The sequence below is a fragment of the Platichthys flesus genome, chromosome 20 (genome assembly GCF_949316205.1).
Source record: "Platichthys flesus chromosome 20, fPlaFle2.1, whole genome shotgun sequence".
NCBI lineage: Eukaryota > Metazoa > Chordata > Actinopteri > Pleuronectiformes > Pleuronectidae > Platichthys > Platichthys flesus.
In genome coordinates, this window is record NC_084964.1 from 5,834,025 (window position 1) to 5,955,920 (window position 121,896).

The 121,896-nt window shown below is 41.0% G+C and overlaps 5 protein-coding genes and 2 non-coding genes across 10 annotated transcripts; 3 read left to right on the forward strand and 4 right to left on the reverse strand.

The window, feature by feature from the left end:
* Positions 1 to 15,543: 15,543 nt before the first annotated feature.
* spag9b (sperm associated antigen 9b) lies at positions 15,544 to 53,349 on the reverse strand. Its single transcript, XM_062413890.1, has 29 exons — positions 52,607 to 53,349; positions 43,038 to 43,158; positions 39,790 to 39,860; positions 38,665 to 38,768; positions 34,172 to 34,319; positions 30,954 to 31,395; positions 30,752 to 30,845; positions 30,198 to 30,322; positions 29,627 to 29,684; positions 28,784 to 28,936; positions 28,607 to 28,664; positions 28,226 to 28,356; positions 27,639 to 27,695; positions 26,355 to 26,534; positions 24,447 to 24,576; positions 24,236 to 24,325; positions 23,885 to 24,046; positions 23,170 to 23,341; positions 22,471 to 22,680; positions 22,246 to 22,390; positions 21,296 to 21,424; positions 21,119 to 21,199; positions 20,950 to 21,017; positions 20,251 to 20,399; positions 19,603 to 19,774; positions 19,379 to 19,492; positions 18,725 to 18,904; positions 18,335 to 18,466; positions 15,544 to 18,246 (listed from the first exon to the last, which is right to left on the reverse strand). The coding sequence occupies exons 1-29, from the start codon at positions 52,904 to 52,906 to the stop codon at positions 18,128 to 18,130; spliced, it is 4,095 nt and encodes a 1,364-aa protein (XP_062269874.1). The 5' UTR covers positions 52,907 to 53,349; the 3' UTR covers positions 15,544 to 18,127.
* A 1,012-nt stretch (positions 53,350 to 54,361) lies between these two features.
* On the reverse strand, positions 54,362 to 62,766 carry daglb (diacylglycerol lipase, beta). Its single transcript, XM_062378531.1, has 15 exons — positions 62,043 to 62,766; positions 61,795 to 61,946; positions 61,225 to 61,399; positions 60,873 to 61,140; positions 60,185 to 60,307; positions 59,969 to 60,096; positions 59,611 to 59,737; positions 59,379 to 59,462; positions 58,265 to 58,342; positions 58,086 to 58,166; positions 57,566 to 57,693; positions 56,763 to 56,831; positions 56,332 to 56,404; positions 55,966 to 56,219; positions 54,362 to 55,386 (listed from the first exon to the last, which is right to left on the reverse strand). The coding sequence occupies exons 1-15, from the start codon at positions 62,135 to 62,137 to the stop codon at positions 55,191 to 55,193; spliced, it is 2,031 nt and encodes a 676-aa protein (XP_062234515.1). The 5' UTR covers positions 62,138 to 62,766; the 3' UTR covers positions 54,362 to 55,190.
* A 233-nt stretch (positions 62,767 to 62,999) lies between these two features.
* On the forward strand, positions 63,000 to 63,071 carry trnaq-cug (transfer RNA glutamine (anticodon CUG)). Its single transcript has one exon. It is a non-coding gene; the product is annotated as a tRNA-Gln (tRNA).
* Positions 63,072 to 63,555: 484 nt separating this feature from the next.
* Positions 63,556 to 66,804, forward strand: mrpl58 (mitochondrial ribosomal protein L58). Its single transcript, XM_062378925.1, has 6 exons — positions 63,556 to 63,745; positions 64,927 to 64,951; positions 65,066 to 65,125; positions 65,333 to 65,415; positions 66,400 to 66,569; positions 66,655 to 66,804. Exons 1-6 carry the CDS (start codon positions 63,584 to 63,586, stop codon positions 66,737 to 66,739), a joined length of 585 nt encoding a protein of 194 aa, XP_062234909.1. The 5' UTR covers positions 63,556 to 63,583; the 3' UTR covers positions 66,740 to 66,804.
* A 4,352-nt stretch (positions 66,805 to 71,156) lies between these two features.
* trnar-ucg (transfer RNA arginine (anticodon UCG)) lies at positions 71,157 to 71,229 on the reverse strand. The gene has a single exon. It is a non-coding gene; the product is annotated as a tRNA-Arg (tRNA).
* A 485-nt stretch (positions 71,230 to 71,714) lies between these two features.
* Positions 71,715 to 86,058, reverse strand: LOC133931977 (cerebellar degeneration-related protein 2-like). The gene is made up of 6 exons (XM_062378953.1): positions 85,771 to 86,058; positions 77,247 to 77,359; positions 76,533 to 76,681; positions 76,281 to 76,445; positions 75,996 to 76,203; positions 71,715 to 75,060 (listed from the first exon to the last, which is right to left on the reverse strand). The coding sequence occupies exons 1-6, from the start codon at positions 85,847 to 85,849 to the stop codon at positions 74,293 to 74,295; spliced, it is 1,482 nt and encodes a 493-aa protein (XP_062234937.1). The 5' UTR covers positions 85,850 to 86,058; the 3' UTR covers positions 71,715 to 74,292.
* A 13,288-nt stretch (positions 86,059 to 99,346) lies between these two features.
* sap30bp (SAP30 binding protein) lies at positions 99,347 to 119,547 on the forward strand. 4 transcript variants are annotated; one of them, XM_062378949.1, is made up of 11 exons: positions 99,347 to 99,496; positions 100,704 to 100,813; positions 102,328 to 102,372; positions 109,410 to 109,449; positions 113,826 to 113,914; positions 116,279 to 116,370; positions 116,551 to 116,663; positions 116,753 to 116,811; positions 116,925 to 116,987; positions 117,466 to 117,556; positions 118,686 to 119,547. In XM_062378949.1, exons 1-11 carry the CDS (start codon positions 99,403 to 99,405, stop codon positions 118,982 to 118,984), a joined length of 1,095 nt encoding a protein of 364 aa, XP_062234933.1. In that variant the 5' UTR covers positions 99,347 to 99,402; the 3' UTR covers positions 118,985 to 119,547. The 4 variants fall into 4 exon arrangements, with proteins under 4 accessions (XP_062234933.1, XP_062234935.1, XP_062234934.1 ...); XM_062378951.1 differs by having other exon boundaries at positions 118,803 to 119,547; XM_062378950.1 differs by lacking the exon at positions 116,925 to 116,987.
* Positions 119,548 to 121,896: the final 2,349 nt, after the last annotated feature.

Below are 121,896 nucleotides of genomic sequence, written 5' to 3' on the forward strand. Positions count from 1 at the left end.
CATTTCACTTTGATTGTGTTAGCGTACTGACTTCTAATAAGACGTGGAACTCGCTCATGCTACCAAGTATACCTTTTGCTACATTAATACTTCTGCCATAAGATGTGATAACGTAAGATGACACGTACAGTAGCATGTGAAGGTTTGCTGTGAAATAGGTGTGAGCTTTAAAAAAGACAACATGAGCTGCGGTCAGGGCCGGTCTTTCCTACAGGCGACATAGGCGGTTGCCTAGGGCGCCATTCAGAGGGGGGCGCCAAAAACTGCGCAGAGCAAAAAATAAAATAAAATAAAATTTTTTTTTTTTTTGCTAGGCAGAGTTTTAGGCGCCCCCTTCTCTATGTGGTATGGCCAAAAATATTGTATTTAATTACTCTGACAGTAATTTAAGTAGTTTCATTAGAGAAATCAGTGTATGACAGCAGCACTCAGGAGGAACGTTTGGCACTGGAGCAGTTGCACCCCGTCCTGTCAGATGCAGTCTGGATGAGGAACTGAATGCTCCGTGTCGTTCCTGCTGCTGCTTCCATCCTGTATTCTACAGGTTAGTAGTTGGTGAGAGTCACCTACGTTAGCTCCTAAAGCTTCGCTTGATCACCATGTCATTGAGACGTGTTGACTGGTAAAACTTCGAAACTCCGCTGGGCAGTGAGAGGAAACTCCGCTGGGCAGTGAGGAGAGACACTCGCGCACTAGGTGGGCGGGGCTACATTCGCCTGTATAGGTGTTTAATTTGAATAAGATACAGTCTGGATGAGGAACTGAAGCTCCGTGTCATTACTGCTGCTGCATTCATGCTGTATTCTACAGATATACTTTGTTGCTGTCGTATCAATTTTGGGACCCATAACATATATCTCCAACCAATACTTTGACATTAAAAAAATTAATCTAACATTAGGGTAAAATGAGGCAAAAATTGAGGTAAGAACCTCCTTGGTGTTGTCAGAACATGCTAGCACATTGAGGCTTTGGTTAGAGTGTGTGTGTCCAAGCAACTTCGACGAAGAAAGAAATAATTTTACTCCTGGCGCTCTAGGCAAGCGCCAGCAGTGAAGCTTGCCTAGAGCGCCAAATGTGCTAGGGCCGGCCCTGGCTGCGGTAGACATTGAAGGAGACTGTAGTGGATTGGAGGCCTGTGCAGTGTATTTTGAGCTGTTTTCTCTGACCTGCTATATAAACAGAATGGTTGTGGGAGGCCAGACGGGTCCCCAGTGCCAGAGGGGGAGAGTCAGGATGCAGCAGCAGCAGTGTGCCGGCTCCTGGAGGACTGCGTGAGTCTATCTCATCTCTTAATTACGGTCATCCCTAAGACCCGGCCGGCTAATAACCGACCTGCTCCTGCAGCGGGCTGGAGACTCCGCTGAGCGCTAAGCAGATGGAGGGAGAGCGTGAACCTCTCTGCTCTGTAGCCACAAGAGCCAGGCCTCAACTAGGCCTTTTATGGCCATCTGGACTAAAATGCAAAAGCACAGCTCATACACACAAACTCACACGCATACTTTATTTTTGTAATAACACAGGTCACGCTACACCCTGTCTCCAGTCACTGTGGATTTGTATGACCATCTATCATCATTACCTCTGAAAACCTATATTAGAGGTAGCAGATATGCTGCTGTGTGCACAAAAAAGGGCAGGTGTTAAGTTTAGACCTATTACTTTACTGTACCATACACAATATTAATAATAAATAGTAATATTCATAAAAATGCAGTATTGTCAAATCTCAGTCGTGGAGCTCTGGAGTCAGAAAAGAGAGCAAATGATTAAAAAATATATATATAATCAAGGACTGCAGATAAAATAATGTTACATAATTTAAACGTAATGGCAAAAGGAAAGGATAAAAGGAAAAATTAGTAATAGCAAACAACAATCAAGTAAAAGCCATTTGGTGAAGGTATGTCGGCTGTCCAGATAAACCAGCATCCACACTGTAAATAGCAGTGCATTGCTGTAAATACACACAGCTTTATCCCGCTAAGTCTGTGTAACTGCTTCAGCGTTTCCCTTTCTGGGAACATATGGCCTGATTAGGATCAATGGCAGATATGGGCCAGTATTACCGTAGACGCTATCGCAGCTAATCGTCCTAACTTTCTAAGATGTTCCCTTCTCTACTGTGGACAAACACTGCACACGCGCACACACGCACACCCACACACACAAACACAAGCTGACCTGAATCCTCCTTCCCTGTGCCCGTGGATCCAAGAGCACACGTTTCATTTCAAGGCATCGTCTGGCCCGACACCTCACAACCGGCACAGTGTATGTTTACAGTCGGCAAGTGGCCTTCCCCCCCTCGAGTCTTTGGTAAGATTGAGATGAAATAAACACACTTGGGTGAGGAGAGGCTGCAGGTGAAAGAGAAACACTGTGCAGAGCAATGTGAAGGCTGCAAGGTTTTCTGAAACTCTGCTCTGAGGTGGTTCATCTCTGTCAAAACACAACCCAACCAGAATATTAACAATATGTGAACTTGATCCAAACTCTGAAAAGGAAAAGGTTTGACGGTAAAACTCTGCAGAAGAAATGTGTGTGAGCAGGAATTAATTATTTAGGGTAAATTAATCCGTTCCTGGATGTTGAGGGGGGTGATATCCGCTGATCACTTGTATATCAGAAAGAAGAAGAATTTTTCCAAAATTATGAATCCTACATATTCGGTACATGTTCTAGTTTGTGGTAGAAAATGAATACAAGGCTAAACTGTTTAATGTTAGTGAAACATGCCTTTATTCACAATAAGAGCAGTGGTGGAGTTTAGTGTTAATATGGAATCTACTCTATATTAATCACAACATGATAATGTTAAAAGGCTGATTCTGAAAGTGTAATACAGAACTATATTATTACATATCTTTGTTTCAATTTTTATTTCACTTGCATATTGTTGCTGCCCCAGCAACGCAGGTTGACTCATACGTATATGTGTGTAATTTAAACATGATTATATTGGCTGGTGCCTCCTTTGCCCCTTAGAAACCAGCAACATGACGCAACAGACCCACAACAAAGAACATCAGCCCATTCAAAGTGAGTGAACTGTGATTCCATTAAGGCCTGACAGTGTTGTAACCTCTCCAAACAGGACTCTGATATAACGCTGTTTGCCTGGTAGCCGTCAAAGCTCCATTTTGAAACGTACTTAACCTTGATCAAACTGTCAACACAATTCATAGAGCCCCTGAAAGTGGAAGGTACAAATCTATTTTCCTTTCCAGGGTTTTATCACACCTGAGGACTTCACGGTTTACCGTTTCAGCTGATGTCATCTCCTGTAGGTCGGCCCTCAAAGTGGAAGCCCAACCTGAGCGGTTAGGATGCGAGTTGCTGGAAGGGTTGAGTGCATTGTAATATGTTCTTTTTTTTTTTTTTCATAAGTCTAGTCTCCGTGGTAACTGCTGCAGCTCATTTACATGCACATTGTAAAAGTATCAGACTCAACAGCAGCTCTGAATATCCTGAGGAAAGCAGGAGGACGTGCACGGCTGGTGTGCTGCACTGTAAACATGGCCAGCGTCTCTCTGTCATATTGAACTGAGCAGCTGCTGCAGCCCAACGGGACAGGAGCATCACCGACGACAGGAACTCGATTGGAGCTCACCTCGACCCGCCTCGCACATACACAAATAACGGCCCGTAAAACGGAAGCTCAGAGTTAATGCTGATAAGTCCCATTAACCTTTGCAGGCTCTCTGTCTCTGCCTCTGCCTCTCTCTCTCTCTCTCTCTCCCTGTATCCCTGGGTCCACACTGTCCTTCACAGTCTTTCCATCGCTCTCATGAATGTTTGATGGCGCTGCCAGCTGCTCTCTAAGTCTGAGGGCAGCGCATGTTCTTGTTCGCAATCACACAGGCCCTGCATTGTTTTTTCCCTCAGTGGACCCTGAAAAACAACAGCAGCACACGTGTTTGTGTTAGACGGTAACACAAAGCACTTTAATATTAAGGGTTTAAAAGAGAGCGGCACTGTAGGCACACAATGACAGTGCTATTTTAGATGCACAGAAAAAGTAATTGTTGTGTGTGCAAATGCAGCAAAACAGCTTCATCTCAGCCATTTGAAAAATCTTTCCCAAATGAAGTGTGGGCAACTTTCCCTCCCACACAAATCACCCTGACTGTGTTTTTGTGTACAGACATTTTCTGCAGCCTTCCTCTTCTATTGTTGGAAGCTTTTTTTTCCCAGTGTGTTGCATTCTTGATCATAAATTCCTGAGCGGTTATTTTCCAATACAAATCAACTGCGGTGGTACACACACACACACACACAGACACACACACACACACACACACACACACACACACACACACACACACACTAAAACATCTCTAATGTACGTCAGGGAGCTCGACTACATAAAGAGACCAGAACACTTCTCTCGCTTTGTTTTCAAACCCTGCACGTACACACGCTCAGCGACAGCTCCCACCTATCCTGACACCCTGAGGATTCTCTGAAAGAGAAACACTGTGTGTCTCCTCGGCGTCGTCACAGCAACAATCTCACGACCATCGTGCACTTCTCTCTTTTCATGCAAATGAGGCCCAGATCCAGAGCACTGGCCTGGGGACATACCGGAGACACTGGCCAGCAGTAGAGCGGGCGCACACTTATGGTTCACAAGCAAAACTAAGTCGATCGCAAAGTGCTTTTACTTTGTATAATATACATGACAAGACAACAACTCCTTTGTTAATGTTTTGTTTTCTTGTTGTTATATGAGTATATAAGTGTATAACATAACTCTTTTATATGTAAACTGAAAAGAAGGGAGCCTTGTGGATTTCCTTTTTCACTCTCTAAAGACAGAATATTTCTCATCTGACTTGTCACAGCTACAAAGGAAGGATATTTCTCAATAGAGGCTTCTGCACTCTACAACATCTTCCAAATGGATCTCTACAAAGGAAACATATCTCATTGTGGGTTTTTTGTTCTCTCGCACCAAGCTGCCTCAGATGAGAAATGTCTAAATGCTGAAGAATCTGCGGATGGGAAAAGGCTTCTCAATCATATTTACATAAAGGGCATTGGACGCTGACATCAGCTCAGTTTTCAGTAGAGGAAACGGTATTACTCATTTTGAAATCCAGGGCAGTGGCAGTTGCTCATTTGTTTGAGCCAATAAGAAAAACAACAATGCCTGCTTTAACAAATTATATATATTTTGATAGGAGAAACATGTCTAGGGTTAGAGTTCTTTGTTTGGGGTTTTATTCTTGATTCTAGAGTCTAGAGAGAGACTGGGGCAACTCAAGCTGGTAGGAACTCAAACTCTGCTCACCTCCGCTCAACCAGTCTCTGTCGTCTCCTCTCAGTCCTCCTCTTGTGAACCACCACTGTACAACACACAGAGAGAACTGGGTCACAGTGAACCTGAGGCCAGTGTCTCCCATTACTTTACCTCCAGATTGCGGACCTCGTGGCCTTAGATGGGACTGAAACTTCAAACTTTGGCTCTGATGGTTATCTGTCTGTGTCAGCAGAGTCGCTCCTGACCAACAGCCTTTGCTCAGTACAGTTAACATACGTTCTGGACCCCTCAAGGTTCAAGAACACTTTATCCAACTCTGGGCAAGAGATTTCACAATGTCTCAGAATACTGATTTGAGTTTGGGGTTCATTATGGGATTGCGCTGTGGGCTGTGTAAGGTATGTTAGGGATGAAGAACCACGTTTTAATGCCTCAAGACTAATGTTGGAGGTTATTTGTATCACTGCTTTCACTTCTAACGGTGTGAGCCACAGCTGCTCCAAGCTCAGTCTCAGTTACTGATCCAACACATTCAGTGCAGTTACATTCAGAGAGCCTCATTGACCAAAACCCAAATAGAAGGTTCTACAAACTGTGGGGAACCGCAAAGTCTTTAGGTCCAAAGCTCCAGGCTATTTGTCATCATCGAGACTAAAAGGTAGTATTTATTAACATTAGCAAATGTATAGCATTTTTTTAGACATGAACTCCGGATAATGTCAAGACAATGGGGTTCGGACATCTCTGGAGTTGGCCTTTCACCTATGAAGAACACAGCAGGAGAATCTCAAGTCAGACCCCACACTTATCATCAAAAGTTATCGTATCTCATCTTTCCAAGTTCTCATGTCTTCTCCATGTTAGCGGATGGGACATGATCCAAAGTAAAATATCTAAGTAGACATCAGATAAGCTTTTCTCAAACATTGTTGCTGTAGTTCATGTCATACTTATGTATGTTCGAGTGCTTATTTTTCCTTTAAGTTTGGTTTTATGGCACTATATGAAATGAAATGCCATAACCGACAGCTGAGACTCGTGATTGGTCGAGTTTGTGTTGTCTCATCTTCTGTTTTCTTATTTCTTTCCACTCCTTTTTGGATCTTCTCCCTTTTCATCAGAGGGTAAAGATAGTATAGGTCTGACTTGGCTTGCCTCTAAATGCACTTAACGTCTATTACAGTGCATATTCATTTAATGTATTATTTTTGCCATTGACATAACAATATATCATAGAAACATTTCAAGCTTCCTTCGATGCCCTCTGGTGGCCATGTTGGCCCTAAACAGATGCTTGATTCTCTTGTGTGTCGGGTTCACTCTGGTTAATGAAGCATCAACAGGAGTTCACTCTGGTTTTTATGACTGAGATCCACTTTTAAATCAAAGGATGCTCACATTGATTAGCATCACTCTCTCCCTCAGTGCATTTCACCACATATTCAGAGAAGTTCTCAGGCTCTAAGCTCCCTCCAGCTAGACTCAACATCACATTTCAAACACAGTTTCCTTGTCTTACAACAAACATCCATGGAAGATAGAGACTGTACACTTGGCATTTAGCAGCCCAGGCGATGGGCGATGCAAAAGGTTACCTCACACAACCTTTCAAATATCTTCCTCAGATGACATACACGGAAGATTTATCCAAAAGGTTGCACATTGCTTTGTCAAAAAACAAAAGCATTGCCTTTGACCTTGAGACTGGTGCAGTTTATTGCAAATGAAGCAGTAGAAATGGTGATTATTGAAATAATTATCACAGTAATCCTGAACTTAAAAAGCTCACGTCAACAGGGTTTGTTATATTGGAACATATTTATATGGATTAAAGCTAAAGCTACATAACCAAAGGAAAGACTTTGAATTTTCATAAGTTGGTGATACATGTGGATAGCATGTGAATGAACAGACTAAAATGCAATGCAGTAAGTCAGTCCTACTTTTTCTAAAGCGAATCCTATAATATAGAGGTCAAAGGATGGTTCTTGAAATAAATATCCCCTTAATTTTCTGAATAGAGATTTTATGATAAGCCATAATATTGTAACCATTGCCACAAGCCATGAGTTTATGAATCACTGTTATATGCTCCTGTCGAAGCAACAAGTCTGTTTGATATCAACTAGTGTTGTATTATATGTGTGGAGCTCGCTGTTACCATGGAAACGTTCACCACAAATGCAAAAAATCCTGTCAGGTATGAACGAATCATTTAGCGTTGCACTAAGGTCCATGTCACTGATGACATAATGGTACACTAGTACACTAGGTTACTATACTATACACCATATGAAATACTATATACAAATGTGCAACTTACAATATATTGCATCACTATATAAAAAAACAGGGTTAAATTCAGGACGATTTGCTGGACGCTGTTGGAAAAGGACTTGTCTTGTAGCTTTGCCCTTCTTATCCATTTTTCCAATTTGTTTTTGCTCTGAATCAAATGTTATGGTCACGATTCATCTTGTAGCTGGACAATCTTGTTCCAGGCTTGAAACACTTTTTTTTTATTTCTTCTGTCAATGGAGAAAATATGTCTTGAGGCAGAGCTGTATATTATTTTCTATTTGGCTGCAGATTTCACACATTTTTACATGTTATTGCCAAATAGTTTTTGCATTTCACATTCAACAGGGAGAGCGTGGCCTAGGGGATAGAGCGGGTGCTCTGCAACAAGAAGGTTGCCGGTTTGAATCCCACTCTATCCCATCTGCATGCCTAAGTGTCCTTGGTAAGATACTGAACCCCTAAAAGGCCCCTCATAAATGCTGAGTGTTCTGAAAATGTAAGTCGCTTTGGATAAAAGCGTCAGCTAAATGACATGTGATGTAATGTAACATCAGCCCTTGCAATGTTTAAACATTTTAATTATGGGAACAAACAAATCTCAAGAGAAAAACAGAGCTGCTAACATTAGCCTGATCCCAGCTAGCACCCAGGACCAGCCTCCACACACTGAGGACATACACAGTGGATGTGCTCATTATGATTTAACATGAGAACCACACACTCTGATGGAGCTAGACACAAAACTCTTTGACTCGTCTCTCACTAGTGTCCCGTGTACAGTGCTTCAATGTTGCTTAACAGGCCCGCTGTGCCTGATGATATTGGATCATCACTGTTCAGGGGAGGAGCTTAGAAATGGTTCCTCTTTTATAGATCCATTGATTGACCGATTGAATATTTACATCAATATTCTCTGACCCACTAAAGGAGACTCAACAAGGACATAGGAAGCGGAATCAGTGGCCAGGAGGATTGAGGGCAAAGGGCCAGACACAGACACACACACACACACACACACACGCTGGCAGGAGAGTGTATCTGGGCTCTGCAGGGCTGAAGTAAAGAGAGAGCTTGTTTTCTTCCCTTCTTTCCCACCTTCCTACACAGCAGTGCTCCCTGCAGGCCACACCTCAGTGGGAAAGCAAAGACCATGAGCCCCACACACCATCCTGCAAGGCCTGAATACCGAGCAAAGCAGGAAGTAGGGAGCAGACTGCACTTTCTATTCACTAGGAAGCTATAACCGCTTCAAAGCTGAGCATTGTGAAGGACATGGGTTGCTGCGCTGCCTCAGACCGGCCTGCTGCCCCCCCCGCCGTGTGTCTGTGACAGCCTACAGTGCCGTAAGACGGGTCAGAGGAGAGATCACCATGGGAGCCGCATCGGGGTTCAAATGAGTGAACTGCAGTCAGCCTGAGGTCCTGCTGTGCTCAGTACATCTATCAGCGTACATATGTATGGGACATGACGCCACTGTCACTGGCAGATTTATGGAGTGTGTGTGTGTGTGTGTGTGTGCGTGTGTGTTATATAACTTAGTCAAAACATTTTTTCCCCGGGATTAGGCTGAATAGAATGATATTCATGGTGTAATGTGGCTGAAAATGAAAGCTATGACAGTGGGAGAAGCTCATTCTTACTAATCAAAGCCACTTAGGCCGATGTAATATTATATACACCATGGCACTGTGACAGGTTCAGTGCAGTGGCTGTGTGTGTGTGTGTGTGTGTGTACTTGTTTTTGCTGCCTCCTCAGGACTTTTCCCAGCATACCCTGAACTTGTAAGGACCAGCAAACCTCATTAGGAGTTCCTGGTTAAGGTTAGGGATAGGGTGTGAATTTCGGTACGTAAAGTTAGGCCTGTATTGGTCATGGATAGGCGCAATGACTCATGGGATAGGTTGAGCCTTAAAGTTTCTCGAGGATGGAAAGAAGTATTTGTTGGCCACATTTGAAGGAGCTTTCAAAACAGGACAGCCTAGTCACGCCGCTGTGACACAATATATGAGACACGCCTTATGTGTGTGTGTGTGCATGTGTGTGTGAGAGTTTCTGTGTGTATAGTCTAAGCATCACTCCTGCTGTGGGGACCCAAATCTGTTTACACAGGAAATAAATGTTCATTGAAATGTCCTCTGAAGTCATGGAGACACGATTTTGTGTGTGTGTGTGTGTGTGTGTGTGTGTGTGTTGGTGTGTGTGTTAGTGTATGTGTGTACAGGCTGTGTGAGACCCCATTGAGCCATGTGCATTTGGGAGAGAGAGGTGACTCAGCTTTCCCACTGGCTCTGCTTCTCAAAATAGTCTCCATCTCTTTCTCTTTCCCTTTCTCACCTCTCTTCCCGTCTGGTCATCTCGTCTCATCAGTGAACTTCACATGGCGTCGGCACGGTTATCATACATCCTCCACCTCACAACGGTAACCATGCATCTCATGTTGCTAAAGGGATGGGATGAGGGCTGAGGGTGATGGACAGTGAGGGGGGGGGGGGCACAGACAGACGGGCTGACAGACGAGCAGCAGCGAGGGCAGTAAAATGGACTCATCCATCCATACCGACAGCGCACATGGCACCAGTCAGGGGATCCAAAAGACAGAGGAAGGACGGGCTTGACCCCTGTCACACACACACACACACACACACGTACAAACACAGATTGTGACTTTCTTGAGAGGATCTGGTCTCTATGAGTGTGTGTAATTTAGCTTGATTGACTTTAAGGGGACTGATGAGGTGTGTGTTCTACTTAGGGCCTTTCAAGTCAATGTATGTACATGTATTACACCTTTAATGGTTGTATGTTTAAATACTATAACCATGGTTTTTCTCTTCCATCTGCTTATTCATGATTCGATGTGAGAAACTGTGCATCTTTTTTGGTTTCCCTAAATCTCAGTGCACCAAGGCACCAATTTACACTTTCAGACTATATTTCCTTTAATCAAAATCATCCATATTTGGATCTTCAGTATATTACATAAAAGCATTTAGGCTGATTTATCTTTTGAACTTTAGACAAATCACTCTTTTCCTTCAATATATAACATGACATGTGCTATGAGTGTGGTCATTTTATTCAGCAGTATATTTCTTATTATTTAAGTTTGCAGAAAACGCTTGGACTGCCACTGGATTAAACCTCCTCCAGCATCCTCGTCCTTTGTGTATTTATATTGCTGTTGAATTCACCAGAGACGGTTTGACCACCAACAGTATCTTGTGGAAAAGAGCTGCAGGGCATTCAGACCAAAATCCATTTATTGACAACTTATTAACATTTACAGCTTTAGACGTACATGCTCAGCAGCTTCAGGGGCCACGGTAAAGAGAATATAATATGCATTTTCCGAGATGGGTTACAGTCGTTCATTTCTGTGAAATAAGGGACTGAATTTATTTCTCCAATCATAGCTTTACTGCTTTGTATTACTGGATCACATTTTTTGTGCATTTAAAGCACTATTTCAACAGCATATTTTTAGAAATACATTAATTTCCTTGCTAAGCGTTGGATGAGAAATTGATCCGACTCTACTTTGCACAACAAATATGAAGTTACAGCCACAGTTAGTGTGGCCGTGTCTACAGGTAACAAAATCTGCCTGCCAGAGCCTCTAAAGCTGCTGACTTTACACTTTTTTGCATGGATTAAAATAACCTTTAGTAGATCTTCTAACTGTATTTGGTTTGTTTTGGTCAGTGTAGCTGCTTCCTGTTTCTACATTCACACAATCACCTGACATTAGCAAACGCCAACACTCCTGTGCCTGTGCAGGGTTTTGCACGGCCTTACATGATCAAGATTTCTTATGCAGTTACACAAATCTCTAACCCTAACCCTAACCCTTATGCAGTTACACAAATCTCCCTGCGGTGCTGACAAGAGACACAAGACAGCTTGATTAGCCTCTTGTGTTCTGTGTAACATGTTTGCAGTGCATTGCCAGCAGTTGACATATAGTATCAGTGTAAGCAGAGTTTATGACATATACTGCAGCCGACCACCAGGTGGTGTTTGAGAACTTTTGGCTCCACTTCTGGGGAGCAGTCATGTCGTCCATCTTTATTTACAGTCTTGATATCTGTCAGGAATCCTTAATTTAACAATTTGAGAGTGACATGGACGTTTTTTCCCTTTCAGATGCAAATAATTATGGTTTAAATGTTATGATTTGAACAAGGTAAAAGTGCTGAGCTAAGCTAACCAGCTGCCAGCATTATCTTTATTATCAGCACACAGATTTGAAAGTGGTTTCAGCAGCCACTGGCGAGACAAGAACAACAATAAAAGTGTTTTATTTTTGAAAGGTGAAAACGTATTAGTAGCTACAAGAGAGAAAGTGTAAATGGGAAAAATCTTTTCTTTCTTGGTGATATAATCCAAAATCCATTTTTATTAACATTGAGAATTGAGGAACGAATGCCTTTAAAGAGTTATTTCCACTGAAATCGTCCCTGTTGTCCCACGGCGTGAGCCCAAGTAGACAATATGGCCGCTGACAATAAGGACGACTAACCAAAATAAAATGTCATGACAGGAAAGGAGAGAAAAGGTAGATTTGAAAAATGACCGAGCGCTTGAGAGATTCTCTCCTTTGTCTTTGCCTCAGGCTCTTGGCTGGTAAAAGAGAAATGAGTGGGTATAGCCAGTGTGTCTGCATTCATATTCAATGTGAGTGCCTGTGTATGTGTGTGTGTGTGTATGTGTGTGTGTGTGTGTGTATATGTGTGTATGTGTGTATGTGTGCAGGCCTGATGAAGCAGATCAGAGTGATAGAATGGACAGTGTTGCCTCACACAATAAACAGTTTTTTCTTATATTAGGAGGTTGATGAAGGCACAACTAAGGTGTGTGAAGAGTTTTCTGATTGTTGACAGTCTTGTCATACTCTGTCAGCTCAACACCCACACCCATACATACACACACACGTTTGTGCTAACCATCCAAACTAAATGCCTGACCCTAACCCTAAAACCAAGTCTTAATCCATTGAAGGTGGGTCACAAAGTGAGGACTGGACAAAATGTCCTCACTTTACCGAATTGTCCACACTCCGTAGGTTGTAGGCTCAAACGGGTCCTAACAAAGATAGCTGCACAAGAGCGGTAAGCTTTGGTGACAGAAAGATCTCACATGGTATGATGAAGATGAGAGGACAGAAATAGATGGTGTGTGTGTGTGTGTATGTGCTTGAGCGTGTGCATGAGTGCGTGTGCGTCAGAGGGGACTCCAGCTGTGTGTTTATCCTGCACCGGGGAAGACTGTGTCAAGCCAGCTGAGATGACAGAGCGGGGCTGTGACATGGCTGCGTAAACATTCAACACTCAAAGGTGTGTGTGCTCCCCTCCTTCTGTAGAGTATGTGTGTGTGTGTCGGTGTGTGTGTATGTTACTCCTGATTCATGCTGAATAGTTGCACTATGACAAATAAGAGGAGAGGATGCATTTAATTTCCTTCTTCTTGTGATGAAAAGGTGGGATTGAGCAGCACCAGCGCTACACAAATTTGACCTGTGAAATCTACAAACACACATTAAGCCTAATTTTCAGCATGTTTTTTGTAGGAGCAGCACAGTGTTGCTATGAACAGACTTCTCCTGTGGTATTAGATGGACCTGGATAGACCCCTGTGTACATCCCCAGAGCCACCACCTGGCAGCCTTACATAACTGCAGAGCAGACTGTGGTACTGGTAGCCTGCTTATGCAAACACGACAGAATATGCCTTTACTTGCAGGACTGGTAGAAACATGTGGGATCTTTCTTGAGTCCTCACAGTTGTTTAAATTGCAGTATACGAAATGAAGTTTCTGGAGTTGAAGCTGAACACTTTGAGTTTAACAGAGACTAACCAAAATATCTCAGTCTGGAGCAGTGACTTCCATAAAACAACCTTTTTTTTCAAAGGTAAAAAGTGTTGAATAGTAAAATGTAGCTGCAGGCTACAGCCGAACCAGCTCAAACAGGTCATGTGAGATTGTGGGTGATGTAAGAAACGGGTATTGTCAAGGAGGAAAAATAAAAAAAATATTATCTCAGTTTCTAGTTTGTTGGTTTTGAGTTTGTTGTGATACAGTTAATGTCCAAATCAGGCAATGATATAATATATAATGTTAATGGTGATATTATTATCGTTGATGTACGATGGAGGAGGACCATATTGGATAGATTTAAAATTGTAATACATTTTTTGGGGTAGGACTAGATGTTGCTGTTTCCTTTTCAGACAATTAATGTTTATTTACTTATCACTTTTAGATTGATTATTTGAATATTTTATTTTTAGTGGATTGCTTATTAGGCGTGTGTGTGCATATACATAACATAAACCGTACATGTTTGTATATATGAATTGTATTTGTGCTTTATCATACATACAGGCCTATATTTAAACTTTCTCTTGTGTTTGAGAGCAATACCTACAGAGCTACCGATTGATCGACCGACCTAACAACTGACCTACCTTCTTACCCTTATACTTACCCACCTTCCCTCGTTCCTCCTTCCATTGACACTTTTTTATTTTCTTTTTTTTTCATTTGAAAACTATGAAATTTATGGGATGAAACAATTCTCTTGATCTGTTGGTTAGACTAGAAAATGCATGGTCATCTCTTGAAAAGCTGTCCACTCACAAACACACTGTAATCAGCTTACGCCACTGTTATGATTTCCACCACAATCACTTTCCATTACTGTATCTGTGTACTATTACTTAACCTTCAACTCAGCCATCAAGACGGTGATCCATGACAGCCGGGCGTTGTGCTAAGAGCTCGGGAGGCGATTAAAGCCTCTCTATCAGTCTCCCAGCTCTGCTAAGCACCGGTTCAGCCTCATTCAAAGGCTGAAACCGAGGCCCTGAATAGATCAGTGATGGACCAATCACATGCAGGGGAGGAGTGCCTCTGGCCGTCCACTGAAGTCACCAGGAAAGCACTATTAGGTTGTAGATCAAGTACGCCACCTAGTGTTTGTAAAGTAATGAAAAATCTTCGAAGGATAAAAAACAAAACACAACCTTGTATCTTATGTTTTGCACAAGTGACATAGCAGCCTGGGTATGTTTCAAATATTGTTTGAATATCTTCACATTGACTGAACCTGATTTTCCATTCCAGAGATTTGTGAGCAAACCAAATGGTGAAAGTGCCATTCATTCAAATCCAAGAGTCAACTTCAATAGTTTTTACACACTTTGATGCATTCTTACAAAATTGAATTGTATGAAGGACGACACAGTGCTGTAGTGGTCACGGCTAAAAAATTCTGGGTTTGAATCTGAGTCGCCCTCCTTGTATGGATGTGACTCTGTTCCAAAAGAGATGGTTCTTTTTTCAAACTGCCAAGGAGGTTATGTTTTCATCCCTGTGTTTTTTGTTTTGTTTGTTGGTTTGTTTATAAGATGGATTAAACAAAGATAACTGATTTTCATGAAATGTAGATCCGGATAAGGGGACACAGATCCAGGTTTTCCTTTTTGTCACTTTTGTTAACAAGGCAAGATTTGTGATATTCTTTCAGGGAATGAATAGTGGGTTTTGCAGAAGAAAAAAAGAGGCATAATTGGAGGTGGGTATCTGTGACTGTGTGTAGTTATGGTTACGAATCAGGATAAAAATTCTAATGAACAGGTTTTGCTATTTATGTCTCTTTCAGCAACGGAAAGATTTTTTTAATAGATGAGTTTGATGATTTTTTTAATAAAAACTTTCTTTCTTCATTGTCGTGTTTATTTTGAGCCAATATAAAACAAAGATTTGAAATGTTTCAGTGACAGTAAACTCACAGGTGTAAATAAAATGTTTAAAATGAATGCTGTCTGCGCTGCCTCACTGCCACAGACTGTTGAATAGAATGAGGTTCTTAATCTCACTAGTGACACTTGTACGCTGTGAGAGAAGCCTACTGTTTTACCCCTGAATGTCAATCTACATGTTTCTGCATCACAAATTTAATAAGCACACAAAAACTTTGCCAACAAAATTTGCTTTAATTAAATGTTAAAAATAAGCAAGGCTAGAGATGCTGCAGACGTACGAGATGGTGTTCGTACTGCTGAGTAAGAACAGGGGGAGCACCTGGCGAGACACAGGCGAGCATGAGCGGGTGGGAGGGACGACACCTGCGTGGTGTGACGGGGGGGGGGGGGGGATTCAGTTTGGTTTGTTTGTCCTGCATTGGAGACACCGAAACAGATTCTGTCAGTGTGGACAGGCTGCACGGTCACAGTGCCTAGCTGCGTAAGTTACCCCCAACAAAACAAACTCCTCATTCCAACAGCGACAACTGTTGTCTAGACAATCAACTCAAACCATTTTCATGGTTAATACATATATAATCATATATATATATATATATATATATTCATATTCAATGTACAAAGATACATTCTGAATTGCAAAGGCTCAATCATTGTAAATAAATACTGAAATGGCTAAACATAATATTTTCCCTCCTCTCTTGGAGAGAAGACAGACACACACACACACACTCTCTCTCTCTCTCTTTCTCTCACACACTCAAACGACGAGGACAGGCCTCGCTGATATTGTTCAATGCAAAGAGGACAAAACAAAACAACATACCAGTGCAGTGTACTGGTACACAGAGGCCATAAAACAGTCTCAAACAAACAGCTTGTGCATTGTACTCTCAGAGAGGACAGACTTATTAGATACAAAAACAAAATTGGAACATAAAAATAGAATTAAAACATTTTCTGAAATCATCGGTTTGCTATTAGGAGGGGATATCACTGAGACATTAAAACAAACATTGTCATCAAACAGAGAGGGGCAAACTGTCAACATTTGAGATTTTACCTCTTGAATGCAGAGATGAGGAATAGAGGGGAGGTTGTGTAACGCTCAGTGTGACGGCTTGTTTTATTCTCTCATAGTAACAGGTCCAACACATTCTCTTCCCTCACTCCCGCAAAATATTTCAATTTCCAAATAAGAAAAGTCTAAAAATATATCTCATCTCTACACTGGGAATTCAGTTACAAAACAATCTCTCATGTTATCTACAGGGACACTGCAGACAGGTGGACACGGTTATTGCTTCAGCAAACTGTCGATCTCTGGTTCTTTAAGCTTTGGTAGCGAACGTAATATTATTTCATCAAAAATAAATTCTCTGTCCCACCTGAAGAAGCCTGTAATCTCAGTGCTTTCAAAGCTCCACACCTAAGGCCGATTTGATAGAGTCCGCTAACTGGAGTTGACGGGCAGACGCAAAGCAGAGGGTTGATAGCATCCTCATGTTTAGTACTGGATTAAATAGTATCCTATATGAACTGGGGATTGGAGTATGTACTGGTTAACAGTATGATCCAGATGCAGCTGGAGTTAAAACAGTAACTGCTACCAATACTGTAACACCAGTGAGTGTTCCTCATGTTTTATCATTTCATTCAAGACACAGAGCATCGGATTTCCTGGAAAATAAAATTCTGGTGATGTCTGAATAAGAGTTTACAGCTAATGCCTGTGCGAAGCTGCTAGCATGCTATCATTGACAATGTTTTCATGTCAATGTTTACAATGTTTAGCATTTAAAAAAAAAATCTTAACACGGCAAGGACATTTGTCATAATTTTTGTGAATTTCTCAAGAAATAACGGACAGATTTGAATGAAATTAAATCTAGTTACTAGTAATTCTAGTTGGCTCTTTCAATGAGGTTATGTTTCCATTGCGGTTTGTCTGTCCATGAGCATGAACTGAAATACTTGATAAATCTACTTTTTGACCTGACGATGGCGCTAAGTGAAGTCAGGGGAATTGATTTTGAGATTGTACATATCTGTCATAAAAACCATGCAATGCTCTGCAATCGAATGGACTGTTAATCCATGAGAGACATTAACCTCCTGCTCACCACTAACCAGATGAAATGTGACATGTTGCATTTGACTTAAACTAATCCTGAGAACTAAAGAGAACTGACGATTGATTAAATATCTGGACTCAAAGGAACAAAAACAAATTAAAATGAAATTTGATCAGAGGTTCGCCAAAAAAAACAACATGATTGGCTCCCACACAAGACAGCCCGAGTCTTACATTATCAACAGGGGAAGTCACAGGTGATTATCTTTTGATTTAAACAACTGATTTAGCATCAGCATACAGTAACAGGGCTGGGTGAAGGGAGCCTGGGTGTATATGCTGATCAAATGTAACTAAAGGAAAGTATTGGTTGAGTAGTCAGCAACAGCTTTACCTCAAATAATAATAAAAGACAACAGATTGATATTCAAATCTTTAAAATAAAAATAAAAACAAGAAGACAAGAAATAAAACAATAACATGCAGTTTGATTTAACACTGCTCCACTACAGTTAACAAAGAGAAAAAGCTCTCAGAGCAGTTTTTGCTTGTTTCACGCTTATTGTTCAGGTTTGATGAGAAGGACAAAAGTGCTGATTAAACCCGCGGCTGTAGAGGGCGGTCGCTCCCCTGAACGCCTCCTCTGTGGCTGCAGGTTTGAGAAGAAAAAGGCAAATTGGGCATGGGGGTCAAAGGTCAGACTTCAGTCAAAGGTCAGACTTCAGTCCTCGTTCCCCAGAACCTGCCACACGATAAGGTGGCTGCGCTCGGCTTTGGCCAGTAAGGGCTGCAGTTTCATTGGGGCATCGTCTCCTTCCTCTGCCTCGCCCTCCTCGTCACCTGGAGACACATAGAGGAAGCATGTTCTCTCAATCTACTGCAGAGATATAATAATAAAAAATAACAACTCTTCATGCCGTAAACTCACCCATTCTAAAGTCTATGTAACCTTCTCCTCCGCTCATCACCAACATAGACTTGGTTCCTTCCTGAGATGAGGCATCTGTTGCCCTGTCACCTCCTGCTTCTCCTCCACAGGAGGCAGATGGAATTGCGTGACCTGAGTGGACAGACACACAAACTGTGAAGAACATCAGCTCTTCTTATCAGTTCACTGACTTGATCTCAGATGCTCACTAATCTGCCTTTGAAACTATGAGGAGCACAGCAGTTTTTAGAGCAAAATCATATATTACATGGCACATAAGGACGACCGAGAGATTTCACACTACCAACGTATGGCTTGGAAAAATCCTGCTCAGTAACAGAGTAAGTAAAAGCATTGGAGGAGATATCGACAATTTGCATGGTTCATTACCAGGAACAGCAGTGAAGAACTTGACAGCATCCCGGTGACCGTGGAAACAGAGCTGAGCCTGAGCCATGGAGCAGTATGGGACAAACGTCCCTGCTGTCACTTTGTCTCCGCTGTCGTCGCCGTAGACGCGGACCACACTTCCTGGATGGTTACCTGCTGCCTTCGCTGCCGTGGTGGCTGCTAATGAAACAGTGAGTGTGAGAGAGTCAGCTCAGAGTCCTCAATTCATGTAATCCAGCTCAAAGATAATGGTATATACATGGGACAATTTATTCTGTTAAAACACTTTGATCGTTGTGAGTATATAAGATTACTGTCTATGACAATATGTTATCAACCGTTTACTTCACTATATACTTATAACATATCTATTTAACGGTCATACCCATTGAATATGTTTTTCTTCATGTTTAAAGGGATAAACAACCGTTTAATAGAAAGAAAGTGTTTATAGTTTATGGTGTTTATCGTTTATTATATATCTAACAAAGAAGACCAAATTTCGTTAACTGAACAGTAGCTTCCTGTAAGAGTCCACTGAGTGGGAAAAATGTAAAGATATAAATTGTGATGGCTATTGTGTGTGTGTGTGTGTGTGTCAATAATAATAATATCAATAATATACTCAAGAAATGCCCCAGCTGTTGAACTTACATTCTGTTAGAGGGATGGAGATGATGACTCCGTTTCCAGTGCCCATCCACAGACGATTACATGACACAGTGAGAGCTGTGATTCGCACGAATGAGAAGCCAAGTTTCCCCGTCCCTGAGAAACAGGTATTAGGAACACATTCAAACCAACTTAAAGAGGAAGAAGTCTGTAAAACCCAGAGGACAGATGATCAAAGATGCCTTGATAACAGGCAGTGAACTGACCCAGCATCTTGCTGACGTAGGGCTCGATGTCGACATCCTGGAGGTGTTGGTAGGTGTGAGCGTGGAACAGCCTGAGAGTGGAGTCCAGCCTGATGGACACCCAGATCCCATCACCGTCCCAGGCCAGCAGTCGTACCTGACTGTCCGCACGAGGGTGGGCGTCAAATGACTTCTGCAGAGGACGGAGTACGTTCAGATGAGAGACGTGTGGTTAAAGAAAAGTGAAGGAAAGAATCCTCAGTAGCGCCCTCTGCAGCCACATTTGATAAACATTAATACTGTAAAAACTTTTTTTGAGCAAGCAAGTGGTTTTCATCAGAGAGAAAACAAAGCATAGAGTCAGTGAATCACCAGAAAAGTTCTGAGGTAAGGTTGCGTCTCACATGAAATTTAGGCACATCGAAGCAGGAACAGAAGACGTTAAATCAGCAGCATTAATAATGGCTCTCCTCCATCAGCTCAGCCATTTTCAGGGACAAGATTTCTACAACTTTTCATGGATTAAAGCTATTCTTCATGTTTTAAATTCAACTATGTTTTCTTTCAAAATACTTCCTTTGAAAACGATCTGTTATATTAAATCACACTGAAGGTTCTCGTCTCTACTCAGTCTCTGTCTAAAGCTCATCAGGGTGAATCTGGCCATACCTCGATCTTCATGGCTTTGGGCTGCACCACATAGATCTTGTTCCTGTAGCCACACCACACCTTGTCGTGTACGACAGTCATACAGCGGATGGAGTGGTGCGGTCTCCCCATGTCAATCAGGTGGTAGTTTGTCAGGTCCCACTGTCCATCTGATGGAAGCAAAGGAAGTCAAGGTGCAAACAAAGACACACACATTTACACAGTGCTTCTATACACAGCACATTTTTTATTACACATCATACATACACTGATGGGACACCGTCAGAGGTTATGGGGTGGTATTGTAGGGCAGTCAAGAATCGTCCTTATCATTTTTTATATTCTTATTATAGAACTTTACCTATTATTACTCTGTAGCATGAATAAAGCGCTGCATCTTGCTGCTCCTCTAGAGCCTCTATTTTCTAAACAACACACGTGTGCAAGCTGCAGCAGATCAGCGACAGAGCCGTTACATGCTACACAATAAATGTGTGGCCCCGGCGTTATGATTACAAATGTGATGGTCAGAGGCGAGAGGATGAGGATGAGTCACAGATCCAACATATTTATAAAGTATATATATAGGAGTACACATTTGAATGATATAGGTTCATTTAAAATAGAAATTATAATGGACCAAATGTGTCCATGCAGCCCATTTGTATACATCTTTACTGACATCATATGTTTTAAGAGTCACAGCTCATGTCCACTCACCTACTCCTCTGTGGAATATGGCTAAAGTGCCATCAGAGAGGCCGACCAGAACACGCCCTTTCACATGTCTGTGGGACAGAAACACGTGTTGTCAGAAATCCGAGGTTTAAATGAAGAAATGGGCAACATATGTAGAGCTCACGGCTGTCAGTCATTTCACTATACTCACACTATTCCGAGCACAGCGTCCTTTAGCTTTATGGAATGGAGACACTTCTTCCACTGGGCCACAGAGGAGTGAACGTACACGCTAGAATCAGAAAAACCTTCTCAGTCATCATATTTCTTAAACTCTGGATATGGACAGAACAATTTTGGACAAAAAAAGAAAAGAAATTACACTCACAATCCATTCTGTGCCCCCAACCACATGGTGGGCAGGACGCTACTCATCTTCTGAGCCTCCTCTCTCATCAGGTCCTGCTCCTCAGCTGTGGGGTTTGAACTCACACCATCTTTCAACAGATCACTCTCCCTGGTCATCGGAGACAACATCACATCTATTACTATGACAGTTAAACATGTCCTTTATATATATCCCGACCTCTGGTTTAACAGACCGCTGAAAAAGCTGACATGTAATGTATGAAGAATTAACAACAGTTAAGTCAAACATTCAAACTGTATAAGCCACACACATTAACAGTAAGCAAATTCAGTTTAATTTTATGAAAAATATTGACTTTAAAATCCTCACAGCAGACAGACCATGTTGGTTTTCTAAATTCACACTGACTGCACCATAAACTGTTTATAAAATAACAGTACGTCATTTTACCAATTTCAGAAAGAAAGCTGCAACCAGCATCACTACAGGTCAAGCAAACACACCAAATCCAGACAGGCAGGTTTAGAACAGACACTGCATTAGTTAATACTACTTCACAAGCAGGTAGCATCTTAATCTTGCAACAGTTGACCTGGAGCTAATTTTAACTACTTTATTTGCTGTATTGATTTTATGTATTGATGCTGATGTAAATTTATTAGGGATATATTCAAGTTAAATACAAGATTTGAGCAGATTTTTTTTTAAATATATTTCACAACAGACAGTGTTTTTAATAGTTTTCACTGGTTTTGTATGTTTGTCTGACAAACCAAGACAGTTTGGTTTGAGGGTTTTATGCACTGCAGTGATATTTAACCTTCAAGGAAATATTTGCATGTGATGGATGAACAAGATAAATGTTGGTGTTCCTCAGTGGATATTTATGGCTGCACTGATGGATTAGGTTTATTGGATTGACTGATGTGTGATGACTCTGTGCTGGGTAATGGGCCACCTGATGTTACCTCTGAGTGTAGTTGGCTGGAGCCTCTGGTGTGGGCTTAGCTCCCAGTGGATCAGTGAAGACGTGCTCGGTGTAGACACCCCTCAGGGTTTCTCTGTGGTCAGAGAGCCCTGCGCTGGCCTCAGTCGCCTCTGTGGCTTGTTCTTCTAAAGAGAAGATCATCCCTCAGCAAACTCTGTCATCTCATATGTGGGTTATTTGTCACTTGGAGATGCTAACGCCTTACCAGTTCCTCCATCTTTCCCAGGACCATCTGCGGTCTGGGGAATAGCGACTGATCCTTCAGCTTCACAGCCCACGACAGTGATGCCTCCGAGCACGCCTTCTTCCCCTGTTGAGATGCTGTTGGTTGCTGTTGAGCCGCCATCTTCCACTGGTCCTGCCTCAGAGTTTGGAGGTACTTCCTCACCAGCTGGGTAGTCAGTCTCTCTTGCACCTAAATAAAAACAAGCAATTAAATACGGAAAACATGCTGTCCCCCATAGCTGATGCAGTTCCTCTGTGGGCCACTGAATGAAAAACAACCTAGTCACCCACAAATATACTCCAGAAAATGTCCAGACACACTGTCAATTGCCAACAGGACTTTGTGTTTCACATATGAACAACACAGCAGGAGATTGTCTAGGAAAACGTCACATGCTTTGTTTACAGAACATTGACACCAGCATCTGCCCGTATCAACAAAAGCTCTTCATACTCATTGTCTTTCCAAGTTGACATTTTCATTCGCGTCTTCCGTGTATGGCTCCTCTTTTTCATCTTGAGATATAGGATTTCTTTTCTTTTGTTTTTACAGTTTGCATCCGTTGTGCATTGGAAACACCATCAAAACGCCCTCTCACTCGCGGAGTCCGTGCATGTCTAAAGTTACATATGTTGATTTGGTAGCACAACTGGGAAGCATGTATATCCATCCACTGACCTGGAACGCTGGTGATGCAGAGGACATGGGAGTCACAAACAAAGAAGCTCTCCAGGATGTTTCCAGGCTGGTTGGCATCAATGACAACAGCTTTAGTGGTGGACTGGGTGCTGGTACAGATCCACACCAGCGAGGATAATTCGTCCTGCTGCCTCAGCTCCATCTGTTGCTCCTGCAAGAAATGTTATATGTGTCAGAATCAGAATCAGAATCAGAATTCTTTTTATTGCCTTGTATATTTTCACATACAGGAAATTGCCTTGGTGTGGTTGGTGCACTTTACAAACAACAATATAAAAACAAACAATATGTAGGAGTTTTGCTAACTTAATAACATGAAATAATTGCATGTATGTGACAAAGACTATAAAGCAGAGCGTCGCGTCTCCACTCTCTCCCAATAGCCAGAAATTAAGCCATTTTTTGTATTTGGAACCAGAGTCTGCACGGGTCTGGTTAAATTTACTTTTTAGTTTGGTCCATGTCCCAACAACTACCATGGAGGAGGCAGGAGTTATGACCTATAGTTCAGCCAGCCATCAGAGACATTTTGTCTTCACTTTTGGGGGAGCTGTCAAGTCGTCCATCTTTTCATATAGTCTATGGTATGTGAATGTGTGTATTTGTAGCTACAGGTTCCTTTTTCAGGTATTTCTTTCATGATGTGAACACTGTGGCTCTACTGAAACAAGCAGGAGTGTGAGTGTGTATATACCTTGATGTCTTGATCCAGTTTGTCCAGGCTACTCTGACACCCAATCTTCTTTTTAGGGCTCTCAGGTCCAGGCACATCACTGTAGAACACACTGGCTCCTACGATCGACCCTCCGTCTCTGGTTTTACCTCCAGAGAGATTCACACCGGCAGCACACCACAGCTACAGCACGGACATGCAGTCAAATCCAATGAGATTGCAGTGAGATATACCAGTGCTTCCCTTTCTTACCATTTAAAGTAAACACAAGGAAGCTATTGAGAGAAACCACAGCTAAGGAACAATCATGGCTAAGGCAAAGAAAATTACCCATAATTCCATGCAATGCACAATACAAAACAGTAGAATCACCTTCACAGAAGCATCTTTCTCATCCAGTGGTCTGAGGAACACAGGAACAGGCAGATTCTTCATCTTACTCTCTGCCTGACCTCCATTTGCCTGCAAAGTCAAAACAGTGGGACATCGTATTTTCTTACAGCTTACATGACATTGTGATTCTACAATAACCCAGGCAGCAGACTGTATATACAGAATGTCCTGTAGGTGCCCATGTCCTTACTTTGTGCTTCTTCGGCAGGCTCCAGCCGTACGCCTGCACTCTGCCGTCTTCCTTTTGGACGTGAGCTTTGACCTGCTGGTACTGTGCTCTCTTCTGCTCTCGCCTGGACACCACGTTATCAGCTGCCACTCTGAGGGACAAAAACATAGGTATATAAGTATCTAATAGGGTCTTTCATAAGGTTTCCATAGAAGTCTTAAAGTAGTTATTGAAAACTGTTATACAAAGAAAGCTCATTTCATGTGTCTGATTGTAAACTATTGTAATGATCATTCAGATGAGGGAGGAGCATATGCACACACAGTTACAAAGCCATTGGAACTGATTATTGACAACATGGTGAAAGGAATTTTTCGTTTCACAGCCAATCCTAAACTAATGATGAGGAGAAGTTACTGCAGTTTCTTTCACATCTGTAATTTATAAGAAAAATTAATGATGCTATTAATTAGAGCTCATATGATTAATCAGTTGGCCGATTAAAGGGATGTGCATTTTAGGGATGTGAAATGATTACAAATTTTAATCAAATTAATCACAGGTTTCTATGGATTAATCATGATTAATCACATTACAGATTTCTCGGAATATTTTGGTGAAAACAAACAATTTATGACAAAAGACGGATATATATATATTTTCTTTTCTTTTTAAATCAAACAAAAAATATAAAAAAATTCAACAATCCTATAAAAAGAATGGCTAAGAAGCTCAAATAATTTCTGTCAAACTACCATTAACCACACCATGACACAATCTAATGCCTGTCAAGGTCCTCTTAGCTAGTCGTTCTTTAGCCAGGCAAACTAACTTGTTCACATTCTATGACAGTAAAGCTGACCACTTCTTTTGCCCAATGTGTCCTGCGAGTGAAGCTGGTTTGGCGCATTGCACTTGAACGCCCCTCGCTTCACGTTGCAGTGGTACTTTAGGCAGGTATTACTACTGTGAAACGATAACGTCTTCCCACAGAGTGTACATATCACCTTGGTTTTATTGAATGTTCGATCTTTGTTTTTTTGGAACACGATATTCCCGTCCAGAAGGTTCTCAGGTTCATCAGAATTATCCATGTTGTTTATTTGATTGAATGGCAGCTGCCGTCTGACTGAATTAGAGCGGCAACTAGTGCAGAGTGGGCGGAATTGTGCGTATATTGGAAGGTCCTTGTGCGCATGCGTTAAATGCGTAAAAAAATAAAATAACGAATTAATCCTGTAATTTAATCATAATGCCTTATTTTTCACAGCTCTAGCATTTACATATATTTTGTATAAAAATATGTTTATTTTCTTATTTCAAGCTCACTATATTTTGGTCTATTCGTGTTTTCTTTGTATTTACTTTATGTATAATTTACTTTTTAACAGTCTGTGAACAACAACTGGATCAGTAATTCAGATATTGGATTTATACTAACATCACATGGTGACCGATATGACCCTGAGATGGTACAATAGTCTGATTAAAAACAGCGCCATCTACAGCCACACGTCAATTTATTCCGTTGGGCACTGTGTCTGAGGAAGTAGGTGGTTTATCGCTCTCTGAATGGAAGAAAAAAACTGAACGGTGGTTATTACAGATGATCCCCAGCTTCCCGACCCAGGATGAGCTGCTGCTGGAACAAATACATTAAACTCTGTTTCTGAACATTGGAGATAAACACTGGTTTTCAATGACCTCTAAGTCTTTTTTAACAGAACAACAGTTCAGCCTTACTCTTGAACCTGCTGGACCTGATTCTGCACTACGCAGTTCTCTCGTACACACTCACCAAAATTACAGTGAAATAAACAATAAAAGTATTAAATCATAATACAACTTCAAATTCCATAGTCCAAGGGAATTTGATGCCCTGGTCACAGTGTCATATTTTACCATCATTATTTCCCCTGAATGACTTACTCCTCATTGAGAAAATCAAAGGCTTTGCTCTTGTCATTGGGCAGCTGCTGCAGGGTGGTACTCCTCTTCTTGACGGACGGCTGAATCTGAGCGGTGGGCGCGTTGTACTTGATGTTCACTGGCGCCTCCGTCGCCGGCTTCTTGGCTGCTCCGCCCGACGAGCTGAACAAACGGCTGAAACTAAAGGTGTAAGGGCAGGGAAGTGGGGAGGAAGAAGGACAAAACAAAAAAAGAAGAAGCACACAGACAAACATATAGAGGGGTGGACACAAGCAGTAGCTCCAGCAGCAAAAGGCAGGGATCAACATTTAAAAGGTTCTTCCCCATGCTAAAACACCATGCCAGCTGACATACAGGTAGCAGTTAACCAATATTCATTTTCATAGTAACCTATCACAAAGTCAATGACCTATCTCCTACACAGCAAAGAATGATGGAGGACAGGGTGTGCGGGGTTAATAATGTGCATTGACTAGGATGTTAGTGACCAACAAAAAGCAAAAATGGCCTTGCCTTCTAACTCTATGTGAAAGATAACAATGCATCTATGTCACTACATCTGACAGTTTTACAAGAAGCAGCTGATTTACCACAATGTTATTGAATACTAAACCACAGATAGTGTTCATCTAAAAATTATACGTAATATTAATTTCTTAAATCTGAAATTTAATCCAATTTCTCTGCCTTCTCTCATTTTCACTGAAGTAACCCTGCCAACACACCTCCTGCGAACAGACGTCACAATGCAGAATATAGAGGGAGACACAGAAACAGGGCAGAGGAGAGAGTGGATTTATCAGTTTTAGTTTCTCTTTTAAGCAAAGCAACCTCTTAGCCAAAATATCTGCCCCCAAATAATTGTCCTTCAAACCAAACCAAAGTCATTCCTGGTTAGACCCAACAAAGGAGAGCCTGGATCAAATGATAGAATATCAGTCTTCATCACATTTATTTCCTCAGTCAGCAAACAAGTGTAATGTCCCAACCTCAGCCTCCTCTATTTAATAAAAGAATCAAAGACTACTGTGGCAGCGCAGCAGCTCAGATCTGAGATCAGAGCCAGTGTTTTCTGACTGGCTCTCCTCTGTTAAGAGTTTGTTGACAGAAGCAGTCAAGATAAGACACGTGTTATCATGTCAGAGATTTACCTACATCCTGGAGAACAACCAATCAACATGGAATACAAAAAGAAAAGTGAACAGTGAAACACTTAAATAACACAGTGATCACACTGAGGTTGGTTGAGTTATGAGAATGAAAGAAGTGGAAAGAGGAGCTTACAACTGCCAGAGGCTGGATTTCTTCTTCTCCGGAAGAGCTGGATTATCCTTTGAAGCCCTGAGAAAGAAAATTCACTTTGAATTAAAGCTGTGGCTCTTCACTAGCCTCACGATTCGATTACAATTCACATGTCAGCAAGTCAAAATGTACAGTACTCCAGGATGCATCCAGATCCTCAGATTTCTATTAATCTATTATTGTTATTGAGTTGTTCAGTTCAGATATGTGTGCCGCACCTAAAGGAAAACATCTGATTAGCCTTTGCTCATCTATCATAGGGTAGGTCCCGCCTGGCCCCCCCTGCCAGCGCCACTGTATTGAGGCACATTTCTCCATGCTGGTCAACAGGAGATTTTCCTCCTCTTTTCTTTTCTAATCACTCACACATAGAGATATCTTTATAATAACCTTTTGAATTAATAATCATGTGTTCATGGATCAGTGGGGACTTGTGATAATCTGTGGGAGGAACTTCTCTCCTGTCTGCAGCTTATTTGTATGTTCTGTTTTTATAACCATGTGTTTTTAGAGGAATTTGTCATGATTTCATATTGTCTACCACTTTCCTTGGTTGTCCTCTGTCTTACCTGATCATCTCTGTCCATCTGACTGCCTCCTGCAGCTCCATCAGTCTCTCCTTGTACTGGTTCCTCTCCATCAGGACCCTGGCCATCTCCACCCTGGTGAAGCGCTTCCTCTGCGCTGTAGGCACATCACTCTGTAGGCACAACGCAAGCAGGACACCAGTGAACCACTGCTCAAAAAAATCTGTGAGAGAACATGTGTGTAGACAATACATGGCACATGCTATGAAGGGTTTGAGGTAAACATGACAAGACTTGGCTGTTATGGAGTTTGTTAGCATGGAATAGGTCTTGTTTGAAAATACTTCCAAGAATTATTGACCTTAATAGGATATAATGTTGTGATCCATTCAAAAGCTGCCATTGAAAATATCAAAGACTCACATCATCCTCATTCTCATTCTTGACTTTCTGTTTGGAATCTTCCAGCTCTGCTCGAAACCTGCAAGAGAGAATGTCGCTTCAACATTTACAACGTCCTTGTCTATAAAGTATATATAATATTTAAAGCAGTAGATAAATAGATTTGTGTATTGTGTTCCAAAGTCCAAAACAACTCACTTCTTGAGTTCTTCCTCTAATTCTTTGTTCTTCTCCTCCAGGTTGGTTTTGGCCTGAGTGACAGCATCCAGCTCTCCCTGAAGAACCTCCTTCTCACAGGACAGTTCATCCAGGCGAGCGATCAGGTCATTTTTCACCACATTCAAAGCGTTTCTGAACACACATGTGTAAACATATGCATGATATCATGTTTTTTATTTCATATCTTCATTTAACAGAAGGTGGTAGAACTGTCATGATTGGCAGAGATGGAGAAGGTAGACAATATATATTAATTAGTCCTCCTGAGGTTGGTAGATTAAGCTCAATATCCACATCAATATTTAGAATTAAGTTTAGAGACGTGGGCAGGTCATAATATTGAATTTCAATCATTTGTACCAATCAGTGCTCTCATGTGCACATTTTTAAATAAATCAGGAAAATAAAAGCTCCTCAGTCTTAACTTCAGGTGCATCAGTAAAAAAACGTACTTAATGTGTCAGGGTCACACACTTCAGTCTCACGAAAATTTGTCAAACACAAAGTATCATTAATTAACTACAACAACAAGCCTATATAGTACAAATAGGAAACATAAATTATAGAGTCAGGTACCTGCAAGTTGTGTTACAATTTAAAATGTATTCATATAAATTCAAAATATTACAAGCAAAAGTTAAATAAACAAGGTCGGGCAATGGGTGAGAACTAAAGTCTGTTCACATCTTAATCTTCTAATATGAAACCTAGTTGTCTGCAAGGATTTATTTTATTCTGAAAGCCTATGACACCTTTTCATCAAGTGTTTATGTCATTATGTCTTCACATATATAAATAACACAAATTATAATGAGCACTGACTTGGTCTCCAGCAGCTGGGTGTTCTCATGGATGAGATGTTCGACTTCCCGACCCATACCTGAAAAGGATAGGCCATAATGTGAACACAAACAAATAATCATCTTATCAAGTGCTCCTGTGTGAGAGGGGCGAAATTTAATTATATTTTGGAAAATATCATCTATTTCTATTCTACACACTAACATATTTCATTCTTACCTAGAAAGTTGAAATCTGAGTCAAGCAAAGGACGATGCAAATGAGAAGGAGGTTTTTGAGACTCAATAAAATACTGTAAATTTTTCCTGTGAGTTAAATAGTTTCAACTGAATCTACCTAGCCTAAATGCAACATTCTCCTTCACAGAACAATAATCTGTACTATCCATTAAAAAGGTCACAGGGGGGTGGAAACAAACACAAGGAGCTGGGGAATCTGGAGAGAATGAACCGATACACACCAGAAAACTCATCTGCGAGGATGGTAAAGCCCAACAGCCAAAGAAAAGATGATGAAGAGAATACGACAGAGGGAGAAAATGGTTTGTAAAAAGTGGCCACATGATAAGTTGTAAGAGATTTGAGTTTCTTACCCAGTAGGTCAGCGCCTTCGTCCATGTCTGCTATCAGGTCGTTTCCTGCAGACGACAGCTCCTCAAACAGAGACTCAGTGTTCCGGTCAAACGCTAGATTCTCTATGCCGCCTTTAACTGGTGTGCTGCATGGACACATGAGGGGGCAAGACAGAGGACAAGTGTTACTAGGATGAAGAAATGTGATATTGCACTGTGATAACCTTTGCCCCATATGGCTATAAGAGCTGTCACGTGGCTATACTAGTAATATAAGTACTAGTAAATCACTATCAAATTTATTTGCCTCACTATAGTTTCACTTCTACGTCTCCTTCAGACCAACACTTGATGCAGATAGTAAAAGCATCACAATGTAGAGGAAAGCATATTAATTAAGAGGCACTGGATTATTTACACAATATTATCATGTGTGTGATTCATTTATAATTTTTTATTATTTCTTAAATATTAGTTAACATCAATACCAGTATATTGCATTTAATCTTTTCACAGGATCTGTTGAGAGGACTACCCACCTTAAGTAACTAAAGCTCTAACCACCAGTCACGTACCTTGTTCCTATACAGCCATCAAGATCCATTTCCAGTTCAGGAGTGGATTCTATGATCGCCTGCACCTCAGACTTCTCCAGGTTGTCTGCTCCATCTAGTACAACCAAAAGAAAGGAAGATCATGGTTCGAATATATGGACAAAATACTGATACAAAATCATTTGATTACTTAACTGGATATTGAAGGGGTTGCAGTACTGACCTTCACTTTCGAACACAGTAGAAGCAGACTCCTGACTGTCATGTCCACGCTGACCCTGCTGCCCTTCCTGCACCGCTGCAATGTTCTTATTGCTCTCTGGCTTTCCACCGCTCCTGTCCAGGTTCCTGTTGAGCCTGTCTGAAGCCTCCTGTTCCTGCAGAGGAGTGTCCACAGACTCCTTGGCCATATCTGAAGCAGTGGTAGACACAGGCGTAGCAGAAGTACATCCACCCGCATGACTTGATATGGGACTGGAGCCGGTGGACGCGCCATCATGAGGAAATAGTGTGCGTGAGGATGTGGGGGTATTCGATTTAGAGGTACCGTCCTGAGAAGATCCTCCAGCTTGAGAAGACACTAGAGCTCCACTTTTGGAGACGTTTGATTGGTTGTTTGGAGAACTGGTTTTGGAGCCTCTGCGGTTCGAACTGGTCAATTCATCCTTGAGATGAAGGGAGAGGAGGGGAGGAAGAAGAGTCAATGAAACACAAGGAAATAAGAACATAGAACTATGGTCTTCATGATTTCAACATTAAGAATGTCCCTCATTTTAAGCTCTAAGGTTATGTGCAGCTTACATTATACTGTACACACTCCACACAAAGAAACAGCAAACCAAACATTATCAAGTCAAAAGATATATTGGATGGAAAAAAATCACGGCATTCAAAAAAATGAAATATTAGAAATATGAACACAAATCTGAACTTTAAAAAGTAGGCATACTCCTTGATAATGTGACGGACAAGGACTTGATTTTTTTTTCCGGATGAAGCCACGGCCCCCCCAACATATCACAATGCAGAGACACAGTAAAATGGCAGATGATTACCGCTGAAAACAGATAGGTTTATTGTAAGATGGTTCTGGAGCTCTGGCTTCTTGGTGCTTGTTATCCAGTATCATCCATCTTAGGCTCAGTGATGCCAGGTAACCAAAAGACAAACTAGTAACTAAGCCAAACTTACTTTGTGATGAAGGTAAAAGGATGTTTTTGCTTCTTGAATTCATTCTCATTCTGGCAAAGTTAATCGTTTGATTTCAGTTTTCAGACCAACTGCTCATGAGACATTTTGAGCCACAAACCCAACTAATCTCTGACCCAACTTGCTCATTACTTTTAAAATATGAATTTGTGGCCAGATGAAGACATGAAGATGGCAGATCCGCCACATACAGTTTCAATGAGATAAGAGGCATTAACGGCTCCAGTGTGTTAGCATCATTGAATACAATCACATTTCACCACAACCGCAGTCAATAGAGCACACAACTGGGTTAGTTTGGTGTACACCAGGGTTATTGTTTCTACATCGGTGACAGGTCTACCTGGTCATGATCAGCCTCCTCACTGGATGAACGCTCCTGCGTACTTTCACCTTCCATTCTGATTGGGGAGAACTGCTCCTCAAAATGACGGATATTAAAGACCTTGCTGATTAATGTTTCTTTAATGAGGAAACATAAATCAAAGCAAGTGGATGTGCTGTAGAATATGAGTTGTGTAGGAGAAAATAATACGACTAAAAGGCAGCTTAAAAGCTTAAAACCCATTTTGTAAATTGTGTAATTTAGCAGGCTTTGAAAAATAACAGGAAATTGTTGTTTTCCAATAAAACAAAGCTTAACTCCATGAGTCAACTAAGGAATTAGCAGTATCTATTGCTTTCTTTGGCAGTCAAGCTGAAAGTAAAATAATTTTACACAACGGATCAAACATCAGGGTTTTACCAGCTCTTACCAGTCCTGAGTGGCATGCAGATTCTTCAACCTTGCAGTGTTTTGGTCTAATAAATAGCTAATTAGCTGATAAATATATCAGTCAGGATAAATCAGTCAGGACTGAAGCATTCAAAGACACTGAACAAGTTATGTTCGAGAACACCTCTTTGTCCATACTGTTTGTTTTTCAGATGTACAGTTGACGAGACATCTCACACAAGGGTATTAATGGAAAATAAAACTACAAAAGCCAATAAAAGAGGAAGTACATTAATTCCAAGCACCTACATAATAACATCTCAAATACATAGGCATTCAATTTAAGCTGTAACTGGCTTGACCCCGTTTTCACAAACGTCTGATCACTTGACTGCAGTCTCATTTCATCATCAACTTCCACTGACGCTGACTTCCTTGTGGTTGTGTTTCCAATGTGAGCCTTTTGTAGGTGTGTTGTGGCTTTTCATTTGCACTTTCCGTGCTTGTGTGAGGTGTCCCGGCCACCATACAGATGTATTCCATGTTCCCTCTCTGAGCGAAGCTAGTCTCCTCTCTGCCCTGATGGGAGTATTTCCTTTCACCTCTTTTGTCTGCTGTCATGCTGCTGTCACCACTTTTGTTGCTATAGTAGCACTGAGCAGCCAATGGGGGGGGAGGCTTCCCTCCTCTGCTGTTCTTTTGAATCCGTCCCTTCTCTAACCCCCTCCAAAAAACATCCCCACACACACACACACACACCCATCCATGCACGCACACCCACTCGTCCACATGGTGAGAGGGTGGATATCACCAACTGTAAGTCTTCGGAAAATGTCAAGTCAGGGGACAAAACACAAAGACACTGCTGTGTGTCTGAACTGAGGGTGTCAAGTAAAAGTGTGTGTTTGTGAGAGTGTAGGCACTGAGTGAGAAGGACGCTTTGCAATGCAACACTATAGCAACTTTACTTTACCCCAGAGCTACGAGTGAGGTCCTCAAAAGGTAATCTAACAAATATCAAACACCTAGCCTGCCAATTATAAAAGAAAGTTAAAAAAAAACAGTATAAAAGTCAAACTACTATTACGCATTACAATATTCACCTGACCCCACGTCACCAAGACAAACAAATTAAAATCGTATTAGCGTGGTCATTAATATTCATGTTGGAGCCTTGCTGGCAGCATGGTTTCCAGCAGCGACAAAGTGAAGAGACACTGTCCTTTCCACCCTCCCACAAGGTTAAGCCAGGCCCCAGAGTGGTACCACTTCCCCTGCTTCCTGGGCTCCAAGCCACCCGGCACACACACACTACTAAAAATTCTGGACACACAGAACAATCCTTTCTCTCTGAATACAAATGTACTCTTTTTGTTTCCACAACTAAGGATGATGTCACCCTTCTGATCCGTGGGAAGTTCTACACGCCAACTTCTGACAGTAACTTTACAATTTATAACTGATGATATAAAGAGAAGCTGTTCTTTTTAAGTACTCCTGTTTTGTGTGTGTCATACCTTAAGGCTAGTGTTGGAACGTGGGTTGCTGAGGTTGTTATATCTCCATGGTTCAGATGGGGTGTCCACAGGTACCCTCTGGAGGTCAGGGGTCATACCTTCAGTCCCAGGAAGTTGGAATATGCCCATGGAGACTGGACGCTCCTTCCTGGAGACGGAAAGAAACGAAAGGTCACACAAAAAAAACATGAGCCCTATTTTGAAAGAAGACAACATACAAATGTTTGGGAGTCAGCAGCTTGTTTTCAAGTTGTAGATTGTTTTGTTAGTCTAGATAACATCATGATGCAAGAACATGATATTTATAGTGAGGAGAGGAGTGTAGGGTATGGACACATTTCTCTCTTTGTCATAAGTCTGAATGTCTGAGTAAGCTGAACTTTGTATATTAGACTTTAGTGTGGGATGCAGGGGTGTAACTATATATAACAAGATTGTGGATGTCTGGATCAGATGTATACTTTTCTGAATTGTTACACCGCTAGTGGGAGCTTTTTTTGACACACTACTTTGACACTACAGTTAGGTAACATACTTCTGACAAGAGATTCTACATTAGAAGCAGAGTCTCAACTCAGGAGCTGCGTCCTTTGGAGGCTGCAATAGAAGACTGAATAAGTCAGCTTCATGACTAGACTCTCCGATTATGAGGGCTCCTTCGAATAAAAAAAACTTTCTATTTGATAAATCGTGCTGCCATCCGCAAGAAACAAATGCTCCAACATTGGGATCCTTTCCAGGCCAACCTATCCCAGGTTTCCTTTCACTTTGTGACAAACTGTATTTCAAAGAGGCAATTGTGCCATAAAAACTGACCGGACGTTGATGCTCGCAAACAAACCAAGCTTTAAATTTGCCTTTGCTAAATTAAATGGCTGTAATTCCTTTTTAAATATGCCATGTTCTAGTGCAGTGGAAGGTCAGCATAATTTAACCAGTCAAACAAACTGTGTGAAAAGACTCTTCACAGAAAGGTGTTGTGGCAAAGATTCCCTCGAGATAGTTTGGCACTGGTGGGGTGTGAGGAGTAATAAAGCTGCTTGCCTCATCAACTCCATTACCTCCCACTTATTAGCTAAGCCAATAACAAGTCAATTTGTATTTGCCTCTTGAATGGAGTCGGATTCTGAGTTGTGCAGAAGGTCAGCTGAAGGACATCAAACAGAGGAAAGAGGACATCGGTGGGACTAAACAAACATCAGTTACCATCTCCAGGTCGCTACTGTGATGATGCTGGCATCCACGGACCCAGAGACTCTAAGTACAATACCCATTCTTTGCAATGACAAATAGGTCCACTCTTCTATTTCAAAGAATTCCTTGGTTGCAGGTGTATTTTGAGGTTTTGTGTCCTTTGAAGTGTGTTGTTCTGCTTTATCTCACAATGATTCTATTTAAACTCACTTGGTGTCACATTTGCATTGATGTGGTCAAACCAAACCGTAGTTTACTGGAAACTCTAAACAACAAAAGACCAGCAAAACACACTAACAAAACACATTTTGATGAAATCACTGCTCTCTACCGTGCATCAGAACAGGTACAAACCAGCAGCTAATTTCCCTCTTCTAACTAGGTATGAAAAACATATTGTCTAGCGCAAGGGGAACAATGACTGCCATAGTGAAAACAGCAGCCGGCAGGCGTTGATGAAAAGCAGCAGGCCCAAAAGAAACAATGGACACACCACCATATTGAGAAAGAGAGAGAGAGAGAGGTCACATGCAGGGCACTGATGGTGACCAATGCTCCCTTTTGTTTTTTTAAACCTAGTGGTGAGGCACAATCACACACTCAATATTCAAAAGATGTTGTTTTTGTGAGAATAATCATAAAATGGCTATAAACTTTGGAGGAATAGAAACATCACAAGCAGTGTGGGGTCTAGATGTGACTCTGCCAATAATACCAATATCTCTCTTGACCTACTTTTAGTGTGTGGTCTCATACTGCCCGACTATATCACATCCACATGGCAAATGACTGCATGGCTACAAATTGGCAGCGGCCACAAAGTAAGACAAAATCAATCAAGGTGCAGCTCTTTCACACACCTACGCAGTAAAATACAAACACACAAACACAAACAAGTTGTACCTGCTTGGTCTGGGTAAGGAGGGTAAGGAGGGCAGGGCAGGTAAGCCGCCGGTAGAGACAGAGTAGTGAACCAGCAGCAGCACTGACAGAGAGACCAGCACAGCAGAGTTGATGACCACCGCTCCTCCTACAAAGCCAAAAACAAACAGCAGCATGCGCCCGGGGCTCATGGCCCCCCCAGGTCACGTTCCAGTGCCTTGTCGAGGTCCAGGGGGTTTGGGGGCACAGGTGATGAAAGCAGATTGGATGAGAGGAGGGGTCACTGAAGAGCCAAATTCTCTCTGCTGTTTTTGGTTGGACCGTGAACACCACACCTATATGATGAGGTCAGAGGCCCCTTGTCGCTGGGAGGCAGTAGTGTATGCTGCAGCTCAGAAGTGAACCCGACGGAGAGGGAGCGTAGGCCAAATGCAGAGCGATCTGCTGGCAGCAGACTCCAACCACAGTTATCCTGGTGGCTTGAGCAGCAGCACTGATTGATGAAAGCAGGGCAGTAGCAGCACACAGCAGCACATCCACATCCACAGAGAGCAGAGAGAGGCTTCTCTTTTCCTTCACTGCCAAAATGCGACACAGCAGCCGCTGTGCAGTCTAGAACACTCTGACGCTTGCCCTCTCTCCCTGCGAGTAGAACCCACCACCCCTCCCTCTCTCTCTCTCTCTCTCTCTCTCTCTCCTCATCTCGCTCGCTCTCTTTTGGATGCTGAGGCAGCTCGTTCCATATGCCTCCTCTCAGGCTACAGCCGATTGGCTGCAAAAACGGGGAGACTGATCGGAAAAGTTTGAGAGAGAGCGAAGGAGAGATTGGCAGTGTGCCTCAATGAACAGACACAGTCTAATATGCATAAAAATATGTTTTTTAATTCTACAACAATACATATAGCGGAGGTAAGAAAACTATTTTGCACATGTCACAATGACAACTAGTTTTTGCCTGGCATTTAAATATGTTTTTTTACACAATAAGTGAAGCTGAGGCTGACGAAGATTTGTTTGGTCGTGATTCATTTTGGTGGTTAACATGAATATTGGTAACAAATTTGTAAGAAACATAACATAAGTGATGTGGTGTTAATGAGGCATGTGGAAGACTCTGACACCGACCTGGTATTAGCATCCTTCCTGAGTGATCTGATCACATGTGGTCAGCTTTAAGTCCAGGAGTGAGTGATCACTCAGACCAGATATGGGGGTGCTGCAGCATGTGGCCACAATTTTGTAGCTGTCTGAACGCATATCCTTCGAGGGCTACATATGAAGGACCACTTACCTGCCGTCATTCTCTTACCCATTATTGCTTCAGGATCAATCAAAAAAATAGTTTAGCTTCTTAGTATCAAAATGGTGGCCACCACCACAACAGCAACACTGAACACCACATAATGACAGATACTTTTCTTAAAATAGTAAAAATCCTTCTTGATAGTTTAGGTTGATTATTGTCTAAGAGACTGTTGATCATTGTACTGACTGGGCACTTTATCAGGGTTTCTCTAGGTTACAACAAGTTAAATGTAAGACCATACTAAATGGTATTTGAGACAGAATTACAGAGTCCAAGAATTACTTGCAGGTCCCAATAATTTCAAATACGGTTAAGTACCCTCCTAGAGAATAAACCATAAAAATGTCCCTATATCTCTCGAACTACAGAAGAGCCAGTAGGTATCCATAGTTCACATTAATGTGTATATGCAGTGGGGGGCTGTTGACCTCCTGGCTCTCTGCTGCGTGTTGCTGAGTCCTAATCTGCTTTGCAAATGAGCAATGCAGCACAAATCACATCATCCCATCACAGCAGATTACTCCGTCAAAAGCCAAACTACTGCCCTGGTTTACACAACATCCACAGCATCCTGAATCTGCCCCACAGCTTCCCAGTTTCTCTCCTACCTGCTGTCTTCAATCACAATCAATCTTTGGGATGGTCTGCAATTATGACAGGTCATGTAATTTACATAAGCGATACTCAAGCCATACTCCTATAATCACACGGTTTTACATTATATGCAGTTCTGTTTTTGCATTTAAATGATGCTGCCTTCCAGTTAATTCAGTCTTCTTGCTGTCACAGATCTGACATCTTTCTTTTTCCTGCCAGTAGGAGGATATGTGTGCATGGGAATAACATTACTACCTGGTGTCCACACTATTCCAGGCTTTTTTAGAACCTACAATTGAGAAAATTGGGAACTTTGTTCCAGGTGTGATCTCCGCAGCAGAATTAATAGATTCTGTCCTGCCTCCTGCTCCAGCCCACGCCTGAACACTGCAGAGACTTCTCTGCTGTTGTGAACTATCTGAGTGTTCTTAAACTTTTATAGAACTGAATAATTCTATGTTTGGGTGAGTATGGTGGTTATGAGTAAACACAGTATGAAGTGTGGTGGTCTCACCGTGACCTGCTTGATATGACTGTGCCTGTATCTGTGGGCTCTGCTGGTGTCACGGCATGTTGGTGTTTCGTCCGCTCCAGGTGCTCCATGTAGCTGTGAATCATCTGGAAGGTAAAGGACAAAAACCAAGTCAATGAATCAGCAATAACACACTACAGACACTATGCAGGCTGAATAATATACCGCAGAGTAGTTATATACATCTTTTATATATTAATATCTACTGTATTCTAATGTTCTACTATGTTGTTACCAGAATACAGCATGTTTGATTATAAATGGTCATGAGAACCCTTAACATCTTAATCTGTCTGAGTCCTAAGTATATGCTGTTCAGGCAAATCTGTGACAGTCAGATTCACAAACGTATTAACGGTGTGTAAGTGACAGCTTTTATTTGACTCTATTCAACATTATTGAGATAAGCAGTTGCTTGCTGGAGCCTGTTTGTTTGGAAACTGAAGCATCTGTTAGTGATGCATAATGAATTAGCAGGCAGAGCCGGCCCAAAGGCTCAGCAGAAACATAATGCATGTTTAGAGACTTCATATTTTTATAGTCATAACCATGCATTCTCCTCCAGTCTATACAATCATAAATCTGTCACTGATTCTCCAATTCTGTCTTTCCTCAATCTTTTATTATGTTGTTGTTTTTGTTTTCTCTGATCTCTGTATTGAAAAAAGATCAGCTGAGGATACAATGTGTGCAGCATTCAGAAAAGGTATGCAGTGTACAGTATGTATTTTGTTAAGTACTTTTTGAACTCAACATTGGACAAGTTTAATTATTTAGCAACAATCTCAACTAAACTGCAAATTAAGTCAAGTTGCAATTGACGATCATTTCAGTTCATCTCCATTGTATCTGCTTCACAGGTATTTAAAAGGATCTTTAGGTGAATTAAAGCTAGGGTTGGTAATCCTGGAAAAGCTAGCAGGAGCAGGCTTCACTTTCAGATACAACCAGATAACTCCAGGGACTTGAGAAGTTATTTTGTAGCTTTCCTCAGATATTCTATTTCATGACCGTCTCTGAATTGCAAAGAATGCAAACCTGTGTTTGTCATTAGCTTCAGTTTTATCTGCAGTGTACAGATGCCCCTCACTCAACCAAACAACTCACCTCAGTGTGTCTCTGATGAAGGGTGTTAAACTCCTTTTTTAGCTCTGCATCTCTTTCATCGAGTCTGCTAACTGGATAAGAAAGAGATCAATTATTCACACGTTCACATGATCAGACAACTTTTAATATTTTACACAGATTTTCGAAACAAAATATGAATCAACAAAAGTGATTTGACACTCTTTTTGAAAAACGTCTTATGTTGTGAAAAGGAACGACATGCTGTTATGACATCTCAGATCCACAAGAGGGCCACTGAGCATCAACACCAAATTAATCATGGACAGGGTTATTTCACCATCCAAGTCATATACGAGTTCAGACACGCATTATTATTAAATACATCAACAGCAGAAATGATTAAAAGAATATTTGAAAAGTTCATGGTACGGCCACATTTCAGTTCATGTGCTCTTTAATCATGAAACAGGATTGATTTTTTATTCAGTCATCATCATAAATTGCCAAAAATTATAAACAATATATAAAAAAAAGTCTAAAGAGTCTTTACATTATATATTGACTGAAAACGCTTAGACAGGAGCAAATGCAAATACATGCCTGGCTATATTGTTAACAAGACGCTACATTCCAGTTAAAATCTTTTATTCAAATTCAGCTAACCAAGGAGAAAAAAATATATACTTGCGCAATTAATTCCTCTCTTGAACTGCGCCTACAGAACCAGTCTGAACTGGCTCTGACAAACAGCTTTAGTTCTCTTATATAAGATCCTTGCATTTGACTGTTCTCCATCTTCACTGTGAGATCCCGGAGACTCTCTGTGTTGATCCTTTATGCAGAAAGCCCCTACTAAAATACACATAGATAAATTTGGTGTTCCAGCCTCTTGTATCTTCAGATTTCCATCACAAGCCCCTCAAACATTATAGTATAAATTATTCCTCTAAAAACCGAAAATGGATTACACATTTTAAATTGTATATTGGCCTTGTAACAAATCTCCTTTTAATACCTTTTTGTAGCCAACTAAAGAAACATCAAGAGGAGGAATGATGTCTTCTTTATATTACTTTAGATATCATTGTAAACAATACAAGTTTCAAGCAGTATGTTTTCATGTTTACCAAGAAGAATAAAGAAACATATGACGCAGACCTGCAACTTACTGATTCGATTGTTTGTGGCTCTCAGGTGCTGCTGGTTATTAGGAGTCAAGAGGGAGTGCTATTCAAATGACAGCCATGAAGTGTCTCCTCACAAAACAGGCTTTGTGGTCCACGTCTGCTGACAGTCCACACAGCTAATTTACACAACCTTCCATTCTTAGGCTACATCCACACTACTCCTGATGTTTTTCGGCACAAGTATGAGTTAGTAACAAGGCTCACACACCGAATATAGATAATATAAAGAATTTAACACCTGCGTGGGGAACAACATTTCTGCCAGATGCTGCATGGAATGATGTTAACTGTGATTCAGTATGGTTATGAGAGGACTGATAGAGGAACTAGTGGTTAAAGAGTGGAACAGAAATATATCAGATCAGACACAGGTGTGAATTGTAAAAGGAAGTGATGCTGGAGGAAAAGTCCCTCATTCAAACACCTGAATAACCAAAGTGAAAAAATGCTACGTCAGAGGGAAGTACTGGTTCTCGAGGCAGTGGTTAAGATTAGAACCACAATTTGAAGCAAGTGATTGTTTGGGTGTGGCCACTATGATTCAACACTGAACAGTACTGTCATTTGACAAAGGGTATTTATGGTGATTGGAGTTGGTTACAGAGTGTACTCAGGCTGTGAAATCTGTTGACCTGGAGATATAAAGCATTGTAGCAACAAAAGAAGCGTTATTCTTTACTTTGAAAACAAACTGCCAGAACTGGAATGGATTCCATGAATGTTGTTGACATGATGGAGGTCGAGTAAGCACGGATCAGTCAGTCTGTGTCTCTCTGTTATATAATAACATTTAAAAAAAAAAATCTAATTATCAAAATATTCTTGCAGTGATATCTACCGGCGGTTTGCCCCAGTTACCGATTGCAGCTGTAGAAGGATATTGAAGAAGACATGTTCAATTTAGTCCACAAATTGCCTGTTAGCGTGCTGCCCTGCCCCCACTGACTGCTTTGGTCACCTGTTTACTACATTAGTACAAATATTGTACTAATCACATGTCCGACTCGCAACAAACTGGGCACTGCACTTTCTCTGGCAATTTACGAAACACATACCAAGTGTGAATCCAATGGGATTAACAGTTCGCAAGATATGCCTTCCACGTACAGACAGATATTTGCGAGTTAATAGGTGGATGTATGATTTGCATTAATTAATAAAAAAAATATTTATTTTATCATTGTTTTAGTCATTATGACTGATGTCTCTCTTATGTGGCCAATGTATTTTTGGCAATTGCCTTGTTCAGTTATTAATTTGGGATTAACTTCTTCTTGTTAAGCACTTTGTAAAATTGTAAAGAAAAGTGTTACATAAATTAAATTATAAAACTGTAGTCTAAAAAATGTAAAAGTCCCACCGACATGATCAAACACAGCTGAGCAATTCACACTGCTGTCATTTCCGTCCATAACCATAATTACAGATAAACGAAAGTCTCAAAAAGACAAAAGCAGAAGTATCAAATCGAAAGACATAAAAAAAAACATCCTTCACTGGGCAGTCTCATGTTTTCCTCTAGTATGACGAGGCGTTTGTTAAGGCCGTGCAGTGGAACAAAAAAGCAGTCACACACTGTCAACAGTGCAGTCATGCACAAATCATGAGGGTTGTTAATGCGACACCCTGACACAAGCAAGACTATACCGGCCATTACATTTAAATCTTTCCTCCTTCTTTGAAAAACACAAACTTTTCTCTGTGCATGTATCTTTTATTCATTTAGCAATTTGTATTATCTTGAAACATATTTCTTATGAAATTTTGTTTTTGAAAGACTTAAGGTTAATCCTTTAATACGAAATTTCACCTGTTTCTCTGAGCCTTTCTTTCGCCCTTCTTCAGTACTGCTCAATTAGCAGACTTGGCAGGCAAACACTCATAGTGTGTTACTAATGGATTTTATTCACTAGGGACATGGAAGTCCATCTGCCCTCTGGCACATCAGGCTAACAGACAGTCACAAGACCTGCAAAGTGTTGACGATTCTCACAGGGTATGTGGTCTCTGTGTGTGTGTTTGTGTGTGTGCGTTAAGACTTTCCAATAATAGAGTCAGTACAGTAAAACTTGTCACGGACGTGCAATGTGATGGACTTACTCTGGTCTGCATAGTTTTTAGCCTTTAACTCTAGTTGACGAGTGTGAGACTCCAATTTCACCAGTTGACGCTGGAGGTCTTTCTTCTCACCGTCCTGAGAATCTTCGAGGACAATGTACCTCTGCAGACAAAGAGGAAACGCACACATTTAGTATATATGCACTGCGAACTCAGAAAGCTTTCACACCTACCTTGTTTGGTTGGGACCTTCTGATTCTTACATTTTGTCCAAACTATGTGTGTCTGACTACGATCCAGACCAACAGACCAACATTTTGTCTAACGGAACTATGGCATGGATCTTGCAGTCTACAAAAAATGTCTGAACAATTGCAGGGAGTTGAGACAGAATTTTAACAATAGAAGAATAAAAAGAAGTGGCTCACAGGATTGCTAGAGTCTTCACCTCGGATGATATTATGTTTGAACAAAAAGGACGTTCATTTGGCGCATTTGAACTTGTGTCAAGTACTGTGCCTGAAGTTGGTGATGCTGATATTATTAGCATAACAGCGGCAACTTAATAAACTGATTCATTTATTTTCTTTATTCAAATTAAAATCTAACACTACTACCCTGGAACTGACACCAAGCTGACTTACACCCATCTACAAACCAATACATGTCAAGTATATTAGATGCATGCCATGTAGGTGATGACGAAAGGACACGTACAAAAGTGTAAGGTTAGCTGCCTAAACTATGTGAAATCAAAACTAACTGGATCGGATGAAAACTATTTGAACCTTTAGGCCTTTGTGCAGACTTCCCCTTGTGACAATGTCCTAACATGAGCACTATACATTTCTGCTGATAGTAAATGGCTGAAGATTTTCTGTTGGCAGCTACAGGAGCCAGAAACAACACACATGCATGCGAGAAACCAGTTCCACTTAGCTCGTCTGACATGAGCTGTGAATGACCATACAAACATCACTACCTATAAAATTAAATGGTAGAAGTGTGCGTTGAAATAAGTGTTAAGACTGGAATGAGAGCTTGGGAGCAAAATGTTTTGAGTGTGTGTATGTGTTAAAGATCTGCTAATGCTGTTGATCTCAGTGTAAACCACAGCATCTGTCTTCTGACCATTGTTAAAGTCATCTAACCTCTCCGCACAAAAGGTGCACAGCGACAGCTTTCTCACAGAGAAAAGGATGCAGGCTATAATGTGTCATCTGAGGGGACAAAGACACACTCACAGATGGGCAAGTTAGTTACAGTTGAAAATAGTGTCAAGGTTGTTTTAGCCGACATTACTTCAGGGGATCTGCAGAACTTTGACTTTTTTTTAAAGCTGAAAAAACTTGATGAACAACAAAGAAGAGGAGACTTATATTCATAAACTGTAACATACTGGAAATCGTCCTTGTTTGATAAACTGTCTGAGGTCACTAACTCACCAAGCTGGCCAAACCTAATCCATTTAATGGTGGGTCAACCACTACTCCCTGATCAATTTAGTCTTTGTGATAAAATACGTTTCGAAAAAACTCTTGAAAGTGGGTCAAATACCAAGATTAAGTGAAGGAAACTGACAAAAAATGAGTGTTATTTCGCCGGAGGGCCCGCAATAGAGAAGGAACATGTTATAAAACTCTTCTCACTTGGAAACTATTGCAGTAAATAAATACTGAATATGCCACATTTCAAAGACTTCAATGATTTAAATGTTTATTTAGTGTCGATATCTATTAAGTTTTAAAAAGTGAGCATGAGCTGGGGTGAGACCACTTTCTTCATTAGGGATTAATCGTGCTATTATTTTCTTTATCAATCATTTGGTCCTTGGGGTTGTGAAGAAAATGAACCCTGAAGGGATCATTAATATTTGTACTAAATTGAATCCATCCATACAAAATACATCTGGTCTTGCTAGAGGGGTCAGGGCTTCATCGTCTGTGGATCATAATAATTGCAATATATTCAAAAGTTGAGATACTTAAGTCTGGACCATAGTGTCCAAGAGTAACAAAGCAGCGAGGTAAACAAATATTTAACCCCTTACCCAAAGCGATAACTCAACTCAGGAAATGTGTCAATACCAAGAACCTCCCCTGACTCATATTTTAAAACTGAATATGTCATTTTTTAATGGAAGTTATCATGAGGTCAACGATTCAATTCAACTTTATTTCCCTGTAAAGGCAAGTGATGCCAACTGATGAGGGATGAGCTAAAGTAATAGATAGAGGATACACTTAATTGAACGTGGTTGATTTCTTAAGATTTTGGCTCAATTCATTGTCAGTATCAGCACAGATACCAATCCGACACTGCCATTAATAAAGCTTTACTGCCGGAATTTCACTGATGTTTCCCTCTTTAATGTGAATATTTTCTATAATAGTTAACTTCATATTTTTAGTTGCCCAAAAGTAAACAGAACAAAATATAATATTTTCAGGTCAATATCCGTCTCCATCTTTTGCTTTCATTTACCATTGTATTAATCTCTTTTGTTTCATGAGTGTTTTTCATCCCCATTCCCTAAAACATAAAGTGGAGCGGAGCAGAGTTGAGACAGCTTGACAACAAGTTGAGTGATGTTATATTTCAAGTGTTTTACTAAAACCCAAGGTGGAAGCCAAAAATAATAAATGTATCTTTGATGATCTCTCGGTTGATTTGAATTTTTAGGAGCCCATCTTTGATTTCCAGCTGATCAGCTGAGTCAAGTGTTTCAGACAACAGGCAGAGTTTGTACGCCTGGGAACATGCAGTCTTGTGATGTGGCTCCTCATGTGGATGAGACGCCATGTGGTCGGGCCCCGGGCGGGGTATACGTAGAAGTCATCTACAGGGAGACGAGGATCACCTGAGTGCTCTCTTAAAAGCGCTCATACGCAAGTCACAGTGAGATTAGATGTGTCTAACAAACGTTGTTTCTTCAAGATGCCTTAGTGAACTTTCCTTAAAAACCAAGCCTGTTTTATTATTGTCCATTATATATTTAGCACAATTCACTCATTGAGGGTATGAGATGGGGTTTTTTTCTCTCCCTTTGGACTCAAAATCTATCAGTGGAGGTAATTTTGCCAATAATCCTCTTCGAATGTTCTCTTTATCAACTGGCATCTAACAAAGAACACACAAGTCAATATAGAGCATCTTAAGAACTGAGGTATTAAATCAGCATTTCCAATCTAAATCTTCTAAGAGCATGAACATGGGGGGGCTTCTGTAAAGCTGTTTTCAGAAATGAACTTCAGAGAATGTCAGCATGATTAGGTCCACACTTTCTCCGGAGTTTGCCTTTCATAGACGAACAACACAGCAGGAAGATCGCTGCTCAGACATATTCACATATCTCATACAGGTATCTCCAGGGTATTAAGATGAGGCGTGATAATGTATAAGTTCGGCTGTTTTTATTTTTATTTACAGCACATCGACAAAAGCTCTTCACATCTTCCGTCCTGTGTCTTCTGCATTGTATGGTAGAGTTTTGAGTCAAGAGTTAAAATCGTCACGGACACACCCACTCGCTGACAGGAAATCCTGCGGAGGACTGTCTGCTGTATTCTCACATGGGCTCATTCAGACAGTCTAAGGATTTTTTACGAGGGGGCTGTGTGGAGAAACTCTGGAGAAAGTCCAAAGTGTCTCACTCCGACATTTGATCTCTCATATACAGAATGTCCGCGGATTCTCCAAAGATCAGTGCATGTCCAAAAGCAGATTTTTTGTGTTCAGTAAAACAAAAGATAAAATAATCAAGTTACAAGCCTTGGTTTGTGTTTCTAAAACGCTGCCTGAAAATATATTTGGAATAACTGGAGACCCCTCCTTAAACTTAGATCAATTAACCATAAAAGGCACTCTACTTCACCCAATGAAAGACTACCCTCCTCCAGATTCAACACATTCATCAGAAGCTCCAATATCATCCTTTTCATCATGCAGATCATCACATGACCTGGGAAAGAAGCTTGTTCATATGACAATGCTCCAGAGAATGAATGTTCCAGTGGTTTAACATCCACTCTTCCCCCTGTACTGCATGCATAAGGCTCCCTTTGTCCCAGAGTGCAAACACACACATTTTCAGACACACAAACACATATGGCTGCAGAACATGCACGCGCACGCACACACAGACACAGAGAGCTCCACTGTACTGGCACTCAATTAACAAGAGGGTGAAATCGACTCCGCCTTAGTGTTTTGGCTGTAGGTTGTTATTGAGACATTTTGGGAAACAAAAGTGTTCAAAGGTGAAGTTCACCCAAAAATTTGAATGTACTCATTATCTAATCACCACTATGCTGATGTAGGGCTAAGTGAAGTTTGGGCCTCCATCCTTTGAGCCGGCATTCTGGTGAGTTAATGAGTACATTTTCATCTTTGGGTAAACAATATACTTTTAAGGCCACGGCCACTAGACCGTAAACTGACAGAAGTACCAGTGCAGTGTGTCTAAGTCTATGTATCCTGGTTCTAGGGCTGGGATAACAGCATTATAATGACATGGTCAATGATGTTATGAGGATACTGGCCTTTTGATGAAAACTTAATGGCCTAGAGCTATCAAGTGACTTACAACAAGTGATCAGCCAGTGGCTCTGTGTCATTATGAGACCTGCAGCTGCTGATAAACCTGATGGTCAAAAAAATGAATAAAAGAGACTTTCTTCAGCCAAACTGACAGCTCTGGGAGAGTGAGTCAGTCACAGCTCCAATGCCAACTAATGATGACAGTGGTGTTGTTTATGTCTTAAGCTGCTTTCAGACAACTCCAGAAACTCTCCAGGAATTATCCAGGACTGTGCGTGAGCATGCAAAGGTCAAGTCAGTTGCTCGAGACATTCTCCCGAGTTTTTCCTTCCAGCACCATAGTAAAAACTCAAGACAATGTCCTAGTGAGCCCAAGTGAGAACGCAGCAGATTTAGGTCCACAGGACCATGAGCGAGCAGGTGTGTTGATGTGAAAACTGAAAAAGAAAATCTTAGAGGAAAGATTGACGGACCCTTATCAATTAGCTGAAATTTTATCTAAGTAGGCTGTGGTCTTTTGCAGGTCAGCAGACGACCCTCACTGGACAGAAGAACTGAGGGAAGTGGTGTTTTTTTTTTCCTCAAGTATTTCCTGCCTTGCCTTTTCCTCTACACGGCTCTAAAAACTACTTAAGAGAACGTATTCCTCTGGACTTGGAGCAGGGAAAGGAAGGACTTGGCCTTGCTTTGTTTTTGTTTGGTAGGATTAATCTGATTCATTACATCTACAGAGACTTGTTGCCAAAATGAAAAGCCTAATATTCAAGTGTGTGCCAGGCTACTCATTTGCCTCTTTCGAGTAGAACATTTTTTGGTATTGGGGGGAAACATTCAATTTAAACAGTCTGAATGGGTTATCAATTTCCCTCATTGTTGTGATGGTTTAACCATGTGATTTGCAAATGATATCAACTTTGACACACATTTTCGAATGACGAAATAAAAGGGCGTGTGTACCTGCATTTGGTAGTCAACAAAAAACTGGACTGCAATGGAGCGTACAGATCGATGCCTATAAGAAGAGAATACAAGGGCAGTAGTATATACAACATTGGTGGAGGATTGGCTGCAGACACTTACAATTAAACAGCACAACATTACGATTCTGCCAATATTGTTCAGCAAGTAAGATGTCTTTTGTCTTTTGAGTTAAGATTTTACTGTTAATTGTACTTGTTGTGGGGATCGAGGGAACCCCTGGTAAATTTGCTTTAGTTTTGCATTCTAAAGAAACCGCTGTCAAATATTTATTGCTACACACAAAGAAAAAGAGGCGGTGACACACAAAGACAAAGTCACACCCTGCCGAGCCACAGTGTAGATTTGAATGAAATGGCTGGGACAGTGAACTGTTCTGTGAATTAACTTCTCTCCGTAGAGTCACAACATAGTATCGCCATAAATGCCAAATCCTGAATTATGGCTTTTTATTCAAGTTCCTGTGCGGACATACACAGAAGATGACCTCAACTATGGAGAGGATGTCAAGTTAAAGGACAAGACCTATGACATCATGTCAGCATGACAATAATACTGATCACAGCTACATGAGAAGTATGCGGCTGCCATTTAACACACAAGAGCCAAAGGGGAAAAGACCAATGAGCCCCTAGCATACCAATGGAAAATCCAATATACATGGTCGATGTAAAAGCTGTGGTAACATGTTACAACATGACTTACACTGTTCACACACTGCAGTGTGACCTGTTGTGCTGTTCATTCAACATCTAAATGTCAAATCGAATGTCAACTAGAAAACTACAACCGCACATGAACATATCGGGCTGTGACGTCCAAATCCTGATATTTATCTACTTGTTAGATCTATGCTGTTCTGTAATATTTTAATCCTGTTACCAGTCTAAACGATGTTGGCCACCCCTGATTTTGCTTGGATTAGAAGTGTAAGAAGGCTGGAAACATAATAAGACTGATTAAGCACAAACCCCTTGCAGTACAGATGGCTGAGTGAGGGGCTGCTTGTTGGTGTAATGCCCTACCATGTGGACCAGGGAGGATTAAGAGAAGAAGTGTGTTACAGCTTTAAAGCAAAAAAAACACAGAAAAAAGTGGAATCTGTCGCTCTGGCAGGACTTATATAAACATGACCAATAATTCCAATCATATTGAAATGTAATGGTTGGCTGACGTACCTGTCTGTGTCTAACAGACCTGCCTGCCTGCATGTACCCTGCCCATGCTCTCACTGCACATGACCAGCGTCTTCAGCTGGAGCGAAATATACCACTGAAGCAGAGACGAGGGCTAGAAGTTAGGGAGCATGTCACTTAACAGCCGTCTCCTAGCAGTTGTCATGCAGTGTGCTTACATTTGTTTTCAGGGCTTTGGCAAGAGGGTTAAGGGGAGGGGCTGGGTTGGATTGGTTGCATTTTTAAAAGTGTAGCCTGCTCTTCCTATTTTTTCTAGGATTAACAACCCTAGCTTTAAGTTAGTATTTACAGGAAACATATTTCTCATAAAGTTTGAATTGAGCTGAAAATAACATTAAAGCTATTACTGCATGAATGGAACACATGTAACCGTTAATAGTGATCAAATTACTCCTGTAAGTGACTAAGCGGGGAGGTTTAGTCACAGCAGCAGTCACCGAGGAGCCATCCCACAAAGTACTTTCAAAACAAAAGCATGCAAATATTGGACAAAGTTTAAGCCATATTGAACATTAAGAAGTAATTCACTCACATTACTTAATTTATTTTTTACAGTTATGTGCAGTGACATCAGAGTCTATCACTAACTGGATGGAAAGATCTATAGTTCACTACACTTGCCAGCACAGGTTAAAGGTTCACTAAGCAACACACTGCTGTCACTTCATTTCTGAGTTCTTTCAAGCGCGATAATGACAAACTTAATAAACAGCTAGATTAATTTTAATAAATGTTATAATAATTCATTCACTTCCCTTGATTTAGGTCTGTGGTTATACATTCATTGTTTGATATTCTAAAGTTTTTTCCTTGAAATGTAGTTGTTACTTAATAAAAAATGGTTAACCAATGAATTCATTTTTATGATTCCTGTGAGACACATTGCAATCTTTATCACTTGTATCACTATTTATCATAGTATTCTTAGTGTGGGCAGGTTTTCCTTACAGTACAGTCAGCGAGATCTGCAAATATATTTGGATCATCACTCATTGCTAACAATAGGTGGTGTTAGTCTGAGTGCGAGGGGGAAACATGATGACATGTATTTACAGAAGCACAGCTGAGAGTAATGTTTGTACTGGTAGTACAGCAGAAAAGAAAAAACATGCAATCACTGGACCTCTTGCTTCAGATTCTACACATGCGTTTTGTCTGCGAATTCAAGACTTATGGCAGACCTCTTTGTGAGGAGGAAAGATTTGATGTAGCAAAAGACAGCACCAAAACTGTATGACAGGCAGGAGAAATTAAGTGAGAAAGTCATAAAACAATAGCATTACAATGAAGTAGGAAGGATGTGTTACGGGTTAGGGAAGAACCCTATCAATTATTGTCTAAATCCAGATAAGGGGTCGGATCCAGGAGATTGTTTTAGCTCCTTTAATATTGCGAAAATGGCATTTTATTCCACATTTTGGTGAATTTCCCTAGAAATAAAAGGAGCTTCTTCTTAATGTAGACATCATTAGAATGCCAATATAAACAGATTCAATTTTGTCAGGATCTGGACAGTGATTCCAGATTTTGTGAATCAAAATATGTTTTTTTATGGGGGTGATGTTTTTTTGGTTATTGTACAGTCACAAATATCCCTTCCAACTTTATTAGAGAATGGATATTTCGCCTGTGTTTATTGTAAACAAGCAGAACATTTCTGTGTACAGGGTATGTGTATTTGACACAATAGATGTGCAATATGGCGGAGGAATGCACTCTCAGATTGCCCTTTATAGTGACAATATATTACACAGCTCAAAGTCTGCACTCCCTCCCAATGAAATAAAGGAGAGTGAGCAGTAGGGACATCACAGTGCTGTTACATATTTGGTCAGATTACTTTGATATGGCATCTCCACAATTTTCAAACAGGGCAGTGGGCCTTTGTCTAAAACGAATAAAAACAGCTAAAATTAAGTTTCATCTCAGAACTGCCACAACTACAGAAAACATAATTCTGTACACATAATAGAGAGGACTGAAGGGGGGGGAGTTCTAAGGGAAATACCCATAAGAGTATGTATTACTCCTGCAATAATGTATTCGCATGTGAAGTCTTGTGCAATGTATGCCATGATTTTGTCTTTTTAAAAGTATATTTTACAAGAATATTTATATGAATGTCTCTTTTTCTTTGAATGAATGCTCTTTTTACTTTGCTTGCTGTGTGAATGCACTCCCTGGACGGCGCAAAATAACCTGGTTGTGCTCTGTGCAACGGCAACAAATAGGATCTATCTCTCTGTGAGACTGTGATTAGACCTGATCACTGGGATTCACGTGTTGCATTAGTCGGAAGGGTGACACAAAGCCAGTGCTTCAAAACCAAATCAGTGGCCGCTTTGCAAATACATGAGGCGTGACTGCAAATCACCGTTGAGGTGTAACAAGCTAAACTAAAAACTAAGTGGTGTGTGAAATCATCCAGGCTGTCCCAGAGAGGAGCAGCACCCGTGTTAACACCCAGTCCGAGTGCAGTGGTACAGGTTGTTCTGCAGCATTGTTGATGTGTGTGTGTATGTGTGATCACTTTTCTTAGAAACCTCAGCACATCCAACTATGATTCTTTCCACTGATTGTATTTTATGGCGTAATGTTTGCCCCCGTGTGACATAGAAATACTCTGTTACCCGTTTGTAAACTGCAATTACTCAAAGAGTGTGTACTTTGAGGGATGTGTAGATACGCCGAATTAGAAGAAGAGTTATACATTTCATAAAAATACACTTAATTCGCAGTCAATGAGATTTGATATGGAGATGATAAGCATCTCGAAAGTGTATTGCAATATTTTGGAGTGGAGTTCCGCGTCCATGCTTCGAATCAAAGTGTACAACGCTGTTGTTAATCTGTAATCCGGGGTCTGAGTTAGTTCGGCGGCTGCTTTGGGGCACCCACCTCCTCGGCGTGTTTCCTCAGAGCCTTCTCTCGCTCGTACTGGGTGACCAGCTGCTCGTTGTCCTCCTTCAGCAGCTCCAGCTCCACTTCTTGCTCCTGGTTGACAGCGAACACCGAGTCCAAGTTCTCCAGCACGGCGACGACCAGCGGCATCAGCTCCTTCACCACGTCCTCGCCGTACCTCTCGATGAGCCGCTCGAACTCGCGGTAGATGGAGCTGGCCAAGCCGGACACCCGCTCGGACATCATGGCAGAGCCGCCAGAGTCGTCCTGGTACAGGACCACGTCGTCCAGCTCCATTTTCACCCCGCTCCGCTCCGCTCTCCCCCGGCTAACGTTGACGAGCTAGCCGCAAGCTTCAGCTGGCAAGCGGCTGTCCTGTCCGCCTTCTCACTTTGGGGCGCAACAAATAAAACTGCTCCTAAAACCTCGCTCGCATGTTTTTTGTCGTGCAGATACGACTTTGCACTTTATATATATATATTTGAGAAAGTCTCATGTGTGTGGACGGCTGAGTTTCAAGCTGCTAGCCTGAGCGCTAGCGACACTGAAAAGTCTTCACTTGGCTCCTAGTGAGTTTCCCTGTCCAACAGATGATCCTGCCGGTGCCTTCACGTGCTGTCGGGAAAGTGGACACCTCTCAGTAGTAAGCGCCACAGAAAACACGATGCTTTCTCAAAAAGCTACGAGTCATTAAACGCAAAAGACGCCACTGCGATGTAACGGAGTGGCATCAGGCACAACAACTGAACGCTACCAGACCTGTAGTAAATAAAGTGAGAGAATAATTTCACCAGACCTGTTGCTCTAATACATTTCTGTTGTGTGACGTTTGAGGGGCGGAGATCACCACCCATCTACCCATTAAGAAAAACATCGTAAAAAAAACCACGACAAATCGGAGCATGTTCCGCTGTCATGTGTCACATTCACCGCCCTGGTAAATAAAAATAAAGTTATTGTTTAGAGTTCATTTCTCTCACAAGGAGTCAATCAGCGGGATCGTTTGTTCACAGGCAACGGTAGGAATCTGTTGTTGAGCCAACTCCTAATACTGTGTACATAAACTATCCGCATTGGAATTTATCCATGTCCGACCTCTGAAACAGGAGCTTACGAGCAACACCTGAATGTGTCACATGTCAGTAACTGGACGTCGCGGTGACGTAACATACTAAAGAGGGATGGAAGGCAATCCAACCCATAGAGATGTGTTCATTGATAAATTCCATAACTGTTTACAGGCCCCTCCCGTTGACTTATATGGCTTCAGTCTGGAGATTAATATCACTGTTTAGGATTTTAGAAGGTTACTCAATTTCCCACAGGCTCAACAGGTTGTTTTCAACATTTTGGGAAGAGAACTGGTATGGTGTTAAGTAGAGCCCATACCTCCACCGAGAGCCAACAGACCCCTGATGAAGCCCTGATGAAACCCCTGGCGGCGATCATCACAAAATACTCAATTAACACAATGAGCCAGTGAGCTAGATATTATTGCTGACTTTGCTGTTTGGGCTCATATGACAAGTGTGAAGGCCATTACCGGACAGGTTCTTTAGATATTTGATCCACATACAGACATTTGTGGAATATTAAAGACAATTTGAAATTCAAAAATCCTGGATTCACCCCCCAAAATGCAGCGAAATGTAATGATTTCTTCCCTGACCAATTCCTCATGCTTTTCACAGACCAAAAAAGACTAAACATAAACCTCCTCGGCGGAGGCAATAATAAACAGATGATGAGCACTTCAGGAGAAGCTTTTATTTGCACCAAGAAGTCCAACGCATTTCATTGAGTATGTGAAATAGTTATGCAGGCATCAGTTTATTGAAACTTAAATATTATTACCTGAAATTAAAGATGCAATATCTATGGCAAGTAAACAGGTTTCCACAAAATGAACAATCTTTCTACCATTTACATCTATGATGGTTATACCAAACAGCGTTCACGATTCAAACTGCAATGAATCGTGAAGACTTTTTCTGTAATGCATAGGCACTGTTCACCCTGATGTCTCAAGTGGTTAAATGCAGGACAGACTAACCACAGATACTAATCCATGGAGACATGAAGCTGAAGTCCACATGTGGAGGTGGGAGCTACCTTCACATCCTCACATCCAGAATGAGGCTGCTCCTCAGTCATCTCCACTTTTAAGGAAGACCAGAGCCGACACTGCTGCGTGCACGAGGAGGGGGGGGGGGAGCCTCCACAATAAATACAAAACTCACAGACAAACATAAGATGTAGACCACTGACATTACACAGCAACGGCACAATGCACATTAAAAAATCATGGCATGATTTGCTCTCGAAGTAACTCGGAGAGCGGGGAGAAAACAAATTATTTACATCAAATAATTTAAAAGTGCAATTTAACAATCAAGTCCTGGGGCTCCAACAAGTTTCTTTTCATTCATGCAGATCGCAACAGATAAATCTTTCATGTGTTTCCATTTTTTCATTACACTCAACTCCAAATGTATGTACTTAAAAGCCTGATATTAAGACACGGTTATATACAGGAGTGGGCTTAGTAGACAGGACAATGAGTCAGTGTGTTTGGAACACGTCAGATAGTGTTGTGCTGGCTCGTGTTGACAGACGACGGGCAGAGGGAGTAGGGCCTTTCACTGGTCAGACTGTTGAGCGCTCGAAGCACAGCGTCAGGCATGTGATCCGAAAGCATCCTGGGGCTGATCAGAATGCTCCTGAACGAAATTTCATTGGCCCACTCAGCGCGGAACCTGACCTGGGAAAAACAGGATCTGAAGGGAGAGGCAGAGAAAGAATAAAAAAATAACTTTGGTGGTTTGTCCTCTACCCGTCAGACGCTGACAGACATCTTGAATTCAGTTTGTACTGTATGGGAATATTGCGGAGGGGGTGATGTTCAACCAACAGTTAAAAAAAAAATCCATTTACAAATATCTTTTAAAGGTCATTTGGTTCTCAAGTCATGTGGTGTCATGTATTACACAAGGCAAGTGCCTCCAAATTTCTTCTATCTTCATGTTAGTGTTTTAAAAAGCCCTCTCGCTATTAGAAACATCATCAGAAAATCTCCAGAGATACAATACACTCTTAAAATAGCGAGTTTTGACAAAGGTTCAGTTATGCAGTAAGGTTGGCCTGCCTGCTTGCTTCTTTCAGTACATATCTGAAGTTACCATTTTTAAGGACAAGGCTCACATCCTCTCATGTGATAATATTTTACTGGAGCATCATTGTGCATCCTGGCATTAGCGCCACTGCTAAAGGAGGAGGAGCACAGCAGGACTTATCTAAGCCTATAAATTATGAATAATTTTTCAATTGATCGACAGAATCAACCTTGACAGATATACCTCCGTGACGGCCCGTCCTCTGTGATGTGCATAATGCGTCCAGGTAGGAACAGGGGTAAATAAGCCGCCTTGTGGGCCGGTGAGTCATCGGATGCAAGGCTCTGATACGATGATGAATGGCGAATCATCAGTGACTCCTCCCCCAGCAGCGGCTGGCTGAGCTCCTCCTCCCTCCTGTTGTCCATCTCCGTGGGGAAATCGTCCGGGTCTCCTCCAAACAGCTCATACCAACATCCCTTCAGCAGGATCCGGTACTGAGACACAGACAGGAAAAAAAGACAAATACAGAAAAATAAGATACAGAGAAACTGTGTTTACTGTTGTGAGAAGATGTCAGAACATGACTGTGCACTGAACGGTTATTACTTTGGGCTTATTGCAGTTGGAAACTATTTTAAGGATCCTTCTCTTCAGATCCTCCATGTTAGGAATGCTGAGCCTGTACAAAAACAAAGACAACAGAATGATTAACACATAGAGGGAATAGTGCAGAGGGCAAATGCAGCAGTGAAAAAAGGAACATGCGAGTCATACTCTCCTTCTGTAATAACAGGGCAGAGCCAAATATAGAATGTCCATCACACAGCAGTCTATAATAGTCTGTGCACCACAGCACATTCATATTGGCCTTTTTTGGGAGACATGAGTTTGCAGTGCTGTTAATACGAATGTATCTTCAGTGATGCACAATATCATAAGAAACTGGCAGGTATCAACACGCAATGTTTACTCATGATTCATTTCAACACAATGGAATAACTAAGAACTATATGAGGAGTAGAAGGCATCAGTGTTACCTGGGAACCAGATCCTTTCCCAGCAGGACAGACACCACAAAGTCCTTGGAGTAATCAGCTAAGGCTTTACTGCACAGGCAGAAAAGACACAAAAGAACACATTGGAAGGAGAATTCAACAATGAACTTCAGTTCATTTGTTAACAAGAGTTATGTGTCTATTTATTCCAACTAGAGATGCTCCGGTACTGATGTAAGCATCTGAAACTCTGATACTGTTGGGTATCAGCGAGTTCAAGAATCTTTGTAAATTAAATACAAGAGTGATTGTTGTGTATGCCTACACTTACTTATTTGTTGTTGTAAAATACAACTGTTTTATTAATGTTATCATTATACATCTAGATTACATGTGAATGTCTACATTCAATAGTACCTTACATGTTTTTTATCTCACAGTTTTCATTTGTTACATCTGTACATTTCATTCCGTATATATTACAGAATTTAATATTATAATTCCTTATCCTATAAATTATTCTCGGTAAAACTGTTGTCTGATTTGTGTGAATGCACTGACAGGATTGCTATTCAATGTTGATGTACTCTATGCAATGACCGTAAAGGGAAGTATGATCCATTCTAAAGATAAAAATCAATCGCTATAACCTTTTACAACAATTTCAACTGTGTGGCTAAATTTCTAGGAGCACTACTAGCTCAAATTCAGTGATTCTGTCCAGGTCTGTCAGCTGCTTGTTCATTTACTTTATTTTATTTAGATATTATACAAAAAAAATTATATTTTCTACTTTGTGTAAAATATGACCCAGCTTCAGACAGTACTCTCCCAGCTGTCCTTACCTCAGGAGTCCCCCTGGTGGAGAAAAGGCATAGCACTGCAGGGTGGGGAAGGAGTTGCGCAGGAGTAGGGCCAGCAGTGAAGCTGTGCCAGCGCCCAGACTGTGACCAGTAATGACCAGTTTATACTCCTGCAAGCACAAGAACGAGCAAACAGGCAGGAAAGTTATTTAGAAGATTATTCCCAAACCATTTTCTCCGCAAATCTGATGAAATATCCCAATTTGATAATAAGCCTGTACACACAGAAAATATGGCCCATGTGTGTTTTCTGCTTCGACAAGTTGGCCGCACTAGTTCATTGAGATAATTGATTTAGCGTAGACAAGACTTGGTCATTATGTGTGTCTTAGCTCAGGCTAAGGTGACATTTCATTCCAGTCTCAGCTACACCATCCCTGTAAACTGGTCCCATTGATAACATCTCATTTCTTCCAAATAGGATTTGCCAGCAGGGGTCCAATTGAAATAAAGCATGAGAACGCCCTCTGTGGCTGAAATGCAGCTCCCAGTCACTTCTTACCGGTGCGACAGAAAAGGCCTGGTTCAGGATGCCATCTGTGACCAGCTTCTTGTAGATGTAACTGGCCGCCTGGTACATGCCCTGCATTAGTCGGGGGGAGGATATCAGCATTACTCTCTACTGGAACACACGTTACACATTAAGAGATGTGGACTGTCTACAAAGAAATGGGTATTTACCTTGTGAGCGTAGCAGGCTCCCATCACTCCTTCTATAGGCAGGTTCTCACATTCAGCAGACAGGTCTGTCAGGACGTCCTGCAGGACAGAAACACAGAGATACACAATGTACTGAGAAAGTGGCACTGCAGGTGAATATGTTTAACCAAATAATATGACTTTTTTTTGATCCAATACATTGACGCTGGTTTTAAAATCACATTTCTTAACAAATTTATAAAGAAAATTAATGTATGGGCTGAACATGGCTCATAACGCCACCTAGTGTTTCAGGGTTATGGTTAGGGACCTAAAAGGGCCCATGCTTATAGAGTCAGCTGTTTGGGACATCTCTCCATCATGACATTTATAAATATTTAAAAAGGTAAGCAGCCTCTCATGAAAGGCGGGCAACCCTCTGCTACATGCGACCGCTCATGAATGGAAATCTGGAAAGCTGCCCTCCTTTTCTGAAACTAAACCCCTAATCCACTACAACGTCTGCCATTCTGAGATGTCTCCTATCCTCTGCTGACCCTCAGATGTCTCTCTCTCACACACATCGCTGGAGTCCTAACTTAGCTTTAGCAAGGTAATTGGTATGTCTGTTAGGGGGGGGATGGGCCTGTCTCAGCTACGCCTCCCAGCACTGCCTTTTTTTTCCATTTTCACTGAGAGAGACAAAAATTTGGTATCGAATTAATGAAATCCTCTGTTGAATATTGTCAACCAGAATAAACCTTTAACCTTCACAGTTTAGATGTGTATATATGCCCTCACATGTGCCCACACTTATTCACTCTCACTTCCCTCTTAGTATTTTAATTTCTCTCGAGGAGATGTAGACCAAATGCCACCTATATTTATCACTCTATTTAGACACTACTCAGTCATCGTACAAACAGGGATGTGATGCTGAATATTAAGAGGAAATGGGAGAGCAAGAGCATGCATTACAAAGGTCCCACCGATGTCATTACAGAAAACGAAAACATTTAAAAATCTCCCTCTCACGTTTTTCACATGACAGAACCCAGTTTTTGTTCTAACAACACAACGCTTAACACATCAAACCAAAAGAAGACATATGAAAAGAACATTTTACACAGTTAGATATCATGTAGTTCCACCTCACCTTCAGTGACAGCGTTCCTCTGATGGCCACCAGAATGGCCTCTTGCTTGTGATCCAGAGCCACGAAAAAGGGGATTTCATAGATCTGCAGAAAAAATTTGATTGTTTACATGATCAACAGACTATAAGCCCAAAGTTTGAGGTACATTGAGACTGTCAGAGGGGTAGAGACCTCTAGAATTAAAACTCAGGGAAGCATTCCTGCCAGGGGGCGGGGCTTGTGTAATTCCTACCTGGTTGTGAAAGCTGACGTAGATGAAGTCTCTGTACTGCAAACCGGTGCTCTGCAGGATAGAGGAGAAGTGACACCCAAGGTGGTCTCCTCCTACGATGTCATACTCAGCTGCACGACTCCTACAGCTGTAACCCACATAGACACAAGTGAGTTACCGTCCTGAGACTTTATTAACCTTTATCTCTGGTTACGAGACAAAGAAAAAGAGAGATACTTTTAACAATGATGACCCCTGTTGCTGTGTAAATCATTTGTAAGATTATTATAATCAAGCAGGTTTAACTAATGTAACCTGGTAGCTCCACTGGTTTGACATTTGTGTCCCACTGATTAAAATAAGAAAGAGTGCATCTTACCAGTCTCCACTGAGTTTGCAGGGCCCAGTGAGGGGATTGGAGAAAATGTACAGCGGCCAGCCATAGGCTGCTGCAGCAAACTGCATCCAGTGAGCTGCTTTCTCCAACTCTGTTTCCAGATCTTCTCCCTTCAAACGATAAGAGACAAGTTACAGTAAAAACTGATGTCATGTCAGATGCCTAGTGCAGCTACATGACTGACAGGATGGTACTTACAATGGGAGAGGATGGACTGTGAGGCACTATCTCGTCAGGGTCCCTGCTTAGCTCCATTTTATCTTGCTCCTGGTGCAGCAGAGCCAAACCAGCTGCTATGTCACTGGGGACCAGATCTGTGTCCTGTCACACACACACAAGTACAAACACAAACACACACATAAACACACAGTTTGCATATTTTAATGAGTTTTGGATTGGGATGTTTGTTTGGCCAGTGGTGATGCTGGTTGCAGATTTCTTTCAGAAACTGTAAAAGTGACCTGCAGTAATTGAGCCACAGAGAGAACAGACCGGCTTCAGGACTCAAAACACATATCCCCTGAGCTGCGCCACCTTTGCAGCACAGAGAGCTGTTCACCTATTTTGTCAAAGTTCGGTAAAACTCAACTTAGTATGCGGAACCCTGAACTGGAGAATCAGTTTTCAATGTCGTAGTTGTGAATGTGCTGTAGTTTACTAGTATTGAATATATAGCATGTCCATCTGGCATCGAATTCAATCTGGCACCTCCTTGGGCCCTTACCAATACCAATGTGAAGTGTGAAACCGATGACATGAACGACTCTTGAGATATCCGAGGAATAGACAGAAAGACTGCGGTTTTTGGAATTAGTGGATAAATTTGATCAAAGTTAGCAAACCCGGTCAGTTGTAGCAGAAGATAAAAAGTGAAGATAGCCCTTACCGAGAAGAATCCGCTAAAGAGCTGGGAGATGCTGGAGAACGCCGCTCGGTGGCTTTCATCCTGCGGCAGAAAACAGCACAGGAGCCGCAGCCTGCACTCCCACACCTTGGCGGCTAGGGAGCGAGCTGTGGAGAAGAACTGGGTGCCCTCGGTGCTCTCCATGTCTCGTACTCCCAGGGGCTCCATGGCAGGGGCCTGAGGACGCGGGTTACCCAGGGGGTCAAACACAAACACCACGCCAACCGCCGTGAAGAGCAGGATGATCCAGCTGTTGTGATGGAGATAGGTAGATGATGTTTCAAAAACACTTTTTCGACCAATTCTAAAATGCTGTCATGGCGACGCAACCAACCTGGCAATCACTGCTGCAATGACGGAACCCACTGTTGCAAGATCGCAGCCTTTGCTATCGTCAGACACCCAGACGGCTCCCATGCAGGCCCACACCAGCTCAGGAATGTAGAGGAGAGCTCGCAGGTACACCAGTGCCGGGATAGAGCGACGCGGGCCAGGGTTTGTGATGGTTCCTGGGGAATGATCATAGACATCGGTGACTGATGTTTAATGCGCTGTAGTGCAGCTGAAGATTATGAAGTTGCAAAGTAAAAAACTGTGAAGTATGGGTGTCTCCTTTTTCCCTTTAAAAATAATGCACTGACAGTTCCTGCATTTAAGTTTACAACTGCGTTAATATAAAAAATGGCACATGTGTATATTTTGTGTGTGTGTGTGTGTGTGTGTCCTTGTCTTCCGAAAGTTTTTTAAAGGTTTCGTAAAGAAGCCACTCTCTTGCAAACATCCTCCATTGCATAACCCAGAATAACCTGTTTCAGACACTATTACTGACGTGGGCATGATTTTTAGTCCTATCATCTTTAAACATTATGCTCTCAACATGTTATTTAGAAGACAATTGATTTACCTTGGCCACTGACATAGACAATAGCCCATAATGACAGGATGATGAGCCCGAGCACAACCAACAGTCCCACCAGGTAGGTGTGAAGAACTCCTTTACCGTTACAATCGAAGTTACCCCCGTGGTAAGTGTAGAGGATCAGAGTGCCGATCCACCTGAGGAGAAGCAGTGAAGTCAATGATTACTATCATTTTATGGTTATTATTATTATCGCTCCTCTGTAAAACCACGTATGAGGGTAAGCAACATACCACAGCACACGGACGAACATTTCAAAGCATCCGGGGAAAACAAGGTCGTCACTGGCGATCCCCCAGCGCCGACCGAACACCACCATTCCAGGCATGTTGCCGCTGAATGAGCGGAAATCTCCCAGTGATGAGCACCAAACCTTCCCACCGCTACAAAGTGGACAGGATGCTGTTGAGCAATGGGCAGCTCACGTCATACATGACTTCACCGCCGAAGCAGCAGGAGCTACACGGGCTGGAGACGAGCCGTACCTACGTTTGTCACATTCTACTTTCCAATGTTGCCCAATCAACGAAAGATGACTCCTGTCTGCAGTGTGAGCTACAAGCTAGCGTTGTGCAGGAGCAGCGCGTGTTTCGGCTAACGTTACCTATTTCGTTTTGGGTGTCCGAGTCGAAGATGTTAACGACCTGACAACCGATAGATAGACTAATGCTGGATAATGTTGGTTAGATAACGTGGTTTACGACAGCTAGCAGACTGTATACCGTCGCGTGACTATCTCGTAACGTTTAGCTTTCTCGCTAAAAATACTCTTAAAGCTATTCTGAGAAAATGATCGTTAATCCCATTCGACAGAGGTTACTATTGTTTATCTATTTGTATACCGACGCCTGGTATCCAACCCAACGCTACCTGTTGGGTTCAGGAGTTTGAATACAATCAAATGGTTAAACAGGCGCTGGTTTGTTTTGTGTCTCTGTAAAGCCGAGTGTCTGACCGTCGGTGAGACCCGATTGCAACAGGGACAGCCAAATGACAGTTCCGTTTTTTTTTCGTTCCGCTACAGGCACGTAACACAAGTCCCTCTTCATTACGGGTTAGGATCAGGCGATTAAAAATGGTTCATTCTCATAGGTGTAAAATATGAATATCAAACCAGCTGCTTGTTTACTTCAGTGTTATCTTTATACATAGCAACTATATATAATTTAATTGTATGTAACAGGCACAGCGGTTCTATGGTGTAATGGTTAGCACTCTGGACTCTGAATCCAGCGATCCGAGTTCAAATCTCGGTAGAACCTGTCTTTTGTGTTTTGACAGCACGGTTGATGGTCCTGATGCAAAATGAACATCGAGAGTTACAGTCAAACGTTTTTATCTACAAGGCAAAATGTCTGGAAACAAGCGAAACAGGCGAAACAGCGAACAGAAACTACTGCTCAACATAAATAATTGCCTTAGAATTTTAAGAAGCCCCATAAACAATATCCTTTGATTACTATTTCATTTTTGAGGAATTGTATTTAAATAGTTATCTCTAATAGGTATATCCATCTCGTTGTCCACTACACTGAACATATATTAACACTTGAATAAAGTTTTTACTATTTTTTATCTTTTACTACATCAATATTTCATTTTAATCAGCAAAATGTAAAACATTTAAATGTTTTTACTGGGTCTCAGTGTAAGGTACTTTTGAATTGTCAAAACTTATATTTAATTTAGTTAGAAATAAATATTTGTGTTCACACTGTCAGTGTCTTTAGAGGAGAGTTGTTCATTGGCCAATGGTAAATGACGTCACACCAACATGGCGGCGCCCGGAGTGCGACAGTGTTATTTACTTCGTCGCATCGCAGGAATAAACGTGATTCCACGGCAGATCAAACCTAGCACCGTTTTAGCAGGAGACACAAACAACCCGTTACAGACGAGTGTTCGGTTTGCGAGCCGAGACTCAGAGGACACACAGGTTAGTGACATATCGCTACGTTGGTACAGCCTTCTCTCTTCTTTAGGGTTACAATATTGGTGAGTTGTAATACAAAAGCCTTTATGGAGCCATCTATGATCTGGACTGTCATAGATATAGACTAGAGCATAACATGTGTACTTTATGATACCCAGGTCTTCCAGGCCTCATTCAGGAAAAACAAATCATTTATAATATTGTGGTTACGCCGTAGTACTTTGTTTCCAATGTTCCTTGGGACACATATAATGCAGGAATCAAAACAACTGCACATTTATACCAACTGGATTTGCAATATTAGAAAACATTGATACGTGTGTGAAGATTCTCAGTCATCCAGGTACCTGGGACTCCCAGCAGTCAGACAGAACTGAAGAGGCCTCTTGGATGAGAGTGGAAATGTCTTCAATAAACTCAACTCAATTCCAGCTGACCTATTTTTTAGCGCCTGGATAAAACATTGATACACTTCAGTGTTTTAATATTATGTTCTGTGATACTCTGTCTATCAATGTCAATTTGTAATTGTAAAAAAAAATCACAAAACAGATCAGCAAATTAGAATGGGACTCAGTAGTGTTTGTCCCTCCACCAAGGCCCAACAGTCTCCTTAAATTCAATCAAGCTGCACCAACCTTACACACTCAGTGATCTTGGTTACCTAAATGTGCCAGGTTTGTTTTTTCATCAATTATGCATTATATGACAATTAGGAAAATATGTAAAATATGTTAAAAAAAAAAAGGATCCAGTTTACCTGATCCAGTTCCACCCCAAACTTTTATGGGTCCTTCTCTGTCCTGTGCCAGATCAGACAAACACACAGAACACAACACAATGACACATAAAAGCTCAACAGCTTTAACCTCTGATGACACAGGGGGTCACCTGCTATTTACGAGGCTTGAGCTGACCTAAGTTCCGTATTTTCAACAGGAAGGAAATGCTGACTGAACAAGTTTTCTTATTTGCCTTCGTATTTTCTTTTTTGTTGTTGTGATTTGCACTTCAGGGCCACCGTCTCTGACTGCTTTCCAATACAGAGCCCTGCAGAGATTGGTGTTGACTGCAATAAAATCAGATCAAATAAATTCATAAAATGTTTAATTGATTGTGTCATAGACTAAAGTACTTTATGTAAACTAGGGCAATAGATTCATTCATACGTTTTTTATTTTCAGGACACTCAAGTGCACATTCCAGTGGGTAAATACAGATCTATTTTTACCAAAACGAAGTAAGTAACTTCATTAGCAAACGAAGTAAGTAACTTCATTTGCTTTTTTTAAACAGTCTCATTATTCTCCTTCTTGCTCGTAGAGCGTCTGACAGTGTCTTACAGCAGAAGCAGTGGTCCTGGCGGTCAACATGTCAATAAAGGTTCAAACGTTTGACTTCATTATTTAAAACAATTCCTCCTCGGTAGATAATAATATCAACAGCCGAAACGACATATGACTCCTGACACTGTGCACAAGGCCTTGAATCTTGAAAGGGTTCTGTCATGACTCATGCACAGTATAATCCTTCTATGTATGTGTATGTGTATGTTTAATTTGTCCTGTGTGACGACATCTCAATCCATAGTCAGCACAAAAGCTGAGGTTCGATTCCATGTGAAAACAGCTGACTGGATCCAAGATGACGTGCGACAGAAAATCTTTGATAAGGTTTGTTTCTAAATATTGTGGCTTCAGGAAAGTTTCCAAACCATCAAGGACATCTGGGTAACCAGTGGAGTCTAATCATATCTATTTTATGATTGATTTGATGGAAAGGCCAGATCATATGTGTGCAATCTCCCTTTATTCTGACAAACAACGCTTTACACATGTGGATCCCCTACACAAATTGAACATCAAAAGTAGGTTAGCATATTATTCGACTCACAAGTAATACACTGACAGAAAGGCTTACATACAAAAACTTTAAATGTCACATACCTATCGCATTGAGTAGAACATTTGAAAGGGGAGAGGTGAAGTGGCAGACACGCTTATGAGCAAGTGGAAGTAGGGGTACAGGACGTCACCAGATGCTCCATATTGACACTGGAGGCCTTTACATGCCAGTTATAGCTATGAACAAATATTTTAAGTAACTTACAATAAAATTAAATTAAAATGCACATTGGATTCTGTACCACAAAACTGCTGTAGAACTGCATTGCTACACTTTTGTGTGTATCCTAAAAAATCACAAGAACGGGTTTTCTGTTTTGATTGGTCATAAAATATCATCCACTCTACCTCTAAGTCTTCAGTTTAAACTACTAAAACACAAACAAGTCAACGTTTTCATGTCTTTACAGAAGACGTCCATCAAACATTCACAGTGCTGGTGGGAAAATAATTGTTCCTTAGAGAACTGCCATATTCCTAAGAAATATTGCTTAGATTTCAGTAAAGACATGAACAATAGAATTGTGTGTTATTAGCTTAAGCATATTGTGTTTGTCTATACTTATGACTTAAGACTGGATGTGATTGGCTCTCTTGAGGTCATTCCACAGCATATCTATTGAGATTGGTCTGAAGTGCTGTTTAAATCGGAATAACATCTGTATTTGCTGCTGTTTGTACTGTTTTACGTTTTACGGTACATTGTGAAACCATCAAGAGCAAACATACTGGTTTTCTGCATTGTTGGCACAGAACCAAAACCGCATCAATAAGGCCGGAGAGCTGCTGGTCACCTCCGAGCTGAGCAGGAGTCAGCACAGAAACCTCTCAGACTGTGTCCAGAAGATTTCCGCCATTGTCGCCGAAGCTAGCAAGAAACCACGTGAGCCAACAGCAGAAGACGTAGCCGTTAGGGCGGCCAGGTATGACCTCTTATCAGAGATCATCGTTTCTTTTCCTGTTCAATTTGATCGTAAATATGTGTCTAATGTGAGATATGTTGTGCAGGTTAGAGAAGAGGAACAAGGAGCGACTCAAACAGAAGAAGATTCACTCAACAATCAAGCACAGCAGACGAGTGGATTTTGACTGATTGATTTAAAGCTGTTTCTACCTCCCATCATTGTTTGGTCAATAATAATATGTCAATAGAAATCATATCTCCTGTGTTTTGTCATTTATTCTGTAAAAACGACTAATGACTTTATGGAAGAAGGTAGATGACTTCACATTTCACTCATCTTTCATATATTTATATATCTGTCTTTTTCTTGTGATTATACATGAACAATAAGTGATGTTGCAGCACAAGCGATTCAATATTTAAAGGGATAGTTCATCCAAACATTAAAATTCACTCATTATCTACTCCCCACTATTCCAATGGAGGGGTATGTGAAGTGTTTGAGTCCACAACACTTTCTGGAGTCTCAGGGGTAAAGTTTGTTACAGAATCCAACACAATTCAAGTGAATGGTGAGTCCTTCAGATAATTAAGACAACAGAAAAAAAAAACATGCCTCCATACTGCTCATGCAAGTGTCTGCAAGCCCCGACATTCATTTTGGACATGAAGCGGCGTCATTTATACCAAGTTTTACGCTGATATCGAGGTTACGAGGTGCATTCAGGGACCGTCGGGAATACTAAATCCGCTAGTGTGTGGTGGGAATTTAGGCTTAAAAACGTTACGAGTTGAAATCAATGTCGGGGCTTCCCGGACACTTGAATAACACAACCCGAGCAGTATGGAGGCATGTTGTTTTTTCTTCTGTTTGTCGTTTTATTACGAATGAAGCTAGGTGACTAATGTATTCAAATGTATTGGATTCGGCGGTTCCACTTTTTACCCCCTGAAAACCCGACATTGTTTTGTGGACTTGCAAATTTCACCGACCCATCCATTGGCGTAGTGGTGAGTAAATAATGAGTGCATTTTCATTTTCTTGGTGAACTATTCCTTTAACATCAAATATCTCCAGAACCGCCAACTTCTATCCATATGCATACACAGAGTGAATGATTAATAATAATAACAATACAAATAGCAGTCTTTGTTTGAATACTCCTCTACCTGTATCCAACCAGTGCTCCTGTAACTAATACTTATGTACACATGGATAGTCGAGATGTCACTTTAGAAACGAATACAAAATCAACAACAAAGAAATCATTTTAACACGTGTAGCTTTGAACTAAGGGGCCCTGTCGTCCGTTCTCTTCTTTAAATGAGGTCTTATTAAATTGGTCGCATATTTACTCCATTCTCCCGAGCTCCATAAACTTCTCCAGTTCCAGTCAGGAAGAGAAATTCCACATCTCCGTCGTATATACAGTAAACCTCCGCCCAGTGCTCTATCTTAGGGACCTCTATCTTCAGCCACTTTCTGGTAATAGTTAAATGTTACTTGCTATCAGCATGAACCTAAATATGTATTTGTCGCCCAAGTTATAAATTCTATCATACGTTGTCAAATCCGTGAAAACGAAAAAACACTTAGCAGAGGATGGTTTCGATCCATCGACCTCTGGGTTATGGGCCCAGCACGCTTCCGCTGCGCCACTCTGCTACATACCGCTCTGTGAGATCACGATAATATATATACTTCAAACATACGCGTTCTAACTCATGGTGCGTGTCAATTCCTTTTATTCACTGTTACTACTTTAACCGAGTACCTCTTCTCTAAAACTGAAATGTATGGTACATTAGCAAAATCACGATCAAAACACGTGTTACGTCAATGTATGTTGTCGTATGTAGAAAGGTACAAGGTCAGAGTTAATGCTGAGAATGGACCATTTAGATAAAAACCAAAAATTACTAAACAAACACAGTAACAGTAAAATACTTACAATATAATTTGAAAACCTTATCTACAGTGTATGGTAGTAACAGATGTCAAATAAATATATTAGGCGCCACCTGGTGGTGAAATAACACAGTGTGTCAGTTTTGTTAGGAATTTCACATGACACGCTAGAGACACTTTCGTTTCTTTCTTCTATTCTCTCTCTCTCTCTCTCAGGACCATACATAACTAACCCTCTGATCTTGAACTAGTTCATTTTAAGTGTGAACTGGCTCAACGCTGCAAACAGCTACTGGACTATGGAGGACCATACATGACTTAAGTAAAAATAAATAAATAAATGTATAAATAAATACAGAAATAAATGAATAAATAAAAAAGGAAATAAATAAATGTGTTAATACCAAGAGAAATGTGAAAACACAGAGTGTCTCTGGCAGGGCCGGTCTTTCCTACAGGCGACATAGGCGGTTGCCTAGGGCGCCATTCAGAGGGAGGCGCCAAAAACTGCGCAGAGCAAAAAATAAAATAAAATAAAATATTTTTTTTTTTTGCTAGGCAGAGTTTTAGGCGCCCCCTTCTCTATGTGGTATGGCCAAAAATATTGTATTTAATTAGTTTCATTAGAGAAATCAGTAAATGACAGCAGCACTCAGGTGGAACGTTTGGCACGGGAGCAGTTTCACCCCGTACTGTCAGGTGCAGTCTGGATGAGGAAGTGAAGGCTCCGTGTCGTTCCTGCTGCTGCTTCCATCCTGTATTCTACAGGTTAGTAGTTGGTGAGAGTCACCTACGTTAGCTCCTAAAGCCTTGCTTGATCACCACGGGTGTCATTGAGACGTGTTGACTGATAAAACTTAGAAACTCCGCTGGGCAGTGAGGAGAGACACTCGCGCACTAGGTGGGCGGGGCTACATTCGCCTGTATAGGTGTTTATTTTACCTGCACGTCGTCTTGCAGGCGGGTCGCGATAGTATATTGTTTACTTTACAGTGTGTAGTTCAGCTCCGACACACACAGACTCTGTAATTCATGTATTGTTATTTTGCCTTATAAAGACCAGTTATAAGCCAATGTTCAATAGGTCTATATTGTAAATGTTTATATGTCTTTATGAGTGATGATGTATATTAAGATGTTTGGAGGAAAGAGACACCATAATAATTGAATGTATGTTTTATGCACTTAAAAATGCAGTTACACTGCAAGAAATGCTTATACTTGAAATTGTGTTTAATTTGAATAAGATGCAGTCTGGATGTGGAACTGAATGCTCCGTGTCGTTACTGCTGCTGCATTCATGCTGTATTCTACAGATATACTTTGTTGCTGTGGTATCAATTTTGGGACCCATAACATATATCTCCAACCAATACTTTGACATTAAAAAAATGAATCTAACATTAGGGTAAAATTAGGCAAAAATTGAGGTACGAACCTCCTTGGTGTTGCCAGAACATGCTAGCACATTGAGGCTTATGGTTAGAGTGTGTGTGTCCAAGCAACTTCGACAAAGAAAGAAATCATTTTATAATAAGTTTTCGTGTGGGGGGCGCCAGGAGTGAAGCTTGCCTAGAGCGCCAAATGTGCTAGGGCCGGCCCTGGTCTCTGGTCACATCTGCTCAGAGATCAGCGGCTTCATGATCAGAGCAGAGGCTGCAGGTGGTTTGTACCGAGCTGGAGTTTCTGTTTCCTCCTCCTCTCGGCTCGCTCCTTGTGCTCAGTAGAATACGAGACGTGACGCTCACAGTCAGGACTACAGACACCTAAATCATCCCAATAAATAATAACCTTAACTAACCCTCTGAACTTGAATTTGTTCATTTTAAGTGTGAACTGGCTCAACGCTGCAGAGAGCTAATGGACACCAGTCAGCATTGAGAGGCAGACGTCGGGCTGGATCATTACACTCTTGTGACCAATCCTGCATGAGACTGCGGTTAGGCCCGCCTTGCTCATTAGCATAAGGACACTGCAAATGAAAAGGAAATGTATCATGGAATAAATAAATGTGCAAATATATTTAAGACATTTATTTTGACATTTCTCTTGGTATTAACAGATTTATTTATTTATTTCTGTATTTATTTCCTTTTTTATTCATTCATTTATTTATTTCTGTATTTAGTTATACATTTATTAATTTATTTATTTTTACTTAAATCATGTATGGTCCTCCATAGGTATTAACATATTTATTAATTTTATTTCTGTATTTATTTATTCATTTCCTTTTTTATTTATTTATTTAGACATTTATTTAGACATTTATTTAGACATTTATTTATTTATTTTTACTTAAATCATGTATGGTCCTCCATATCTCTCTCTCCATCTCTCTCAAATTCAAAAAGCTTTATTGGCATGGCGAACAGACGTTTACATTGCTGATGCAAGTGCAAAAGCAAGATACATAGAAGAAGTCGGACTGTGCTGTTAGAAATATTTACATATAGGTAAAAGATTTCTTAAAATAGAATAGAAAACGTGTGCTTTGAACGATTTATCCAACAAGTGTTACATAATTTTTTTTGCATGTCAGTTATTTACAGCAATCAGGTACATTTTCTGACCAAACCCTACAACTCTTCAAAAAGAAATGCTCGTTATGAAGCATTAAATCACCAAATAATAATTTATTATATAAATTAAGTAGTAACAGAAGAAAAATGTATAAAGCTGATATGATGCAAAACGCGACCACGAAGGGACTCGAACCCTCAATCTTCTGATCCGAAGTCAGACGCCTTATCCATTAGGCCACGCGGTCGGATCGCATTTTTCGTCAGTATACTGTTTATATTCCTATAAAAGGTTTACTTTGTATAATAAGCATTTCAACCTCTAAAAAGTGCCCCTTTTTTTCCCCTCACACACTTGTCCCTCGATAGTTGTCAGGACACTCCTTGACACACTGTACAACTACCAGCGGAGAAAGCCGAATCGCCGGTTTATTGGCGCGGAGAAATCCACTTCCTGTGTGACCAGCCATGCACCTGCTCGCTCGAGAATTGACGCTTCTCGGCGCTTCCTCCTCCGGCGTGTCCCTAGAGTTAATCCCTCATCCTAACTGTCACAACTAAATGCCTAACCCCTAACCAAATCTAACCATAGTTCTCATGAAAAAACACAAACACACGCGCGCACACACACACACACACACACATAGAATTGATAAAGTAAGTTGCTGCACCGCACCCACTTGTTTTTCATTTCTCCACTCAGTGTAGACACAGTGAATGCAATACGACAGGGTGCATTATATCAATGCTTTATTAAAAGTGGGTTCAATAATGACATGACCAGAGTAATCGTTGATAACAATATCTTGTCAACTAATAATTCACAGGTAAGTAAAGCAAGTGAAACAGGTTTTATTTGGACAGTATGTTAGTGACATTCACATATAGGCACTGAAAAAGTAAAAAAAAAAAACATTCACGCAATAAAATAAATACACAGGCACAATTTCGTATCGATACTAAATATGTAAGAGATGAGGCCTAAAAACTGTTGAGACGTTATGCTACAGCAACCTCGAGAGCCAGGCTCTAGCTTGTCTACGCTAACACATGTTCCACCCTCGTCCCCAACTTGCATCATCCTAACAGACATGAGCATTGACCTCAAATGCACTTTGTACACCATATCCAGAGGAATTACATTTCAGCAAATGTAAATTAACCGTGACTTCATCAGGACGTAACAGACTTGTTTCTTCAGTACCAGGTTTCAGAATATACTCCATGCTTTTCAAAACACACATGTAGGGCCTCTTCTGGTGTCCGGTGGAAAGGATTCAAGCTTCGTTTCATTTTGAATTTGACAGAAGGATCAGATATAAAATATTGGCTGTGGTGACATTCATCATAACAAAGGCTTATACATACTGCAGGACGTTACTTAGAAAAAAAGGCATAGGTATTGTATACTGTGAAAAAAGGTGCAATATATTTGCAGGATAGTTTTATAGTTTGGTAAGACTGCTAGGTGAAAACAACAATATGCAGCAATTGTTGTAGGTTAGTTTTATAGTTTGGTAAGACTGCTAGGTGAAAACAACAATATGCTTCCATTGCCCATGGCAACTTTACTCTAAGACAGCAGCTTTTTAGCATTTAGTGGAAGCATCACTCCTTGCAGCTTATACTGTAGATATTGCAATGTACAGTTAATAAACAGCAATGCTTCTTAAATTTCAATGGGCAGGTTTATTTAGGCTAATTCAGACCTACTGCAGTTCCTACAAGAGAGCTGAAGTGTAAACAGTAGAGGGACATATATAATTTCGAAAAGCGAACAAAATTTCCAGTCTGCCTTTTCTGAAGCTTTACACTTAGCAACCTCGTTTTACAGGTGATCTCAAATGCTGTCTTTGAGGTAAAGGATAACGCACCCAAGTGTTGGCTCAGCAACATAGTTAGATAAATGCTTATTTGCTTTCTCGCCGACAGTTTGAGGTGTCTGAGGAAAGATTGATACCACTTAATGTATGTATGCTAAACATGACGCCACAGCCAGTAACCGGTCAGCGTAGCATCATAGAGACATGTATATAAAGGTTGACAATGCGTCTCCTCTTCCTCCGACTATCCAGAAGCCAAAATATCCCGGACATGAAGGCTGCCATCTTGTGCATTTACAGCAACAGTCGGCACATAAGCCGTAAGAGGATGGAGTATCGGTAGCAAGGTCCCGCCAATAAATGTGTTCGACCAATCGTGAGTTAACCCCCGCTTTCACGCTTTTTGCTATGCTATGAAAATCTGCTACTAGCTGTAGCCAGGCATGACAGTGGCTTTGATCTTATCATTAAACTCCTTCAAATACTTCTCAAAATGTCATTCTACTCCACAAAAGGCACAGACACACACACACACACATACACACACAACATATTGATGCATCATTTGCATCAATGTATGAGAGGGTCAATCTTTATCTTTCTTAATGCAATCACACAAATTTTAGTCCACTATAATAACAAATCTACCAGATAAATTGAATGTTTATTTTAGATTTCCACTCATCCCGATGTAATTTTCTTGTTTAGCCTTAGCGTTCATGCAGTTGTGAGCATCACAGGTATGTTGCTGTTATTGTGATATGTTGTGTAGTATTTGCCTTAACGGTATTAAGGCAGGGAAGCCAGGATATATGAAGTAGAAACACTGAATCAAATGATATGAAGGGGTTGATCTATAGTCCTTAACAGATTCATTCATGTTTTATATGCTGCATTTTACTAAATTCTGCAGGGGCTAAAATTGATTACATGCAAATCAGATACTTGTGTATGCTGGAAGGTTTCAATTCTGGATTAAAGCCATGCAGTCTAGTTTGACCTCAGGTAAAGGCTACATCCTTCTTATTCAAACCAAAAACGATCTTTGTCGACGATCTTTGCATTCTACACTGGTTACCGAGGCTTCTGCCAGTTGTTTTCTAACGGAAGTTCATGTGACAGAGCCTGATGAATTAGTCAAAACTAAGTCATGACCAAAAAGACCCAATCAGCAAGCAGTTGTAAATATCAGTGTCACTTTTTTCCAAACATATGCATTTCTTCCCGTCCAGACTAAAACACAGCTCCAGAGTTTTCAAACTAAATCCAGTCAAGCAGCGTTTCCAAACTCCAGAGTAGTGTTGACGCCAGGCGTATCTGTGAGAGGCTTGAAGCGTTAAAAAAACAAAAACATATTAGTGTGGTTTTAGCAAAAGTGAACTAGACTTAAATTGAGCAGTTTCCGCGATAGCGCCATCTACAAGAATGTTTACACTAAACCTATTCTCAGACACAGACCCATTCTCTAATCAACCAATCGGTGAACCGCTAGTGTTTACTAGATTTGCCAGATTTGCCAGATTTGCTAGATTTAACAGCTTTGGTAGCTTTGATGTCCATCTTGGTCTTCTGGATACGAGAGAAGATCTCCTTAAAAAGGGCCTTGTACTCTGGTGTGTTTTGTCCCAGTCGTTTATCCACCGCATCCACCTGCTTGCTGATGCTCTCGATGGCTTCAGGGGTGGATGGCGACTGGGTAGGGCTTGGCGGTGGTACCGGGATGGGGCCCATAGCACAGTCTTTCATGGATGGGTCTCGGGAGACTGGTCGGGAAGTCTGAACCTCGACGTTACACAGGCTCTCCTCGTGGCGACGACACTTCCCTAACAGCTCCTCGTATTTCTCCAGTAAGGCGTGGTACTGCTCGTCCACCTCCCTGAGGATGGACATCCCTCTCTTCCTCACGCTGTTGGCGTGCAGGGCGTAGCTGCCTCTCCTGCGGCCGGACGCATCGAGGGCCACGATGGCGTTGAGCGCTGTGTCGCTGCAGCTTTTCCTCACAGGGTTGGACTCAGGTAATGCTGCACCCCCGACACCTCCTCCACCTTCTGTCTCCTCCCTCACCCCTCCCCCCATCTCCGCGACCTCCACCTCCAGGAAGGTGTCAGTCTCCGGCGTGCTGTTGAGGACAGTCTGGGTGAGATTCACGCCGTCATCCTCACCGCCCAGCAAGAAGGTTCGAGCACGACGTAGCTGCTGCAGCTCCTGTAGCTCCACCTCCAGCTCTCGTACCCTCGTGTGGCAGCCCTCAGCGTCCTGGGAGCAAAGACACACACAATTTACCTTGAGACGAACAGGTTCTCCTGACAGAGAAGCTACCGTGGCCAAAAACAAAGAAAAAGGTAATGCATCATGTGTAAAGTAAAAAAGTCAAGATGTAAACCTATAAAACTACAAAATTGACTGGTTGTTAACTATGAGGGATCAATTTGACGTTGCAAAAAACCATTTGATCCGTTATCCATTTTAATGCTGAATTGCAAAGTGTAATATTGTATAAGCAAATTAACGTGTTGAATGAACACCAATCCAATACTGTGCTATAGATCAGGAGAAGCAGCGTCTAACCATTATTTTCATTACTGATAAATTACTAATAAATGATTTAGTCAATACGTCAGGATTTAGTACCATGAAATAAATAAGAGATGCTTTTTTGAGGCATATCAAACCCACTGTTACATAACTAACATCTATTATCCTTTCAGTATGCACTGTTATCCACATTATATTCTACAATTGTACAGCAGTCAGGCAACAAAGACAACACACGAGTGCTCTAAAAGGAAATCAAATATCTGTATAGTATTCTGCTCTCAAAGTATTAAAATCAAATTTAATGAAAGTTGTGGTTTTTCTAGATTCATTGAATCAACTTTTGTGGGCCATGCAGTTACAGCCCCTCACCAATAGGGGATGCTGCAGCCTCATCAGCAACCCTATTTGTTGTGTCCTTGTCTATGGGTCAATAATTAGAGAACTTAGACAGTTTATAGACATACGATGTATATATATATATATCATCCATAAAAATGAATTCATTGGAAAAATGGGAATATCTTGTATTAGCAAAGTGATGGTGTCCACCCAATCAGTGTCATTGTGTGAAGCTGTGGAAGCTGATGTTTGGAGCTGATGTCTGTTCTGGCTAGGTTTTGTTTTCAAAACAGATATCATGTATGATTCTTCACCTGCACTCGCATCTGCAGCCGCGAATACTCAGAAAGCAGGAGGTTGCACTCCCTCTCCACGCCCTCTCTCCGCCCCCTCTCAGTGCGCACCGCCGCACGCAGGGCCGACACCGCCTCCCTCAGGTGCTGGTTCTCCTCTTCAAACGGTGGACGCTTGGCCTCCACGGTAAAGCTTTCAGCCCTGCCCACTACAAACTCATCCTCATACCTGGAAACATGACACAAATATATATCAGGCTTGTTTTCTTAAAGATAACTGTTTTATAAACTGCGGGAGACAAGAACCTGGGTGCTGTGCAGAGCTCCCTCAGGCAGGGGAACGAGTGGATGGTCTTGCGTCGCTCCCTCTTCTCCCTCCTGACACGGAGCTGCTCCATGGAGCGTAGCTGCTCCACCTGCCCAGAAAGGGACTCCACCTGGTTCTGCAGAGTATCAATAGTCCCTGTTAATCTGGCCCAGGAGGAAGAGGAAACATTTAGGAAGTGGGAACAAGGAGAATGAGACAGAAGAGACAGGAAATCCCATGGTTCCTCTCACCTCTCGATCTTCTGCTGCGAGGTCTTGCTGTCTGTCACAAGAGTGAGGTTGGTGTGTTCAAGCTCTCGGGCCGTCCCGTCCAGCTGCTCGTACACTTTGGCGTGCTGCTCATTCATGTCCCGCAGAACATCCAGCTGCTTCGATAGGTACTGTAGTACAAACACACACACAGGTTTTGTGAATACAACTGCAGGCAGTACATGCAACACACAAATCTACAGAGTTACAACATTTTTAGTGGAAGAACAGCCAGGAGGGAACAAGAGCTTTCTCTGGATGTTATTGGAATTTGGTTGAGCTCCTTTTATTATTATTTATGTATTCTTTTTAAGTACATATAATTAGTTTTTTTTTCATCTACTGGAAGACCCTAAAAAGCTAATAAATGGACCTACAGATTTGAGCTGAGGCCAGTTACCGTTTCTAAGATTCAAGGGATTTAAAATCTTTTAAAAGTTTGCATGGTTGTCTTGTCCTTCCCTAGTAGATGTCGTTATATTTCTTAGACTATGAAGATTTATGGAAAATGACCCTTTTCAGTAAAGCTTCCAACCGTCTTCCAAAATGTAACTATGGCCACAAGGGGTCTCTCAATCAAGACAATAACAAAAGACCTAATTTGAGGACGTCATAAAGGAGCGGGGGATCATGGGAACTGTTGAAAATCTACAAGGAAAAGCTGCTTTCTGCTTCGACAGGACTCGTCATTCATACCTCAATCTCCTGCACTTGCTCTTCATTCGTGATGTACATCAGCTGCAAGGAGTCCTCCAGTTCCTTGTTCCTCTCCAGGAGAGTCTTTCCCAGCTCTGCCGCCAAGTGGAGGTCTGGAAACGGGAGAGAAATAGAGAGCAAGATGAAGAAACCAGCCCAATCTGATGGGCCCGCGAATAAATGATGATTTGTCTAGAGTTTGTATTTTCAAAAGAGTGTTTGCTCAAAGCTATAGAGCCAACAGTAAACATGGAGTGAATTAAAGGTGCGCCTTACTGAATTATGAATTGAAGACGGATGTTGGAATTATAATTGCACTGCTGTGTTGTGGTCCGGTTATGAGCCTTGATTTAGATAAGTCCTAGATACTAAACCGGTCACAGGTGTAAGAAGAACAACTAAAGAAGAAAGTTGTAGATGTTGAAGATGGATACAAAGTGTGAAAGGAGAGGACGGACGGATGGGGGGGGATGAAGACCAGAGGCAGCAATATGAATATGTAATCCTCTTTCCCTTTTCACAAATGTGAAAAAGGAAATGGTTTCAGAGGACAGGAAAAGAGGGAGAAGCTAATCTCACAGACGCCAGCCGTAAAATGTAGATGACTTGCTGTCAGGATTAATAGAGCACGTTGCTCTATTCTAAGCCACGGTATAACAGGGTCTGGAACAGAATTATTAAAGGGTCCGTCTCAGTCTGCACTGGTCTGTTCAATAATAGAGCTGAGGGAGCTGAAAGACAGACAGCGATCCTCCCTGCAGCACGTCTCCCTGCAGTTGACTGAATATGAAGGTCAGAGTCTGGTGCCAACATAAAATTTTGACATTAACTTGGCAAATAGCGGACTAACTGTACTTTACCAAAACCACTCACTAGTACTTACCTTCAACATATGTCTATCCCCAGGAGCTTATAGTATTTTTTATATTCAATTTTTGTGTCCTATTTCTATAATTTGTTTATATTTATACCACAAATACACCTCAGCAAATTCGGTGTATATGTAAACCTGCTTGGAAATAAAAAACAATCCTGATTTTGAGAGACACTTAGGAATAGACTGAGATTCAACGTACATCCACTGTGTTCAATAAATGTCAGTGACAGTGAATTTTTTTGTCACGTCATGTTCGAAATCAACCTTTTTGTTGCGCCACAATTTTTCACCCCCTGCAAATCCACCTCTGAAATAAAGACGTCATCTGTCTGTATTCTAACTGTGCTCTGACTCAGCAGTATTGACACAGCGAAATGTGGTTTTGTGACCTCACAAAAAGAAAACGAGGAACAAGAGCGAGCAGCCGATGAAGTCATCCGCTCGTACAACCCTTGCTCTGTCTTAAAGATTAATAGTGAACACTAGGACAGACGCCAGGTCTTCATCAGCTTCCAGCCACTCCTGACCTGCATCACTGCAACATTTACCTCCATTTAACATTTAAACTTGCTCCTCTGGGCTGTGCAGAGGGTTTCAGATAAACCAAACTAGTACCAATTGACAAAGAGACAAAGCTACCGACATGCTGGTTAACGTAGTGGAGCATTTAGCCACTAAAGCACCAGATATTGAAAGTCTAAGCTGTAGATTAGATAGACACCTTTGCTAACAAACTCACTATATCAACTTCTTAAAGCAACACTATGCAACTCTTACTGAGCAACAGCGCCCTCTACGCCCTCTGTGTCCAAGCGTTGAAGTGGATTTCATGTAAAGATAAAACAAAGTCTATCAATGTGTTGACAGGAGCACTGACTGTGTCGTCCCACTCACTGAAATGAAACGAGACTGAACTGTGTGATTTACCCAGGATCCCCGGCTTCCTGGACCTGCTGGGCCTGATTCTGACAATTTAATCTGTGACTAAAATGACATAGAGCAAGGACAAAAATTAGGGTGAGTAGTGGGAATGAAAGTGGCACCATTTACTATATTCCAAGTCAGTGAACCATCAGAGTTATTTTGAAAATGCTGTTTTAATGTTAAAAAAACATGGGAAAAGAGGAAAAAGTGAATAGTTATATATCAGAGTTATTTTGAAGATGCTGTTTTAATGTAAATAAAACTCATGGGAAAAGAGGAAAAAGTGAATAGTTTAGGGAAAACTACCTGCAAGGTCTGTCCTCGCCTCCCTCAATTAGACTAATGAGCAGCAGGTTCAACAGCTCCATATGGACTAATTCCCCCTCCCTCTGTAGGGATGGAATAATGAATTCCTGCGGGGCCAAGCTCAGGTGCCACTGAATGGATCCTGACTGGTCGCTGGAGCGAGTCCAGACAGCCTTCATTCTGTTAGGACAAGTTCAATGGACAGGCTCTGCCGGAATACTGTGCAGCTCAAAGCGTGGAACTAGCATCACTCATGCTGCCCAGGTAACCTTGTCAGTATAACCATGAAGGAATTAAAGGCGACATAAATATAAAAAGCACTCTTTCTGGATTTTCAGATCATTCTAAATTATTTTCTTCTCATGCATCTCATCTTTAGTATATTTGTCATGAGATAAACTGTAGCCTCTCACTATAGCTTGAAACATCACATGTTGTGTAGTGTTTGGTGCCAATGGCCGTTCAGTGAGACATAAGCAATTGAAAGTAGTTGTTGAAAACTCATTTAATTTGACGAACAAACAATAAATCTAAATATCTTGTTTAGATTTGGTTCATCCAGCTGACCTGAGCATTCCCTTTGTGAATCAACTAAGAATTTATACCTCTGCCAAGGAGGTTATATTTTCACCCCTGTCCACTGGTTTGTAAGCAAGCCGACACAAAAACAACCAAACAGATTTCCATGAAACTTAGTGGAAGGATGTGGTATCGGTCAGCGAGGATTCCATTACATTTTGGTACAGATCCAGATAAAGGGCCAGAACCAGGATTTCTTTCACCGCTTTTGTTAACATTGCAAGATTGTTTGGCATTTTTGTTTTTTTCTCAGGGAAGAATTCATGGATTTTGCTGAAGAACAGTGAGGTATATTTGGAGGAGGGTATATATATGACTGTGTACATTCAGATTCAGATCAGGGGGACAACCAGAAATACATTTTCACTTTCTTTAACATTGCAAGACATCTCACTTACATTTTAACCACGTTCTTAGGGTAAAATCAATGGATGTAGATGGAAAAAAATTGGCAAATTGGACACATAACAATAATCATGTGCTATTTGGTGCAGTTTAATTGAATTTAAGGGGACTGTCAAGCCTTGGTGGAAGTGTGCACTCTACTGATTATACCATTCTATCTTTTCTTTTTTATTAAGAGGATACCCTTCAAATCCCATCCAGACTTGGGCTAGCCTGAAACCGCCAAGAAAACAAGAGCAGTTAATGTTCAAATTCAGATGTGGACTTCTCTTTAGCTGCCTGAGTGAACGCTGCACAATCAAAAGCAACAGGGAGAGAAGAATACCAGAAGGAAGGGGGGAGGAGCGAGCAAGAGAAGGATGAAAACAGACTGAGAGTGAGAGAGGGGAGGAGGGCCAATCGATACAGCACGCTGCACAAGCAAACTACTTAGCAAGTCAATACTTGCCACACACAAATATCTGTCTGCTCCATACTGACCTGTCTATGCAGTGAAATTAGCCTCAAAATGTGTATTATTGCATGTTGAAAAATCTAATGTCTACAAGTATTTGTGACATTTCATTTTTCTATATATTTACAGATTGATAAATATGTGTGCACATACATATATTAGCATGTGATGGTATCTACAGTTGGAGCTAACTGACTGAACATCTTTGGTTTACAGACCTGTATTTGAACACGGCATTGGCTACATTGATAATCTGGAAGGATGATCTTTATAATCCTGATCAGTGGACAATATCAACTACTCATTGAACAGTGTGGACTATCTATAATTACTGATCAATATGTCTGCAGACTCCTGGCTTGTATTACTGACTGCTTCGAGCCATTAACTCTTTCTTTAATGCTGTTTTATTCCCTCTAGGTTTAATGTGTTAATTGGTTTGATCCATTAACTGTATACAGAGATGGACAATGTGTCTCCACTTCCTCCCACTATCCACAAAGGAAGCCAAACATTTTTTGTGCATTTGGACCCAGCTACCCTTTTCAGCTAAATAAACTGACATTGCACGATCTGCTAACATGGAGGGTTTATGGCCTTAACTGCAGCCAGCAAATAGGGGGCAATGAAGAGGCTATTGCTTCACTTTTGAGAAGCAATCATGTCTTCTATCTTTATATATAATCTACAATGGTATGATCTTTTCAGTTAGTTAGGTTGCTGGTTAATTGGTAGCTTTTTTGGTTTTGGTCAGTAGCTATGGTTCACAAAAAAGACAATTTGTGACCAAATTATTCAGTGGCTGAATAGATAAATAAATATGAATGTAGATGAAGGCCAGATGTCCCAGTTCTCCACAAGCACTTAAACACAACATTCATTTCCTGTGCAGCTGGAGACACAAAAACAATCACATCAGTGAAGTTGTGACTAAGACTCCGTTGATAGAATATGAATATCCTATTTACAATGTTAACATTTTTTTATTTGTTTTACATGTGTTCTAATGGCTTGGTATCAGTGTGTGGAACATGAATTGAAACACAAATGCATTTTTCATTACTATATAACATCATACACATTTGTGACCATTTTGAGTTTAATTTGTCTCCATAGACGCGAGGCTTGACGCACACGATGAAAGCAGTGAGGCCACAACGCAGACGTAAACACTTCATGAATGACGAATACATTTCCTGCATGAACCAGAAGAGCAGCTGCAACCAGCTGGGAGAGGATTTGCACGCTAAGAGAGCTGCACACAGTGAAAACAAGGCGAGTTTAGCTTTTAATGACCGTTTACGATTGAATTTTGTAAGAATTCCAGGGTATATGATCGTACATAGACAGGCATATTATACTGTAACCGGTAATGTCTTCCACAGATAGAGCTGTATTGGAAAGGTGCACATCACCCTTGAGATTCATTGGAATGTGGAAAACAAGGCGTCTTCTCCTCCCCTTTTCCTGTGTTGGAGACCAGACTTCCAAATAGAAACGAGATACAGTGGCCAGAAATGAATTATCTACTGCTATATAGATGAGGTAGGCTCTTTTATTATAAACTGCCCCTAATTCACTGTATGATTTACTCCTATGCAGCAATATTTTATGGTCCATGACTCTGTCCTTGGGTGTCGTGAGCATTTGTTAAGCTGCAACAGGACCATTCCAAGAATGGAGGAAGCCTCTTGTCGGACGCAAGTGGAACCAGCAAGCCTCCAGTCTGAGCTGGTCGAGCCACGTAGTGCATTCATTGCTCTTTCATCAGCCAGCGGAAGCTCCAGCTAACACACAATAGGCCCAAACAAGGAGGCATCCTAATATCATGCCTGCACTTGCTCTTGGTTCCAGTGTTTGAAATGTGAGCTGCTTAATTTAGCTATTCATGCGTGGATAATTTAAGTTTTATTTAATTAAAAAATCTTTGATAATTTGTGGCCTAAGGTAATGCAATCAAATATACCAAAATGAAGTCAAGATTTGTAAGTTGCATCTTATATTGTTGTTTTCTGTGGCCAAAAAATGATTTGTCTTTGGATCAGATCTAACCTTTTTATCAATTTCTCTGAAGGTCTGAAAACGTTCACGATAGGAAGAGTTAGTAATAACTATGTCGATAACTATGGACTGAGTCAGCATGTGATGGAACCAACACACTACAAAGGGGACACACTTCATAAGACATATAACATTTATAAGGCTGTGGTGACTGGTGTCGCCCTATCTGAACATTTCTGTGTTTATTTCAGTGCACTATATCAATACACACATTCAAAAAAAAGGCAATAGCAAAACAAAACATCAGTAGTAGCAGTATTTCAGTCCTAGTATTATTGGATCTCAGTGTTACATTCTACTAAAACGTTATACTGGACAGACTGGAAAACTGGGTAAGTGATTCTGGCACAGCACTTGACTGGTTTGAATGCTACTTGAAGGATGGGATTAGTACTGTGACTCTAACCTGTGTGTTTACAGGTCTCTGTATCGATCAGACAGCAGCTGACCAGGATAGTGGTCAGATCTTTACACTGGCTTCCTTCCTGCCTTTTAAAAACTGATTTCAAAATACTGCAGTATCTTTATAGAGGACTGAATGGTTTAGGGGGAAACACTTTATGAACTATCCAGACTACTATACAGACATGCTCCACATTTAAGGAACTAAATCTTTTTTTTTTTCCCCATCTTGGTTTATCTCATGTTGCTTTTGTCTAGATGTCCTTCGCAAAGCACTTGAATCCCATTGTTGATGAAGTGCTTGCTGTTGAAATGCTGAGTCCTGCATCACAACAAGGTGCATTAAGGTGTCGTCTCTCTCTGAAGGGCATGTGGCTTCCTGAAATGTCACACCACTGAAGATGAGCTCGGGCGGTCAGCACTCTGACGAGGTCCGACATCCTCTCTGCTCCATCAAACACACAGCTCTGGATGGGAAGACACTGCTCATCTCTAGACCAGCCATTTTGACTTTCCATTTCAGCCCTGCTCACCTCTCCCCTTCACCATCTCCTAAAGTAAAGACGACTAAAGAAGATCTATCTTTACCCCCAGGTGCACTGACGTGGGTGCACAGGAAGGAAGATGTCTGACAAATCCGCGGCATCATGGCTGTAGACATGATTGTGCGCGCATGTGTCTTTCTAGTCAAGTAAAATATCTGCATCAGCACCATGCCACCTCAGCCAAGGGAAATGTACCATTAGAGTAACTTGGCAGGAGCAAGTGAATGGGAGATGAAGAGACCGGAAATTAAGTAAGTGAGGCAGAGGACAGAAATGAGTCCTTGGGTGTCTTTGAACACTGATGAGTCATTTGTTGAGAAAGTAAAATTGCTCCTGAGATCGATCATAAATTCATGACAAAATCATATTAACTGACTGGATTTAAGCTGGATTTAAGACTGCAAGTCATGAACAGCAAAATATTGTATATGGTGGTTTAAATTTCCACAATGAGTCCGGTGATAATCTGGCCAGTGGATATATTTGGATATTTAAGTCAATGTGACCTCATCCAAAATATTTTCCTATGTGACTGGTTACCAGTAGTTTCCTTAACATGTATATGGAAATCGGCTGATACCAAGTCCATCTGGCATAAGCGAAATGTGACACTAAGGCATTTTGCATCAATGATTAGATAAATATGGAAAAAGTTTTTAAGGATATTCTTTTCCAAACTGTGAATAACAAAGTTGAATGTGGACAGTCACTTGTACAGCTACTGCAGATTTTACATCCAGTATAATGCGACCATGCAGAGCCGGAAGCCTTCATGGAACGATACAGGTCAATTAACTGACTCCGAATTAAATTTATAAGACAAAGACTCCACAATGAAAGCGTCCTGCTGTAAGGTTTTTCCTGTGCAAAAATTAATTATTAAAGCAGATCCATTAAAAAAAATCACTCGATTAATCAACTGATCCTCAGACAGAAAAGGATTTTGATGGTTGGTTTCCAGGCAAAAGCATTTGATGGCTCCAGCTTCCTAAGTGTGTTCATATAGACTATAAAAATGGGGCAGGGCAATAAAACAACAGCAATAATTATTGCACTATAATTTTAATTAATAGCAAAGGGTTAAATTTAAACAATAAACTGCTTATGCATTGTTAAGGCACAGTGAGCAGATAAATATAACCCATAATTGATATACATCAGGTTTGTAAAATGTTATGCTGTTAATCATTCATCAGGGGCAAAAATCTGTCTTTAATTTTTAAAGAAATAATAACTTGACATTTATCGTGATAATTATTGACATCGACTGATATCAAAATTGTTGTCATAATGACCTTTTTGGCCAAATATACTCAATCATCCATCCATTGCATTCAGATGATTCAATACTACACATACTTTTTAGTTCAGTTCTCATTTGCTTGATGCCAAAATTAAGGTAAGTGCCCTTGGAATAATCGATACACTCTGATGACGTGCACACAATCCCTGTCCCTGTATAATTCAATTATAGAAGATTCACATTGAATACAAGGGACCTCAGATTTTACAACAACCCAAAGACGCATCTTGAAGAGTGAAATAAAGCAGACCGAATTTGATGACGTTTTAATCAACTAATCGATTCATTGAATAATATTTGCATCACAGCAAAACACTATATTTCACTTTTTAAAAACATGATCCATAGACTGCAGCCGTGGTTCAGAGCCTGATAACACCAGGATGCGCCTGGTGCTGTCTTTGCAATGCAAGGCCCAGCTTGGCGTGCTGTCAATGCATTGTTGTCAAACAAGCGTCTTCTGCACGGAGGAAACTACCACATCAATGTTGGAGTGATCTCAGTGGAACCGAGGAGAGACTCGCACCGGACGGGTCGCTCTCCTCTCCCCCCGGGACAGAGGGCCTTTGTTGGGTGCAGGGCCAGCTGACCGGCCGGCGCGTGCAGCTGACACCGAGTGGATGCTGCGGATCGCATGCAGGGGGATAGGATGTTGTGTCTGGTCTTACCCTGCTCCAGGTCCTGCTGGTCGTACCACGGCTCTTCCTCTTCGGTCACAAATTCCTCCATCCTCCACACGCTTAGCATGGGTGACCCCCTTCGTCCAGAACCGGAGTGGGTGGGAGGGACCCGGAGAATCGAGCCTGTGCGTGTCCGAACAATGGAGCTCTCCGGCGGCCAGGCTTCTCCAGGAGGCAGCGGACGCTCCTTGAAGCTGGAGCTGCGCGCAGGCTCTTTTTCGCTGGTGTGTCGCGTCTCTACGTGTTTCCTCTTTCCTGCCTCCTCTCCTCCGCGTTTCCTCGGTCACTCCCACTCGTCATCCCCCCATCTCCGCCCGGCACCGGCCCATCCCGCTGCTCAGAGCCGCAGGCGAGGATCCTCGGACGTGGCAGCGCTGTCGCAAAAACCACAGCTTGTCCCTGTTATCAGCTGCTCGCCCATGACGCGTTCAAGTGCTGCTCGTAAGCCTCAACGTTGCACCTCAGTTTTCAACCCCAACAATTTGGTTTAATTGAATCTCAGTGCTGCATCCGACCTCCACAACTGTGTGGAACATTCTGTCACAGCACTTAACTGGTTTGAATCTCACATGAATTATCTCCTGCATTTGTCGACATCTGAGTGGACAAAATGAAATGTGGAGTTCCCCAAGGCTCCATCCTGGGACATCTCCTGTTCAACATCTTCACTTTCCCACTAGCTCAGTTCTTAAAAAAATAACTAAACTTTCCCTAGTCTCTCACTGTTTCCTACGTCAATCAAAAGAGTGATCTAATGTCAACCCGTGCTCAATTCAGTAAGGAGCGCATTTAAGTCACTTCGTGAGTAATTATAGCTCCATTGTTTTAAACAAAGACACACTTCATTGAACGTATTTTGAAAATGTCTTATTCAGGCAAATTGTTTATTAGTTGTTTATAAATGTATTATATAAATTATTATAAGTTCCTACAAATTGTCTCATGTATTATTGGTATTGTTCGTAAGTGACTTTTTTGTCAAGATATAGGCACTTTAGGAGCCAATCAGATATAGTTCTTTTGATTGGCTCACATGCAAGGACAACCTTAAGCGGTTAATTAAGATTTTGACTGACCAGTTACAAAGAAGCATTGAAACAAACATTTTCAGACAGCATCTACACGTAGCATTTGCTCATGGGCTACATTAGATGTGGATGATGGCGCTCCACAGATGCCTATAAAATGTATAGATAATTGCATAGAGGCTAATCAATTTGAGTAAATGTTTAATCCCTAATAAGGTTAAAGTGTATCTAAATGAACTGTTGTTAGGATACGTTAATGTAGCACACTGATAAAGCTGCCTGGGCGGTCTAGTGGAAAGACAGCTCAAACACTGACTCCCAACTTGGCAACATCCAGTCAAACTAAATCACTTAACCAAAAATAAACAAATAAGACCGGACCACATCTTTCCAATCTTCAAACAATTATTTTATGATCAAAATTACAAACAAAAAGTGCATACAGTGCATATATATATATAAATAAAGTTGGCGTAGAAAACCCATAGATTGTATATAAAAGATGGACGGCACATATACTTGAAGCCAAAAATGTCCTGGTTACAAGCCCTGACATTTTGTGCAATCAATGCCAGAGTCTGCACTGTAGTGATCAGGGGCTGGAGCTGATATATCGAGGTCCTGTCAATACACGCACTCAATTTGAGGGGGGTTTTCACAAAATTGCCATTGCTGTGGACTAAAGTAATCAGATATTCTTGCAGGCTCTCTTTCAGCTGTAGCAAAGCCCCTGCATCCTGGGAAGGAAGCCAGTGACGGATTACACACTTGGTGTAGCTATAGACTGTATATATGTGTGTAAATGTCAAGATGGGTCAGCACTAGTAACTTTTACTGGTTTGCCCATCAAGAGTTTATTTCACATAGTGGATAAAAGGACTACAAGACGGGGACTCAAAACCTAGCTGAAACACAAGTGGGAAAATCTGTGGCAACTAAAAGAACAGAGATACGATTCTGGCCACGCTCTCCTACAAGCAGTGTTATATGGTATTCACACCACTAGATGGCAAGCTGGTGTTTTATATTTGTACATGCTTGTACCATCTTTAAATACGACTCAGAGCATAATTATATGAATGGATAGAACATACAACCGCTCATATAAATATCATATTTTCTGCTGTGTTTCGAAGGTTAACAGATAATTTCAAATAATTATAAAATTAACAATACAACAATACAACAATTACCCAGTTCAACCTTTGTTTGACACACAGACTCCCCAGTTCCCTGTTAAGAAAACCTACAAAATGTGCTCCTTAGCAAAAGAGTCATGGTTCTGTGAAAGAGGGATCAAAGTAGCTCCCTGAACAAGTTCTACAAGGATTGAGAGGATTTGAGTTGTATTTTGCTGGACTGTCTTGTGAACCTCCATATGAGCCTTTCTACTATTTCACTGATTTCACGATCTTTTTAAAACCCACATGTCCTTTAGTAGAACATGGTGATATCTATAGACTGTATGACACACTGAAAGAAGATCGAGCAAACAGAGCTGTTTTTAACATTCCTGATGGAAGGACTGTCTGATGTCGAACAGGGACTGATGGCTTTCAGCCAACCCTGTCCTCTCATGATTCTGGCAAAATAATTTGAAACACAGACACACACACGCACACACACACACACGCACACAAACACACGCAGACACACAAACACTGACATAGCTGCCTTATCGATACCAGCTGTTGTTGCTATGACTGCTATGGAGCATTTTTAGGGTGCAGCAGGGGTGGATCTGACCTGCGGTTCTTTATTGATTCTTTTTCTATATATTTTCCTTTGTCTTCATCCTCCACATTTGATCAAAGTAGCACATACACCCCAACCCCACTTGCACAGCCACACGGTCAACAACTGGTTAGAATACAATGGAGAAAGACCTTTGGAGAACAACTTTAAAGGGTTAAACAAGAAATTTGATTCAAAACAGACATCCGCTCAGAATTCAGGAAAGCTTTGTCTCAATAGAAAAGAGGGGAGAGATGATGAAATTTGCAATTCGAATGGATGTTTTATACGATATAAGTATTGTTTGTTATTTAACCCTATAAATATACATCATCAGCTTGACTATGTGTGTTAATGGAGGTTTTAATAGCCATTGACAACACAAAACTTTGTAACACATATTTTCTGTCTGTAAATTTATATCTTTCTATTTTGAAAGAGACCAACAAACTGTCCACACCCTAGAAGTTATGAAGGCGTTGTTCCAGTTTGTCACCTCTGAGGTGTCTGTGGAAGATGTGGTCTACTAGTAATAAATGAAGTGGACCAAGAACGGACCCATGTGGAACTCCACATTGGAAGTTTTCAAGATGATGGTTGAGAGCCATCAGGCCTTACCAATCACTTTTACCAAGTTTTACTTTGGTATTTTACATTCAAATGTTGCGATCGATTGTTGAATTAATTACCAATGAATACAATTTCCTGCATTGAGTGCCTTTGTTAAGTTATTCAAATGAATCACTAGTTGATCATCAGAAAATGAATACCCCAGTACTAGGGTCTTTATCAGGCCAATTGACAAACATTTGCAGTTAGCAGCTTTTCAAATGTTAAGGCTTTGACTTAAGTTTTCATTTAAGCTCTGTTGGTTTAAAAATGTTGCTTATCTATTCAATCTGCAAATACATGGTAGTATAGTTATAAAGCAGTTATATAATGACTTATTGAAGACTTGTTTATGATTCCTGTAAATGTGTGTACATCAGGATGAAATGAAATTGAAGCCATGGAGTGAGTCATGCTTAATAAAGTTCAGGCTGTAAAGGCTGCTCTGTGTCTGACAGCGTCAGGGGTCGCAGGGTTAAATAGCTATCATATTACCCAATGAAACACAGGCTGTGCGGAGACTGACTCAGTTGCCCTCCATTCAGAGGACCTCCCCACATCCTATCACACAGGGTCTATGCAAATTAGCTTATTGTTTCACAACATGCTCCCTACTTACTCATAAACTACTGACCCTTACCATGAATGGCAATGACATTTTCCCAAATAAGTTCCTCTTTATCTCTGGGGCTCAGGTGGTTGAGCAGACTGTTTCCAGATTGGTGGTTGGATCCAGCTTGTGTCACGGAGGGCACCTGGTGTAAAAACATAGACCAAATCAAATATGCCGGGACATCTGCCATGTTGACCCCTTCACAGGAGCAGACCACCAGACAGATTTCTTATATAGACGTGAAATGTGATGTTTTACATTGAGTGCAGAGTTTTGATTAAAGACTGAATTTTGAACTTCAGAGTACAGTTGCCATACGTGAGGATGACAACACTTGTTTTTGGTCTTGGCACAATATTACCATTGATAAATTCTTAACTGTAAAGGGATGACTGTGCAGGAATTAATCAGCAATAAGTCTGAATGGTGTGAATAGGGAGTTGGTCATGGGGCTACAATTAAAGCTGAATATGAGATTTATGATGTCGCTTACATTTTTTCTCTACAGTAGCTATATTATATATGTATGGGGTTATTGTAGTGTCAAAGCTATTCGAACTAGAATGGCACTCGGTAGACTGGATACCTCCGCCAACGCTCAGCAGTCCTCTTAAATTCAACTAAGCTGCACCAAATTTCTACATATAAGTTCCTTTCAGCTCTGTGCAGCATTTTAGTATCTTTCAGCTCATTGTTTTGGTTCATTCTGTCTGTGTTGTGTTTCAGATAGTGACTTTTTTTCAATAGAAAATCAGACCGGCAATAGACAGGTTAAATAGTGAATATAACTAATAAGCATTTAGCAGCTAAAGTGTCTTGTTTTACCCCATGTCAGTTGGACAGAGGAAGTTTGCCGACATGTTTTCCATACCAACTTTCTAAAGTTGTAATATGCGAGTGTTCTATTTACAACATGTTGTGTGAAGTGTATGACTCGCATGCTACTGGATGTGCTGGATGTGTGAATTGACGAGTAGGAACTCTGTGTGGTGTTCTGATAAGGGTTCAGGAAATAAGTAATGGCCATTTTGGGAAGAATGGACTAAGCTCGGAAATTCCAAATAGCCTTTAGGTGACAATGACACACACACACACACACACACAAACACACACACACACATAGTTAATTTTCATCAAAGTAGAACCCATTCTCCATCAAGAAAACCAGGAAAATGCACGGCAGGCACTATCTCAGAAAATAAACAAATACAAATTGAAATGAGGAGGCCACAGGAGGCCTCACCTCTGATGTACAGTTGATAGAGGAGGAACTTGCATAGGGAAATTTAACATCTGACGAACAGTAATCTCTCCAATACTGAAAATGTCTGTTTAACAACTTCCATTTGCGGCCATGGAGGAAATAAGACGCTAAGGCAAACGTGCATGCTCTTGACAAATATGGGACACCAGATGGATGCACACACACACACACACACACATACACGCACACACACAAACATATACACGCACACACAGAAACACACACACATGCAAACCCCCAGCTCCTTTTAGAAGGTTCCTTGTCTCCATGGTGACTAAAGACAAAAAAGAGGCCCTGGCACAGCTGGTCTCCAGCAACAGAAAGAGAGAGAGAGAGAAAGAGAGAGTGAGGGGGGGGGTGAGTGTTCAGATGTACACACTGCACAGAGGGTGAGGGGGAGTGAAGGTCGGCGTAAGCAGCGAACAAGTACATTTTGGTCGGAGGTGGTTGGACATGGGAGAGGCTGGTAGGAGAGAGGGAGGGTGAAAGAAGAGGGGGAGCGGGAGGAGGTAAAGACAAACTCCCTGAGAACTGGAGTTGGTAGCCAGAGAAAGTGAACACATACAACCACACACACACACACACAGCAGGAGGAGGAACAGTTGCAGCGCTGCTGATCTGCTGAGAGAGTCAGATTAACATCCAGTTTCTGCAGTCTAAGCTGGAGCAGGCTAATTTGATGAAAAGCCAGAGAGCAGCAGGCTCAGCCACAAACAACTTCAAGACCAACTAAAGGGAGCTGTCAGAGGAGGGGGAGGCTGGAAACAAGACGGGCGAGGGGTCTGTGGAACTGCTACTGGGGGGACGGTTCTGTATACAACCCACTGGTTCTCCTCTCATAGAACAGTCAACAAGTGGAAGCTGTGTCACTCTAAAGTGCTTGTACAGCAGAGGTAAGAACTTTTCCTTCTCACATGTGAGTATACACAACAGTTTATACCATGTGAATAAATAACACCAAGTGATGATTTCTAATGCACTAGGAGAAAGGACTTTAGACTTTTCAATATTGTTGGAAGAAAATTTACTAAGTACGTCTATTGAGCTGTAAAGAAGACATAAACTCTTGTTAACAAAATGACGCAGCGTGTTTTGGTGAATGACTGTGTTCCGCTACTTGAGAAACATGATGTGGGAGTGCAGTGGAAGGACAAAGACAAGACTCAGGCATTCCTCAGACCAACTCTAGCAGGTGGCTGAGATTTTCACCATCAGCAAACAGGAATGTGTTCACCCATCAATCAAAAGGTTTTATAGTTATGGCATATAGGAGGAACCTATAGGAGCTGCAGACTGCTGCTACATCTCTAGACACATCTCTGACACATTCAGTATGCCAACCAAGATAAGGAAATTGAAAGAAACTCTGTGGTGGCAGTCAGAAATATACTTCCTGAAATAATAAACAGTCAACAACACTTTCTCTGTCATTTACTTTACTGGATGTTGTATTTAGTACAGTTGCAATTAGTGTGTGTATGAGCTATTGTGTTAGTTATATATATTGTGATTATTATTAGGGCCCGAGCACCGAACAGAGTGAGATAGGGTTAGGCCCTATTGACATTTTTTTGTTGTTGTTATTTTCAATTTGTATTTTTAGACACTAGTGGGCACTAAGCAGTAGACTTGGTAGTATTCACAGTAAAGGTAGCATTTGTGTCAATGACGGGAAGAACCATTTGACCTCTGGTAAAATAAGATTTCCCTGTGGTACTGAAAAGTAAAAAACGTTCCTTTGGAAAACAATGTAAAAACCCTCCCTTTGGAACCAAAAGTTTTTTTTACCTTTTGAACATGTTTAAAAACACCTTTGGATCAAAGGACTTTGGAACAAGAAAACTTGAAAAAGGATCATTTGTTTGATTTTTCGTTTTTTTGGGATGTGCATTCTTCAGTGCATATTATACAAGGCAAGCTTTCACCGATACGACAAACAAGATTAAGTACAACCAAGCCAAAGCAGTAAACCTTGGTACGTGTATTGGAAACACAGCGACTGTAAAACTGTGTTTTCTGTGTTTTTTCGGATTTGTGCTGGAGTTGCTCCTGGGTGTTCATTCTTGGGTCTCTATTTGTGTGAGACACCAGGGAGTGATCGTGATTGTTTGATCCCGCTGTGTGGAAACAACGCTGCGATCTGTATGAAACATTGTTTTTTAACCATTCTCGCATTTGGTTATTGGTGTGGTATTGATACAATGAAAGCGGTGAACTGTGCTTGTGATTGTTGCCAGAATATGTTATGGTTGAGGCCGGAGATATACTTGCTGTTAACTACTTGTACATGTGCACATGATGGCTGCCTCAGGTATCCTGCGTCCAATTGTAGCGTCGGTTGTCCACGTCCTCAGAAATTAAATCTACAGGTATGTCAGATGCAATATGCACTTGATCGTTAGGGGCCGTGTAGTGATATTATTAGGGAATGGGACAGGGTCAGGGGTCAATGGGCACAAAAGAGGCGACAACTGGCTGAAAGTCTTGAGGACAAGGTTATTGACCAAGTGAGTAATTACCTAGAAACAACTACGCTCATGACACAGCCAGGTGTATACGCAAATGCGTGTTTTAACAGCAACTATATTTCAGGCCTGAGCTGCAGTGTTGATCCCGTGTGTTAGAGGGTGATCCTTCACTAAAGGAGACAAAGTTGGTATAACTCCACTGTGCATCTTCACTTACCTATTATTCCAGCATACCTGAGAGAGGTGTAGGGGAGGCTCTGGATTCAAACCCCCAATCCTCTGGTTTAGTGGTCGACTCACTCTACTTCTTGAGACACAGACACTCAAAGATCAAAGGTCAAGGTCACTTTGACCGAACAAAATTCCCTTATTTGTCACAACTCAGGGATTCCACATGCTAATTATATCAAATACACTCAATACCTTTTATCAAATCCCCTCTACAAAGGTAAGACCTTGTCCATACCAAGGTACATCTCAAAGTACATACAGGGCTGGGAGTATAACTCAAACTAACTAAAACTTAACTTAATTTTGTTGCTAAAATATCATGTTAAAGAAATAATTTTTTCAATAGAAAAAAATTTGCCATAATTAATTAAATACAACGTTTTTAAGTTAGATTATACGAATAGTAGTTATATATATTTATCTTTTGCAAAGCAATAAGGTTCCTACAGCAACGTTTCAGATTTATTAAATTTGGCTTTGTAGACCAGTATTTATACATAATATATAAATTATCTAGGCTCGTATTAATCAAGTTATTATCATCAAGACGCACATGTCTGTTCAAAATGTATCTCTGGTGACTGAGTGGCTTCAGTATCATTTCCGTTGCCATTTCACAGCCTGTATGTCGTGCACAGCCAGACTAGCATTGGCTGGTGTATCACCCACTCACAGCTGCTGCAGTCTTGATGACAGGCCTCAGTACTGAAATGCCAGGCCTAAAATACTCTGCCTTGTTTATAATTAAACTGAGCATGTGGGACGGAGCCTCCTTTGTGTGGATACAAACGTACCCAGACAAGGTATCAGGCCCTGTTTTCTGTTTTCTGTTACACACAACACACTCACATGGTCCATCCACATACATTAAGGACGGTACTCAGTAGGCCAGTTGGGGGTGCTGTGTATAAATGCAATACTTTGGATTATGGGTGCATGAAATTATTACTTACATCCCAAGCAGTGGAGCGATAGGCTTGAGGGGTAATTGCAGGGTGGAAATAGTGAAGGGTGGAGCTGTAGATGAAAATAACTTGTTCTACCTCCGGAACAGCTTTACTTGAGACACTGAAGCCCTCATTCATTCCACATCATCTTGTCTTTTTCAGGTGCAGCAGTGTGACATATTCAAAGGCCTGATTTCCTATTTATTGCTCATCTCCCTCCTTGTGTAAGAGGCAGCATGGGCGTGAAGGAGGAGGTGCTGGATATTCTGCAGAAGTTGGCGGACAAACTTCAGGGTCTCCCACAGGCCAGTGGTCTGGAGCTGGGAGCCTTTTTTGTGCTCATCCTGTTTGTTGGTGAGTTTAAGATATGGAACTGACATTTTGTATCATTTGTGTATTAATATGATAGGGAAAGTGCTTTTTAATCAACAAACAAAATAATGTAAATGAGCAATAGTTAGTGGTATAACTAAATCTAGCCGTTTTTTACAAGGCAACTTGAAATAGAATATAATGACTTATCTTGTATAAATGCAAATATCTATGGCTAATTACTTTGCATTATACATTCAACCAGGCTAACTGTACGAGACTGTGATTAAACAATCAATACAATGCAACACAGATGTAACACAAAGACACAAATATGCATTTATTCTTAATTACAGAAAATAAAGTGAAATAATAACACGTTTGGTTTACTTAAGTTTGTTTTTAAAATGTTGATAGTTATAATAGTTTCTTAAAGTTAAGGTGTCGCCACGCTTTGGGCCGTGGGTATTATTATTGTTGTATTATTACGTATTTGGGTTATTTATTTATTCTTAGTTTTAACAATTTTGTAAATTTTATGTGTCTGGCTAGCTGATGAATGTTATGTCCAATATTTACTCTTTAACTCAATTTTTTTTTTAAAGAGATTAGCAGCATTGCAATTGCTAATGGTGCTATTTTCTCAGCAGCTTATTGCAAATTTTGCTAACTCAGTATTTAGCATTTGCCATTTTTGCTAAAACAGCAGCCTGACGCTGCAGAAAGCAAAAGGATGTTTCTAAGAGTAAAGCCAACTGTTTTAAGCTGTGGACCACAAAAACAATTAATAAAAAGATGCCATAATACTCCACTGAGCTGAGGAGACATGCAGATTTTGGGTGATATCTCATTGAGTTTTTTATTAAACATGATCACTTGACCATGGGTTTGTGTAAAATATAGATTTGTGCAGCTTTAATTGTGATATAAACCTTTTCTCATATGGCACGTACTAACCCCCACCCTCTGTCCTCCCTCCTTTCAGTCATGGTATTTTTCATGGTGGGGCTGTCCTGTTGCCACTGCTGCATCGGTGGAAAGCCAAAATACCAGGCCTCCAGAGTTCAGCCTCTAGAGCCCAAATGAGGAGGAGACAGACAACAGACTCCACAAGAAAATACAGCCCTGGTACAATACCTTTTTTTCAACTCTCAAAAAAAAGAAACGTTTCTCTTCACTGTCAAAGAAGTTCGTGAAGGGATTCAAAGGAATTTCATCAAGAGAAGGATGGGGCCATATTCCCATGATATTTCCAATTCTGGCATAAGGAGCCATATCCATGGTAACATATACATCAACACCGTGGTACGACTCATCCAGATTCATCAAAGATGTGGACAATGAAACAGTGTGTGAGCTCTTTCCAACAACAATGGATGAAAGATACGGAGAGCTGATATGTGCTTGAATGTCACAATGACTGTGTTATGACAAATTAAGTGGTTTGACATCCTGTTGATATTCAGCAGGAATGTGACAAACAAAATGGAAAAGACACAGACATTCACACTTGTACAGTGGATTTGTATTTCCCTTGCTAGTTCCATGTTTTCACAAGAAACTTGCTGGTGTAGAAAATAAGATCGCCCTCTGCTGGTCCAGTGAAATAATACATTTTATGTACATTTTCTAAATGGGAATATGAGCTGTTTGTTATTTGATATAAAATTGCTTATGTATTTTTATTATGTTGTTACATACAAGTGTTTAATGAGGCAAATTAAATAAATGCTCAAGGTCTTTAAATTAAAGTTTTTATATGTTTTTACAAGTATAAAATGAGACGATAGTACTATCTTTTGAAGAATAGTGTGATCCCCATTCAAAATGGCATAATACTTTATTCTTATAATTGAACCCACATCACATCAAGACTGCATCCTTTCATGCACACACAATACTTACATAGGGAGTGTTGCAATCAGGGAGTATATAGTATTATAGGGCTCTGTGGCAAATACTTAACAATCTACAAATAAAAAGACACGATTGATGATTTTATAAGAGTTCTAAATACAGATTGCAAACTCGCCTAAAGATTTCTCAGCTTTGCTGCTTCTACAGTTCCTGCTGTCTGTCTTTATGTGACAGTGTTGTATGGATGAGAGTATACTGTATACTATTGTACTGAAAGAGAAGGGAAATGTATTCTACAGACGTATTTCTTATTATTTTAAGAATACGTGTTAATAAAATTAAGCAGTAGAGCTTTAATCACACCAGTAAAACACTAAACTATCATAGGCCAACCTCCTTATCAGACCTCACTGCCAACAACAGCCGGTATTTTGAGTAAACATTAACCAGGAGCTGTTGCTTTCACTTTGCTGTGCCCCTCACACAACATTGTGTTGCCTTTTAAAACAGGAATGGTGCCGTTTGAGGGTGGACTGACGTTTAAACTGTAATGTTTGTGCGAAAGTCAAATACCTCCAGGGCTGCGAGTGGATCAGGAAAGTAGCTGAAGCTTTGTGTTCGCTCACACCACGTTATATTCACTCTCTGTCAGGAGTTACTGAGCCGTGAGGAGGGGATCATTTGGCTGGACATGGCTGTACATAGGTGAGTTTTTGAGCAGGAATATGTGGAACGACAATAGTTTTTTAACATCAGCATGTCTGTGGAGTATTTTGGTGAAAAACATTTTAACTGTTTTAATGGCTTTTAGAAACATTTCAGCAGATTATGTGGCTCTAAAGACTAATTGTATCACATGATCTGATGGTTTTTATATCCATATTCTTCGTCCATTTGTGCTTTTATCTGGTTTTACTGGCCCCCCTTTGCAGTGTATCTGAGCTGGAGAATCCCACAGAGTCACCCGAGGAGTGGGTGGAGTGGTTCCTGCATCGGGTGAATAAGGAGCCCTGGGCACTGGGTGGTGTTGTGGTCATAGGATTTTTCGTGCTGGGAATTCTGTCTCTGGTCGTCTTCGCTCTGGTGTATGGATGCTGCTGCAGCTCAACAGGAGAGAACCAGAAGAAGAGGAAGCCAAAGAAGGATGGAGTGATTTAGACGAGTGAGAGGAACTGTCTCACTGTAGCCTTTACAGTCAAATGAATGTTGTCAAGATGGAGAATTTGTTCGAATTTAATTGTCCAATTGTGGATCATTTTGACATGTGGAACTTGATGGGATTTTTCACAGCTGTATAAGTACACAGTAGAAGTTATATCGCCAACATACATTTTGTAGAATACCAATTTCCCCAATATGAATATAAACTAAATAAAACTATTTTGCTACATCTTTATATTTTGCACTCTGTTACATCACAAAAGATGAGGGATCACATCACTGATCAACATTCGTAACCATCTTTCAATATTTTAAATTGAATCAGCTGGTCTGTGTGGTAATTTACTGACAACCAAATTGATGAAAAGAAGGGGCATTTTACTCTGCAACAATGCACACCAGTTTCATTTAAAATGCATCTTTATTTTTGAACAGGAATTAAACATATACCCACAACCTTTCTTAGGTCTGTTCATAGTAGAATGAAGACTGATTTGATTTTGAGTTGTGGCTCAAAACACTGACATTGTTTCAAAGTCAGAAACTAAGTCATTAAATCAGTACCTGCCCAACATGAACAGCAAGCTGACTGGGGTTAACTTCTGGAGATGTATTGGTAAAGTAATGAACCTTTCAACATTGATCAAGATAAACTTCTGCATTTGAACTAACATTTTCATAATATATTTATGATATATTAGATTTTGACCTCCAGTGGTGGAGGAAGTAATCAAACCTTTTACTTAACTAACATTACAAATCAAGTACACATTGACTTTATTTGAGTATATCATTAAACTACGTGAATATGTTGGGCAATGCATTGCAAACATTTAAAGGAGTAGAAAGCAGAGATATTTGCTGATATATGTTGTGGAGTAAAAGTGAAAAGTAAAAGTAAATAAATCTACTTGAGTCAAGTGTAGATTCATGTCAAATATACTTTACTAAGTAAACGTACTTTGTTCTATCCCACCACTGCTAACCCCGACTAAAAATGTAAGTCTCCAAGTATTCAATGACATAAAAATAATCAAAACCTGAAGATTTGTACTTGACACAGTAATAATATACAGAACACAGAAACTGAAGGTTAATTAGGCACACTTACTTATGGGTCAAATAACAACTGCCAATAAAAAACGCCCATCAAATAGAAAACTGAAACAACCAGTTTCATTCTTGAATTATATAAAATATTCTAAAATAAAATAAAAACAACTGTGGCAGTAAAACCGCTCCGCCCCTCCTACAGTTTTATTTTGCACCGCCCCTCCCTGTGGTCTGAACTCGCTGAACAAACACACCGGCTGCTGTTGACGTCATTGCGCTTGCGCCTGCCCGAGCTCATGACGTTATTATTCTGCGACCAGACGTTTATGCGACTCCAACAGCGATGGCGAGCGGTAAAAAGAGTGCTCTCCTCTCCTCTTTGGCGGACTATGGGGACGACTCAGAGCCGGACTCAGACCCTGAATCAGAAGAGATTGGTACATTTTAATCATTTCTATTTTTCCAAGAATGGTTGGAAAGAACGCAGCTCAGAGCTTTATGAATCTCCCCGCGGAGCTTCGTGTGTTAGCTAACTATAGCTAGAAGCTAGCAAACATAGCTAGTTTACATATGCACAATACTTGATTTTAGAGTAAGAGTGATGACGTTCAGTCTCATGGAGTTACTTCATCAGAGGCCAGTTTGTCCACAGTCTCTCGTTAGTAATGTTTAATGGCGCCTAGTTGATGTAAGACATTAAAGGTCTCCATCATTTCCCAAACTGTTGTAGGCCAAGCTAGTGCTGGACGATATGGTCCAAAATAATACTCTTCCTTATGAGCAGAGAACGAAAAACACTTGATAAACAGCTAAACTATTTAAGTAGATCAGTAATGTGATTACACGATACATAAGCATTTTACAAATATATTTATTGGACCGTTGCTATAGATCCAAATTGTATTGTTATAGTTAATGATATTGTTTTATTGCCCAGCCTATCCGCGAATAAATCCGGTCCAGGCAATTTTTAAGAGGTTTGGATTTCACTGAATTATAAAGTGCACTTTAATCCAATATTTCAGCTAATGCATACATTTACAAGGGATTCCTAAATTGCTTTCTTCATATACGGGGCAATAAAAGTGGAAATAAACAAATACATGAATTCACATTAAATAGTATAAAATCTTATGAGTGGATGAGTGGCACACTGATGCATTACTGAACTTTGTCAGTGAGACACTTTTTTTCAAATCCCATTTCAGGACTTGATGAATATTTAGACAATTTTTCTATCATTTTCTGTAGATTGTAAAAAAAAATGTAGGCAATGTTTTTAATATATCTTGTGTCACTTTTGACGAACTGGCTGTTTGCTGTTCATGAAAAAGACAATCAGTTAAAGTAATAATATCTAGGTCACATTAAGTGGTGTAACAAAGATCAACAAATAAATCTGCGCGTTAAAACAATATATTTATTTAATGAAGATGAGTTTTTTGAATGGAGTGTAGTGTTGTGTCTTTGTGAAGGGACTGTCATGGTACTGTGGGGCTGGCATAAGTTAAAGCTACTGTTTACTGACCTAAGACTGTGATCTCATCTTTTCATTTTAGTACCAGCTGCCACTGTTTTCCTCTTGTAACTTTTATTCTGTGTTCTGTCCCTGCGCCTCTTTCATTTCTTCCTGTCCATTACCAGGGGGGCCTGGAGTGGCTCTGGTGTACGGCTACGGTGATGATGATCTGAACCGGACTGAGGATATAGAAGACAAGATCTCTAGAGATGAAGACAGCAGAGAGAGCAACTCGGTCAGTATTGAAGTTGTGAATTATACACTCTGAGTTTTATTGTTACTGACACTCAGCTGGATCCACCGATATGTGGCTGTAAAATATTTAAGTGATACAAAGCCATTGGGGGTCAGGCGTCAGAGAACATGATGGGATACTTTGACATGTTGATGATGCACAGAATCCTTATGGACCTCTGGGGGCGCTGAAAGGATTGTATCAATGCTTATCGTGTTAGACAGTAGCTGCATCATATTTGAGATCATAGGTTTTATAACAATTAGAATTTAAGCATAAAAACAAATCACTTATATGTTTGCTTAGATGTAGGATGACTGGCATCTAGTTCCTTCTATTCCATTGACATTATACTAAATCCAATAAAAATATTTCTACTACTGCAGAGACTTTTGAAAATTAATCTGTTGGAATTCTTTAGTCAAAAATGTTCTTTATAGTAGTAGCCTGCTGTTAGATTAAAGCTGGGCTGCACAATTATAGATAAAAGGGTAGTAATGATCGTGTGAATGAAGCCTCTATTGTTCAAAAATCCCAAAGCAATATGAGGTGATAATGATTCAATGTGCCCTCTTAAAAGTAGATATGAGTAAAACTGGATTTAGCAGCCACAACAATACAAAAGAAACCACTACAGTATATGAAGGACACGGTACAGTGGAGCGTATAGTTTTATATGTTATCCATCTTATCTATGTACAGACCAGCTATGTAGCATTAACCTGTGGCCACAGATATTACAATAAGAATTCCATTTCCATATATACATAACACATACAGTGACATTTTCTTTTCTGGTCAAAGAGGAGACGGTACATCATTTTAGAGACCAAATTATTTATTTGTTAGCAGATAAAATCATATGATACATCTTTAAAAGGCTTACAGCCATTGCCGAACAATGCCAAACTTTAGTTTTACAGTCTGAACAATGCAGAAAAGATGTGAATTTAATTTTATGTTTTTTTTACGTTTTCTTAATTTAAGTTCTATGTACTTCTAGTCATGGGTTTTTAAATAATGAAATTTACAGTTCAAATATCAAACATCATTTACATTTCTTTGCCAGGTAGGTGGACTAAAAACATCTTAAGAATTATTCCCAACTGTTTTTATAATATTGAATTGCTGATATGATTTACTATCAACAGAGCTGTTAAACTGCTGCCTCAGTTTAAGCTAAAAAATAAATTCACATCTTGTATATTCTCCTTTCCCTCCTTACTGATGTGTTTGTCACCATTATACAAGAATGATATGTGTGCCTGTTTTTCATAAAACTGTTTCCTCATCATTATATAATTTAAAATACCATAACAATTTGTCCATCTTGACCCATAAAATCACATTAGAAGAGAATGTACTAGAATTGGTATAGCCCATGGAAAGGGCTTAACTTTCTGGCAGTCAATTGTTGGGTGCTTCTTGTCATCTGGTTTGTGCTTCTGCTTGCTGCCTTCCTCCTAGTCCTTGGTCCTCTCAGTCTATAACCCTGTGCATTTTTGTTTTTATAGGAAATGGAAGAATCTGACGAGGGGAGGGAGCCAGATGAAGTTGAGGTATTTGAACACTCACCTGGTGACATGGGATAGATTGGATTTGGAAATGGATCAAGTCTGCTTTATTTCTTATTTGTTTTGTAACTAACCAAGTCAGTGGGTGGCTGGCCGGTACCGTTAAATCTGTTACAACATGCAGTGAAGACTCGTGTCACTAGATGGCCCTGTGGTGTCATGAATGCCTGTTTAAATAACAAATGATAAGCTTCATGTAGATGAGAGCGGGTCAGTGACTTAATGGCGAGAGTGACTCACAAAACGAACGTTAGAAAATGCCTGCTTTATCTGTGGCTATGTTTTACAGCCGGTCTTTGATTGATCCTAATCTGATAAACTCACCTTCTGGGAGAGTGTTATCTGTTCATTATAGCATCATTTAGAAATAACAGTTCCGACAAAGTAGGGAGACGATGATGTGGCAATCGTATTTCCCATGTTGAAGAAACACTATTCCCAGAAAGTTCTTGGTAAGCATAAATATTGAATGTCTTTTTATTTTTCCAGCCCTGAGAGGTCACACACGTCATTCACACAGCACACAGTTTTTTTTACCACATTAGGTCCAATGAAATAAAAAGTGAGGAGAAGCTTCTCAAACTTATGATCTGAGAGCCTATTTCCTCTTTGGAGAGAGAATCGGGCTCACCTTGCGTAACTGCCTGTAGCTCTCACGGAGCAGAGAGATTTAATTGACACACCAACGCTGTCAGTGTTTCCCCTACTTTTACAGCTTTTTTTGGGTGGGGGGGGGGCCCGCGGAAGCTCTCTGTCCGCTGGTGGGAGTGTGCTCACCTGTGTGTGTGCGCATCGGGATGGAACTCCGCCGTGAGCGATACAGAGAGCAGATGAGAAATCTAAACGCGCGACCATGTGGCGGGGGGGCGGAAAAAAGAAAAAGAGCTGTTACGTGCGCCGGAGCGTCCTCATGACTGCCTCTTGTCCAGTGCGATCGACCCACACTTCCTTCGCGGTCGACCGGTAGATCGCGATCGACGTAACGCGAGTAACGAACTCATTTAAATTTCAGTAATTGTAACTGCGTTACTTGATTTAAAAAAATACCTCGTTACATGATCGTTACCGCTAAAAGTAGTGGAATTACAGTAACGCGTTACTTTGTACTGCGTTACTCCCAATACTGATATCGGATGACATATTGGTAACGGCCATTTTTCAGTCTCCATGTCTGCCGTGTTCTAGTTTTGATACAGTAACCTCCTAAAAGAGGAATGACTGTAAACGTGATTTCTCAGTTTGCAGAACAGTGAGAAACGACTGTTCATTTCCAGAAATGCAGACTTCTAAGATGTTAGTGTAGGTGCTGCTATAAGCATCAGTTAAATCGGAACTAGAGTATTTCTTCACTTAAAAGAAGAGCGTGGTTGAATCCACTTATTGTAAGTCGCATTGGATAAAAGTGTCAGCTAAATAATAAGTAATGTGTGTAACAGAGCAAAGAAGAGCACAGACTAATGCTTTTCTCTGTGGAACACATGTTTTTCTCTTGCCTCGCAAGCAGTTTCAGCACCTGTGATAGACAGATGGTTCATCCAATCACGTTTGAAAGCGCCTGCCCATTTGTGAACAGTTTCCCATGAGGCCTCCCCCAGATCGTATTGTGTAACAGACCATCTGGCATGTCAGGTTTGATTTCTAGGTAATCCGATTTAGGTGTTCAAGGTCCATAAAGGATAAGTGCAGATCATTTTTGTGATCGCCCAATCCTTTTCTAGCACCATCATTAGGTCTCAATTTAAATCAGTGTTTTAGTTTATGACCAAGTACCTGAAAACCTAACAACATTCCCACAACTGTAATTTGTATTTACCACTGATTGTTAGCATGCTATTGCTAACATGATAAGCTAAGATGGTGAAAATGTTAAACAAAAAGCATGAGCGTGTTACGGTTCACATTAAGAGTGAACTAACATTCACATAGCTCAACAAGCATAGGTGTACATTTCAAGCCTTGTTTCAGCAAGACCAGTTTTTTTTGTTCTGGATTGAAAGGCAGAGGAGGCACCTTAATAGTGATCTTCTGAGATAGCAATTATCTTTTTTAAAAAAGAAATGAGCCCAGGTCCATAAATACCTAATAATACAACTGGAGAGCATCTTTCATTAGACACCCATCTACTCTTTCAAACCACCTTTTATTTTATAGAGCTGCAATCCTAGCCAACTATTGTGCAGCTGTTTTAACTCCTGACAGAGCTCCTCTTTACTGGTCAATGAACCTGAGGTTTACATTGGCCAAAATACAAAGTGTTAAACAAAGGTAGACTTTTTATTATGTAGACAAACAATAAATACACACACAAAAAAGTTCTCTGCCACCTAAACAATGTCTTTTATTCTATATGGATAGTTTAAAAGTGCTGTAATACCACAAAACAATAATAGCTAGGGAGTCCAGAACAACAGTATAGTATAGTTTGGTAGCTGCCCCGTTAGAGTGGTTTGCAGTTTATGTGGCTCTGTTGCACAAGACAGATGGCTGGATGACTTGCATATGCAGAACCTGAAATTAAATAGCAAGTGTTTGTTATTGTCATACTGTGGAATCAGATCAGGCATACAATTTCTTACACAGTCTGACTAAAAGCTTGGTATTGGTGATACACTGTGACTCAAGTTTTTTAATCAAATATACACTCAGGAGAAAAACTAGTTGAGCCTACCAATTGAGCTCTTAAAGCTAGGGTTGGTAATCCTGGAAAAACTAGCAAGAGCAGGCCACACCTTGAAAAAACACAACCGATACATCCCACCCCCTCTGATCAGCCCTCTCGTCAAAGCTACGCCCCTAAAACACATGAAATCTCGCTCACTGACAACCACTTACCTGATTTTTCTTTGACTCACTAACTCCTGGCTATCGTTTCTGCTTCAGCGAAATGTCTCATCGGCTCAAGATGTTCATGCACACAATCAGCCAGGTCAATAAGTGACAGACCGGTACGCCAGCCAATCATTTCATTGGGACTGAATGTAAAAGAGATTAAATGTTAAATGTTCAGTGATCAAAAGCTGGAACTGGAGTAGATTTGGTCAAACACATTCAACATGTTGAGCCACTTGAGGACGACCTATTTCTTCTAGATAAACACTGCATTTGATAACCATCAATTTCGGTCAAAATGAAAAACGATTGGTTGTGTTTCTCACAGTCCTCTGAGGGCCACAAATCCCAACTTTTGCCCATGGCATTTGGCACATGTAGAGAATTTCAACAAACAAGATCAAAATGTTTTAGAAACAACTTACCCAGCTTACCTTTAACACCAGTTCTCTTAAGCTATTTTGACAGCGTTCTTTTTGTTTAATTCTTCCTAATGTTGTGTGGTTTTGCTAAAAGCAGCTTGGACTTTGAACTTAGTGGCTAAATAATAATTCTCTATTCAGCAAAACTTTGAAGACACTGCTCCAGGGCTGCAGGTTTTTTGTGACCTCTGACTTTCCTGTGGAGGGGCCAAATGGGAAAGAAACATGAGATGTGGGATCAGGGAAATGATAGATGTTATGATGGGCTCCGTCTCACACAGCCGGTACAGTGTTTCCCCCAGTAAATGTCTCAGTCAAGGTGGTAAGCAGGTGGCGGTGCTGTTGGCGCGGCGCGTAGTGGCGCGGCGAAAATTTTTGGGGGTATTTTGCTCAAAGATGCCAGTACGCATGAATGAAATAAACAACTGTTTATTTCAATATAAATAAACAACAGTAGGTACAAATGTTGTGGAAAACATGCAGACACTACAAAATAGGGTTTAAGCCGGTTTTTAAGAAAAATCAAGCTGCCTCGGAAGATGACAGTTTGTGATGTCGGATTCCGTTCAAATTAACCGCCTATTCATTGTGGACGGCAAGAAAAAAAAAGTTTTCGCGCATGCGCACCTGATTCTGTATGATTTAACATGTACGCAAATAAGCATCATTCTTTGTGCCTTTTTTACGTAAATGGTATGCCACATAAGCCTTTACGTTACATATCATTCATGGACCAATTAAAATCGAGATATTACTAGACATTTACGCAGCTTAAGGCCAATGTATGCTACTCCGAGTCCGTTGCGGACTGACGGACGGATGGAGCGGACGGACCCTTTTTGATTTATAGTTCTACGAGCCTTTTTGTTGTGAAAACAATTCACCGCCAGAACAGTAGATGGCGCAACTGAAGTCGAGCTTAGAGAAGCCTACCTCATGAGGTATATAGAAGAAGTCCACGCTGGTTTATTTACGTCCTCCCGGCTCCTCACACACAGTGAACGATGGAAGCTAACAGAAAAAGGATGTTGATGACGCGACAGATTTTGCTGAATAAAGTGACACCCAGCGGGTCATAATGCTTATGTTATCGTGTCTTAACGCAGCGGTTCCCCGGTCTTGTTTCCAAACTGCGTTGCTAATTCAACAGCTGCAACAGCTTGAAGCTACACGGAGGCAGCTAGCTTCCCCCCAGCTTCCACACACAGTCAGCAGGGACACCCGATACTAACTACTACCGTTAGTTAGTTAGTTAGTTTGCTTCTAACCTGACGGTGTTTGAGAAAGCGTGTCATGAGCCGTGGGATTAAAGTCAGCGGGTTTTTGCGCTGTTCCCACCGCAGTTAGCATGGTGGTTAGCCCGCTAGCCACGTTATGAAAGTTCGTTATTACAGTATGTGACCGTACACACGTGCCGTAAGTGCTCTAACCAGCCACCGTCAGCCGGACAACGCCGCTGGCTTAACACACTTGTCACATTAATTATAGAGTCGTAGTTGTGATTTTGGTTTATTGTGATGTAGGGAATGGAACAGGAAGTTTCCATTCCGAAATGCTGGCGTTAGCGGACCAATCACAGCCAAGGGCTATCCGTGGGCTCTCCGCCATTTCGACGTGTAGTTAGAAAAAGGAGAGCTGCACGAAAAGCTCTCCGAGGAGCCGCGGAGAGGCACGGAGAGGGCGTTCCACGTTGGAGAAGGCGGTCCTATCTGTCCGTGTCCGTCAAAACGGAGAAGCATACATTGGCCTTTAGGCCAACGTCATTACGTTGGCCATGCTCATTCACGTCGCGTTACCCCCGCGGATTTTTAAGTCAACATTGCAGCTGCCGTGTCCGTGCCCGCAGATATTTCAGACTGGAGGAATTTTAACAAATTGGATTATAATTTAAAAAGGAACAGAATGAATAGCAAGAGAAAGGCCTGCGCCAGCCTTGGACGGTGTACAGCAGCAACAGGGACAAACAATGTTCGAGCATTTCAAACGGACAGGTAGCCTACATGAACGGAAGGATGCTAGCTAGCTGTGCTGTCAGTCAGACTGTCCCTGGATTACTATGGTATTGCTTATTTCTACAGCCAGGGAGTCAGATTGGTGAGTCAGAAACTTTTTGGGGGTTTATTTAATAATAAAGTTGGATGAATTGATACCGAGTGCAATCCATTCTGCATTTTATATTCAATTGAGCAGTTGTGTTTTCATTGTTACTGACGGACAAACCTAAGCTCTGCAATGTGGATAAATGGTTACATTCTGATGCTGGACAGGTCCATGGGGCACATGCTACTGGTACTATATCTATTAACAAAGTTTATGGAGTGGAGTTGCCATCAGTTATGCTGTAGTCCTACATAATGATGAATGCTGTCTTTTATTTTTAAGTTGAATAGAAGTAGTACCGGTAGTTTGAATCGGCGAAGGTTTGACTTGTTGCCTTATGTTTATTCTGCCCTCGGTGTGAGGGACGGGTCCGTTAAGTCGATGGATGCGATGTTTAATCATTTAGACCAAACTACAGTAGGCTACGGGCAAACCTGAAGTCACCGTCGTGACATTTCATATACGTCCCGTGTGTGTGTGTGTGTGTGTGTGTGTGTGTGTGTGTGTGTGTGTGTGTGTGTGTGTGTGTGTGTGTGTGTGTGTGTGTGTGTGTGTGTGTGTGTGTGTGTGTGTGTGTGTGTGTGTGTGTGTGTGTGTGTGTGTGTGTGTGTGTGTGTGTGTGTGTGTGTGTGTGTGTGTGTGTGTGTGTGTGTGTAAGAAAGGGAGGAACTTATTTGAAATCGGCCGTGCGTGCCTGTTTGTTGTTTATTGTTTTTGATTTAACAATATATAGGTTCAGAGAAATCTGGCTTTCAGAACTCAGTGCCTACCCACTCACTGACCTCACCGCACGTCACTGGCGGTAGATTGACAGGTGACTATGATAGACTATGCAACAATATATTCAACCACCAGATGTCGCCGTCTCAATTACACTCAAAAAACTTTATTGGCACGACTAATGTTGTAAACAGTATTACCTGAGTATTATCAATGCCATTTTTTTTTTTTTTTCAACTTTTTTTTTTTTTTTTTTTTTTTTTTCAATACATTGGTAGTCAAGGCGGGGCCCTAGTCTTGTTAAGGCGGCCGCCTTAACAAGATAGTGCTGGGGGAAACCCTGCGGTACTTTTTTTTGTCTTGGATTTTTGCCAGCAGCTAGTGCTGTGCCTCCACGGCATTCTGTCCTCCGCCTCCTTGTGATTTCAGGACAATTCTTTGATGCGCCTGTGAGGTTGCTAGGTGACGACGTTGTTCCTGTGAATAAGGACACTGTTCGTGTGTGCTGAACCTGTGTTGTGCCCACAGTGCTGGCACAACAGGCGGCATATTTTAGAGGTTGTACATGACTCCTCCTGCTGGGTCAAGGCCTTCACTGGAAACTGCCTGGATTTACTGTTCTGGTTTCTTTGCTTCTTAGAATCTGTTCTCCTGTCTGCCTCTGTTCTGTGATGCACTCTGTCCCATTCACATCTGTGATTTGTAGGTTTCTGCTACTAATGGAATTAGCTTTTTTTCCCCCAGCGCAACAGTTCTATAGCAATTCACCTCATCAACCCACTTGTAACTAACAAACACTGCCAAAGCTGAGAACATGGTTCAAGACAACATCTACCACTGGTGCTGTTCATGTTTCCCTCAACTGAGGGTTAATGGTTTGTTCTCCTCTCTAGACTTAAATATCATGTTTGTCCCTCTGTCTCCCTCCTCCCTCTTCTGTTTTTTATACAGATCCCAGAAGCAGAGAGAAAGGACCCCAATGAGCTTGTTGGTGAGTTCACACCATAGATTTTATATAAAGTGTTCACACACACACACACACATTTTGAGCAACTTTTAAAGTTAACTCCACATATACTGCATAGTCCACAAAGCTGTTTGAACGGTATCTAATGCTGATTATGAGGTATCTGCTGGGCATAACCGCCTTTTTAAAGGGATTGCCAAATATTTTATAAAATGACCAGTCATATTTGTATTAGATTGCAAGAACATCGGGCAACTATTGATTTACACAAAAAATTAACATGGCAAGCATCCAAACATTTCTGCTATTTATTCATATGACCATTCATCCAAGTAGTCATATGTGTATTTATTTTTTTTGTATATTGCAGATAAATGTGAAAATACTAAATAATTTAGAATAGACTTTAAAAATATATGTTATTATTGCTGTTAGTGTAATTTGTAAGAAATAAGGTTTTCAATTAAAAAAAATCTGACAACAACAGTAAGTGAATGACTAAGGCTTACAAGGACAAACTCTGATTACAGCCTTTACTGCATCAAGGTGGCCCAACCTGCCCCCCTTAGCAGCACCAGTGTACTGAGGGCATTACTCAACAAAGGTCAACAAGTAACTTCTCCTCTGATGTTATCTAATCACTCAATAAAAGAACTGATCTTTTTATAAACTGAATTCCCATTTATGTTCCTGGATAAACAGGGCGTCACTTCTTCTGCAATAAAGAAGGTAAAACACTCACTTAAGTGAGCGCAGCTCAGAGGAGGAGTGAGGAGGAAGCAGATTCCGATAAGAGACTCTGACACATACAGGAAGACCGGATATTTAATGTGCGTCGTTCAGATCCTGAAACAGCAGTGTTATAATATCAGAGGCAGGACATCGCTAAAACAATTAAAGTAGCTGAAAACATGAATCAATTATGTTCTTTCTCTGCATCGATGCAGAGTCGTCCACGTCTGCATCCCGATGCATCTAAGAATCAAGATATTTTCATATTAAGAAGTGATTTATCTACTGTGAAAATGGGTACTATTGCAAAGTGTTGTGGTCTATATGGTATTATGCACATCATTCAAATATTATTAATTTATTTATTCAAAACTTAAATAACCCTGTGAAAAAACTCTGTAATAATCCTCAGCTGAAAAGAGTCATCAGTTAATGCACTAATGACTTGTTATAGTGACATTTACAAAAAACTGCAGCACTCTGCTTTTCTTAGAAACAAACATTTCTTAGAATACAACTGTTAAATATATACTGTATCTTTTTGACCCACCCTTAGTGGGGAAACAATCGGCTTGAGGCTGCCTAAGTGTTTAAGATAGGTTGGTCACAGAGCATTGGTTCTAATTTTTCTGACAATGCTAAAACACGAATTCACGTATAATAAGACACATTGATAGTTGGATAGGATGTAAGAATCCGGCTGTGACTCATCGTGTCAGCCAGGTGTAGGTGCAGTGACTTTGTGAATCACTGACTGGCCCCAGGTGACTTATATAAACCTGGCCAGCATGAGACTGACAGGTGGGTTAGGAAGCTCAGTGGTTAATGAGTAATGACTGACACGTGTGCGTGTGCGCGCATCCTACCAGAGAGGAAATGACTGATACAGGGAGTGGCGTTTTATACACCAGTCAGTTGGACCAGAAACTTTTCACACTGATGGTTTCCTGTCTGCTGTTGGTTTATATGGGCCTGTAGCTGTATGCAGATGATACACTGCAGCACTCATCCTCATTAGCTTCAACAATGAGATTATAAACTCTGCCGGAGAGGATATGTTTTCATCCTTGTGTTTGTTAGCAAGATTATGCACAGACTATTGGACAGATTACCATGAAACTTGGTGGAAGAACGGGATATGGGCTAGGGAAGAACCTATCAACTGTTGGTGTGGATCCAGACCCAGGGATAGATTTATCACATTAACATTAACAATAGCGGAGAGAACTTGATGGATCATGTCCACAGAATAGCTCCCGCTCACCACCACAACCAGTGTACTACAGTAGCAGAGTGTGACTCATACTCTGGGCCTGGACACTTGACATTCCTGCAGCGGAGCTTGGCTCCTCTGTGTTGTCTGTCAGTAAATGTCACAGTGCGTCTGGCAAAAGGCCTCCTGTCAGCGGGCTGAAGACCCCTCTTTGTCCGTTTACTGAAGGGACGGACTGTCTGTCCAGAAAGATCCTCAGGGCACAGATTGTGACTTTCTGTCTGTTTTTCGGGAAGTCAGATGGTAATTTCGATGCCGAATATAATCTTTTCTCTGTCTGTTGTTCCGATGTTCCTCTCCTGACCGTGCTGCTCTTTATGAGAATATTCATCACACATCGAGCCGAATGACAAACAGGGAGGTTTATTTACACATACAGTGATGTGTTCACTGTCATTATGGAGGCTACAGACTTTGTTTTGGTGTTTAACTTAGAGTTTTCCAACAAGGCGAGAAACTTATCACGTAAACCTCTTGTTGTGTGGGGTAGATTAGCAGGCTTCCACAATCCCAAACTACCTCTAAACGCATGTGACTCATCAGACTTGTCTTATCAGGTTTTTCTGATTGTTGGAGCTCCGTCGGTATTTCCTGGGTACTGTACCAAACTAGTTGTTACATGACCATTTAGTAATCATGTCAATGAAGAGCTGCTTATATTTTCTTCTATCAGAAATTGGTATGTGCCAGGATACATACTTTCCTTAACTTATGTGTTCAATCGATTTATCAGTTGGGCGATTAAAAAAAAAAAAGAAAAATCAATCTTTGTGACAGACATATCAGTCTCGGCTTTTATGTTTGCAGATATGTGCTAATATTAAGGCTTTTATTTTATTGAATAAACAATAGACATTAGGTATGCATTAATGTTAATTTATAACCCAGAAATGGTTTATTTTCTTAATCGTTCTACATCATTGCTTGTATTTGTTTGCCTCCGTTGCCTAGGAGGTGGTAAATCATAAGGCTATCAGCTAGGGGGCTCCACTGAGGGGAGGTATTGCTCCTCTGACTTTCCAGACAGATCAGATTGACAAGTCTGAATCTCCTCATGTCAATTTGTGGTCTCGCATGATCAGAAGATCCTGAAAAACTGCAAAATTACCGAAGGGACGAACGGCTACAAAGAGCTTGTCAGTATATACCAGCATGGTATATCGACACACACACAAACAGACTCTCGCACTCACTCACACTTAGGCCAAAGTTCAGCCCTGGCACAGTCCCACAGGCACGGGTTTAGTTCGCTGTGCATCAGTGACATTTATGTCAAAAGAAATAGTTTAGCCCTGGCAGATGAACCACAAGCCATACAACCTCTCATTCTCTACAAAGTTTTTTTTTTCTTAACCCCTAATATTTCTAGCTACTGATCAAAAATAAGTAAACAACATTACAAATCTGAACAGACATTAAATGTAAACAAAAATGTTTTAGTTTTTCATTGCTCCTAAAAACCATTTGAAGACTCCTGAAGTAAAATTGTGTATGTAAATATATTGTGTATGTAAATACAAAGTATCAGGTTGAGTACAGTTTTGAATTTTCTTTAAGTTTGTTGCCTATAAAACTCAACACTGGTCAGGTCATGACGCTAAGGTTTAATACCCTTCTTTAGTTATTGGTTTATTGAAATTTTTTCTGAGAAATATTGGAAATCATCATAACATCAAGTCAAAGAAGTCGATACAGTTGAAGTAGTTTCATGGAATTTTCCTCTTTAATGTTTTGAAAGAAGTGTTCAGCAGAACATATCCTTCACCAGTCCAGTCAAGTTTTTACTTGTAGACGATCAGCACAGTATGTCGGCAGGCTCAAGCTCCTGATTCGTGCGCACATGCACACACAGCAAACAGCTTGCAGTGGTAACGATTGACAGCGCTGGACGACTCTAAGGACTATCTGTCTGATTGAGATGTAGAGTGACACTGAAGAATTCCTGGCCTGAAGTCAGGCAAATCACAGAGAGCCAAGTCAAGCAGGGAGAGCAAAACAAGTGAGGGAGGGAGGAGGGGAGAGGAGCCTCCCTTCTCCTCACAAGCCCCGGCAACTGGCACTCCCTGCCCTGCCCAGAACATGCACTCCTCATACCTATCTGATCTATAAAACCCGCCGGCACACAAACTCAGGGGCTCTGATGAATAACAGAATGCTCAGGAATTCAGCCTTAATGTTTCCCTAACAGAAGAACATTTCTCTAATTAACCAGGGATTTCTCCAGTGCATACCCATATCCCACCTTCCCTCTGATATATCCTGTTATAATCCAAACCCAGTTTCACTGTCTTTGACAACAGTGGCTTCTTACTCGAACCTTTTTCTGCAGGTATAGACATGCAAACCGTGACTGAGATAAGAATTATACAAACTCATGTTTTTGTCTCCCTGGCAGCTCTTTTCTCAGAGAAGGTGAGGAACATGTCACCAGATGAAATCAGGATTCCCCCTGAGCCCCCCGGACGCTGCTCGAGCCAACTCCAGGTAGATAATCCTCCACTGTCATGTGATTGTCCAAACAAATGACTTCAAAGTTTTACGCTCAGTGCACTATCCACTGCTCCTGTCATATTGTGTATACAGATGGGATGTATCTACAATTACATCTGTTAATGTGACCATTGAGGACGGACGTAGCTAGGGTTGCATCCATGTCTACATCCATACTACTACATTTTCAAACAAAAACAATCACCGTCCCCATATCGGTTTTAAACCCTGTCCATACTAAAATGCCCCTTCTTGCAAATCCATATACCACTAATGTACACTGGGCAAGCATATCTAGTGAAAACAGGAAGTCATGTGTGTCCTGCTGTTCATGGGAATTGTTGCGGTTATCAGTTGTATCATTGTAAATACATCAGTCAGCAACGCTTGTAATTACAATAATCATATTTTACAGTTGTATCCAGTTTTAGTTGATGCCTTTTTAACTGGAAACGTAGTCGTTCAGATGTAACCTCAGAGCATGAGCCTGCTTGCACAGCATTGGGGTATTAAGCAAGGTCTCTGACTGGTTTTAAGCTCTGGATAAACCCTTTCCAGTAAGTAAATTCATCCAACCAGAAGATAAGTTCTTGTCCTTGTTTCCCTAAAGGAGCATATAGGTTTCATAAGCAGATAAACAGTCCGAACCCGCCCCCTTTGGCACACGCACAACATTCTAGAGCTTGGGGTCCAAGGTCAAGAGTTAAAAAAGCAAGTTTAAAGGCCTCACTTTGACACATAGAGACAGTCAAAATAGCCTGTTCCACCACGCCAAGTGAATAATGAAGAAGTTTCACTTGCTCCCTCTGGGCTTAAAAAATACATTCCAGTGGCGGCGTAAATCCTCAGACTCGCCCCTCTAATTAAAACAGCACACAGTGTCATCTTCTCTCAGTTTACTTTCACAAGCACTGCTCCCTTTCTCGCTCTCTCTGCCCGGTTGCTGTACATTTGGTGCGGTTAACTGCAGCCAGGTTTGTTCTGAGAGGAGCTGAGGCACGTCGGGGCACACAGCTGACTAAGTGAACAGCTCAGCATTTCCCCTGTCGGGCTCACACCCCCACCACCTCCAGCCCGCCCCACCTTTCAGTTGAACAACTTATGATTCACCTCACCAGAACTGCCTGGATATCCCTGCCCTCGGGTTACGCAGGAGCATGTGTACGCTTAGGAGGCCGATGATAGAATTAGCAAAGATTATATTCTTGCATTTTTGTGAACAAGTAGCTCTCGCAATCAAGCCGTGATCTCAGGCTCAGATTATGCCCCTAGACTATTCCTTCAACTGCATTTGTCTTTTTTCTCTCAATAAAAGAACAAGGACATCATGAAAACAGGATTTTTATTAGAGCCCAACCCATAAACCATTGGGCAGAGCGTGGCCTAGGGGATAGAGTGGGTGCTCTGCAACAAGAAGGTTGCTGGTTCGAATCCCACTCTTTCCCATCTGCATGCCTAAGTGTCCTTGGCAAGATACTGAACCCCTAAATGGCCCCTCATAAATGTTGTTTGTCAGCTAAATGACATGTAATGTAATGTAAATCGGTTTGCTGATAATCTTTAGGTATGAGCCTATCAGAGGCATATCAGTGTTGCCTTTTATAACTATAGCTACTATGCAATCTGTTACCGACTTAACCATGCAGAAAGATGTACATTCATTTCAGCATTTTACATTAAATAAAACTCAGCACAAATAGGCCCGGACTTCCTCCTGAGTTTGTCTTTCACATATGAACAACGTAGCAGGAGATTCTCTGCTCAGACGAGTTCACAACAACACACAAATCTCCGTAGCGTTCAGATGGGGGGGATGCAGCAGGCGGAGGCAAGATGTAACATGTAAATTCCAGTGCAGGGATGACATGCTTTTGTTTACTTGGACACTGGCATTAGCTCTTATCACCATTAGCTCTGGATATTATTATTATTTTTTATTGGTGGTTTTGTTTTTTTTGCATCTGCCGTGTGTTATAAATGTCATCCATACGCCCACTCACTCCCTGGTGAAGAAACTCTGCAAAAAGTCAGCTCAGACATCTCTTACCTTCATTCAGGTCTCATTAATCATCACCATGGTTACATCTGCAAGCTCCCTGTGGCCTCATTGAACCTGGTTGTCAAATGTTTTAGGAACTTTGTGTGCAATGGCCCCTTTCCCACTCAACGCTCACCGATCATATACAGTGTGTGTGTGTATGTATATATATATAGGTTTTGTTTATGTGATGACACAGACTGCATGTCCTGCCAAATGTGGAGGTAGCTGAGTCATTGCAGAGATGTTGGTCTTCCCACGCTGAAGTTTGACCCGCTGACAGCTCATGGCCTCCATCGATTTGTTATGTGTCGAAACAGGAGAAGATCCACAAGCTGTACGAGAGGAAGCTGCATGGAGATTTTGACACGAACAACCACATCCAGAAAAAGAAAGAATTCAGAAACCCAAGGTATGCTTTCACAGTCAACAAAGACACTTGCTTACTCACTCTCACACACACTGAGCGCTATTTACACATGATACCAGCTGTGCTTAAACAAAAATATTTGTTTTCTCTGCCCACAAATGCAAACAAGCAACAAGTGTTTTCAAGCGTCTTATCGGGTTTAATTCTCTTATCTGTTTTCAGTATTTACGAGAAGCTCATTCAGTTCTGCGCCATAGATGAACTGGGAACCAACTACCCTAAAGATATGTTCAATCCCCATGGCTGGTCAGAAGACTCTTATTACGAAGCTCTAGGTACAACAGTGTTATATAATTCCACACAGTTCTCTCTCATCCCAGCTTTACACCCATACACACCATCTCTTTTAATTCATTTCTTTCAGCTAAAGCCCAGAAAGTGGACATGGACAAACTGGAGAAAGCCAAGAAGGACCGGACCAAGGTGAGATGAGCAGCGAAGACAAGCCTGCTGACTGTTCTCTTTTTCTTTTTCTTTTTTTGCGTCAGGAGGGCAAGTCTTTACCAGCTTGTTTTCTGCTTTACGTCCTTCATCAGACGCACGCAGGAATCAACGCTGCCAAGTTCTGCTCTCGTGTCAGCAGGGCGAGCCCAGCGCAGGTTTACAGCTCAGCCTTGCCCCTTCGGGTTGAATCGTTTGTTGGCAGCTCCCTGCTTTTGCCATTTTCTGTTTGAAATAATCAATCCGAGATAAATATCTTGTCAGTGCTGGGACTGAGAGCTGAAAGGTGTCTGTTAAAAACTTGCACGAATGCCCCGAAAACAACGTGGGCTGCATTGTTGAAAAGTGGACTTGAATGAACATGTACAGGAGCTCTTCTTGTTCTCCACTGTGAAATTCAGTCATTGGTATGCAGTCACAGTAATGCAGTAAGATGTGAGAATGAAACCAGACAAAGTCATTTTGTTCCCCTCACTTGACAGATACTGCCGACGTTCCCTTGAGCAAAACACATAGATCGTTCGGTGGAGCTTCTCAGCATTCTGTTGGGGTTGTAGGTTAAAAACTTTGGCACATCAAAGAGCAGCAGGAACTTATTTGTGTATACCAGTGTCTAATGTTGTGTGTGTTTGATAGATTGAGTTTGTCACGGGGACTAAAAAGGGCGCCAACCCCTCCAACTCTTCAGCATCCACCACCAGCAACACCAGCACCACCACAGCCACAGGTAAACATCCACCACTGCAGCACCTCTCAGACGTTATCATTAAACTTTACATGTCAGTTTTTACATGTTTAGATTAGCCCCCGGCTCAGTGATGGCTAACTATCCCCCTGGGCATAGTTGGTTTAAAATCTTTCTGTATCACATTAAATATCCACAAATTATTTGGCAACACTCAAAACCTGTACGATTTATTTTTAGTGTAATGATAAAAAAACTCTTCATCAGGACTTTCATCAAGCAGCAAAAGCAAGAGAGTCGACAGCGAGCATCACTTTTAGATTAAGATGTAATGAACTGAGATTGGTCCACAGAAATACAGCCTCAGGGAGATTGACTTTTCACCACCGAGCTCTGCACATTTGAAACCACAGGGGGAAAAAGCTGATATTTCATGTGAAATAACAGATTGTGTTCACATGGGACTTCTTTACCCACAATAACAATCTGTTGAATTTGTTTTTAGAGCTTTTGAGCAGCCAATCAGGCACCTACAAAATGAATTTTTCTAAAATCTATCACTTAAAATAATATTTCTGTTTTTTGCAGATTTAGCTGTTTCACTGTGGTGTACCTCTATAAATAATTATCTAATTATATTATAATGCAGAACATTTTAGAAACCGACATTTATGTTTGAATGCCAGATAACTATTATTAAATATGACACATAAAGGGAATATACACTCCGCAGAATAAAGATTATAGATTAGGTTGTAGTAGATTACAATTAGGTGGCATTGTGGATGTGGCTGTGCGTTGTGTTGTATTACAGGTAGAGCCAATATGCACGTGTATGAAAACTTTTATTCTATATAATTATAAAATCAATGCAATTATTTTTACATAAAAGTGTTACCCCCCCCAGCAGTGTTATCAGCATCAGTCCCCAAAATCCATATTGGTCAGCCTCTTGTTACGGTATTACTCAACTTAAGCTTCAACGATCACGTTGAATCAATAAACCGCTCTTTTTTAAAGTATATCAGTTCTAGTATTGTTTATAGACATGTCCACTCGCAAACAGGATTCCTCTTCCCTTTCTTTTAGGCACATTGCTTCATGTCTTGGTACAACCTGTAGACCAGTGGAATTTAGCACCTCACCTGCATGCATGTGTATGTGTGTTCAGCACAAGACAAACCTAAAACCATCACAACTAGTTGTCAAAAGCTCCACGGTGCCAGTCGAGTAAAGCCAGGAGGCCTTTCCCGCCGGACCCTCTCACTGAATCTCCTCTTATCAACAGACGCCCAGAAGAGGAAAAGCAAGTGGGACTCTGCGATCCCTGTGACCCTGGCCCAGCCCGCCCTCATCACCACCACCACCGCCACCCTGCCTGCCGTAGTCTCCGTGACCACCACTGCTAGCGGCACCAAAACCACCGTCATCTCTGCCGTGGGCACCATCCTGAAGAAAGCAAAGCAGTGAACGTTATGTATATATATATTTGTGGACAAGATGCAGAGCGAGGGCAAACGGACTGAGGGACACTTGGTGTACCTTTTTCTTCTTTTCTTTTTTTAGAACAAACCTACAAACACACTCTGCTACACTTGGACAAAGACTTAACCGCCTTCTATCTCTGGGATACATCTGCACTATCGTATCATACAGCCAAACTCACAGTTTGGTGAGAAAACTCAAAGACCCTCTGAATCTCAGAAAGTGACGCCGGCTGATCTAATGCTGATATAAAAATGTGTGTTGTTCTTTTTCTGATTTGTCGGCAACAGTTGTTTGTCTAAATATGATGGTGACTAAAACGGAAGAAGGGTTCCAAACAGACAAGCTAGAAAAATCTGAGCTGTTTTTTTATTTTTATATCCATGATTCTGGTGCAGTATTTTAACACCACCTTTAGCAGTTAGCTCAACATGTGCATCGGTTTTGTTTTGATCATCAGCATATTCTCCTGGCTCTGGTAGATTTTTTACACTTGTACATATGTGTTGATGATAAGGTGAATAAATGGATCAGATGTTGCCTTTTCAGTTGGATTATAGTCTTATTTTATTCTTGTTTTTTTTATTGGATCAGAAACAGGATGGGGAATTTTTCTATTTAGCTGCTATTAAAATTGACCTTCACGCTTGTTTACTGCCGATAACTTCTCAGAACCTTTCACACTGCAGCACAGTAACGCTGGGTGCAGTCTTTTAACCAAACACTGAAAATATGTAGAGATGTCTTCTTTGTTTTCTAAATGCTCTCTGTCTTAACCTAATCTTGAATTCCCACTGATTGCAAATGTCATTAAAGGTAAACAATGTCCAGAAATTAAAGGTGGGGTAAGAGATATTTATACAAAACACTTTAAGTCAAAATCTGGTTTAAACACAGCCCTGGGGCCTCATCTGTAAAAAAAAAAAAAAACAGTGTAGGTGCAAACAATAGCAGAAAATCTGATTTATAAAATCATGCGCACGCAGTCCTGAACGCAATGTTCACTTTATAAATCCCAGTCCACCTGGAAACATATGTACTTGAATCTGTACTTATTGACTGTTCAATGACTGTGATACTGGACTCTGTTCAGCACAAATATCACAGATCTATAGAAAATATATCAGCTGATCAGTCATCGTCATGGGACAATAAATCTTTTGTGATTGCAACTCACGTCTGAATCGCCATTTTCCCGTCTCCAAAATGTTTGTACACTTGGGTCGTTGTCAGTTTTTGAAGTGCGCTCCTTCTCCCATCACGTTGTGTTTTATAAATCCCAGCTTTTTTGTGAGAATTGACGTACGCAAGTTTCAGGCCCCGTTTTGTGCGTATATAATGAACAGTTATAAATGAGGCCCCTGCTCTGTATTTAGAAAACAATGAAAGCTGGATGACCTGAACACCACAACGCTGTTCATGCCAATTAAAGTAATGGTGTTTGTGCTCAGGTACAGGATGAGCGGGAGCGAGAACTTTGAATCATAAACGGCACTCCCCATAGTTATTAACGTCTTAAACAGCATAACTATGCAAATCCTTTTTATTTGTTCGAGCAATTTATAATAAAAAACGTGTAAAGGTCAACTGTTTTACAACGTAACAACTGCTGTTAAACAATTATTCCAACACTGGTTATTTTCACAGTTGCGCTCAAAATGCCAAGTCCTGAAGCATCAGCAACTACAAGTAACCTAAAGAAGATAGCGAAAAGGCTGAAGACCAGAGTGATCACTGGGGCCACTATGTGAGCTTCACTGGCTACACAACGATACCTAGCGTCCTCCAAGCGGGAGCAACCAGTCACTAACACTGGTGGGGCTGAGGTACATCAGTGAGTGTTTGTCTGCTTCTTGGAGAGCAGACAGACACTCGCTGTCTTATTTCAACTTGTTGAGATCAGTGGAGCACCTGGGCAATGCCTGTGCATGAATGTGGGGGGGTGGAGCAATGGAGGAAGGTTTGACTCAAACACCAGATTGAGGGGGATCCTTTTTATTCAACGTTGTAGCTTCAAATTAAGCAAAATGAAACAGAAGGGCTGATTAAAACCATGTTTTCATTTAGAAGATGATAAGGTGTGTCACCTGGGTGTGAAGCTGACTCGTACAGAGTCACCAGAAGCTGCAGTCAAGATTGGGGTGTGAGTCATTCGGTTGAATCGTACCCACATTTGGAAACAGGCCACTATACTCATGCGTACTTTGGTACATTCGATGAACACGTGTCCTTTTTCCTCTTGTTGCACAAGCTGCTCTCGCAGCTGGAGTGCCTGAAGATGGAGATGACCACACGAGCCAGCAACGCCTGTCTCATGCACTCACAGATATCGGTCTTCTAAAGGTGCCTGATTTTATTTCATCAAAATCCATGAATTATTCCGCAAGAAAATCAGTCAAAATGTCAAGAAACTATCCAACACCAATCAATAATTGAGTGATTAGTTTCATATATGAGTGTTAATTGAAGTTGAATTTATGTGATTAGTAAAATAGGAGTGTTAATTGAAGATTAATTTGTGATTACTAAAACATTCGTGTTTTAATTAAAGTATAATTGATGTGATTCATTTTAATTGACGTTTAATTGATGTGATTAGTAACACATGTGAGCGTCAAGTTTAGTTTAATTCATATGATTAATGTTAATTGAAGTTTAACTAATTTGATATGTAACACATGAGGGTTGAATGAAGTTTAATTGATGTGTTTAGTGTTAAATAACAAAGAACTTTTAGAAAAGTTCTTTTCTTCTGTGACTGAGGTTATAAACACAAATAAAACATGTTTGCAACTTTTTAAAGTATTACTAATTAAATCATCTAATACGTAAAATGTATTCGTATTGTGTTATCATACAGGAATAAGTTATGTGTGAGTGCTCTCAGTTTTGTTTGT

Coding starts and splice junctions, on each gene's coding strand:
- spag9b (XM_062413890.1), bottom strand. CDS start 52,906: ATGGAGCTGGACGACGTGGTCCTGTACCAGGACGACTCTGGCGGCTCT. Junction 22,391..22,470: donor TGGGAAAGATGGAGGAACTG/GTAAGGCGTTAG, acceptor TCTTCTCTTTAG/AAGAACAAGCCACAGAGGCG. Junction 21,018..21,118: donor GACGCTGTGCTCGGAATAGT/GTGAGTATAGTG, acceptor TCTGTCCCACAG/ACATGTGAAAGGGCGTGTTC.
- daglb (XM_062378531.1), bottom strand. CDS start 62,137: ATGCCTGGAATGGTGGTGTTCGGTCGGCGCTGGGGGATCGCCAGTGAC. Junction 61,947..62,042: donor ATGTTCGTCCGTGTGCTGTG/GTATGTTGCTTA, acceptor GCTTCTCCTCAG/GTGGATCGGCACTCTGATCC. Junction 55,387..55,965: donor GAGGACGGGCCGTCACGGAG/GTATATCTGTCA, acceptor CTCTCCCTTCAG/ATCCTGTTTTTCCCAGGTCA.
- mrpl58 (XM_062378925.1), top strand. CDS start 63,584: ATGGCGGCGCCCGGAGTGCGACAGTGTTATTTACTTCGTCGCATCGCA. Junction 63,746..64,926: donor GAGACTCAGAGGACACACAG/GTTAGTGACATA, acceptor TTTTATTTTCAG/GACACTCAAGTGCACATTCC. Junction 65,126..65,332: donor CGGTCAACATGTCAATAAAG/GTTCAAACGTTT, acceptor CTCAATCCATAG/TCAGCACAAAAGCTGAGGTT.
- LOC133931977 (XM_062378953.1), bottom strand. CDS start 85,849: ATGCTAAGCGTGTGGAGGATGGAGGAATTTGTGACCGAAGAGGAAGAG. Junction 76,204..76,280: donor GAGCTCTGCACAGCACCCAG/GTTCTTGTCTCC, acceptor TCATGTTTCCAG/GTATGAGGATGAGTTTGTAG. Junction 75,061..75,995: donor GGCTGCAGATGCGAGTGCAG/GTGAAGAATCAT, acceptor CTTTGCTCCCAG/GACGCTGAGGGCTGCCACAC.
- sap30bp (XM_062378949.1), top strand. CDS start 99,403: ATGGCGAGCGGTAAAAAGAGTGCTCTCCTCTCCTCTTTGGCGGACTAT. Junction 100,814..102,327: donor ACAGCAGAGAGAGCAACTCG/GTCAGTATTGAA, acceptor TTGTTTTTATAG/GAAATGGAAGAATCTGACGA. Junction 113,915..116,278: donor GCTGCTCGAGCCAACTCCAG/GTAGATAATCCT, acceptor GTGTCGAAACAG/GAGAAGATCCACAAGCTGTA.